The sequence below is a fragment of the Phasianus colchicus genome, chromosome Z (genome assembly GCF_987193195.1).
Source record: "Phasianus colchicus chromosome Z, bPhaCol1.hap1.1, whole genome shotgun sequence".
Taxonomy (NCBI): domain Eukaryota; kingdom Metazoa; phylum Chordata; class Aves; order Galliformes; family Phasianidae; genus Phasianus; species Phasianus colchicus.
In genome coordinates, this window is record NC_143476.1 from 37,440,168 (window position 1) to 37,575,729 (window position 135,562).

The window sequence follows — 135,562 nt, forward strand, 5'->3', positions numbered from 1 at the left end:
ATGGGAGGGGAGGGGACGGCATCCCCGGACGAGCTGGCGGGCAGAGGCAGCGGGGTGGAGCTGCGGACACGACCCGGAGCGGCTGCCTCTCCCCATCTGGCCCGGCTCCGCCGTCTCGGCTCGCCGCAGAGAAAGCACGTGCTTTCCCTCGCACTATCGTGGTTTGACTCTCATTTCTTGATACTCTTGTCTCTCTCGTTTTGTTTGGTTTAGTTAGATTCAGTAAATTACCCTTCCTCCTGAGATCGTTGTCGTTGTGTTTTCTTTCTGTTAAAACTACCGGCTAGCTCTCTGCCCTTCCGCCTCTCCCGGAGCGCACGTGGCCCGGGGCCGGCCGGGTCGCGGCAAACCGTTCGTGCCTTTTTTTTTTCCTCTCTTCTTCCCGGGTCCTGTGCCCCCTGTCACGGACTTATATCTAAGGATAACCCGTGACAAACTAGCTACAGAAGAATAGTGCAGTGAGAGAGAGCACAGAAGAAGGGAACTATTTCTCTTCTGAGCACGAAATAGTTGACATAAAGCTTGATATAAAACGTTAAAATGCAGCTGTCTCCAGAACTCGAAAAGGGTCTTGCTGGTTCTGGCCAGTGCTGCCATTTCTGTGTTTTCAGTGTTTTCCCCATTATTTAAATACATTAAATAAACGTCAGAGATTTAAATCAATATGAGCATGTTGCTTTACTGCTGCAAATTGCTTTGCTTGTTGCTTTACTGCCTGCCCAGAGAGGTGGTGGAGTCGCCATCCCTGGCAGTGTTCAAGAGGCGTCTGGATGAGGCGCTGTGAGATATGGGTTAGTGCTTGTGGTAGCAGTGGTCATGAGAAGACAGTTGGACTAGGTGATCTTATAGGTCGTTTCCAACCTTGTGATTCTGTGATTCTATGATTCTGTGATTCTGTGAAATACATGCATTTTGTGAAACACACCAGAGCAGAACAAGGAAGCCACGGGTTTCCAGTAATGGAAAGGATGGTCTTCAGATCCTGCTGATGTGACTTGGCCAGTTTTTTCTGAGGAAAACCAGTCCTACGGAAAACCTGGCCAGTTGCCCAGCAGCTGTCACGTATCTTTCTGAAGAAGGCATTTACTTTCACACCGCATCAAGTGTTCCACCCCAATCATATCTCTCCATATTTGAATTTTCCATTACAGTAGCTAACAACGCCACAAAGTGGGTCAGCAGCGTCTACTTCGTCGGCTTTGAGTTCAGCTACAAACAGTTGAATGGAACAGCAATTTAGCACAGGCCTGCACATAAAGCTATAACCAGAAAATGACATGCATCATCAAAATTTCATCATCAAAATTTCTTATTAGAGGCACCACTTTTTAAAATATTTTCTTATGAGACAGTGTGTCTTTGTGTGACAGGCTTGTGGCTAGAGGTTTTACACGTCAGCAAGCTCACATATGGTGGATAAAAAATGATTTAGGCACTCAGGTTATACAGAACCGAGAAAAGATTGCTATTGCATCCTCATTCACCAAAAAAAACCAAAAAAACAAACCAGAAGCCCCAAACTCCCTACAAATAATAGCCATCTAGTTTTCAAGCAGACCATCTGAAAATATGAAAAATTGTCCCAACCCAGGCAAACTACAATCCAAAGAACCAGAGTTTATGTATGTTCTGCAAAGTTACCAGATCTTCAGTTAAAATCTTTCATTATTCTCTTCTGCTCATTTTGTGGCTCTGTAAGGCTTCTTAAGCCTTAATATCAGTATTAGCCGTTCCGTTTAACTTGATTTCTATGTCTGTATGAGGTGCGGTGAAGACAAGTATCAAAGCCGACTTAATGGCATTGCGGCAGTCCTGCCCAGGTGGCATCAAGAGAAGGCCAAATCTCTAAAAGACCGCGTTCCCCAGATGGGTATTGTTTAGAGATTATAAAACAAAAGAAGAAGAAGAAAAAAAATTATCTGATCAAGTGCAGGGAAATGCCTTCCTGGAGTGCGGTGTTCCCAATTATTTGACAGTGTATTGTCAGCTAAACAGAAATAAGGGCACGGAACTGTATCTCCTGTGTGAAGCTTATCATTTCCATCTTTATGATTCAGAAATCATAAGGACCTTGGAGGTCACAAGCGTGTGAGCTGACAGCGAGTCTTCGTCTTCCTCCTCTGTCCTGCTGCAGCCATCTCTGGCCTCAGTAGAAACAGGAAAGCCTGGGCAGTCCAGCTGCTCTCAGGCCCACTTCCAAAGCTTTCTGGATAAGCAGGCGCACACATCCCCTCCCCCTGGGGAGTCTGGTCTACGCCATTGCAACCGGGGGCCCGGAACCAGCCCCGCCCGGGCGGGGCAGCGGGTCACAGTGGGGCCCTTTGTGACCCGTCCCTGTGACACCCAGGCATAGCCGGCACCGACACGGCGGCCCCGCAGTGTCCGGCAGGACAGCGAGGCGACAGGGCAGGAGTGTGCGGGTCTGGCGAGGAGCCCCCGAGCGCAGCCCACGTCGTTTCACTCTACCCTTGGCAGTCCCACGGCTGCCCCCTCCCCACCCTCAGCCCTCACTGCACGAGATGGTGAGGAAACCTCCTAAACGACCCAGGGTGGCCTGGGCTGAGAGTAGGGCTCCCCAGGAGAGAAGACCTTCACCGGAGCCCTACCAGGTGACTGAGGTGCAGCCACTGTATGCTGGTGAGTGAGGGTCCCCAGCAGGGTGGGCAGGGCTGGGGCAGTGAGTGCCCCCTGCTCGACACCAGGGCCCCTTGTCCTGACAGGCACGGGCAGGCTGTGTCAGGGGAGCGGGCCCAGGGCTGGAGCGGGCAGAGCTCCTTCCTTTGCTTGTGCCTGCCTTTGGCCCCTCTACAGCGCTGCTCACTCTCTTCCTTGGTTAGATGATGACTGGCTGCCTGTTTATGAAATGGAAAAGGAGGCCATAGATTGCATTGAAGCCTACGTCATCAGCGAGGAAAAGGTAATAGCAGCCATCTCCGTCTTGGCTGTGCCTGCATCTCCAGATGGTCTTTCTGGCTCTGCCTTCAGGCTGCAGGAGGGCTGCTGGCTGGGCAGAGCGGCTGCTGCCCTGCGGGCCTGCCACACTGCGCCACACCCTGCAACACTCGGTCCCTCTGACCGTGGCGCTCTGTGCTCATACTCCTTGGTCTCTTGTGTGCCTGCCAGGATCTGGTGCAGAAGATGCAGTTCCTGAACTGCATCTGCTCACTGTGCAGCACCGCTGGAAAGACGGGCTTGACAGACAGCCTGGATGTCTTCTGCTTCCTAAACAATCTGACAGAGAACATTGAGGTGAGGGGACATGGCACCCAGGAATCTGCGCCCTGTGAGGGGCACAGGGCAAGGGGAGAGGGAGGCAGGGAAATTGTGCACGGACACCGATGTGCCCCAGATGGGACTCCAGGTGTTGCTGAGACCTCAGCAGTGGAGGTGGAAAGCAGCATCTGGGTGCCCGTGTTGGTCAAGGGGCACTGGGGCTACTCAGGCCCTACCAGCCGGTGCCGGGTTTGCTGGTGCTGGGTGCTGGTGGCTGCCAGGTGCCATCCCGGTTGTGCTTTGCAGGCTCTACTGTGCGAGGAGCCCAAGGAGCAGCTGAACACTGCCCTGAGATACCACTGCATGAATGCTATTGCTGCCTTGAGGTACCTGCCCAGCCCCTGGTTTTGCCAGCACATCCCCAGGGCTCGATCCTGGTGGCCCTGACACAGCTCTCCGCTGGGTCTTGGCTCTTGCCCCAGAGCTGGTGGCATCAGGACTGTCCTCTGACCCAGGCCAGCCCCGTGGAGGAGGAGGTGCCTCCTGGCAGGGCTCCCCATCCATCCCAGCACCGAGGCACTGCTCCTAACATCAAGGTCTCCCTACTTGCAGTGAAGTGAACGCAATTGCAGAAGACGAAATGCTACATCTCTTAAACGTGTGCTGCAGTGTCATCTTCTACCTTCCTCCAAGGAGGGAATTGAACATTTGCCTCTACAACCATGTACGTACCAGTAGGTGCAACTACTGAACCTCAGGCCTCTGGGCTGCTCCCTGGATTCTTTGTGTCCAGAGGTTAAGAAAGATCCTTGCAGGGCAGGCTCCCGCCCTTGCTGCCCCTCACTCCTTACCTCTCACGCCCTGGGCCCGGCAACACTCTGTGCTTGAAGCCTGGTCTGTGCACAGCAGCTTTGCGGCTCTGCAGCCCCTGGGTGTGAGTGTCCTTCCTTGGCAGCCAGAGGGGTTCACAGCAGTCTCCTGGTGGTGAGAGCGACCTCTGAAAGACTTCCACAAAACCCACTGTTCTCTTTGCAGACCCTGAATGCTATGGACAACATGCTGCAGATTATGCTAGACAGCCATCCCAGCCATCCCATCAGCAGCGTCAATAATTGGCTGCAGAGTATCTTGGAGGTCTGTCTGTTGTAGAGCTCTGCCCCCAGAGGTCCCTTTGGTAGAATTTGAGCCCTCTCCTTGGAAACGGCACTGGCAGCAGCTGGAGCCGGCAAGCGGCCCCAGTGGCAGTAGCCCCAAGATGGGCTTGGCTCGAGCTCAGGGTGCCTGAGTCTGGATGGATGCCGTGGTTCCAGCCAGGAGCTCGGCAGACCTGCTTCTGCTGGAGTGGGCATCAGCAGTCCCAGCTAACCAGCAGCTCCTCTCCTCACAGTTGCTGCTGTCCTTCACCTTCTCCGGGGCCAGAATTGTGCGTGAGAGGGCTATGAAGCAGGTCTGGAAGCTTTGCGGTTTCATGGCCAGCACTTTCAGGCAGCAGGTAAGGAGACGTGAACATTCCAGCCTGCTCCCTCTTCCTCTTTTTGCATCCCAGAGCTGCCTCTACAGCTTAGGGGTATCTGAGAGACAAGCTTGGGCACTGAGAGACAAGGTGGGGGCCCTCAGCATGTTTCTGCCCTGAAGCAAGTGTCTTCTTTGGCCCTTTTCCTCTCGTCTTCTCCCTCCACACTATGTTCTCACACTCAGTCTGACTTGTCTTCCCTCCCTTTTCTCCCTCCTACCATAGCTGCTTAGAAGATTCCTCCGCACTCCTCAGATTACAGGCATCGTCCTCATAACCCTTGATAAGACCATTGCTGACTGCAGCTCTGAGGACAAGGAGTATGCCAGGATTATACTGGATATGGTTTTGAAAGACCCTGGCACCTGGCTAACAGAAGTAAGCGCTCAGATGCTCTTGGGCATCCGTAGCCACTTTAAGTCAAGCCAGAGCACTGGGAAGAGCAGTAATCTCAGTGGCAGCAGGGCAAATCTCCTTCTGTCTCCTTCTCCTTCTGTCCTCCCAACAGGTGCCAGAGATTCTGGGGTACCTCTGCAGAAAGCTGAAAAGCAGCAGCACATCAGTTCAGGCAATCCTCCCGTCACTGCTTGACGTGCTGGCATGCCAGTTTCCCAGAGATGTGTTAACAAGCGTATTGACCCACCTACCACACAGTGACAGGTACCAGCCCTGACAACCCCCGAGGAGCAGGCGCTCCATCGCACTGTGCTTTCCAGTGCCAGTGGACCCCTCAGGGCTGCAGCAGCTCACACCCACCAAGGCAGCCCACAGCCTCTCGTCAGGCTCCTGCCCTGCCCCTCGGGGAAGGCCACCTCAGCCCCTCCTGCTTGCCCAGGCCGGGTCCTCAGACCTCCTCAAGCACGCGAGGTGTCAGAGCCAGGGCTGCAGCACAGCCTGGGGCCTGCTGGTTCTGCCTGAGCCATGGCGCTGTGGCTGAGGCAGCCCTGTTGACACAGCATTGCTCTCTCTTTGCAGCGCTACCCTGGAGATCTGGAAGATGGTGCTTACCATGCCGGAATCTTCAGAGAAAATCTTGGATGAACTGCGCTGCCTTCTCCAGGACGAAGAGCCATGCACGATCATCACAGTGGGGCTGGGCTTCCTTCGTCTGACTGTGAGTTACACGGACAAGGCATCGTGCTGTCCTTCAGGGCTCTCTTTGCCCAGCTCCCTGCCTCCCGCTGCCTTCCTCCCCAGGCTGGAAACTTGGGGCAGGGCAGAGGCGGAGTTGAGGCTGTGGCTTAGGCTAGGGAGAGGCATGGCCTCCGCAAGGCTGAGTAGGCTGCAGGGCCAGAGAGGGAAAGTTCCCGTGGCCACCCATGTATGGTGCCATTTTTGTGCCAGCTTCTCAAAGGTCGATTGCTCTTCAAAGGCGTGAGAGCAAGAGTCTGTGCTGGTCCGAGGGCAGGAGGAGCAAGCCTTGTGCCTGGCAGCGCAGCTTGGTTGTTCTCGGTGATGTGAGGCCTCCGTGCAGGGGCCCAGCCTGGCCGCTGTGCAAAGCTTCTTCTACCAAGGCTTACTTTCAGACCCTCCAGTGCTCCCTTTTCTACCAGCAGCAGCAGGCACTCTCTCCAGGTGCCACAGCAGAAATGCGGACACCAAATGGGCAGTGAGTGCCCTGAAGTCATTGCTGAGGGCCAGCCCTGTCTCAGCTGTGGTGTGGTGCCTGGGAAGCTCTGCTTCGACCTGGTGGGGTGGCTGGGGAAGCACTTGAGGCACAGGCACCCCGTGCTGGAAACCTGTTGCACTGCTTTGTGCATGGCCGCACAGCGCCTTTGTGCAGAATGTGACTCTGAAGCATCTACTTTTGCATCAGCCATGCCAACGATATGCTCTTCCCTCCACTGCTGTTTGTGATCTGAAGCCATCTGAAACCAGCAAAGAGCAATGGGCAGGGCAGCAATAGCGGTGGCTGGGGTGCAATTGGCTGCAGTGACAGCAGCATTCTCCCCGTGTTCTTGCAACAGGTGCCAGAGATTCTGGGGTCCATCCAGAGAAGCCTGGAAAGGAGCAGCAAATCACCTCAAAAGACGCTCTTCTCACTGCTTGACAGTCTGACCATCCAGTTTCCCAGAGAGGTCCTGAGGAGTGTTTTGATCGACCTTCCCCAGTGTGAAAGGTACCAGCCCAGACAGCCCCGTGTGTTTGTTCCCTGAGAAGAGCAGGGCTCAGAGACGCTCCTGCTGCCAGAGCCAAGGAAAGCTGCAGGACACCCCCGAGGAGCAGGCGCTCCATCGCACTGTGCTTTCCAGCGCACTGTGCTTTCCTCAGGGCTGCAGCAGCTCACACCCACCAAGGCAGCCCACAGCCTCTCGTCAGGCTTCTGCTCTGCCCCTCGGGGAAGGCCACCTCAGCCCCTCCTGCTTGCCCAGGCCGGGCCACCAGACCTCCCCAAGCACGCGGGGTGGCAGGGCCCGGGCTGAAGCACAGCCTGGGGCCTGCTGGGCCTGCGTGAGCCATGGTGCTGTGGCGGAGGCAGCCCTGCTGACACAGCATTGCTCTTTGCAGCGCTACCCTGGAGATGTGGAACAGTGTGCTTCCCATGCTGGAATCTTCAGAGAGGATCTTGGATGAACTCAGCAATGTTCTCCAGGACCAACAGTTGTGTGAGATATTTAATGTCACCACAGCGGAGTTGGGCCTCCTCCGCTTCACTGTGAGTAACTGGACAAGGCACCGTGCTGTCCTTCGGGGCTCTCTTTGCCCAGCTCCCCGCCTCCCCCTGCCTTGCTCCCCAGACTGGAAACCTGAGACAGGGCTGTTGCAGCAACAGAGCCACGGCTGGGGCTGGGGAGAGCCATTGCCTCCATGCAGGCTGAGCTGGCTTTAGTGCCTGTGGCCACCCTCGGCTGGTGCCTCTCTTGTGCCAGCTCCTGCTCCTCAAAGGCTTCTGAAGGCCAGAGGGCAGGAGGAGCAGGCCAGAAAGTCATCCTGCATAGTGCTAGGCCTGGGGCACAGAGGGATGGTGGAGCCCTCCAAAGGCGCTGCTGCCCCAGGCCACGCTGTGTCTCCCAGTGCCCAGCCCTGAGCTGCAAGAAGAGCCAGGAGCTGCAGGGTGCAGGGAGTCCTGCTGCCTCTGCCTGGCTCTCACTGCTTGCCTTTGTTTCAGGTGATGCACCCTACTGAAGAGATGCTGAAAGAGCTGTGTAAGCCTGCAGTCCTGCAGAGGCTTCTGAACATTGAAAGCCTGCCACTGCTCTGTCTGGTGCTCAGAGGCCTGGTCCTGCTGTCCAAGAGATCTGAGATGGTGAGCAGGACCCAGTCAAATTAAGCCCTCCTGTTGAGGAGCCTGGCGCTGGAGTGGAGGGCAACACTGTGCCTTGGGGTTGCCTGAGACTCAGGAGTCGGGGTGATGGCCTGGTGGGGCCTGGTGGCTGCCTGGGGAGATTTCCAGGAGCTTTCCAGATGGGTTACCTGGGGGCCTGTTGGAAAAGGCGGTGGCCGAGCAGGGGCCATGGCGTTCTTGCTCACCTGCCCTCCTTCTCCTGTCTTCCCCATCGCTATAAGTGCACGCCTGCCCAGAGTCTGCCGCTGCCATTCCTGTGGCAGCTACCAGCAAGCAAAGCGTGTAGCTGGTGCTCTGTAATCAGAGGTTTTAGGCCAGGGTGGCCACTGTCCTTTTGGTGAGAAGGAAATCTGTGTTTTGTACAGGCAAGTGTCATACGAGCCCTGCTTCCAGACATCATGGAGACCCAGCAGTTTGCCAACACGCCCATTACTCTGAAGGTGCTGAACATCTTCAGAAATGTAGTGCGCCACCTGGAGAAGAGGCATGCCAGTCCCATTGCTCTGGAGCTGGCTGAGAAGATTCTGCCTCTTTTTAATCATGTAAGTCTGCCGTGGGAGGCTGATCTCCGTGGGTGGGTGCTCGACCAGAGGGCGTTCTCCTTTCTTTGCTTCTCCAGCTCTCGAGAATGAGATGTCTTCTGGGCTCTGCAGCCCAGCAGGCCTTGTCCTTGGCAGCGTAGCTTGGTTGTTCCTCGTGATGTGAGGCCCCTGTGCTGGGGCCCAGCCTGGCTGCTGTGCTAAGCATCTTCTGCCAAAGGGTACTTTCAGACCCGCCAGTGCTCCCTCCTCTACCCGTGCCAGGCATTCTCTCCAGGAGCCACAGCAGGGAGCTGGAGGCTGAGTGGGCAGTGTGTGCCTTGGAGGCACTGCCGAGGACCAGCCCTGTCTCCTTGACAAGATTTTCTTGAGGAGCGCTGCTTTGACCTGCTGGGGGGCCTGGGGGCACAGGCACCTTGTGCTGGAAACCTGTTGCACTGCTTTGCACGACTGCACAGCGCCATGGTGCAGAATGTGACTGCAAAGCATCTCCTTTCACATCAGCCACGCCTCCGCTCGTGCTCGCCATGGGCAGTGAGAGTGCGTTGCTGAGGTCTGCGTGTTCCCCCTCAGGTGTCAAGTGAAGTGCGAGAAGGCTCCATCCGCCTCTTCAAAGATACGATGGACGCTGTGCTGTGGTATAAGAAGGGAAACATGAAGAAGGCTGTGCGCAGGGCCCTGCTGCCTCTGCTATTTCAGATGAGTGACGAGACCCCGAGAGTAGCACAGGTACAAATTACAGACCTGACCAAAATGCAGGCAAGGATGTGCTGACACCTCAGCGGTGGCAGCGATGGTCTGGGAATTGAGAGCGAGTTCAGCAAGAACTCAGACGCTGGGAAGCGTGTCTGTGGTGCCATCTCCCTGCATCTATTGTTGTGTAGGCATCTGGGGAAGCACTCGTGGCTTGTGCAGAATTCCTGAAGTGGAAGGAGCTCAAGCACCGGGCCCGGCAGGAGTACATAGCAGCGATCAGGAGGTGTTTGGTAAGGACACAGCCCCCACCTTTTTGCTGGGGGAAAGGGGATGCTGGCAGGAGGGGTTGCACCTGCATCTGGGGAGGCTCTGCAAGTCCCATGCCTTTCTGCTCTTCTCCAGCTGCACCAGGACAAGAGGACAGTGGAGGAATACCTGTGGCAGAGCCTGCCATACCTGAAGGATTCTCAGACCTCCTTGCGATGCGAAGCTGTCAAATTCATCAGTGAGCCCAACCCCTGAGTCCCTTTTTGGGCCCTGCCCTAGCAGCAAGGCGTAGCCCTGCGGCCCCCGGATACAGCCTGCTCGTGCTAGTAGCCCCAATGGGTGCCTTGCTCAGGTGCCCCCTCGGGCACCATCCCTGCCTGCAGCACGGGAGGGGATCAACTGGGCTGGCTGGGCTGCAGTTTGTGCTCTGGGGAGTGTGTTGGAGAGTGGGCGTCTGACGGGAGCTCTTTCCCTAGGGCTGGCTGTGCAGCAATCTGGGGAACAAAGTGAGGAAATGCTGAATGAAATCTGCAGTGGTGAGTGAGGGCAGTGCTGCGTGTGCTGGGGCGGGGGGCAGGGGGCTGAGCTTGGGCAGCATGCAGCTGTGCCTTGCTCTGCTGCAAGGAAATGCTGCAGGGACAGAGGAGCATTCCTGGGGCAGGTAGGGCACTCCTGAGCAGTGGCTTCCAGCTGATCCCTCAGTCTCACATGCTACTCTGGGCCTGGAAGAGCAATGAGTCGCGATGGTACGGTCAGGAGGTGCTGGTGGGTTTCATCTCTGTTCTGTTTCCTTCTGTTGCAGCCTTTCAGCCTTTGGAAGATGACATCTGTCTGGCAGTCCGTTCCCTGGCAGCCGACACAATACAGATGCTGAGACATCAAAGGCAGCAGGAGGCATCAGGACGGAGCAGGCTCGCAGCACTCTGCTGCTGCCCCTGCATAACCACCTGAAATGTAATTCTAGAACAGTGACATTGCCATGACACGCATTCCTGTCATGCAAGACAGACCCCCTTAACAACGCAAGGAGTCCAGGAGCTCCTTGACAGACATCTTGAAACAAAGAACAGGAACCTGCTGGTTGAACTGGGTCTGTAGTTAGTGACTGACTACGGCGAAAAGTACACCAGAAAGCCTTTGTGAAGAAGACTTGGAGAAGACCTCTGCCTGTGACCACCAGAGAGCAGAACGCATGCATGCAGAGGCGGAACATATCATAATGATTTCCCCGACCTAATTGGAACATTATGACGACATCTTGGAACTGTTCAAGCAAGCTCAACCCACCTGTTGTGTCATCTTACCTATATGTATGATTTGGTGTGATAAATAAGCAACCAACAAGTGTTTCGTTGTGCGAGTTAGGAGTCATCACCCTCGCACCCGGCACCATAATAAACATACCTACTATATAACTTTACATGCCTTATGGAGTTTGATTTTGTATGTCACATCTGTCCTTACAAAGAAGACTCGGATTGCAAAGCCATTCCCTTGGTGTCCTCCCGAGTTGAGCTTATGTGCAAGGTTTCTGTAGCGGTGGGCTGTAGGAGTGCATCCTCAGCACGTCTGCTGACGATACTCAGCTGGGAAATGCTGTTGATTCTCTCCAGGGGGACCAGAGGCCTCGGGTGGAGATACAGATCCTTTGGAGAACTGGACACTCAGCAACAGCATGCAGTTCCACTGAAAAAAATAAAAAAAAAAAATCCCAAACCGGCATTCATCATTCCTAAGAACCTCGTGGCCTTTCTTCAAACTCTGTCAAGGCCACTACGCCCTCCGTGTACAAAATAAGACTAACTTCATGGGTGGACACGTACGCAGCCCTGAACAAGATACCTGCTCATTTTGCTGGGCCTGTGACAGATACAAAGCAAGAAAGTAATGGTTCTCCTAGCTTCTTGCAAAGCTGAAGTGCTGGGAAGCAAAGCTTCTGCTTCTCAGTTGTGCTGTGTGCCTGAGCATGAGCGTCATGTGGAATAAGACAAATGGGTTTGTATTTCAAGGGGAAAAAAAACATCTTTTCTTTTCTTATATCTGGGAGACCCAGAAATCCAGACTCAGAGCTCTATCTCTGGTTTTCAGTTTGCATTTCAAAACGGGGCAAAGAATGATTCTGCAAACCTTCTTTGCTGACATACAACTCTTAAAATAACAGTAATATTATTTTTACTACTAATGAAATCAACAAAACGGAGGTTGAGTAAATGCGTAGGGAGAAGAGTCACTTGAGGAAATTTCTCATATGAACTGATTTGGTACTCTGGTGGGAAGGCCCTTGTGCACAAGAACTGAGGAAGGAGAGACTGAGTTGGAATACTACAGGCACTGGTAAAGAAATAGAAAGCAGGAGATACAGGAGAGCAAGGAGTTTGGATGGCATCGTGGGCCGCCTACATGGTAAATGGTCAGGCTTTTGCATATAGATGGCATTTGCTTGGCTATAAAGAATAGAGAGGGAAGGGGTTGGCAGGCTGTAGATGCGACTGCCTAAGCAAAGACTGCCATCAGAGATACACGGAGCTGCACAGTTTACCAAACGAGCAAACACAGCATGCATTCAATTGAAGGGCAAGATTTTGCTAAGCTCTCATCTACCTGTGGCAATAACCTACTTTGTAACAGAAATCCTCGCTCTGTGTCCTTGAGCTACTGACTTTCCTACCCACTCCTTTTCAGTCATACTATAATGCTCTTCAGAGCCTGTGAGTGCTCGACTCCAGAATGCAAGAGGACGGCCTCAGGTATCTCCTGTGGCCTCTCTCCAACAGCAGTCTAGAGGATGTTTTTTACATCATGTCCCATCCTTACTGGCCCCACGGTCACAGCTCTGCCTATCTCCTGTTTAATTTGCTCAAAAGCCTCCTGCTGACTGGGGCCCCACCTAAAATTCTTCTTCTTCTGCATCACCTGATGAAGAGGTCTTACAGTGAGGCTATAGTTCAGAACACGCATTCTCCAAAAGCCCACTGTGCCCAGAAGAGATCACGGCTCTTTCTTACAAGAGCGGGGAGACACAGCTGTAATCTTGTTGACCGCATCTGCTGGGATGTGACAATGCCCGTCTTGCCAAGTTACGCCTAAGAACTGAATTTCCTGTGCGGGTCCCTTCACTTTGCTTCGCTTAATAGCAAAACCAGCTCATAGAACAATCTGTGCTGCTTAACATCTTCTGTCTACAGCAGCTGTTCCAAAGGCCCACCAGTACCCGCTGGGCTCCATAAAACATCCCCTTCTGAGGAAATCAATACCAAGTATCCACAGAGCGCCTGCGCCAGTCTCAATAGAGTGCTTTTGCCAGTCTTTACCAGTGAGGCTTATTTTGGCCTCCAACACAGTCAACTCTTGGGAGCCCCCAGTCACTCCAGAAATATAAATTACTGCTGTGCCTTTGTGACTCAGGGGTGTTAAGAGTGCACTGTGCACCGGTGCCCACAGTGCACTCGTATTTCTGTGGTTCTGATGTGCTGCGCCATGGAATCCACTCAGTTCAGTACACTCCATTATCCCTTTCCACCCCCTGGCTGGGGGCAGGGCCCCTCTAATTGTTGCCTCTGTTGTTCTCCTCCTGTGAATCATGATCATGGTCCTTTCAGCCTTTGCTGTGCCCCACAGATATTAAAAGAACCTCCTCTGCCTCCTATAAATCGGAGCGAGACACATGTAAATACGCTTTGGTTCATATTTGTGTTCCATTTCTGTGACCTTATCCACTTATAAGTGCTATGGAGGCATTCTGCAAGACTAGAAATGCAGACGGGATGGAATATAGTCAGAGCAAAACGTGGCCCGTGCCAGAAATAACAGTCAAAATCCATTCTATCTCATCGGTCAAAGTCATTGTACAGTTTATACTGAAACCTAAATGTCCATATCATGTATGAACAATCTCAGCAATTGTAGACAACAAACAACACAAGAGTTTCCTTTTGAACTTCTTGCCATTCCTCCTGGCTCAAATCAGTTCCTCATTCCAACCAGAGCTCAATACCTTGACTTGGGTTTTCCATATTGCTGCCTGGAGGCCTCGACAGATCTGAAATGGGCTGCATTTGAAGTGAACTGGTGGGCAGAAGGGAAAATAGATAGTCTTTCCGTGTGGGTCTGCATATGGGAACGGGCAATAAAGACTGCTACCCGAGTCTTTCCTCAGGGCAGAGAACACACGTCTGTCCATATGTTTCTGGAAGGGCAGTAGATTACTTCTTGCACCGCAGGCTTATTTTCTGGAAACAGTTTCTCTTGCTTGCTTCAGTTTTTCTTTGTTTGTTTGTTTGCTTTGGTTGGTTGGTTTGTTTGTTTTTTTAAAGTAGGACAGCAGCTTGTCTACAGCAGGTATGGACCAAGTTTTTGTGTCTTCTGTCACAGTGGATGAAGGATTATCTGCTGGCCCTAAATGCTGGGCACAGCTGACCTAAACAAGAGGTTTAAAATGCCGTGTAGTCAGTGACGGGGGATGCAGGTGATCTGCAGGGCAGAGAACAAAAATATTAGATCGAGTAAATTAGAGAGTAGCCTCCTGGTCATTTATTTTCAAGAAAGACAGTCAGAACTCGAGCAGAAGCAGGCTTCATAGGGATGCAGAGCACAGAAATCCTGTGCTGTGAGAAGGAAGATGGCTGAGTCTAGCAAACAAAGCCTGACACGCAGGTGAGGTGAGGTGAGGCGAGGTCTGAGGTGCAATACGGTGGCTTCCATCAATCGTGTGTGTTCTCCACACAGCCAGGGGAGTGAAACTGCTATTTAAATTGAAGGACAGTGCTCCACAATTGCCACAACAGGATAAGCTGCCACTGATTAAACTTGGGGGATGAGGAGTAATGGCCTAAAAGATGAACATAGGAAGTTCCATACTAACATGTGGAAGACCTTCTGTACGGTAAGGGTGACGGAGCGCTGGCACAGGTTGCCCTGAGAGGCTGAGGAGTCTCCTTCTATGGAGATATCCAAGGCCTGGCAGGATGCCTACCTGAGTAGGGTATCCCGCTGTAGCAGGGGGGCCGGACTGGATGATCTCTTGAGGTCCATTCCAACCCCTGTGATTCTGTGAAGATTTTAGCCTGCCAAGAGATGCAGACCTGGAACTATGTTGTGGTTTTGTGATTTTTGTTGTCAGTATTCCACATCAGAACATCATGTGGACCAGTGGGAGTTAACGAGTTAATGTTCTGGTTCCGTTTACTGCTGTGGACTCTTTGAGCATCCTGATGGGAGGGGAGGGGACGGCATCCCCGGACGAGCTGGCGGGCAGAGGCAGCGGGGTGGAGCTGCGGACACGACCCGGAGCGGCTGCCTCTCCCCATCTGGCCCGGCTCCGCCGTCTCGGCTCGCCGCAGAGAAAGCACGTGCTTTCCCTCGCACTATCGTGGTTTGACTCTCATTTCTTGATACTCTTGTCTCTCTCGTTTTGTTTGGTTTAGTTAGATTCAGTAAATTACCCTTCCTCCTGAGATCGTTGTCGTTGTGTTTTCTTTCTGTTAAAACTACCGGCTAGCTCTCTGCCCTTCCGCCTCTCCCGGAGCGCACGTGGCCCGGGGCCGGCCGGGTCGCGGCAAACCGTTCGTGCCTTTTTTTTTTCCTCTCTTCTTCCCGGGTCCTGTGCCCCCTGTCACGGACTTATATCTAAGGATAACCCGTGACAAACTAGCTACAGAAGAATAGTGCAGTGAGAGAGAGCACAGAAGAAGGGAACTATTTCTCTTCTGAGCACGAAATAGTTGACATAAAGCTTGATATAAAACGTTAAAATGCAGCTGTCTCCAGAACTCGAAAAGGGTCTTGCTGGTTCTGGCCAGTGCTGCCATTTCTGTGTTTTCAGTGTTTTCCCCATTATTTAAATACATTAAATAAACGTCAGAGATTTAAATCAATATGAGCATGTTGCTTTACTGCTGCAAATTGCTTTGCTTGTTGCTTTACTGCCTGCCCAGAGAGGTGGTGGAGTCGCCATCCCTGGCAGTGTTCAAGAGGCGTCTGGATGAGGCGCTGTGAGATATGGGTTAGTGCTTGTGGTAGCAGTGGTCATGAGAAGACAGTTGGACTAGGTGATCTTATAGGTCGTTTCCAACCTTGTGATTCTGTGATTCTATGATTCTGTGATTCTGTGAAATACATGCATTTTGTGAAACACACCAGAGCAGAACAAGGAAGCCACGGGTTTCCAGTAATGGAAAGGATGGTCTTCAGATCCTGCTGATGTGACTTGGCCAGTTTTTTCTGAGGAAAACCAGTCCTACGGAAAACCTGGCCAGTTGCCCAGCAGCTGTCACGTATCTTTCTGAAGAAGGCATTTACTTTCACACCGCATCAAGTGTTCCACCCCAATCATATCTCTCCATATTTGAATTTTCCATTACAGTAGCTAACAACGCCACAAAGTGGGTCAGCAGCGTCTACTTCGTCGGCTTTGAGTTCAGCTACAAACAGTTGAATGGAACAGCAATTTAGCACAGGCCTGCACATAAAGCTATAACCAAAAAATGACATGCATCATCAAAATTTCATCATCAAAATTTCTTATTAGAGGCACCACTTTTTAAAATATTTTCTTATGAGACAGTGTGTCTTTGTGTGACAGGCTTGTGGCTAGAGGTTTTACACGTCAGCAAGCTCACATATGGTGGATAAAAAATGATTTAGGCACTCAGGTTATACAGAACCGAGAAAAGATTGCTATTGCATCCTCATTCACCAAAAAAAACCAAAAAAACAAACCAGAAGCCCCAAACTCCCTACAAATAATAGCCATCTAGTTTTCAAGCAGACCATCTGAAAATATGAAAAATTGTCCCAACCCAGGCAAACTACAATCCAAAGAACCAGAGTTTATGTATGTTCTGCAAAGTTACCAGATCTTCAGTTAAAATCTTTCATTATTCTCTTCTGCTCATTTTGTGGCTCTGTAAGGCTTCTTAAGCCTTAATATCAGTATTAGCCGTTCCGTTTAACTTGATTTCTATGTCTGTATGAGGTGCGGTGAAGACAAGTATCAAAGCCGACTTAATGGCATTGCGGCAGTCCTGCCCAGGTGGCATCAAGAGAAGGCCAAATCTCTAAAAGACCGCGTTCCCCAGATGGGTATTGTTTAGAGATTATAAAACAAAAGAAGAAGAAGAAAAAAAATTATCTGATCAATTGCAGGGAAATGCCTTCCTGGAGTGCGGTGTTCCCAATTATTTGACAGTGTATTGTCAGCTAAACAGAAATAAGGGCACGGAACTGTATCTCCTGTGTGAAGCTTATCATTTCCATCTTTATGATTCAGAAATCATAAGGACCTTGGAGCTCACAAGCGTGTGAGCTGACAGCGAGTCTTCGTCTTCCTCCTCTGTCCTGCTGCAGCCATCTCTGGCCTCAGTAGAAACAGGAAAGCCTGGGCAGTCCAGCTGCTCTCAGGCCCACTTCCAAAGCTTTCTGGATAAGCAGGCGCACACATCCCCTCCCCCTGGGGAGTCTGGTCTACGCCATTGCAACCGGGGGCCCGGAACCAGCCCCGCCCGGGCGGGGCAGCGGATCACAGTGGGGCCCTTTGTGACCCGTCCCTGTGACACCCAGGCATAGCCGGCACCGACACGGCGGCCCCGCAGTGTCCGGCAGGACAGCGAGGCGACAGGGCAGGAGTGTGCGGGTCTGGCGAGGAGCCCCCGAGCGCAGCCCACGTCGTTTCACTCTACCCTTGGCAGTCCCACGGCTGCCCCCTCCCCACCCTCAGCCCTCACTGCACGAGATGGTGAGGAAACCTCCTAAACGACCCAGGGTGGCCTGGGCTGAGAGTAGGGCTCCCCAGGAGAGAAGACCTTCACCGGAGCCCTACCAGGTGACTGAGGTGCAGCCACTGTATGCTGGTGAGTGAGGGTCCCCAGCAGGGTGGGCAGGGCTGGGGCAGTGAGTGCCCCCTGCTCGACACCAGGGCCCCTTGTCCTGACAGGCACGGGCAGGCTGTGTCAGGGGAGCGGGCCCAGGGCTGGAGCGGGCAGAGCTCCTTCCTTTGCTTGTGCCTGCCTTTGGCCCCTCTACAGCGCTGCTCACTCTCTTCCTTGGTTAGATGATGACTGGCTGCCTGTTTATGAAATGGAAAAGGAGGCCATAGATTGCATTGAAGCCTACGTCATCAGCGAGGAAAAGGTAATAGCAGCCATCTCCGTCTTGGCTGTGCCTGCATCTCCAGATGGTCTTTCTGGCTCTGCCTTCAGGCTGCAGGAGGGCTGCTGGCTGGGCAGAGCGGCTGCTGCCCTGCGGGCCTGCCACACTGCGCCACACCCTGCAACACTCGGTCCCTCTGACCGTGGCGCTCTGTGCTCATACTCCTTGGTCTCTTGTGTGCCTGCCAGGATCTGGTGCAGAAGATGCAGTTCCTGAACTGCATCTGCTCACTGTGCAGCACCGCTGGAAAGACGGGCTTGACAGACAGCCTGGATGTCTTCTGCTTCCTAAACAATCTGACAGAGAACATTGAGGTGAGGGGACATGGCACCCAGGAATCTGCGCCCTGTGAGGGGCACAGGGCAAGGGGAGAGGGAGGCAGGGAAATTGTGCACGGACACCGATGTGCCCCAGATGGGACTCCAGGTGTTGCTGAGACCTCAGCAGTGGAGGTGGAAAGCAGCATCTGGGTGCCCGTGTTGGTCAAGGGGCACTGGGGCTACTCAGGCCCTACCAGCCGGTGCCGGGTTTGCTGGTGCTGGGTGCTGGTGGCTGCCAGGTGCCATCCCGGTTGTGCTTTGCAGGCTCTACTGTGCGAGGAGCCCAAGGAGCAGCTGAACACTGCCCTGAGATACCACTGCATGAATGCTATTGCTGCCTTGAGGTACCTGCCCAGCCCCTGGTTTTGCCAGCACATCCCCAGGGCTCGATCCTGGTGGCCCTGACACAGCTCTCCGCTGGGTCTTGGCTCTTGCCCCAGAGCTGGTGGCATCAGGACTGTCCTCTGACCCAGGCCAGCCCCGTGGAGGAGGAGGTGCCTCCTGGCAGGGCTCCCCATCCATCCCAGCACCGAGGCACTGCTCCTAACATCAAGGTCTCCCTACTTGCAGTGAAGTGAACGCAATTGCAGAAGACGAAATGCTACATCTCTTAAACGTGTGCTGCAGTGTCATCTTCTACCTTCCTCCAAGGAGGGAATTGAACATTTGCCTCTACAACCATGTACGTACCAGTAGGTGCAACTACTGAACCTCAGGCCTCTGGGCTGCTCCCTGGATTCTTTGTGTCCAGAGGTTAAGAAAGATCCTTGCAGGGCAGGCTCCCGCCCTTGCTGCCCCTCACTCCTTACCTCTCACGCCCTGGGCCCGGCAACACTCTGTGCTTGAAGCCTGGTCTGTGCACAGCAGCTTTGCGGCTCTGCAGCCCCTGGGTGTGAGTGTCCTTCCTTGGCAGCCAGAGGGGTTCACAGCAGTCTCCTGGTGGTGAGAGCGACCTCTGAAAGACTTCCACAAAACCCACTGTTCTCTTTGCAGACCCTGAATGCTATGGACAACATGCTGCAGATTATGCTAGACAGCCATCCCAGCCATCCCATCAGCAGCGTCAATAATTGGCTGCAGAGTATCTTGGAGGTCTGTCTGTTGTAGAGCTCTGCCCCCAGAGGTCCCTTTGGTAGAATTTGAGCCCTCTCCTTGGAAACGGCACTGGCAGCAGCTGGAGCCGGCAAGCGGCCCCAGTGGCAGTAGCCCCAAGATGGGCTTGGCTCGAGCTCAGGGTGCCTGAGTCTGGATGGATGCCGTGGTTCCAGCCAGGAGCTCGGCAGACCTGCTTCTGCTGGAGTGGGCATCAGCAGTCCCAGCTAACCAGCAGCTCCTCTCCTCACAGTTGCTGCTGTCCTTCACCTTCTCCGGGGCCAGAATTGTGCGTGAGAGGGCTATGAAGCAGGTCTGGAAGCTTTGCGGTTTCATGGCCAGCACTTTCAGGCAGCAGGTAAGGAGACGTGAACATTCCAGCCTGCTCCCTCTTCCTCTTTTTGCATCCCAGAGCTGCCTCTACAGCTTAGGGGTATCTGAGAGACAAGCTTGGGCACTGAGAGACAAGGTGGGGGCCCTCAGCATGTTTCTGCCCTGAAGCAAGTGTCTTCTTTGGCCCTTTTCCTCTCGTCTTCTCCCTCCACACTATGTTCTCACACTCAGTCTGACTTGTCTTCCCTCCCTTTTCTCCCTCCTACCATAGCTGCTTAGAAGATTCCTCCGCACTCCTCAGATTACAGGCATCGTCCTCATAACCCTTGATAAGACCATTGCTGACTGCAGCTCTGAGGACAAGGAGTATGCCAGGATTATACTGGATATGGTTTTGAAAGACCCTGGCACCTGGCTAACAGAAGTAAGCGCTCAGATGCTCTTGGGCATCCGTAGCCACTTTAAGTCAAGCCAGAGCACTGGGAAGAGCAGTAATCTCAGTGGCAGCAGGGCAAATCTCCTTCTGTCTCCTTCTCCTTCTGTCCTCCCAACAGGTGCCAGAGATTCTGGGGTACCTCTGCAGAAAGCTGAAAAGCAGCAGCACATCAGTTCAGGCAATCCTCCCGTCACTGCTTGACGTGCTGGCATGCCAGTTTCCCAGAGATGTGTTAACAAGCGTATTGACCCACCTACCACACAGTGACAGGTACCAGCCCTGACAACCCCCGAGGAGCAGGCGCTCCATCGCACTGTGCTTTCCAGTGCCAGTGGACCCCTCAGGGCTGCAGCAGCTCACACCCACCAAGGCAGCCCACAGCCTCTCGTCAGGCTCCTGCCCTGCCCCTCGGGGAAGGCCACCTCAGCCCCTCCTGCTTGCCCAGGCCGGGTCCTCAGACCTCCTCAAGCACGCGAGGTGTCAGAGCCAGGGCTGCAGCACAGCCTGGGGCCTGCTGGTTCTGCCTGAGCCATGGCGCTGTGGCTGAGGCAGCCCTGTTGACACAGCATTGCTCCCTCTTTGCAGCGCTACCCTGGAGATCTGGAAGATGGTGCTTACCATGCCGGAATCTTCAGAGAAAATCTTGGATGAACTGCGCTGCCTTCTCCAGGACGAAGAGCCATGCACGATCATCACAGTGGGGCTGGGCTTCCTTCGTCTGACTGTGAGTTACACGGACAAGGCATCGTGCTGTCCTTCAGGGCTCTCTTTGCCCAGCTCCCTGCCTCCCGCTGCCTTCCTCCCCAGGCTGGAAACTTGGGGCAGGGCAGAGGCAGAGTTGAGGCTGTGGCTTAGGCTAGGGAGAGGCATGGCCTCCGCAAGGCTGAGTAGGCTGCAGGGCCAGAGAGGGAAAGTTCCCGTGGCCACCCATGTATGGTGCCATTTTTGTGCCAGCTTCTCAAAGGTCGATTGCTCTTCAAAGGCGTGAGAGCAAGAGTCTGTGCTGGTCCGAGGGCAGGAGGAGCAAGCCTTGTGCCTGGCAGCACAGCTTGGTTGTTCTCGGTGATGTGAGGCCTCCGTGCAGGGGCCCAGCCTGGCCGCTGTGCAAAGCTTCTTCTACCAAGGCTTACTTTCAGACCCTCCAGTGCTCCCTTTTCTACCAGCAGCAGCAGGCACTCTCTCCAGGTGCCACAGCAGAAATGCGGACACCAAATGGGCAGTGAGTGCCCTGAAGTCATTGCTGAGGGCCAGCCCTGTCTCAGCTGTGGTGTGGTGCCTGGGAAGCTCTGCTTCGACCTGGTGGGGTGGCTGGGGAAGCACTTGAGGCACAGGCACCCCGTGCTGGAAACCTGTTGCACTGCTTTGTGCATGGCCGCACAGCGCCTTTGTGCAGAATGTGACTCTGAAGCATCTACTTTTGCATCAGCCATGCCAACGATATGCTCTTCCCTCCACTGCTGTTTGTGATCTGAAGCCATCTGAAACCAGCAAAGAGCAATGGGCAGGGCAGCAATAGCGGTGGCTGGGGTGCAATTGGCTGCAGTGACAGCAGCATTCTCCCCGTGTTCTTGCAACAGGTGCCAGAGATTCTGGGGTCCATCCAGAGAAGCCTGGAAAGGAGCAGCAAATCACCTCAAAAGACGCTCTTCTCACTGCTTGACAGTCTGACCATCCAGTTTCCCAGAGAGGTCCTGAGGAGTGTTTTGATCGACCTTCCCCAGTGTGAAAGGTACCAGCCCAGACAGCCCCGTGTGTTTGTTCCCTGAGAAGAGCAGGGCTCAGAGACGCTCCTGCTGCCAGAGCCAAGGAAAGCTGCAGGACACCCCCGAGGAGCAGGCGCTCCATCGCACTGTGCTTTCCAGCGCACTGTGCTTTCCTCAGGGCTGCAGCAGCTCACACCCACCAAGGCAGCCCACAGCCTCTCGTCAGGCTTCTGCTCTGCCCCTCGGGGAAGGCCACCTCAGCCCCTCCTGCTTGCCCAGGCCGGGCCACCAGACCTCCCCAAGCACGCGGGGTGGCAGGGCCCGGGCTGAAGCACAGCCTGGGGCCTGCTGGGCCTGCGTGAGCCATGGCGCTGTGGCGGAGGCAGCCCTGCTGACACAGCATTGCTCTTTGCAGCGCTACCCTGGAGATGTGGAACAGTGTGCTTCCCATGCTGGAATCTTCAGAGAGGATCTTGGATGAACTCAGCAATGTTCTCCAGGACCAACAGTTGTGTGAGATATTTAATGTCACCACAGCGGAGTTGGGCCTCCTCCGCTTCACTGTGAGTAACTGGACAAGGCACCGTGCTGTCCTTCGGGGCTCTCTTTGCCCAGCTCCCCGCCTCCCCCTGCCTTGCTCCCCAGACTGGAAACCTGAGACAGGGCTGTTGCAGCAACAGAGACACGGCTGGGGCTGGGGAGAGCCATTGCCTCCATGCAGGCTGAGCTGGCTTTAGTGCCTGTGGCCACCCTCGGCTGGTGCCTCTCTTGTGCCAGCTCCTGCTCCTCAAAGGCTTCTGAAGGCCAGAGGGCAGGAGGAGCAGGCCAGAAAGTCATCCTGCATAGTGCTAGGCCTGGGGCACAGAGGGATGGTGGAGCCCTCCAAAGGCGCTGCTGCCCCAGGCCACGCTGTGTCTCCCAGTGCCCAGCCCTGAGCTGCAAGAAGAGCCAGGAGCTGCAGGGTGCAGGGAGTCCTGCTGCCTCTGCCTGGCTCTCACTGCTTGCCTTTGTTTCAGGTGATGCACCCTACTGAAGAGATGCTGAAAGAGCTGTGTAAGCCTGCAGTCCTGCAGAGGCTTCTGAACATTGAAAGCCTGCCACTGCTCTGTCTGGTGCTCAGAGGCCTGGTCCTGCTGTCCAAGAGATCTGAGATGGTGAGCAGGACCTAGTCAAATTAAGCCCTCCTGTTGAGGAGCCTGGCGCTGGAGTGGAGGGCAACACTGTGCCTTGGGGTTGCCTGAGACTCAGGAGTCGGGGTGATGGCCTGGTGGGGCCTGGTGGCTGCCTGGGGAGATTTCCAGGAGCTTTCCAGATGGGTTACCTGGGGGCCTGTTGGAAAAGGCGGTGGCCGAGCAGGGGCCATGGCGTTCTTGCTCACCTGCCCTCCTTCTCCTGTCTTCCCCATCGCTATAAGTGCACGCCTGCCCATAGTCTGCCGCTGCCATTCCTGTGGCAGCTACCAGCAAGCAAAGCGTGTAGCTGGTGCTCTGTAATCAGAGGTTTTAGGCCAGGGTGGCCACTGTCCTTTTGGTGAGAAGGAAATCTGTGTTTTGTACAGGCAAGTGTCATACGAGCCCTGCTTCCAGACATCATGGAGACCCAGCAGTTTGCCAACACGCCCATTACTCTGAAGGTGCTGAACATCTTCAGAAATGTAGTGCGCCACCTGGAGAAGAGGCATGCCAGTCCCATTGCTCTGGAGCTGGCTGAGAAGATTCTGCCTCTTTTTAATCATGTAAGTCTGCCGTGGGAGGCTGATCTCCGTGGGTGGGTGCTCGACCAGAGGGCGTTCTCCTTTCTTTGCTTCTCCAGCTCTCGAGAATGAGATGTCTTCTGGGCTCTGCAGCCCAGCAGGCCTTGTCCTTGGCAGCGTAGCTTGGTTGTTCCTCGTGATGTGAGGCCCCTGTGCTGGGGCCCAGCCTGGCTGCTGTGCTAAGCATCTTCTGCCAAAGGGTACTTTCAGACCCGCCAGTGCTCCCTCCTCTACCCGTGCCAGGCATTCTCTCCAGGAGCCACAGCAGGGAGCTGGAGGCTGAGTGGGCAGTGTGTGCCTTGGAGGCACTGCCGAGGACCAGCCCTGTCTCCTTGACAAGATTTTCTTGAGGAGCGCTGCTTTGACCTGCTGGGGGGCCTGGGGGCACAGGCACCTTGTGCTGGAAACCTGTTGCACTGCTTTGCACGACTGCACAGCGCCATGGTGCAGAATGTGACTGCAAAGCATCTCCTTTCACATCAGCCACGCCTCCGCTCGTGCTCGCCATGGGCAGTGAGAGTGCGTTGCTGAGGTCTGCGTGTTCCCCCTCAGGTGTCAAGTGAAGTGCGAGAAGGCTCCATCCGCCTCTTCAAAGATACGATGGACGCTGTGCTGTGGTATAAGAAGGGAAACATGAAGAAGGCTGTGCGCAGGGCCCTGCTGCCTCTGCTATTTCAGATGAGTGACGAGACCCCGAGAGTAGCACAGGTACAAATTACAGACCTGACCAAAATGCAGGCAAGGATGTGCTGACACCTCAGCGGTGGCAGCGATGGTCTGGGAATTGAGAGCGAGTTCAGCAAGAACTCAGACGCTGGGAAGCGTGTCTGTGGTGCCATCTCCCTGCATCTATTGTTGTGTAGGCATCTGGGGAAGCACTCGTGGCTTGTGCAGAATTCCTGAAGTGGAAGGAGCTCAAGCACCGGGCCCGGCAGGAGTACATAGCAGCGATCAGGAGGTGTTTGGTAAGGACACAGCCCCCACCTTTTTGCTGGGGGAAAGGGGATGCTGGCAGGAGGGGTTGCACCTGCATCTGGGGAGGCTCTGCAAGTCCCATGCCTTTCTGCTCTTCTCCAGCTGCACCAGGACAAGAGGACAGTGGAGGAATACCTGTGGCAGAGCCTGCCATACCTGAAGGATTCTCAGACCTCCTTGCGATGCGAAGCTGTCAAATTCATCAGTGAGCCCAACCCCTGAGTCCCTTTTTGGGCCCTGCCCTAGCAGCAAGGCGTAGCCCTGCGGCCCCCGGATACAGCCTGCTCGTGCTAGTAGCCCCAATGGGTGCCTTGCTCAGGTGCCCCCTCGGGCACCATCCCTGCCTGCAGCACGGGAGGGGATCAACTGGGCTGGCTGGGCTGCAGTTTGTGCTCTGGGGAGTGTGTTGGAGAGTGGGCGTCTGACGGGAGCTCTTTCCCTAGGGCTGGCTGTGCAGCAATCTGGGGAACAAAGTGAGGAAATGCTGAATGAAATCTGCAGTGGTGAGTGAGGGCAGTGCTGCGTGTGCTGGGGCGGGGGGCAGGGGGCTGAGCTTGGGCAGCATGCAGCTGTGCCTTGCTCTGCTGCAAGGAAATGCTGCAGGGACAGAGGAGCATTCCTGGGGCAGGTAGGGCACTCCTGAGCAGTGGCTTCCAGCTGATCCCTCAGTCTCACATGCTACTCTGGGCCTGGAAGAGCAATGAGTCGCGATGGTACGGTCAGGAGGTGCTGGTGGGTTTCATCTCTGTTCTGTTTCCTTCTGTTGCAGCCTTTCAGCCTTTGGAAGATGACATCTGTCTGGCAGTCCGTTCCCTGGCAGCCGACACAATACAGATGCTGAGACATCAAAGGCAGCAGGAGGCATCAGGACGGAGCAGGCTCGCAGCACTCTGCTGCTGCCCCTGCATAACCACCTGAAATGTAATTCTAGAACAGTGACATTGCCATGACACGCATTCCTGTCATGCAAGACAGACCCCCTTAACAACGCAAGGAGTCCAGGAGCTCCTTGACAGACATCTTGAAACAAAGAACAGGAACCTGCTGGTTGAACTGGGTCTGTAGTTAGTGACTGACTAAGGCGAAAAGTACACCAGAAAGCCTTTGTGAAGAAGACTTGGAGAAGACCTCTGCCTGTGACCACCAGAGAGCAGAACGCATGCATGCAGAGGCGGAACATATCATAATGATTTCCCCGACCTAATTGGAACATTATGACGACATCTTGGAACTGTTCAAGCAAGCTCAACCCACCTGTTGTGTCATCTTACCTATATGTATGATTTGGTGTGATAAATAAGCAACCAACAAGTGTTTCGTTGTGCGAGTTAGGAGTCATCACCCTCGCACCCGGCACCATAATAAACATACCTACTATATAACTTTACATGCCTTATGGAGTTTGATTTTGTATGTCACATCTGTCCTTACAAAGAAGACTCGGATTGCAAAGCCATTCCCTTGGTGTCCTCCCGAGTTGAGCTTATGTGCAAGGTTTCTGTAGCGGTGGGCTGTAGGAGTGCATCCTCAGCACGTCTGCTGACGATACTCAGCTGGGAAATGCTGTTGATTCTCTCCAGGGGGACCAGAGGCCTCGGGTGGAGATACAGATCCTTTGGAGAACTGGACACTCAGCAACAGCATGCAGTTCCACTGAAAAAAATAAAAAAAAAAAATCCCAAACCGGCATTCATCATTCCTAAGAACCTCGTGGCCTTTCTTCAAACTCTGTCAAGGCCACTACGCCCTCCGTGTACAAAATAAGACTAACTTCATGGGTGGACACGTACGCAGCCCTGAACAAGATACCTGCTCATTTTGCTGGGCCTGTGACAGATACAAAGCAAGAAAGTAATGGTTCTCCTAGCTTCTTGCAAAGCTGAAGTGCTGGGAAGCAAAGCTTCTGCTTCTCAGTTGTGCTGTGTGCCTGAGCATGAGCGTCATGTGGAATAAGACAAATGGGTTTGTATTTCAAGGGGAAAAAAAACATCTTTTCTTTTCTTATATCTGGGAGACCCAGAAATCCAGACTCAGAGCTCTATCTCTGGTTTTCAGTTTGCATTTCAAAACGGGGCAAAGAATGATTCTGCAAACCTTCTTTGCTGACATACAACTCTTAAAATAACAGTAATATTATTTTTACTACTAATGAAATCAACAAAACGGAGGTTGAGTAAATGCGTAGGGAGAAGAGTCACTTGAGGAAATTTCTCATATGAACTGATTTGGTACTCTGGTGGGAAGGCCCTTGTGCACAAGAACTGAGGAAGGAGAGACTGAGTTGGAATACTACAGGCACTGGTAAAGAAATAGAAAGCAGGAGATACAGGAGAGCAAGGAGTTTGGATGGCATCGTGGGCCGCCTACATGGTAAATGGTCAGGCTTTTGCATATAGATGGCATTTGCTTGGCTATAAAGAATAGAGAGGGAAGGGGTTGGCAGGCTGTAGATGCGACTGCCTAAGCAAAGACTGCCATCAGAGATACACGGAGCTGCACAATTTACCAAACGAGCAAACACAGCATGCATTCAATTGAAGGGCAAGATTTTGCTAAGCTCTCATCTACCTGTGGCAATAACCTACTTTGTAACAGAAATCCTCGCTCTGTGTCCTTGAGCTACTGACTTTCCTACTACTCATCCTGACTTTTTCTTCCTGCATAACCTTGTGAAATAATCCCTTCCTTTTGGCACTCTGAGTTTTCTGTCTCAATAGCAAATCTCCATAGTATGACAAGGTTGCTAGCAAAAGCTTTTGGACAAGAGCAGTCCAAAGACCAGATGTTAAAAACAGCGTCTTCCTAACGGATGGTGCTCTGTCATCAAAACAGGGGTCCTGGTGGCCGAGAAGCTGGACATGAGCCAGCAGTGTGCACTTGCAGGCCAGAAGGCCAACTGTGTTCTGGGCTGCATTAAGAAAGGGGTGGCCAGCAGGGAGAGGGAGGTGATTGTCCCCCTCTGCTCACATCTTGTGAGGCTCCATCTGCAGTTCTGCATCCAGACAAAGGACCCCCAGTACAGGAGGGACGTGGAGTTCTTGGAGCGGGTCCAGAGGAGGGCCACTGAGACGATCAGAGGGCTGGAGCACTTCTCATATGAGGAAAGGTTGAGGGAACTGGGCTCCTCTTGCGGAAGTGGGTTTTCATGTCACTTCTTCGTATCTCCTTCATGCTCATGTAACTAACTCCACAACGTACTGTGTAATCAATGCAAGTCACTTACTCCAAGTGGCACTGGTGGCATGATGGGTGGAGGGAACCTTCCCTTTAAACACTTAGCACCGGCAGTCGAGGTGCTAAAAGGACCTGCGTATCAGTACTATTGATTACTCTGGGAGCAGCTCAAACCCACTCCTTTTCAGTCATACTATAATGCTCTTCAGAGCCTCTTCAGAGCTCGACTCCAGAATGCAAGAGGACGGCCTCAGGTATCTCCTGCGGCCTCTCTCCAGCAGCAGTCTAGAGGATGTTTTTTACATCATGTCCCATCCTTACTGGCCCCACGGTCACAGCTCTGCCTATCTCCTGTTTAATTTGCTCAAAAGCCTGCTGCTGACTGGGGCCCCACCTAAAATTCTTCTTCTTCTGCATCACCTGATGAAGAGGTCTTACAGTGAGGCTATAGTTCAGAACACGCATTCTCCAAAAGCCCACTGTGCCCAGAAGAGATCACGGCTCTTTCTTACAAGAGCGGGGAGACACAGCTGTAATCTTGTTGACCGCATCTGCTGGGATGTGACAATGCCCGTCTTGCCAAGTTACGCCTAAGAACTGAATTTCCTGTGCGGGTCCCTTCACTTTGCTTCGCTTAATAGCAAAACCAGCTCATAGAACAATCTGTGCTGCTTAACATCTTCTGTCTACAGCAGCTGTTCCAAAGGCCCACCAGTACCCGCTGGGCTCCATAAAACATCCCCTTCTGAGGAAATCAATACCAAGTATCCACAGAGCGCCTGCGCCAGTTTCAATAGAGTGCTTTTGCCAGTCTTTACCAGTGAGGCTTATTTTGGCCTCCAACACAGTCAACTCTTGGGAGCCCCCAGTCACTCCAGAAATATAAATTACTGCTGTGCCTTTGTGACTCAGGGGTGTTAAGAGTGCACTGTGCACCGGTGCCCACAGTGCACTCGTATTTCCGTGGTTCTGATGTGCTGCGCCATGGAATCCACTCAGTTCAGTACACTCCATTATCCCTTTCCACCCCCTGGCTGGGGGCAGGGCCCCTCTAATTGTTGCCTCTGTTGTTCTCCTCCTGTGAATCATGATCATGGTCCTTTCAGCCTTTGCTGTGCCCCACAGATATTAAAAGAACCTCCTCTGCCTCCTATAAATCGGAGCGAGACACATGTAAATACGCTTTGGTTCATGTTTGTGTTCCATTTCTGTGACCTTATCCACTTATAAGTGCTATGGAGGCATTCTGCAAGACTAGAAATGCAGACGGGATGGAATATAGTCAGAGCAAAACGTGGCCCGTGCCAGAAATAACAGTCAAAATCCATTCTATCTCATCGGTCAAAGTCATTGTACAGTTTATACTGAAACCTAAATGTCCATATCATGTATGAACAATCTCAGCAATTGTAGACAACAAACAACACAAGAGTTTCCTTTTGAACTTCTTGCCATTCCTCCTGGCTCAAATCAGTTCCTCATTCCAACCAGAGCTCAATACCTTGACTTGGGTTTTCCATATTGCTGCCTGGAGGCCTCGACAGATCTGAAATGGGCTGCATTTGAAGTGAACTGGTGGGCAGAAGGGAAAATAGATAGTCTTTCCGTGTGGGTCTGCATATGGGAACGGGCAATAAAGACTGCTACCCGAGTCTTTCCTCAGGGCGGAGAACACACGTCTGTCCATATGTTTCTGGAAGGGCAGTAGATTACTTCTTGCACCGCAGGCTTATTTTCTGGAAACAGTTTCTCTTGTTTGCTTCAGTTTTTATTTGTTTGTTTGTTTGCTTTGGCTGGTTGGTTTGTTTGTTTTTTTAAAGTAGGACAGCAGCTTGTCTACAGCAGGTATGGACCAAGTTTTTGTGTCTTCTGTCACAGTGGATGAAGGATTATCTGCTGGCCCTAAATGCTGGGCACAGCTGACCTAAACAAGAGGTTTAAAATGCCGTGTAGTCAGTGACGGGGGATGCAGGTGATCTGCAGGGCAGAGAACAAAAATATTAGATCGAGTAAATTAGAGAGTAGCCTCCTGGTCATTTGTTTTCAAGAAAGACAGTCAGAACTCGAGCAGAAGCAGGCTTCATAGGGATGCAGAGCACAGAAATCCTGTGCTGTGAGAAGGAAGATGGCTGAGTCTAGCAAACAAAGCCTGACACGCAGGTGAGGTGAGGTGAGGCGAGGTCTGAGGTGCAATACGGTGGCTTCCATCAATCGTGTGTGTTCTCCACACAGCCAGGGGAGTGAAACTGCTATTTAAATTGAAGGACAGTGCTCCACAATTGCCACAACAGGATAAGCTGCCACTGATTAAACTTGGGGGATGAGGAGTAATGGCCTAAAAGATGAACATAGGAAGTTCCATACTAACATGTGGAAGACCTTCTGTACGGTAAGGGTGACGGAGCGCTGGCACAGGTTGCCCTGAGAGGCTGAGGAGTCTCCTTCTATGGAGATATCCAAGGCCTGGCAGGATGCCTACCTGAGTAGGGTATCCCGCTGTAGCAGGGGGGCCGGACTGGATGATCTCTTGAGGTCCATTCCAACCCCTGTGATTCTGTGAAGATTTTAGCCTGCCAAGAGATGCAGACCTGGAACTATGTTGTGGTTTTGTGATTTTTGTTGTCAGTATTCCACATCAGAACATCATGTGGACCAGTGGGAGTTAACGAGTTAATGTTCTGGTTCCGTTTACTGCTGTGGACTCTTTGAGCATCCTGATGGGAGGGGAGGGGACGGCATCCCCGGACGAGCTGGCGGGCAGAGGCAGCGGGGTGGAGCTGCGGACACGACCCGGAGCGGCTGCCTCTCCCCATCTGGCCCGGCTCCGCCGTCTCGGCTCGCCGCAGAGAAAGCACGTGCTTTCCCTCGCACTATCGTGGTTTGACTCTCATTTCTTGATACTCTTGTCTCTCTCGTTTTGTTTGGTTTAGTTAGATTCAGTAAATTACCCTTCCTCCTGAGATCGTTGTCGTTGTGTTTTCTTTCTGTTAAAACTACCGGCTAGCTCTCTGCCCTTCCGCCTCTCCCGGAGCGCACGTGGCCCGGGGCCGGCCGGGTCGCGGCAAACCGTTCGTGCCTTTTTTTTTTCCTCTCTTCTTCCCGGGTCCTGTGCCCCCTGTCACGGACTTATATCTAAGGATAACCCGTGACAAACTAGCTACAGAAGAATAGTGCAGTGAGAGAGAGCACAGAAGAAGGGAACTATTTCTCTTCTGAGCACGAAATAGTTGACATAAAGCTTGATATAAAACGTTAAAATGCAGCTGTCTCCAGAACTCGAAAAGGGTCTTGCTGGTTCTGGCCAGTGCTGCCATTTCTGTGTTTTCAGTGTTTTCCCCATTATTTAAATACATTAAATAAACGTCAGAGATTTAAATCAATATGAGCATGTTGCTTTACTGCTGCAAATTGCTTTGCTTGTTGCTTTACTGCCTGCCCAGAGAGGTGGTGGAGTCGCCATCCCTGGCAGTGTTCAAGAGGCGTCTGGATGAGGCGCTGTGAGATATGGGTTAGTGCTTGTGGTAGCAGTGGTCATGAGAAGACAGTTGGACTAGGTGATCTTATAGGTCGTTTCCAACCTTGTGATTCTGTGATTCTATGATTCTGTGATTCTGTGAAATACATGCATTTTGTGAAACACACCAGAGCAGAACAAGGAAGCCACGGGTTTCCAGTAATGGAAAGGATGGTCTTCAGATCCTGCTGATGTGACTTGGCCAGTTTTTTCTGAGGAAAACCAGTCCTACGGAAAACCTGGCCAGTTGCCCAGCAGCTGTCACGTATCTTTCTGAAGAAGGCATTTACTTTCACACCGCATCAAGTGTTCCACCCCAATCATATCTCTCCATATTTGAATTTTCCATTACAGTAGCTAACAACGCCACAAAGTGGGTCAGCAGCGTCTACTTCGTCGGCTTTGAGTTCAGCTACAAACAGTTGAATGGAACAGCAATTTAGCACAGGCCTGCACATAAAGCTATAACCAAAAAATGACATGCATCATCAAAATTTCATCATCAAAATTTCTTATTAGAGGCACCACTTTTTAAAATATTTTCTTATGAGACAGTGTGTCTTTGTGTGACAGGCTTGTGGCTAGAGGTTTTACACGTCAGCAAGCTCACATATGGTGGATAAAAAATGATTTAGGCACTCAGGTTATACAGAACCGAGAAAAGATTGCTATTGCATCCTCATTCACCAAAAAAAACCAAAAAAACAAACCAGAAACCCCAAACTCCCTACAAATTATAGCCATCTAGTTTTCAAGCAGACCATCTGAAAATATGAAAAATTGTCCCAACCCAGGCAAACTACAATCCAAAGAACCAGAGTTTATGTATGTTCTGCAAAGTTACCAGATCTTCAGTTAAAATCTTTCATTATTCTCTTCTGCTCATTTTGTGGCTCTGTAAGGCTTCTTAAGCCTTAATATCAGTATTAGCCGTTCCGTTTAACTTGATTTCTATGTCTGTATGAGGTGCGGTGAAGACAAGTATCAAAGCCGACTTAATGGCATTGCGGCAGTCCTGCCCAGGTGGCATCAAGAGAAGGCCAAATCTCTAAAAGACCGCGTTCCCCAGATGGGTATTGTTTAGAGATTATAAAACAAAAGAAGAAGAAGAAAAAAAATTATCTGATCAAGTGCAGGGAAATGCCTTCCTGGAGTGCGGTGTTCCCAATTATTTGACAGTGTATTGTCAGCTAAACAGAGATAAGGGCACGGAACTGTATCTCCTGTGTGAAGCTTATCATTTCCATCTTTATGATTCAGAAATCATAAGGACCTTGGAGCTCACAAGCGTGTGAGCTGACAGCGAGTCTTCGTCTTCCTCCTCTGTCCTGCTGCAGCCATCTCTGGCCTCAGTAGAAACAGGAAAGCCTGGGCAGTCCAGCTGCTCTCAGGCCCACTTCCAAAGCTTTCTGGATAAGCAGGCGCACACATCCCCTCCCCCTGGGGAGTCTGGTCTACGCCATTGCAACCGGGGGCCCGGAACCAGCCCCGCCCGGGCGGGGCAGCGGATCACAGTGGGGCCCTTTGTGACCCGTCCCTGTGACACCCAGGCATAGCCGGCACCGACACGGCGGCCCCGCAGTGTCCGGCAGGACAGCGAGGCGACAGGGCAGGAGTGTGCGGGTCTGGCGAGGAGCCCCCGAGCGCAGCCCACGTCGTTTCACTCTACCCTTGGCAGTCCCACGGCTGCCCCCTCCCCACCCTCAGCCCTCACTGCACGAGATGGTGAGGAAACCTCCTAAACGACCCAGGGTGGCCTGGGCTGAGAGTAGGGCTCCCCAGGAGAGAAGACCTTCACCGGAGCCCTACCAGGTGACTGAGGTGCAGCCACTGTATGCTGGTGAGTGAGGGTCCCCAGCAGGGTGGGCAGGGCTGGGGCAGTGAGTGCCCCCTGCTCGACACCAGGGCCCCTTGTCCTGACAGGCACGGGCAGGCTGTGTCAGGGGAGCGGGCCCAGGGCTGGAGCGGGCAGAGCTCCTTCCTTTGCTTGTGCCTGCCTTTGGCCCCTCTACAGCGCTGCTCACTCTCTTCCTTGGTTAGATGATGACTGGCTGCCTGTTTATGAAATGGAAAAGGAGGCCATAGATTGCATTGAAGCCTACGTCATCAGCGAGGAAAAGGTAATAGCAGCCATCTCCGTCTTGGCTGTGCCTGCATCTCCAGATGGTCTTTCTGGCTCTGCCTTCAGGCTGCAGGAGGGCTGCTGGCTGGGCAGAGCGGCTGCTGCCCTGCGGGCCTGCCACACTGCGCCACACCCTGCAACACTCGGTCCCTCTGACCGTGGCGCTCTGTGCTCATACTCCTTGGTCTCTTGTGTGCCTGCCAGGATCTGGTGCAGAAGATGCAGTTCCTGAACTGCATCTGCTCACTGTGCAGCACCGCTGGAAAGACGGGCTTGACAGACAGCCTGGATGTCTTCTGCTTCCTAAACAATCTGACAGAGAACATTGAGGTGAGGGGACATGGCACCCAGGAATCTGCGCCCTGTGAGGGGCACAGGGCAAGGGGAGAGGGAGGCAGGGAAATTGTGCACGGACACCGATGTGCCCCAGATGGGACTCCAGGTGTTGCTGAGACCTCAGCAGTGGAGGTGGAAAGCAGCATCTGGGTGCCCGTGTTGGTCAAGGGGCACTGGGGCTACTCAGGCCCTACCAGCCGGTGCCGGGTTTGCTGGTGCTGGGTGCTGGTGGCTGCCAGGTGCCATCCCGGTTGTGCTTTGCAGGCTCTACTGTGCGAGGAGCCCAAGGAGCAGCTGAACACTGCCCTGAGATACCACTGCATGAATGCTATTGCTGCCTTGAGGTACCTGCCCAGCCCCTGGTTTTGCCAGCACATCCCCAGGGCTCGATCCTGGTGGCCCTGACACAGCTCTCCGCTGGGTCTTGGCTCTTGCCCCAGAGCTGGTGGCATCAGGACTGTCCTCTGACCCAGGCCAGCCCCGTGGAGGAGGAGGTGCCTCCTGGCAGGGCTCCCCATCCATCCCAGCACCGAGGCACTGCTCCTAACATCAAGGTCTCCCTACTTGCAGTGAAGTGAACGCAATTGCAGAAGACGAAATGCTACATCTCTTAAACGTGTGCTGCAGTGTCATCTTCTACCTTCCTCCAAGGAGGGAATTGAACATTTGCCTCTACAACCATGTACGTACCAGTAGGTGCAACTACTGAACCTCAGGCCTCTGGGCTGCTCCCTGGATTCTTTGTGTCCAGAGGTTAAGAAAGATCCTTGCAGGGCAGGCTCCCGCCCTTGCTGCCCCTCACTCCTTACCTCTCACGCCCTGGGCCCGGCAACACTCTGTGCTTGAAGCCTGGTCTGTGCACAGCAGCTTTGCGGCTCTGCAGCCCCTGGGTGTGAGTGTCCTTCCTTGGCAGCCAGAGGGGTTCACAGCAGTCTCCTGGTGGTGAGAGCGACCTCTGAAAGACTTCCACAAAACCCACTGTTCTCTTTGCAGACCCTGAATGCTATGGACAACATGCTGCAGATTATGCTAGACAGCCATCCCAGCCATCCCATCAGCAGCGTCAATAATTGGCTGCAGAGTATCTTGGAGGTCTGTCTGTTGTAGAGCTCTGCCCCCAGAGGTCCCTTTGGTAGAATTTGAGCCCTCTCCTTGGAAACGGCACTGGCAGCAGCTGGAGCCGGCAAGCGGCCCCAGTGGCAGTAGCCCCAAGATGGGCTTGGCTCGAGCTCAGGGTGCCTGAGTCTGGATGGATGCCGTGGTTCCAGCCAGGAGCTCGGCAGACCTGCTTCTGCTGGAGTGGGCATCAGCAGTCCCAGCTAACCAGCAGCTCCTCTCCTCACAGTTGCTGCTGTCCTTCACCTTCTCCGGGGCCAGAATTGTGCGTGAGAGGGCTATGAAGCAGGTCTGGAAGCTTTGCGGTTTCATGGCCAGCACTTTCAGGCAGCAGGTAAGGAGACGTGAACATTCCAGCCTGCTCCCTCTTCCTCTTTTTGCATCCCAGAGCTGCCTCTACAGCTTAGGGGTATCTGAGAGACAAGCTTGGGCACTGAGAGACAAGGTGGGGGCCCTCAGCATGTTTCTGCCCTGAAGCAAGTGTCTTCTTTGGCCCTTTTCCTCTCGTCTTCTCCCTCCACACTATGTTCTCACACTCAGTCTGACTTGTCTTCCCTCCCTTTTCTCCCTCCTACCATAGCTGCTTAGAAGATTCCTCCGCACTCCTCAGATTACAGGCATCGTCCTCATAACCCTTGATAAGACCATTGCTGACTGCAGCTCTGAGGACAAGGAGTATGCCAGGATTATACTGGATATGGTTTTGAAAGACCCTGGCACCTGGCTAACAGAAGTAAGCACTCAGATGCTCTTGGGCATCCGTAGCCACTTTGAGTCAAGCCAGAGCACTGGGAAGAGCAGTAATCTCAGTGGCAGCAGGGCAAATCTCCTTCTGTCTCCTTCTCCTTCTGTCCTCCCAACAGGTGCCAGAGATTCTGGGGTACCTCTGCAGAAAGCTGAAAAGCAGCAGCACATCAGTTCAGGCAATCCTCCCGTCACTGCTTGACGTGCTGGCATGCCAGTTTCCCAGAGATGTGTTAACAAGCGTATTGACCCACCTACCACACAGTGACAGGTACCAGCCCTGACAACCCCCGAGGAGCAGGCGCTCCATCACACTGTGCTTTCCAGTGCCAGTGGACCCCTCAGGGCTGCAGCAGCTCACACCCACCAAGGCAGCCCACAGCCTCTCGTCAGGCTCCTGCCCTGCCCCTCGGGGAAGGCCACCTCAGCCCCTCCTGCTTGCCCAGGCCGGGTCCTCAGACCTCCTCAAGCACGCGAGGTGTCAGAGCCAGGGCTGCAGCACAGCCTGGGGCCTGCTGGTTCTGCCTGAGCCATGGCGCTGTGGCTGAGGCAGCCCTGTTGACACAGCATTGCTCCCTCTTTGCAGCGCTACCCTGGAGATCTGGAAGATGGTGCTTACCATGCCGGAATCTTCAGAGAAAATCTTGGATGAACTGCGCTGCCTTCTCCAGGACGAAGAGCCATGCACGATCATCACAGTGGGGCTGGGCTTCCTTCGTCTGACTGTGAGTTACACGGACAAGGCATCGTGCTGTCCTTCAGGGCTCTCTTTGCCCAGCTCCCTGCCTCCCGCTGCCTTCCTCCCCAGGCTGGAAACTTGGGGCAGGGCAGAGGCAGAGTTGAGGCTGTGGCTTAGGCTAGGGAGAGGCATGGCCTCCGCAAGGCTGAGTAGGCTGCAGGGCCAGAGAGGGAAAGTTCCCGTGGCCACCCATGTATGGTGCCATTTTTGTGCCAGCTTCTCAAAGGTCGATTGCTCTTCAAAGGCGTGAGAGCAAGAGTCTGTGCTGGTCCGAGGGCAGGAGGAGCAAGCCTTGTGCCTGGCAGCACAGCTTGGTTGTTCTCGGTGATGTGAGGCCTCCGTGCAGGGGCCCAGCCTGGCCGCTGTGCAAAGCTTCTTCTACCAAGGCTTACTTTCAGACCCTCCAGTGCTCCCTTTTCTACCAGCAGCAGCAGGCACTCTCTCCAGGTGCCACAGCAGAAATGCGGACACCAAATGGGCAGTGAGTGCCCTGAAGTCATTGCTGAGGGCCAGCCCTGTCTCAGCTGTGGTGTGGTGCCTGGGAAGCTCTGCTTCGACCTGGTGGGGTGGCTGGGGAAGCACTTGAGGCACAGGCACCCCGTGCTGGAAACCTGTTGCACTGCTTTGTGCATGGCCGCACAGCGCCTTTGTGCAGAATGTGACTCTGAAGCATCTACTTTTGCATCAGCCATGCCAACGATATGCTCTTCCCTCCACTGCTGTTTGTGATCTGAAGCCATCTGAAACCAGCAAAGAGCAATGGGCAGGGCAGCAATAGCGGTGGCTGGGGTGCAATTGGCTGCAGTGACAGCAGCATTCTCCCCGTGTTCTTGCAACAGGTGCCAGAGATTCTGGGGTCCATCCAGAGAAGCCTGGAAAGGAGCAGCAAATCACCTCAAAAGACGCTCTTCTCACTGCTTGACAGTCTGACCATCCAGTTTCCCAGAGAGGTCCTGAGGAGTGTTTTGATCGACCTTCCCCAGTGTGAAAGGTACCAGCCCAGACAGCCCCGTGTGTTTGTTCCCTGAGAAGAGCAGGGCTCAGAGACGCTCCTGCTGCCAGAGCCAAGGAAAGCTGCAGGACACCCCCGAGGAGCAGGCGCTCCATCGCACTGTGCTTTCCAGCGCACTGTGCTTTCCTCAGGGCTGCAGCAGCTCACACCCACCAAGGCAGCCCACAGCCTCTCGTCAGGCTTCTGCTCTGCCCCTCGGGGAAGGCCACCTCAGCCCCTCCTGCTTGCCCAGGCCGGGCCACCAGACCTCCCCAAGCACGCGGGGTGGCAGGGCCCGGGCTGAAGCACAGCCTGGGGCCTGCTGGGCCTGCGTGAGCCATGGCGCTGTGGCGGAGGCAGCCCTGCTGACACAGCATTGCTCTTTGCAGCGCTACCCTGGAGATGTGGAACAGTGTGCTTCCCATGCTGGAATCTTCAGAGAGGATCTTGGATGAACTCAGCAATGTTCTCCAGGACCAACAGTTGTGTGAGATATTTAATGTCACCACAGCGGAGTTGGGCCTCCTCCGCTTCACTGTGAGTAACTGGACAAGGCACCGTGCTGTCCTTCGGGGCTCTCTTTGCCCAGCTCCCCGCCTTCCCCTGCCTTGCTCCCCAGACTGGAAACCTGAGACAGGGCTGTTGCAGCAACAGAGCCACGGCTGGGGCTGGGGAGAGCCATTGCCTCCATGCAGGCTGAGCTGGCTTTAGTGCCTGTGGCCACCCTCGGCTGGTGCCTCTCTTGTGCCAGCTCCTGCTCCTCAAAGGCTTCTGAAGGCCAGAGGGCAGGAGGAGCAGGCCAGAAAGTCATCCTGCATAGTGCTAGGCCTGGGGCACAGAGGGATGGTGGAGCCCTCCAAAGGCGCTGCTGCCCCAGGCCACGCTGTGTCTCCCAGTGCCCAGCCCTGAGCTGCAAGAAGAGCCAGGAGCTGCAGGGTGCAGGGAGTCCTGCTGCCTCTGCCTGGCTCTCACTGCTTGCCTTTGTTTCAGGTGATGCACCCTACTGAAGAGATGCTGAAAGAGCTGTGTAAGCCTGCAGTCCTGCAGAGGCTTCTGAACATTGAAAGCCTGCCACTGCTCTGTCTGGTGCTCAGAGGCCTGGTCCTGCTGTCCAAGAGATCTGAGATGGTGAGCAGGACCTAGTCAAATTAAGCCCTCCTGTTGAGGAGCCTGGCGCTGGAGTGGAGGGCAACACTGTGCCTTGGGGTTGCCTGAGACTCAGGAGTCGGGGTGATGGCCTGGTGGGGCCTGGTGGCTGCCTGGGGAGATTTCCAGGAGCTTTCCAGATGGGTTACCTGGGGGCCTGTTGGAAAAGGCGGTGGCCGAGCAGGGGCCATGGCGTTCTTGCTCACCTGCCCTCCTTCTCCTGTCTTCCCCATCGCTATAAGTGCACGCCTGCCCATAGTCTGCCGCTGCCATTCCTGTGGCAGCTACCAGCAAGCAAAGCGTGTAGCTGGTGCTCTGTAATCAGAGGTTTTAGGCCAGGGTGGCCACTGTCCTTTTGGTGAGAAGGAAATCTGTGTTTTGTACAGGCAAGTGTCATACGAGCCCTGCTTCCAGACATCATGGAGACCCAGCAGTTTGCCAACACGCCCATTACTCTGAAGGTGCTGAACATCTTCAGAAATGTAGTGCGCCACCTGGAGAAGAGGCATGCCAGTCCCATTGCTCTGGAGCTGGCTGAGAAGATTCTGCCTCTTTTTAATCATGTAAGTCTGCCGTGGGAGGCTGATCTCCGTGGGTGGGTGCTCGACCAGAGGGCGTTCTCCTTTCTTTGCTTCTCCAGCTCTCGAGAATGAGATGTCTTCTGGGCTCTGCAGCCCAGCAGGCCTTGTCCTTGGCAGCGTAGCTTGGTTGTTCCTCGTGATGTGAGGCCCCTGTGCTGGGGCCCAGCCTGGCTGCTGTGCTAAGCATCTTCTGCCAAAGGGTACTTTCAGACCCGCCAGTGCTCCCTCCTCTACCCGTGCCAGGCATTCTCTCCAGGAGCCACAGCAGGGAGCTGGAGGCTGAGTGGGCAGTGTGTGCCTTGGAGGCACTGCCGAGGACCAGCCCTGTCTCCTTGACAAGATTTTCTTGAGGAGCGCTGCTTTGATCTGCTGGGGGGCCTGGGGGCACAGGCACCTTGTGCTGGAAACCTGTTGCACTGCTTTGCACGACTGCACAGCGCCATGGTGCAGAATGTGACTGCAAAGCATCTCCTTTCACATCAGCCACGCCTCCGCTCGTGCTCGCCATGGGCAGTGAGAGTGCGTTGCTGAGGTCTGCGTGTTCCCCCTCAGGTGTCAAGTGAAGTGCGAGAAGGCTCCATCCGCCTCTTCAAAGATACGATGGACGCTGTGCTGTGGTATAAGAAGGGAAACATGAAGAAGGCTGTGCGCAGGGCCCTGCTGCCTCTGCTATTTCAGATGAGTGACGAGACCCCGAGAGTAGCACAGGTACAAATTACAGACCTGACCAAAATGCAGGCAAGGATGTGCTGACACCTCAGCGGTGGCAGCGATGGTCTGGGAATTGAGAGCGAGTTCAGCAAGAACTCAGACGCTGGGAAGCGTGTCTGTGGTGCCATCTCCCTGCATCTATTGTTGTGTAGGCATCTGGGGAAGCACTCGTGGCTTGTGCAGAATTCCTGAAGTGGAAGGAGCTCAAGCACCGGGCCCGGCAGGAGTACATAGCAGCGATCAGGAGGTGTTTGGTAAGGACACAGCCCCCACCTTTTTGCTGGGGGAAAGGGGATGCTGGCAGGAGGGGTTGCACCTGCATCTGGGGAGGCTCTGCAAGTCCCATGCCTTTCTGCTCTTCTCCAGCTGCACCAGGACAAGAGGACAGTGGAGGAATACCTGTGGCAGAGCCTGCCATACCTGAAGGATTCTCAGACCTCCTTGCGATGCGAAGCTGTCAAATTCATCAGTGAGCCCAACCCCTGAGTCCCTTTTTGGGCCCTGCCCTAGCAGCAAGGCGTAGCCCTGCGGCCCCCGGATACAGCCTGCTCGTGCTAGTAGCCCCAATGGGTGCCTTGCTCAGGTGCCCCCTCGGGCACCATCCCTGCCTGCAGCACGGGAGGGGATCAACTGGGCTGGCTGGGCTGCAGTTTGTGCTCTGGGGAGTGTGTTGGAGAGTGGGCGTCTGACGGGAGCTCTTTCCCTAGGGCTGGCTGTGCAGCAATCTGGGGAACAAAGTGAGGAAATGCTGAATGAAATCTGCAGTGGTGAGTGAGGGCAGTGCTGCGTGTGCTGGGGCGGGGGGCAGGGGGCTGAGCTTGGGCAGCATGCAGCTGTGCCTTGCTCTGCTGCAAGGAAATGCTGCAGGGACAGAGGAGCATTCCTGGGGCAGGTAGGGCACTCCTGAGCAGTGGCTTCCAGCTGATCCCTCAGTCTCACATGCTACTCTGGGCCTGGAAGAGCAATGAGTCGCGATGGTACGGTCAGGAGGTGCTGGTGGGTTTCATCTCTGTTCTGTTTCCTTCTGTTGCAGCCTTTCAGCCTTTGGAAGATGACATCTGTCTGGCAGTCCGTTCCCTGGCAGCCGACACAATACAGATGCTGAGACATCAAAGGCAGCAGGAGGCATCAGGACGGAGCAGGCTCGCAGCACTCTGCTGCTGCCCCTGCATAACCACCTGAAATGTAATTCTAGAACAGTGACATTGCCATGACACGCATTCCTGTCATGCAAGACAGACCCCCTTAACAACGCAAGGAGTCCAGGAGCTCCTTGACAGACATCTTGAAACAAAGAACAGGAACCTGCTGGTTGAACTGGGTCTGTAGTTAGTGACTGACTACGGCGAAAAGTACACCAGAAAGCCTTTGTGAAGAAGACTTGGAGAAGACCTCTGCCTGTGACCACCAGAGAGCAGAACGCATGCATGCAGAGGCGGAACATATCATAATGATTTCCCCGACCTAATTGGAACATTATGACGACATCTTGGAACTGTTCAAGCAAGCTCAACCCACCTGTTGTGTCATCTTACCTATATGTATGATTTGGTGTGATAAATAAGCAACCAACAAGTGTTTCGTTGTGCGAGTTAGGAGTCATCACCCTCGCACCCGGCACCATAATAAACATACCTACTATATAACTTTACATGCCTTATGGAGTTTGATTTTGTATGTCACATCTGTCCTTACAAAGAAGACTCGGATTGCAAAGCCATTCCCTTGGTGTCCTCCCGAGTTGAGCTTATGTGCAAGGTTTCTGTAGCGGTGGGCTGTAGGAGTGCATCCTCAGCACGTCTGCTGACGATACTCAGCTGGGAAATGCTGTTGATTCTCTCCAGGGGGACCAGAGGCCTCGGGTGGAGATACAGATCCTTTGGAGAACTGGACACTCAGCAACAGCATGCAGTTCCACTGAAAAAAATAAAAAAAAAAAATCCCAAACCGGCATTCATCATTCCTAAGAACCTCGTGGCCTTTCTTCAAACTCTGTCAAGGCCACTACGCCCTCCGTGTACAAAATAAGACTAACTTCATGGGTGGACACGTACGCAGCCCTGAACAAGATACCTGCTCATTTTGCTGGGCCTGTGACAGATACAAAGCAAGAAAGTAATGGTTCTCCTAGCTTCTTGCAAAGCTGAAGTGCTGGGAAGCAAAGCTTCTGCTTCTCAGTTGTGCTGTGTGCCTGAGCATGAGCGTCATGTGGAATAAGACAAATGGGTTTGTATTTCAAGGGGAAAAAAAACATCTTTTCTTTTCTTATATCTGGGAGACCCAGAAATCCAGACTCAGAGCTCTATCTCTGGTTTTCAGTTTGCATTTCAAAACGGGGCAAAGAATGATTCTGCAAACCTTCTTTGCTGACATACAACTCTTAAAATAACAGTAATATTATTTTTACTACTAATGAAATCAACAAAACGGAGGTTGAGTAAATGCGTAGGGAGAAGAGTCACTTGAGGAAATTTCTCATATGAACTGATTTGGTACTCTGGTGGGAAGGCCCTTGTGCACAAGAACTGAGGAAGGAGAGACTGAGTTGGAATACTACAGGCACTGGTAAAGAAATAGAAAGCAGGAGATACAGGAGAGCAAGGAGTTTGGATGGCATCGTGGGCCGCCTACATGGTAAATGGTCAGGCTTTTGCATATAGATGGCATTTGCTTGGCTATAAAGAATAGAGAGGGAAGGGGTTGGCAGGCTGTAGATGCGACTGCCTAAGCAAAGACTGCCATCAGAGATACACGGAGCTGCACAATTTACCAAACGAGCAAACACAGCATGCATTCAATTGAAGGGCAAGATTTTGCTAAGCTCTCATCTACCTGTGGCAATAACCTACTTTGTAACAGAAATCCTCGCTCTGTGTCCTTGAGCTACTGACTTTCCTACTACTCATCCTGACTTTTTCTTCCTGCATAACCTTGTGAAATAATCCCTTCCTTTTGGCACTCTGAGTTTTCTGTCTCAATAGCAAATCTCCATAGTATGACAAGGTTGCTAGCAAAAGCTTTTGGACAAGAGCAGTCCAAAGACCAGATGTTAAAAACAGCGTCTTCCTAACGGATGGTGCTCTGTCATCAAAACAGGGGTCCTGGTGGCCGAGAAGCTGGACATGAGCCAGCAGTGTGCACTTGCAGGCCAGAAGGCCAACTGTGTTCTGGGCTGCATTAAGAAAGGGGTGGCCAGCAGGGAGAGGGAGGTGATTGTCCCCCTCTGCTCACATCTTGTGAGGCTCCATCTGCAGTTCTGCATCCAGACAAAGGACCCCCAGTACAGGAGGGACGTGGAGTTCTTGGAGCGGGTCCAGAGGAGGGCCACTGAGACGATCAGAGGGCTGGAGCACTTCTCATATGAGGAAAGGTTGAGGGAACTGGGCTCCTCTTGCGGAAGTGGGTTTTCATGTCACTTCTTCGTATCTCCTTCATGCTCATGTAACTAACTCCACAACGTACTGTGTAATCAATGCAAGTCACTTACTCCAAGTGGCACTGGTGGCATGATGGGTGGAGGGAACCTTCCCTTTAAACACTTAGCACCGGCAGTCGAGGTGCTAAAAGGACCTGCGTATCAGTACTATTGATTACTCTGGGAGCAGCTCAAACCCACTCCTTTTCAGTCATACTATAATGCTCTTCAGAGCCTCTTCAGAGCTCGACTCCAGAATGCAAGAGGACGGCCTCAGGTATCTCCTGCGGCCTCTCTCCAGCAGCAGTCTAGAGGATGTTTTTTACATCATGTCCCATCCTTACTGGCCCCACGGTCACAGCTCTGCCTATCTCCTGTTTAATTTGCTCAAAAGCCTGCTGCTGACTGGGGCCCCACCTAAAATTCTTCTTCTTCTGCATCACCTGATGAAGAGGTCTTACAGTGAGGCTATAGTTCAGAACACGCATTCTCCAAAAGCCCACTGTGCCCAGAAGAGATCACGGCTCTTTCTTACAAGAGCGGGGAGACACAGCTGTAATCTTGTTGACCGCATCTGCTGGGATGTGACAATGCCCGTCTTGCCAAGTTACGCCTAAGAACTGAATTTCCTGTGCGGGTCCCTTCACTTTGCTTCGCTTAATAGCAAAACCAGCTCATAGAACAATCTGTGCTGCTTAACATCTTCTGTCTACAGCAGCTGTTCCAAAGGCCCACCAGTACCCGCTGGGCTCCATAAAACATCCCCTTCTGAGGAAATCAATACCAAGTATCCACAGAGCGCCTGCGCCAGTTTCAATAGAGTGCTTTTGCCAGTCTTTACCAGTGAGGCTTATTTTGGCCTCCAACACAGTCAACTCTTGGGAGCCCCCAGTCACTCCAGAAATATAAATTACTGCTGTGCCTTTGTGACTCAGGGGTGTTAAGAGTGCACTGTGCACCGGTGCCCACAGTGCACTCGTATTTCCGTGGTTCTGATGTGCTGCGCCATGGAATCCACTCAGTTCAGTACACTCCATTATCCCTTTCCACCCCCTGGCTGGGGGCAGGGCCCCTCTAATTGTTGCCTCTGTTGTTCTCCTCCTGTGAATCATGATCATGGTCCTTTCAGCCTTTGCTGTGCCCCACAGATATTAAAAGAACCTCCTCTGCCTCCTATAAATCAGAGCGAGACACATGTAAATACGCTTTGGTTCATATTTGTGTTCCATTTCTGTGACCTTATCCACTTATAAGTGCTATGGAGGCATTCTGCAAGACTAGAAATGCAGACGGGATGGAATATAGTCAGAGCAAAACGTGGCCCGTGCCAGAAATAACAGTCAAAATCCATTCTATCTCATCGGTCAAAGTCATTGTACAGTTTATACTGAAACCTAAATGTCCATATCATGTATGAACAATCTCAGCAATTGTAGACAACAAACAACACAAGAGTTTCCTTTTGAACTTCTTGCCATTCCTCCTGGCTCAAATCAGTTCCTCATTCCAACCAGAGCTCAATACCTTGACTTGGGTTTTCCATATTGCTGCCTGGAGGCCTCGACAGATCTGAAATGGGCTGCATTTGAAGTGAACTGGTGGGCAGAAGGGAAAATAGATAGTCTTTCCGTGTGGGTCTGCATATGGGAACGGGCAATAAAGACTGCTACCCGAGTCTTTCCTCAGGGCGGAGAACACACGTCTGTCCATATGTTTCTGGAAGGGCAGTAGATTACTTCTTGCACCGCAGGCTTATTTTCTGGAAACAGTTTCTCTTGTTTGCTTCAGTTTTTATTTGTTTGTTTGTTTGCTTTGGCTGGTTGGTTTGTTTGTTTTTTTAAAGTAGGACAGCAGCTTGTCTACAGCAGGTATGGACCAAGTTTTTGTGTCTTCTGTCACAGTGGATGAAGGATTATCTGCTGGCCCTAAATGCTGGGCACAGCTGACCTAAACAAGAGGTTTAAAATGCCGTGTAGTCAGTGACGGGGGATGCAGGTGATCTGCAGGGCAGAGAACAAAAATATTAGATCGAGTAAATTAGAGAGTAGCCTCCTGGTCATTTGTTTTCAAGAAAGACAGTCAGAACTCGAGCAGAAGCAGGCTTCATAGGGATGCAGAGCACAGAAATCCTGTGCTGTGAGAAGGAAGATGGCTGAGTCTAGCAAACAAAGCCTGACACGCAGGTGAGGTGAGGTGAGGCGAGGTCTGAGGTGCAATACGGTGGCTTCCATCAATCGTGTGTGTTCTCCACACAGCCAGGGGAGTGAAACTGCTATTTAAATTGAAGGACAGTGCTCCACAATTGCCACAACAGGATAAGCTGCCACTGATTAAACTTGGGGGATGAGGAGTAATGGCCTAAAAGATGAACATAGGAAGTTCCATACTAACATGTGGAAGACCTTCTGTACGGTAAGGGTGACGGAGCGCTGGCACAGGTTGCCCTGAGAGGCTGAGGAGTCTCCTTCTATGGAGATATCCAAGGCCTGGCAGGATGCCTACCTGAGTAGGGTATCCCGCTGTAGCAGGGGGGCCGGACTGGATGATCTCTTGAGGTCCATTCCAACCCCTGTGATTCTGTGAAGATTTTAGCCTGCCAAGAGATGCAGACCTGGAACTATGTTGTGGTTTTGTGATTTTTGTTGTCAGTATTCCACATCAGAACATCATGTGGACCAGTGGGAGTTAACGAGTTAATGTTCTGGTTCCGTTTACTGCTGTGGACTCTTTGAGCATCCTGATGGGAGGGGAGGGGACGGCATCCCCGGACGAGCTGGCGGGCAGAGGCAGCGGGGTGGAGCTGCGGACACGACCCGGAGCGGCTGCCTCTCCCCATCTGGCCCGGCTCCGCCGTCTCGGCTCGCCGCAGAGAAAGCACGTGCTTTCCCTCGCACTATCGTGGTTTGACTCTCATTTCTTGATACTCTTGTCTCTCTCGTTTTGTTTGGTTTAGTTAGATTCAGTAAATTACCCTTCCTCCTGAGATCGTTGTCGTTGTGTTTTCTTTCTGTTAAAACTACCGGCTAGCTCTCTGCCCTTCCGCCTCTCCCGGAGCGCACGTGGCCCGGGGCCGGCCGGGTCGCGGCAAACCGTTCGTGCCTTTTTTTTTTCCTCTCTTCTTCCCGGGTCCTGTGCCCCCTGTCACGGACTTATATCTAAGGATAACCCGTGACAAACTAGCTACAGAAGAATAGTGCAGTGAGAGAGAGCACAGAAGAAGGGAACTATTTCTCTTCTGAGCACGAAATAGTTGACATAAAGCTTGATATAAAACGTTAAAATGCAGCTGTCTCCAGAACTCGAAAAGGGTCTTGCTGGTTCTGGCCAGTGCTGCCATTTCTGTGTTTTCAGTGTTTTCCCCATTATTTAAATACATTAAATAAACGTCAGAGATTTAAATCAATATGAGCATGTTGCTTTACTGCTGCAAATTGCTTTGCTTGTTGCTTTACTGCCTGCCCAGAGAGGTGGTGGAGTCGCCATCCCTGGCAGTGTTCAAGAGGCGTCTGGATGAGGCGCTGTGAGATATGGGTTAGTGCTTGTGGTAGCAGTGGTCATGAGAAGACAGTTGGACTAGGTGATCTTATAGGTCGTTTCCAACCTTGTGATTCTGTGATTCTATGATTCTGTGATTCTGTGAAATACATGCATTTTGTGAAACACACCAGAGCAGAACAAGGAAGCCACGGGTTTCCAGTAATGGAAAGGATGGTCTTCAGATCCTGCTGATGTGACTTGGCCAGTTTTTTCTGAGGAAAACCAGTCCTACGGAAAACCTGGCCAGTTGCCCAGCAGCTGTCACGTATCTTTCTGAAGAAGGCATTTACTTTCACACCGCATCAAGTGTTCCACCCCAATCATATCTCTCCATATTTGAATTTTCCATTACAGTAGCTAACAACGCCACAAAGTGGGTCAGCAGCGTCTACTTCGTCGGCTTTGAGTTCAGCTACAAACAGTTGAATGGAACAGCAATTTAGCACAGGCCTGCACATAAAGCTATAACCAGAAAATGACATGCATCATCAAAATTTCATCATCAAAATTTCTTATTAGAGGCACCACTTTTTAAAATATTTTCTTATGAGACAGTGTGTCTTTGTGTGACAGGCTTGTGGCTAGAGGTTTTACACGTCAGCAAGCTCACATATGGTGGATAAAAAATGATTTAGGCACTCAGGTTATACAGAACCGAGAAAAGATTGCTATTGCATCCTCATTCACCAAAAAAAACCAAAAAAACAAACCAGAAACCCCAAACTCCCTACAAATTATAGCCATCTAGTTTTCAAGCAGACCATCTGAAAATATGAAAAATTGTCCCAACCCAGGCAAACTACAATCCAAAGAACCAGAGTTTATGTATGTTCTGCAAAGTTACCAGATCTTCAGTTAAAATCTTTCATTATTCTCTTCTGCTCATTTTGTGGCTCTGTAAGGCTTCTTAAGCCTTAATATCAGTATTAGCCGTTCCGTTTAACTTGATTTCTATGTCTGTATGAGGTGCGGTGAAGACAAGTATCAAAGCCGACTTAATGGCATTGCGGCAGTCCTGCCCAGGTGGCATCAAGAGAAGGCCAAATCTCTAAAAGACCGCGTTCCCCAGATGGGTATTGTTTAGAGATTATAAAACAAAAGAAGAAGAAGAAAAAAAATTATCTGATCAATTGCAGGGAAATGCCTTCCTGGAGTGCGGTGTTCCCAATTATTTGACAGTGTATTGTCAGCTAAACAGAAATAAGGGCACGGAACTGTATCTCCTGTGTGAAGCTTATCATTTCCATCTTTATGATTCAGAAATCATAAGGACCTTGGAGCTCACAAGCGTGTGAGCTGACAGCGAGTCTTCGTCTTCCTCCTCTGTCCTGCTGCAGCCATCTCTGGCCTCAGTAGAAACAGGAAAGCCTGGGCAGTCCAGCTGCTCTCAGGCCCACTTCCAAAGCTTTCTGGATAAGCAGGCGCACACATCCCCTCCCCCTGGGGAGTCTGGTCTACGCCATTGCAACCGGGGGCCCGGAACCAGCCCCGCCCGGGCGGGGCAGCGGATCACAGTGGGGCCCTTTGTGACCCGTCCCTGTGACACCCAGGCATAGCCGGCACCGACACGGCGGCCCCGCAGTGTCCGGCAGGACAGCGAGGCGACAGGGCAGGAGTGTGCGGGTCTGGCGAGGAGCCCCCGAGCGCAGCCCACGTCGTTTCACTCTACCCTTGGCAGTCCCACGGCTGCCCCCTCCCCACCCTCAGCCCTCACTGCACGAGATGGTGAGGAAACCTCCTAAACGACCCAGGGTGGCCTGGGCTGAGAGTAGGGCTCCCCAGGAGAGAAGACCTTCACCGGAGCCCTACCAGGTGACTGAGGTGCAGCCACTGTATGCTGGTGAGTGAGGGTCCCCAGCAGGGTGGGCAGGGCTGGGGCAGTGAGTGCCCCCTGCTCGACACCAGGGCCCCTTGTCCTGACAGGCACGGGCAGGCTGTGTCAGGGGAGCGGGCCCAGGGCTGGAGCGGGCAGAGCTCCTTCCTTTGCTTGTGCCTGCCTTTGGCCCCTCTACAGCGCTGCTCACTCTCTTCCTTGGTTAGATGATGACTGGCTGCCTGTTTATGAAATGGAAAAGGAGGCCATAGATTGCATTGAAGCCTACGTCATCAGCGAGGAAAAGGTAATAGCAGCCATCTCCGTCTTGGCTGTGCCTGCATCTCCAGATGGTCTTTCTGGCTCTGCCTTCAGGCTGCAGGAGGGCTGCTGGCTGGGCAGAGCGGCTGCTGCCCTGCGGGCCTGCCACACTGCGCCACACCCTGCAACACTCGGTCCCTCTGACCGTGGCGCTCTGTGCTCATACTCCTTGGTCTCTTGTGTGCCTGCCAGGATCTGGTGCAGAAGATGCAGTTCCTGAACTGCATCTGCTCACTGTGCAGCACCGCTGGAAAGACGGGCTTGACAGACAGCCTGGATGTCTTCTGCTTCCTAAACAATCTGACAGAGAACATTGAGGTGAGGGGACATGGCACCCAGGAATCTGCGCCCTGTGAGGGGCACAGGGCAAGGGGAGAGGGAGGCAGGGAAATTGTGCACGGACACCGATGTGCCCCAGATGGGACTCCAGGTGTTGCTGAGACCTCAGCAGTGGAGGTGGAAAGCAGCATCTGGGTGCCCGTGTTGGTCAAGGGGCACTGGGGCTACTCAGGCCCTACCAGCCGGTGCCGGGTTTGCTGGTGCTGGGTGCTGGTGGCTGCCAGGTGCCATCCCGGTTGTGCTTTGCAGGCTCTACTGTGCGAGGAGCCCAAGGAGCAGCTGAACACTGCCCTGAGATACCACTGCATGAATGCTATTGCTGCCTTGAGGTACCTGCCCAGCCCCTGGTTTTGCCAGCACATCCCCAGGGCTCGATCCTGGTGGCCCTGACACAGCTCTCCGCTGGGTCTTGGCTCTTGCCCCAGAGCTGGTGGCATCAGGACTGTCCTCTGACCCAGGCCAGCCCCGTGGAGGAGGAGGTGCCTCCTGGCAGGGCTCCCCATCCATCCCAGCACCGAGGCACTGCTCCTAACATCAAGGTCTCCCTACTTGCAGTGAAGTGAACGCAATTGCAGAAGACGAAATGCTACATCTCTTAAACGTGTGCTGCAGTGTCATCTTCTACCTTCCTCCAAGGAGGGAATTGAACATTTGCCTCTACAACCATGTACGTACCAGTAGGTGCAACTACTGAACCTCAGGCCTCTGGGCTGCTCCCTGGATTCTTTGTGTCCAGAGGTTAAGAAAGATCCTTGCAGGGCAGGCTCCCGCCCTTGCTGCCCCTCACTCCTTACCTCTCACGCCCTGGGCCCGGCAACACTCTGTGCTTGAAGCCTGGTCTGTGCACAGCAGCTTTGCGGCTCTGCAGCCCCTGGGTGTGAGTGTCCTTCCTTGGCAGCCAGAGGGGTTCACAGCAGTCTCCTGGTGGTGAGAGCGACCTCTGAAAGACTTCCACAAAACCCACTGTTCTCTTTGCAGACCCTGAATGCTATGGACAACATGCTGCAGATTATGCTAGACAGCCATCCCAGCCATCCCATCAGCAGCGTCAATAATTGGCTGCAGAGTATCTTGGAGGTCTGTCTGTTGTAGAGCTCTGCCCCCAGAGGTCCCTTTGGTAGAATTTGAGCCCTCTCCTTGGAAACGGCACTGGCAGCAGCTGGAGCCGGCAAGCGGCCCCAGTGGCAGTAGCCCCAAGATGGGCTTGGCTCGAGCTCAGGGTGCCTGAGTCTGGATGGATGCCGTGGTTCCAGCCAGGAGCTCGGCAGACCTGCTTCTGCTGGAGTGGGCATCAGCAGTCCCAGCTAACCAGCAGCTCCTCTCCTCACAGTTGCTGCTGTCCTTCACCTTCTCCGGGGCCAGAATTGTGCGTGAGAGGGCTATGAAGCAGGTCTGGAAGCTTTGCGGTTTCATGGCCAGCACTTTCAGGCAGCAGGTAAGGAGACGTGAACATTCCAGCCTGCTCCCTCTTCCTCTTTTTGCATCCCAGAGCTGCCTCTACAGCTTAGGGGTATCTGAGAGACAAGCTTGGGCACTGAGAGACAAGGTGGGGGCCCTCAGCATGTTTCTGCCCTGAAGCAAGTGTCTTCTTTGGCCCTTTTCCTCTCGTCTTCTCCCTCCACACTATGTTCTCACACTCAGTCTGACTTGTCTTCCCTCCCTTTTCTCCCTCCTACCATAGCTGCTTAGAAGATTCCTCCGCACTCCTCAGATTACAGGCATCGTCCTCATAACCCTTGATAAGACCATTGCTGACTGCAGCTCTGAGGACAAGGAGTATGCCAGGATTATACTGGATATGGTTTTGAAAGACCCTGGCACCTGGCTAACAGAAGTAAGCACTCAGATGCTCTTGGGCATCCGTAGCCACTTTGAGTCAAGCCAGAGCACTGGGAAGAGCAGTAATCTCAGTGGCAGCAGGGCAAATCTCCTTCTGTCTCCTTCTCCTTCTGTCCTCCCAACAGGTGCCAGAGATTCTGGGGTACCTCTGCAGAAAGCTGAAAAGCAGCAGCACATCAGTTCAGGCAATCCTCCCATCACTGCTTGACGTGCTGGCATGCCAGTTTCCCAGAGATGTGTTAACAAGCGTATTGACCCACCTACCACACAGTGACAGGTACCAGCCCTGACAACCCCCGAGGAGCAGGCGCTCCATCACACTGTGCTTTCCAGTGCCAGTGGACCCCTCAGGGCTGCAGCAGCTCACACCCACCAAGGCAGCCCACAGCCTCTCGTCAGGCTCCTGCCCTGCCCCTCGGGGAAGGCCACCTCAGCCCCTCCTGCTTGCCCAGGCCGGGTCCTCAGACCTCCTCAAGCACGCGAGGTGTCAGAGCCAGGGCTGCAGCACAGCCTGGGGCCTGCTGGTTCTGCCTGAGCCATGGCGCTGTGGCTGAGGCAGCCCTGTTGACACAGCATTGCTCCCTCTTTGCAGCGCTACCCTGGAGATCTGGAAGATGGTGCTTACCATGCCGGAATCTTCAGAGAAAATCTTGGATGAACTGCGCTGCCTTCTCCAGGACGAAGAGCCATGCACGATCATCACAGTGGGGCTGGGCTTCCTTCGTCTGACTGTGAGTTACACGGACAAGGCATCGTGCTGTCCTTCAGGGCTCTCTTTGCCCAGCTCCCTGCCTCCCGCTGCCTTCCTCCCCAGGCTGGAAACTTGGGGCAGGGCAGAGGCAGAGTTGAGGCTGTGGCTTAGGCTAGGGAGAGGCATGGCCTCCGCAAGGCTGAGTAGGCTGCAGGGCCAGAGAGGGAAAGTTCCCGTGGCCACCCATGTATGGTGCCATTTTTGTGCCAGCTTCTCAAAGGTCGATTGCTCTTCAAAGGCGTGAGAGCAAGAGTCTGTGCTGGTCCGAGGGCAGGAGGAGCAAGCCTTGTGCCTGGCAGCACAGCTTGGTTGTTCTCGGTGATGTGAGGCCTCCGTGCAGGGGCCCAGCCTGGCCGCTGTGCAAAGCTTCTTCTACCAAGGCTTACTTTCAGACCCTCCAGTGCTCCCTTTTCTACCAGCAGCAGCAGGCACTCTCTCCAGGTGCCACAGCAGAAATGCGGACACCAAATGGGCAGTGAGTGCCCTGAAGTCATTGCTGAGGGCCAGCCCTGTCTCAGCTGTGGTGTGGTGCCTGGGAAGCTCTGCTTCGACCTGGTGGGGTGGCTGGGGAAGCACTTGAGGCACAGGCACCCCGTGCTGGAAACCTGTTGCACTGCTTTGTGCATGGCCGCACAGCGCCTTTGTGCAGAATGTGACTCTGAAGCATCTACTTTTGCATCAGCCATGCCAACGATATGCTCTTCCCTCCACTGCTGTTTGTGATCTGAAGCCATCTGAAACCAGCAAAGAGCAATGGGCAGGGCAGCAATAGCGGTGGCTGGGGTGCAATTGGCTGCAGTGACAGCAGCATTCTCCCCGTGTTCTTGCAACAGGTGCCAGAGATTCTGGGGTCCATCCAGAGAAGCCTGGAAAGGAGCAGCAAATCACCTCAAAAGACGCTCTTCTCACTGCTTGACAGTCTGACCATCCAGTTTCCCAGAGAGGTCCTGAGGAGTGTTTTGATCGACCTTCCCCAGTGTGAAAGGTACCAGCCCAGACAGCCCCGTGTGTTTGTTCCCTGAGAAGAGCAGGGCTCAGAGACGCTCCTGCTGCCAGAGCCAAGGAAAGCTGCAGGACACCCCCGAGGAGCAGGCGCTCCATCGCACTGTGCTTTCCAGCGCACTGTGCTTTCCTCAGGGCTGCAGCAGCTCACACCCACCAAGGCAGCCCACAGCCTCTCGTCAGGCTTCTGCTCTGCCCCTCGGGGAAGGCCACCTCAGCCCCTCCTGCTTGCCCAGGCCGGGCCACCAGACCTCCCCAAGCACGCGGGGTGGCAGGGCCCGGGCTGAAGCACAGCCTGGGGCCTGCTGGGCCTGCGTGAGCCATGGCGCTGTGGCGGAGGCAGCCCTGCTGACACAGCATTGCTCTTTGCAGCGCTACCCTGGAGATGTGGAACAGTGTGCTTCCCATGCTGGAATCTTCAGAGAGGATCTTGGATGAACTCAGCAATGTTCTCCAGGACCAACAGTTGTGTGAGATATTTAATGTCACCACAGCGGAGTTGGGCCTCCTCCGCTTCACTGTGAGTAACTGGACAAGGCACCGTGCTGTCCTTCGGGGCTCTCTTTGCCCAGCTCCCCGCCTTCCCCTGCCTTGCTCCCCAGACTGGAAACCTGAGACAGGGCTGTTGCAGCAACAGAGCCACGGCTGGGGCTGGGGAGAGCCATTGCCTCCATGCAGGCTGAGCTGGCTTTAGTGCCTGTGGCCACCCTCGGCTGGTGCCTCTCTTGTGCCAGCTCCTGCTCCTCAAAGGCTTCTGAAGGCCAGAGGGCAGGAGGAGCAGGCCAGAAAGTCATCCTGCATAGTGCTAGGCCTGGGGCACAGAGGGATGGTGGAGCCCTCCAAAGGCGCTGCTGCCCCAGGCCACGCTGTGTCTCCCAGTGCCCAGCCCTGAGCTGCAAGAAGAGCCAGGAGCTGCAGGGTGCAGGGAGTCCTGCTGCCTCTGCCTGGCTCTCACTGCTTGCCTTTGTTTCAGGTGATGCACCCTACTGAAGAGATGCTGAAAGAGCTGTGTAAGCCTGCAGTCCTGCAGAGGCTTCTGAACATTGAAAGCCTGCCACTGCTCTGTCTGGTGCTCAGAGGCCTGGTCCTGCTGTCCAAGAGATCTGAGATGGTGAGCAGGACCTAGTCAAATTAAGCCCTCCTGTTGAGGAGCCTGGCGCTGGAGTGGAGGGCAACACTGTGCCTTGGGGTTGCCTGAGACTCAGGAGTCGGGGTGATGGCCTGGTGGGGCCTGGTGGCTGCCTGGGGAGATTTCCAGGAGCTTTCCAGATGGGTTACCTGGGGGCCTGTTGGAAAAGGCGGTGGCCGAGCAGGGGCCATGGCGTTCTTGCTCACCTGCCCTCCTTCTCCTGTCTTCCCCATCGCTATAAGTGCACGCCTGCCCAGAGTCTGCCGCTGCCATTCCTGTGGCAGCTACCAGCAAGCAAAGCGTGTAGCTGGTGCTCTGTAATCAGAGGTTTTAGGCCAGGGTGGCCACTGTCCTTTTGGTGAGAAGGAAATCTGTGTTTTGTACAGGCAAGTGTCATACGAGCCCTGCTTCCAGACATCATGGAGACCCAGCAGTTTGCCAACACGCCCATTACTCTGAAGGTGCTGAACATCTTCAGAAATGTAGTGCGCCACCTGGAGAAGAGGCATGCCAGTCCCATTGCTCTGGAGCTGGCTGAGAAGATTCTGCCTCTTTTTAATCATGTAAGTCTGCCGTGGGAGGCTGATCTCCGTGGGTGGGTGCTCGACCAGAGGGCGTTCTCCTTTCTTTGCTTCTCCAGCTCTCGAGAATGAGATGTCTTCTGGGCTCTGCAGCCCAGCAGGCCTTGTCCTTGGCAGCGTAGCTTGGTTGTTCCTCGTGATGTGAGGCCCCTGTGCTGGGGCCCAGCCTGGCTGCTGTGCTAAGCATCTTCTGCCAAAGGGTACTTTCAGACCCGCCAGTGCTCCCTCCTCTACCCGTGCCAGGCATTCTCTCCAGGAGCCACAGCAGGGAGCTGGAGGCTGAGTGGGCAGTGTGTGCCTTGGAGGCACTGCCGAGGACCAGCCCTGTCTCCTTGACAAGATTTTCTTGAGGAGCGCTGCTTTGACCTGCTGGGGGGCCTGGGGGCACAGGCACCTTGTGCTGGAAACCTGTTGCACTGCTTTGCACGACTGCACAGCGCCATGGTGCAGAATGTGACTGCAAAGCATCTCCTTTCACATCAGCCACGCCTCCGCTCGTGCTCGCCATGGGCAGTGAGAGTGCGTTGCTGAGGTCTGCGTGTTCCCCCTCAGGTGTCAAGTGAAGTGCGAGAAGGCTCCATCCGCCTCTTCAAAGATACGATGGACGCTGTGCTGTGGTATAAGAAGGGAAACATGAAGAAGGCTGTGCGCAGGGCCCTGCTGCCTCTGCTATTTCAGATGAGTGACGAGACCCCGAGAGTAGCACAGGTACAAATTACAGACCTGACCAAAATGCAGGCAAGGATGTGCTGACACCTCAGCGGTGGCAGCGATGGTCTGGGAATTGAGAGCGAGTTCAGCAAGAACTCAGACGCTGGGAAGCGTGTCTGTGGTGCCATCTCCCTGCATCTATTGTTGTGTAGGCATCTGGGGAAGCACTCGTGGCTTGTGCAGAATTCCTGAAGTGGAAGGAGCTCAAGCACCGGGCCCGGCAGGAGTACATAGCAGCGATCAGGAGGTGTTTGGTAAGGACACAGCCCCCACCTTTTTGCTGGGGGAAAGGGGATGCTGGCAGGAGGGGTTGCACCTGCATCTGGGGAGGCTCTGCAAGTCCCATGCCTTTCTGCTCTTCTCCAGCTGCACCAGGACAAGAGGACAGTGGAGGAATACCTGTGGCAGAGCCTGCCATACCTGAAGGATTCTCAGACCTCCTTGCGATGCGAAGCTGTCAAATTCATCAGTGAGCCCAACCCCTGAGTCCCTTTTTGGGCCCTGCCCTAGCAGCAAGGCGTAGCCCTGCGGCCCCCGGATACAGCCTGCTCGTGCTAGTAGCCCCAATGGGTGCCTTGCTCAGGTGCCCCCTCGGGCACCATCCCTGCCTGCAGCACGGGAGGGGATCAACTGGGCTGGCTGGGCTGCAGTTTGTGCTCTGGGGAGTGTGTTGGAGAGTGGGCGTCTGACGGGAGCTCTTTCCCTAGGGCTGGCTGTGCAGCAATCTGGGGAACAAAGTGAGGAAATGCTGAATGAAATCTGCAGTGGTGAGTGAGGGCAGTGCTGCGTGTGCTGGGGCGGGGGGCAGGGGGCTGAGCTTGGGCAGCATGCAGCTGTGCCTTGCTCTGCTGCAAGGAAATGCTGCAGGGACAGAGGAGCATTCCTGGGGCAGGTAGGGCACTCCTGAGCAGTGGCTTCCAGCTGATCCCTCAGTCTCACATGCTACTCTGGGCCTGGAAGAGCAATGAGTCGCGATGGTACGGTCAGGAGGTGCTGGTGGGTTTCATCTCTGTTCTGTTTCCTTCTGTTGCAGCCTTTCAGCCTTTGGAAGATGACATCTGTCTGGCAGTCCGTTCCCTGGCAGCCGACACAATACAGATGCTGAGACATCAAAGGCAGCAGGAGGCATCAGGACGGAGCAGGCTCGCAGCACTCTGCTGCTGCCCCTGCATAACCACCTGAAATGTAATTCTAGAACAGTGACATTGCCATGACACGCATTCCTGTCATGCAAGACAGACCCCCTTAACAACGCAAGGAGTCCAGGAGCTCCTTGACAGACATCTTGAAACAAAGAACAGGAACCTGCTGGTTGAACTGGGTCTGTAGTTAGTGACTGACTACGGCGAAAAGTACACCAGAAAGCCTTTGTGAAGAAGACTTGGAGAAGACCTCTGCCTGTGACCACCAGAGAGCAGAACGCATGCATGCAGAGGCGGAACATATCATAATGATTTCCCCGACCTAATTGGAACATTATGACGACATCTTGGAACTGTTCAAGCAAGCTCAACCCACCTGTTGTGTCATCTTACCTATATGTATGATTTGGTGTGATAAATAAGCAACCAACAAGTGTTTCGTTGTGCGAGTTAGGAGTCATCACCCTCGCACCCGGCACCATAATAAACATACCTACTATATAACTTTACATGCCTTATGGAGTTTGATTTTGTATGTCACATCTGTCCTTACAAAGAAGACTCGGATTGCAAAGCCATTCCCTTGGTGTCCTCCCGAGTTGAGCTTATGTGCAAGGTTTCTGTAGCGGTGGGCTGTAGGAGTGCATCCTCAGCACGTCTGCTGACGATACTCAGCTGGGAAATGCTGTTGATTCTCTCCAGGGGGACCAGAGGCCTCGGGTGGAGATACAGATCCTTTGGAGAACTGGACACTCAGCAACAGCATGCAGTTCCACTGAAAAAAAAAAAAAAAAAAATCCCAAACCGGCATTCATCATTCCTAAGAACCTCGTGGCCTTTCTTCAAACTCTGTCAAGGCCACTACGCCCTCCGTGTACAAAATAAGACTAACTTCATGGGTGGACACGTACGCAGCCCTGAACAAGATACCTGCTCATTTTGCTGGGCCTGTGACAGATACAAAGCAAGAAAGTAATGGTTCTCCTAGCTTCTTGCAAAGCTGAAGTGCTGGGAAGCAAAGCTTCTGCTTCTCAGTTGTGCTGTGTGCCTGAGCATGAGCGTCATGTGGAATAAGACAAATGGGTTTGTATTTCAAGGGGAAAAAAAACATCTTTTCTTTTCTTATATCTGGGAGACCCAGAAATCCAGACTCAGAGCTCTATCTCTGGTTTTCAGTTTGCATTTCAAAACGGGGCAAAGAATGATTCTGCAAACCTTCTTTGCTGACATACAACTCTTAAAATAACAGTAATATTATTTTTACTACTAATGAAATCAACAAAACGGAGGTTGAGTAAATGCGTAGGGAGAAGAGTCACTTGAGGAAATTTCTCATATGAACTGATTTGGTACTCTGGTGGGAAGGCCCTTGTGCACAAGAACTGAGGAAGGAGAGACTGAGTTGGAATACTACAGGCACTGGTAAAGAAATAGAAAGCAGGAGATACAGGAGAGCAAGGAGTTTGGATGGCATCGTGGGCCGCCTACATGGTAAATGGTCAGGCTTTTGCATATAGATGGCATTTGCTTGGCTATAAAGAATAGAGAGGGAAGGGGTTGGCAGGCTGTAGATGCGACTGCCTAAGCAAAGACTGCCATCAGAGATACACGGAGCTGCACAATTTACCAAACGAGCAAACACAGCATGCATTCAATTGAAGGGCAAGATTTTGCTAAGCTCTCATCTACCTGTGGCAATAACCTACTTTGTAACAGAAATCCTCGCTCTGTGTCCTTGAGCTACTGACTTTCCTACTACTCATCCTGACTTTTTCTTCCTGCATAACCTTGTGAAATAATCCCTTCCTTTTGGCACTCTGAGTTTTCTGTCTCAATAGCAAATCTCCATAGTATGACAAGGTTGCTAGCAAAAGCTTTTGGACAAGAGCAGTCCAAAGACCAGATGTTAAAAACAGCGTCTTCCTAACGGATGGTGCTCTGTCATCAAAACAGGGGTCCTGGTGGCCGAGAAGCTGGACATGAGCCAGCAGTGTGCACTTGCAGGCCAGAAGGCCAACTGTGTTCTGGGCTGCATTAAGAAAGGGGTGGCCAGCAGGGAGAGGGAGGTGATTGTCCCCCTCTGCTCACATCTTGTGAGGCTCCATCTGCAGTTCTGCATCCAGACAAAGGACCCCCAGTACAGGAGGGACGTGGAGTTCTTGGAGCGGGTCCAGAGGAGGGCCACTGAGACGATCAGAGGGCTGGAGCACTTCTCATATGAGGAAAGGTTGAGGGAACTGGGCTCCTCTTGCGGAAGTGGGTTTTCATGTCACTTCTTCGTATCTCCTTCATGCTCATGTAACTAACTCCACAACGTACTGTGTAATCAATGCAAGTCACTTACTCCAAGTGGCACTGGTGGCATGATGGGTGGAGGGAACCTTCCCTTTAAACACTTAGCACCGGCAGTCGAGGTGCTAAAAGGACCTGCGTATCAGTACTATTGATTACTCTGGGAGCAGCTCAAACCCACTCCTTTTCAGTCATACTATAATGCTCTTCAGAGCCTGTGAGTGCTCGACTCCAGAATGCAAGAGGACGGCCTCAGGTATCTCCTGCGGCCTCTCTCCAGCAGCAGTCTAGAGGATGTTTTTTACATCATGTCCCATCCTTACTGGCCCCACGGTCACAGCTCTGCCTATCTCCTGTTTAATTTGCTCAAAAGCCTGCTGCTGACTGGGGCCCCACCTAAAATTCTTCTTCTTCTGCATCACCTGATGAAGAGGTCTTACAGTGAGGCTATAGTTCAGAACACGCATTCTCCAAAAGCCCACTGTGCCCAGAAGAGATCACGGCTCTTTCTTACAAGAGCGGGGAGACACAGCTGTAATCTTGTTGACCGCATCTGCTGGGATGTGACAATGCCCGTCTTGCCAAGTTACGCCTAAGAACTGAATTTCCTGTGCGGGTCCCTTCACTTTGCTTCGCTTAATAGCAAAACCAGCTCATAGAACAATCTGTGCTGCTTAACATCTTCTGTCTACAGCAGCTGTTCCAAAGGCCCACCAGTACCCGCTGGGCTCCATAAAACATCCCCTTCTGAGGAAATCAATACCAAGTATCCACAGAGCGCCTGCGCCAGTTTCAATAGAGTGCTTTTGCCAGTCTTTACCAGTGAGGCTTATTTTGGCCTCCAACACAGTCAACTCTTGGGAGCCCCCAGTCACTCCAGAAATATAAATTACTGCTGTGCCTTTGTGACTCAGGGGTGTTAAGAGTGCACTGTGCACCGGTGCCCACAGTGCACTCGTATTTCCGTGGTTCTGATGTGCTGCGCCATGGAATCCACTCAGTTCAGTACACTCCATTATCCCTTTCCACCCCCTGGCTGGGGGCAGGGCCCCTCTAATTGTTGCCTCTGTTGTTCTCCTCCTGTGAATCATGATCATGGTCCTTTCAGCCTTTGCTGTGCCCCACAGATATTAAAAGAACCTCCTCTGCCTCCTATAAATCGGAGCGAGACACATGTAAATACGCTTTGGTTCATGTTTGTGTTCCATTTCTGTGACCTTATCCACTTATAAGTGCTATGGAGGCATTCTGCAAGACTAGAAATGCAGACGGGATGGAATATAGTCAGAGCAAAACGTGGCCCGTGCCAGAAATAACAGTCAAAATCCATTCTATCTCATCGGTCAAAGTCATTGTACAGTTTATACTGAAACCTAAATGTCCATATCATGTATGAACAATCTCAGCAATTGTAGACAACAAACAACACAAGAGTTTCCTTTTGAACTTCTTGCCATTCCTCCTGGCTCAAATCAGTTCCTCATTCCAACCAGAGCTCAATACCTTGACTTGGGTTTTCCATATTGCTGCCTGGAGGCCTCGACAGATCTGAAATGGGCTGCATTTGAAGTGAACTGGTGGGCAGAAGGGAAAATAGATAGTCTTTCCGTGTGGGTCTGCATATGGGAACGGGCAATAAAGACTGCTACCCGAGTCTTTCCTCAGGGCGGAGAACACACGTCTGTCCATATGTTTCTGGAAGGGCAGTAGATTACTTCTTGCACCGCAGGCTTATTTTCTGGAAACAGTTTCTCTTGTTTGCTTCAGTTTTTATTTGTTTGTTTGTTTGCTTTGGCTGGTTGGTTTGTTTGTTTTTTTAAAGTAGGACAGCAGCTTGTCTACAGCAGGTATGGACCAAGTTTTTGTGTCTTCTGTCACAGTGGATGAAGGATTATCTGCTGGCCCTAAATGCTGGGCACAGCTGACCTAAACAAGAGGTTTAAAATGCCGTGTAGTCAGTGACGGGGGATGCAGGTGATCTGCAGGGCAGAGAACAAAAATATTAGATCGAGTAAATTAGAGAGTAGCCTCCTGGTCATTTGTTTTCAAGAAAGACAGTCAGAACTCGAGCAGAAGCAGGCTTCATAGGGATGCAGAGCACAGAAATCCTGTGCTGTGAGAAGGAAGATGGCTGAGTCTAGCAAACAAAGCCTGACACGCAGGTGAGGTGAGGTGAGGCGAGGTCTGAGGTGCAATACGGTGGCTTCCATCAATCGTGTGTGTTCTCCACACAGCCAGGGGAGTGAAACTGCTATTTAAATTGAAGGACAGTGCTCCACAATTGCCACAACAGGATAAGCTGCCACTGATTAAACTTGGGGGATGAGGAGTAATGGCCTAAAAGATGAACATAGGAAGTTCCATACTAACATGTGGAAGACCTTCTGTACGGTAAGGGTGACGGAGCGCTGGCACAGGTTGCCCTGAGAGGCTGAGGAGTCTCCTTCTATGGAGATATCCAAGGCCTGGCAGGATGCCTACCTGAGTAGGGTATCCCGCTGTAGCAGGGGGGCCGGACTGGATGATCTCTTGAGGTCCATTCCAACCCCTGTGATTCTGTGAAGATTTTAGCCTGCCAAGAGATGCAGACCTGGAACTATGTTGTGGTTTTGTGATTTTTGTTGTCAGTATTCCACATCAGAACATCATGTGGACCAGTGGGAGTTAACGAGTTAATGTTCTGGTTCCGTTTACTGCTGTGGACTCTTTGAGCATCCTGATGGGAGGGGAGGGGACGGCATCCCCGGACGAGCTGGCGGGCAGAGGCAGCGGGGTGGAGCTGCGGACACGACCCGGAGCGGCTGCCTCTCCCCATCTGGCCCGGCTCCGCCGTCTCGGCTCGCCGCAGAGAAAGCACGTGCTTTCCCTCGCACTATCGTGGTTTGACTCTCATTTCTTGATACTCTTGTCTCTCTCGTTTTGTTTGGTTTAGTTAGATTCAGTAAATTACCCTTCCTCCTGAGATCGTTGTCGTTGTGTTTTCTTTCTGTTAAAACTACCGGCTAGCTCTCTGCCCTTCCGCCTCTCCCGGAGCGCACGTGGCCCGGGGCCGGCCGGGTCGCGGCAAACCGTTCGTGCCTTTTTTTTTTCCTCTCTTCTTCCCGGGTCCTGTGCCCCCTGTCACGGACTTATATCTAAGGATAACCCGTGACAAACTAGCTACAGAAGAATAGTGCAGTGAGAGAGAGCACAGAAGAAGGGAACTATTTCTCTTCTGAGCACGAAATAGTTGACATAAAGCTTGATATAAAACGTTAAAATGCAGCTGTCTCCAGAACTCGAAAAGGGTCTTGCTGGTTCTGGCCAGTGCTGCCATTTCTGTGTTTTCAGTGTTTTCCCCATTATTTAAATACATTAAATAAACGTCAGAGATTTAAATCAATATGAGCATGTTGCTTTACTGCTGCAAATTGCTTTGCTTGTTGCTTTACTGCCTGCCCAGAGAGGTGGTGGAGTCGCCATCCCTGGCAGTGTTCAAGAGGCGTCTGGATGAGGCGCTGTGAGATATGGGTTAGTGCTTGTGGTAGCAGTGGTCATGAGAAGACAGTTGGACTAGGTGATCTTATAGGTCGTTTCCAACCTTGTGATTCTGTGATTCTATGATTCTGTGATTCTGTGAAATACATGCATTTTGTGAAACACACCAGAGCAGAACAAGGAAGCCACGGGTTTCCAGTAATGGAAAGGATGGTCTTCAGATCCTGCTGATGTGACTTGGCCAGTTTTTTCTGAGGAAAACCAGTCCTACGGAAAACCTGGCCAGTTGCCCAGCAGCTGTCACGTATCTTTCTGAAGAAGGCATTTACTTTCACACCGCATCAAGTGTTCCACCCCAATCATATCTCTCCATATTTGAATTTTCCATTACAGTAGCTAACAACGCCACAAAGTGGGTCAGCAGCGTCTACTTCGTCGGCTTTGAGTTCAGCTACAAACAGTTGAATGGAACAGCAATTTAGCACAGGCCTGCACATAAAGCTATAACCAGAAAATGACATGCATCATCAAAATTTCATCATCAAAATTTCTTATTAGAGGCACCACTTTTTAAAATATTTTCTTATGAGACAGTGTGTCTTTGTGTGACAGGCTTGTGGCTAGAGGTTTTACACGTCAGCAAGCTCACATATGGTGGATAAAAAATGATTTAGGCACTCAGGTTATACAGAACCGAGAAAAGATTGCTATTGCATCCTCATTCACCAAAAAAAACCAAAAAAACAAACCAGAAACCCCAAACTCCCTACAAATTATAGCCATCTAGTTTTCAAGCAGACCATCTGAAAATATGAAAAATTGTCCCAACCCAGGCAAACTACAATCCAAAGAACCAGAGTTTATGTATGTTCTGCAAAGTTACCAGATCTTCAGTTAAAATCTTTCATTATTCTCTTCTGCTCATTTTGTGGCTCTGTAAGGCTTCTTAAGCCTTAATATCAGTATTAGCCGTTCCGTTTAACTTGATTTCTATGTCTGTATGAGGTGCGGTGAAGACAAGTATCAAAGCCGACTTAATGGCATTGCGGCAGTCCTGCCCAGGTGGCATCAAGAGAAGGCCAAATCTCTAAAAGACCGCGTTCCCCAGATGGGTATTGTTTAGAGATTATAAAACAAAAGAAGAAGAAGAAAAAAAATTATCTGATCAATTGCAGGGAAATGCCTTCCTGGAGTGCGGTGTTCCCAATTATTTGACAGTGTATTGTCAGCTAAACAGAAATAAGGGCACGGAACTGTATCTCCTGTGTGAAGCTTATCATTTCCATCTTTATGATTCAGAAATCATAAGGACCTTGGAGCTCACAAGCGTGTGAGCTGACAGCGAGTCTTCGTCTTCCTCCTCTGTCCTGCTGCAGCCATCTCTGGCCTCAGTAGAAACAGGAAAGCCTGGGCAGTCCAGCTGCTCTCAGGCCCACTTCCAAAGCTTTCTGGATAAGCAGGCGCACACATCCCCTCCCCCTGGGGAGTCTGGTCTACGCCATTGCAACCGGGGGCCCGGAACCAGCCCCGCCCGGGCGGGGCAGCGGGTCACAGTGGGGCCCTTTGTGACCCGTCCCTGTGACACCCAGGCATAGCCGGCACCGACACGGCGGCCCCGCAGTGTCCGGCAGGACAGCGAGGCGACAGGGCAGGAGTGTGCGGGTCTGGCGAGGAGCCCCCGAGCGCAGCCCACGTCGTTTCACTCTACCCTTGGCAGTCCCACGGCTGCCCCCTCCCCACCCTCAGCCCTCACTGCACGAGATGGTGAGGAAACCTCCTAAACGACCCAGGGTGGCCTGGGCTGAGAGTAGGGCTCCCCAGGAGAGAAGACCTTCACCGGAGCCCTACCAGGTGACTGAGGTGCAGCCACTGTATGCTGGTGAGTGAGGGTCCCCAGCAGGGTGGGCAGGGCTGGGGCAGTGAGTGCCCCCTGCTCGACACCAGGGCCCCTTGTCCTGACAGGCACGGGCAGGCTGTGTCAGGGGAGCGGGCCCAGGGCTGGAGCGGGCAGAGCTCCTTCCTTTGCTTGTGCCTGCCTTTGGCCCCTCTACAGCGCTGCTCACTCTCTTCCTTGGTTAGATGATGACTGGCTGCCTGTTTATGAAATGGAAAAGGAGGCCATAGATTGCATTGAAGCCTACGTCATCAGCGAGGAAAAGGTAATAGCAGCCATCTCCGTCTTGGCTGTGCCTGCATCTCCAGATGGTCTTTCTGGCTCTGCCTTCAGGCTGCAGGAGGGCTGCTGGCTGGGCAGAGCGGCTGCTGCCCTGCGGGCCTGCCACACTGCGCCACACCCTGCAACACTCGGTCCCTCTGACCGTGGCGCTCTGTGCTCATACTCCTTGGTCTCTTGTGTGCCTGCCAGGATCTGGTGCAGAAGATGCAGTTCCTGAACTGCATCTGCTCACTGTGCAGCACCGCTGGAAAGACGGGCTTGACAGACAGCCTGGATGTCTTCTGCTTCCTAAACAATCTGACAGAGAACATTGAGGTGAGGGGACATGGCACCCAGGAATCTGCGCCCTGTGAGGGGCACAGGGCAAGGGGAGAGGGAGGCAGGGAAATTGTGCACGGACACCGATGTGCCCCAGATGGGACTCCAGGTGTTGCTGAGACCTCAGCAGTGGAGGTGGAAAGCAGCATCTGGGTGCCCGTGTTGGTCAAGGGGCACTGGGGCTACTCAGGCCCTACCAGCCGGTGCCGGGTTTGCTGGTGCTGGGTGCTGGTGGCTGCCAGGTGCCATCCCGGTTGTGCTTTGCAGGCTCTACTGTGCGAGGAGCCCAAGGAGCAGCTGAACACTGCCCTGAGATACCACTGCATGAATGCTATTGCTGCCTTGAGGTACCTGCCCAGCCCCTGGTTTTGCCAGCACATCCCCAGGGCTCGATCCTGGTGGCCCTGACACAGCTCTCCGCTGGGTCTTGGCTCTTGCCCCAGAGCTGGTGGCATCAGGACTGTCCTCTGACCCAGGCCAGCCCCGTGGAGGAGGAGGTGCCTCCTGGCAGGGCTCCCCATCCATCCCAGCACCGAGGCACTGCTCCTAACATCAAGGTCTCCCTACTTGCAGTGAAGTGAACGCAATTGCAGAAGACGAAATGCTACATCTCTTAAACGTGTGCTGCAGTGTCATCTTCTACCTTCCTCCAAGGAGGGAATTGAACATTTGCCTCTACAACCATGTACGTACCAGTAGGTGCAACTACTGAACCTCAGGCCTCTGGGCTGCTCCCTGGATTCTTTGTGTCCAGAGGTTAAGAAAGATCCTTGCAGGGCAGGCTCCCGCCCTTGCTGCCCCTCACTCCTTACCTCTCACGCCCTGGGCCCGGCAACACTCTGTGCTTGAAGCCTGGTCTGTGCACAGCAGCTTTGCGGCTCTGCAGCCCCTGGGTGTGAGTGTCCTTCCTTGGCAGCCAGAGGGGTTCACAGCAGTCTCCTGGTGGTGAGAGCGACCTCTGAAAGACTTCCACAAAACCCACTGTTCTCTTTGCAGACCCTGAATGCTATGGACAACATGCTGCAGATTATGCTAGACAGCCATCCCAGCCATCCCATCAGCAGCGTCAATAATTGGCTGCAGAGTATCTTGGAGGTCTGTCTGTTGTAGAGCTCTGCCCCCAGAGGTCCCTTTGGTAGAATTTGAGCCCTCTCCTTGGAAACGGCACTGGCAGCAGCTGGAGCCGGCAAGCGGCCCCAGTGGCAGTAGCCCCAAGATGGGCTTGGCTCGAGCTCAGGGTGCCTGAGTCTGGATGGATGCCGTGGTTCCAGCCAGGAGCTCGGCAGACCTGCTTCTGCTGGAGTGGGCATCAGCAGTCCCAGCTAACCAGCAGCTCCTCTCCTCACAGTTGCTGCTGTCCTTCACCTTCTCCGGGGCCAGAATTGTGCGTGAGAGGGCTATGAAGCAGGTCTGGAAGCTTTGCGGTTTCATGGCCAGCACTTTCAGGCAGCAGGTAAGGAGACGTGAACATTCCAGCCTGCTCCCTCTTCCTCTTTTTGCATCCCAGAGCTGCCTCTACAGCTTAGGGGTATCTGAGAGACAAGCTTGGGCACTGAGAGACAAGGTGGGGGCCCTCAGCATGTTTCTGCCCTGAAGCAAGTGTCTTCTTTGGCCCTTTTCCTCTCGTCTTCTCCCTCCACACTATGTTCTCACACTCAGTCTGACTTGTCTTCCCTCCCTTTTCTCCCTCCTACCATAGCTGCTTAGAAGATTCCTCCGCACTCCTCAGATTACAGGCATCGTCCTCATAACCCTTGATAAGACCATTGCTGACTGCAGCTCTGAGGACAAGGAGTATGCCAGGATTATACTGGATATGGTTTTGAAAGACCCTGGCACCTGGCTAACAGAAGTAAGCACTCAGATGCTCTTGGGCATCCGTAGCCACTTTGAGTCAAGCCAGAGCACTGGGAAGAGCAGTAATCTCAGTGGCAGCAGGGCAAATCTCCTTCTGTCTCCTTCTCCTTCTGTCCTCCCAACAGGTGCCAGAGATTCTGGGGTACCTCTGCAGAAAGCTGAAAAGCAGCAGCACATCAGTTCAGGCAATCCTCCCATCACTGCTTGACGTGCTGGCATGCCAGTTTCCCAGAGATGTGTTAACAAGCGTATTGACCCACCTACCACACAGTGACAGGTACCAGCCCTGACAACCCCCGAGGAGCAGGCGCTCCATCACACTGTGCTTTCCAGTGCCAGTGGACCCCTCAGGGCTGCAGCAGCTCACACCCACCAAGGCAGCCCACAGCCTCTCGTCAGGCTCCTGCCCTGCCCCTCGGGGAAGGCCACCTCAGCCCCTCCTGCTTGCCCAGGCCGGGTCCTCAGACCTCCTCAAGCACGCGAGGTGTCAGAGCCAGGGCTGCAGCACAGCCTGGGGCCTGCTGGTTCTGCCTGAGCCATGGCGCTGTGGCTGAGGCAGCCCTGTTGACACAGCATTGCTCCCTCTTTGCAGCGCTACCCTGGAGATCTGGAAGATGGTGCTTACCATGCCGGAATCTTCAGAGAAAATCTTGGATGAACTGCGCTGCCTTCTCCAGGACGAAGAGCCATGCACGATCATCACAGTGGGGCTGGGCTTCCTTCGTCTGACTGTGAGTTACACGGACAAGGCATCGTGCTGTCCTTCAGGGCTCTCTTTGCCCAGCTCCCTGCCTCCCGCTGCCTTCCTCCCCAGGCTGGAAACTTGGGGCAGGGCAGAGGCAGAGTTGAGGCTGTGGCTTAGGCTAGGGAGAGGCATGGCCTCCGCAAGGCTGAGTAGGCTGCAGGGCCAGAGAGGGAAAGTTCCCGTGGCCACCCATGTATGGTGCCATTTTTGTGCCAGCTTCTCAAAGGTCGATTGCTCTTCAAAGGCGTGAGAGCAAGAGTCTGTGCTGGTCCGAGGGCAGGAGGAGCAAGCCTTGTGCCTGGCAGCACAGCTTGGTTGTTCTCGGTGATGTGAGGCCTCCGTGCAGGGGCCCAGCCTGGCCGCTGTGCAAAGCTTCTTCTACCAAGGCTTACTTTCAGACCCTCCAGTGCTCCCTTTTCTACCAGCAGCAGCAGGCACTCTCTCCAGGTGCCACAGCAGAAATGCGGACACCAAATGGGCAGTGAGTGCCCTGAAGTCATTGCTGAGGGCCAGCCCTGTCTCAGCTGTGGTGTGGTGCCTGGGAAGCTCTGCTTCGACCTGGTGGGGTGGCTGGGGAAGCACTTGAGGCACAGGCACCCCGTGCTGGAAACCTGTTGCACTGCTTTGTGCATGGCCGCACAGCGCCTTTGTGCAGAATGTGACTCTGAAGCATCTACTTTTGCATCAGCCATGCCAACGATATGCTCTTCCCTCCACTGCTGTTTGTGATCTGAAGCCATCTGAAACCAGCAAAGAGCAATGGGCAGGGCAGCAATAGCGGTGGCTGGGGTGCAATTGGCTGCAGTGACAGCAGCATTCTCCCCGTGTTCTTGCAACAGGTGCCAGAGATTCTGGGGTCCATCCAGAGAAGCCTGGAAAGGAGCAGCAAATCACCTCAAAAGACGCTCTTCTCACTGCTTGACAGTCTGACCATCCAGTTTCCCAGAGAGGTCCTGAGGAGTGTTTTGATCGACCTTCCCCAGTGTGAAAGGTACCAGCCCAGACAGCCCCGTGTGTTTGTTCCCTGAGAAGAGCAGGGCTCAGAGACGCTCCTGCTGCCAGAGCCAAGGAAAGCTGCAGGACACCCCCGAGGAGCAGGCGCTCCATCGCACTGTGCTTTCCAGCGCACTGTGCTTTCCTCAGGGCTGCAGCAGCTCACACCCACCAAGGCAGCCCACAGCCTCTCGTCAGGCTTCTGCTCTGCCCCTCGGGGAAGGCCACCTCAGCCCCTCCTGCTTGCCCAGGCCGGGCCACCAGACCTCCCCAAGCACGCGGGGTGGCAGGGCCCGGGCTGAAGCACAGCCTGGGGCCTGCTGGGCCTGCGTGAGCCATGGCGCTGTGGCGGAGGCAGCCCTGCTGACACAGCATTGCTCTTTGCAGCGCTACCCTGGAGATGTGGAACAGTGTGCTTCCCATGCTGGAATCTTCAGAGAGGATCTTGGATGAACTCAGCAATGTTCTCCAGGACCAACAGTTGTGTGAGATATTTAATGTCACCACAGCGGAGTTGGGCCTCCTCCGCTTCACTGTGAGTAACTGGACAAGGCACCGTGCTGTCCTTCGGGGCTCTCTTTGCCCAGCTCCCCGCCTTCCCCTGCCTTGCTCCCCAGACTGGAAACCTGAGACAGGGCTGTTGCAGCAACAGAGCCACGGCTGGGGCTGGGGAGAGCCATTGCCTCCATGCAGGCTGAGCTGGCTTTAGTGCCTGTGGCCACCCTCGGCTGGTGCCTCTCTTGTGCCAGCTCCTGCTCCTCAAAGGCTTCTGAAGGCCAGAGGGCAGGAGGAGCAGGCCAGAAAGTCATCCTGCATAGTGCTAGGCCTGGGGCACAGAGGGATGGTGGAGCCCTCCAAAGGCGCTGCTGCCCCAGGCCACGCTGTGTCTCCCAGTGCCCAGCCCTGAGCTGCAAGAAGAGCCAGGAGCTGCAGGGTGCAGGGAGTCCTGCTGCCTCTGCCTGGCTCTCACTGCTTGCCTTTGTTTCAGGTGATGCACCCTACTGAAGAGATGCTGAAAGAGCTGTGTAAGCCTGCAGTCCTGCAGAGGCTTCTGAACATTGAAAGCCTGCCACTGCTCTGTCTGGTGCTCAGAGGCCTGGTCCTGCTGTCCAAGAGATCTGAGATGGTGAGCAGGACCTAGTCAAATTAAGCCCTCCTGTTGAGGAGCCTGGCGCTGGAGTGGAGGGCAACACTGTGCCTTGGGGTTGCCTGAGACTCAGGAGTCGGGGTGATGGCCTGGTGGGGCCTGGTGGCTGCCTGGGGAGATTTCCAGGAGCTTTCCAGATGGGTTACCTGGGGGCCTGTTGGAAAAGGCGGTGGCCGAGCAGGGGCCATGGCGTTCTTGCTCACCTGCCCTCCTTCTCCTGTCTTCCCCATCGCTATAAGTGCACGCCTGCCCATAGTCTGCCGCTGCCATTCCTGTGGCAGCTACCAGCAAGCAAAGCGTGTAGCTGGTGCTCTGTAATCAGAGGTTTTAGGCCAGGGTGGCCACTGTCCTTTTGGTGAGAAGGAAATCTGTGTTTTGTACAGGCAAGTGTCATACGAGCCCTGCTTCCAGACATCATGGAGACCCAGCAGTTTGCCAACACGCCCATTACTCTGAAGGTGCTGAACATCTTCAGAAATGTAGTGCGCCACCTGGAGAAGAGGCATGCCAGTCCCATTGCTCTGGAGCTGGCTGAGAAGATTCTGCCTCTTTTTAATCATGTAAGTCTGCCGTGGGAGGCTGATCTCCGTGGGTGGGTGCTCGACCAGAGGGCGTTCTCCTTTCTTTGCTTCTCCAGCTCTCGAGAATGAGATGTCTTCTGGGCTCTGCAGCCCAGCAGGCCTTGTCCTTGGCAGCGTAGCTTGGTTGTTCCTCGTGATGTGAGGCCCCTGTGCTGGGGCCCAGCCTGGCTGCTGTGCTAAGCATCTTCTGCCAAAGGGTACTTTCAGACCCGCCAGTGCTCCCTCCTCTACCCGTGCCAGGCATTCTCTCCAGGAGCCACAGCAGGGAGCTGGAGGCTGAGTGGGCAGTGTGTGCCTTGGAGGCACTGCCGAGGACCAGCCCTGTCTCCTTGACAAGATTTTCTTGAGGAGCGCTGCTTTGACCTGCTGGGGGGCCTGGGGGCACAGGCACCTTGTGCTGGAAACCTGTTGCACTGCTTTGCACGACTGCACAGCGCCATGGTGCAGAATGTGACTGCAAAGCATCTCCTTTCACATCAGCCACGCCTCCGCTCGTGCTCGCCATGGGCAGTGAGAGTGCGTTGCTGAGGTCTGCGTGTTCCCCCTCAGGTGTCAAGTGAAGTGCGAGAAGGCTCCATCCGCCTCTTCAAAGATACGATGGACGCTGTGCTGTGGTATAAGAAGGGAAACATGAAGAAGGCTGTGCGCAGGGCCCTGCTGCCTCTGCTATTTCAGATGAGTGACGAGACCCCGAGAGTAGCACAGGTACAAATTACAGACCTGACCAAAATGCAGGCAAGGATGTGCTGACACCTCAGCGGTGGCAGCGATGGTCTGGGAATTGAGAGCGAGTTCAGCAAGAACTCAGACGCTGGGAAGCGTGTCTGTGGTGCCATCTCCCTGCATCTATTGTTGTGTAGGCATCTGGGGAAGCACTCGTGGCTTGTGCAGAATTCCTGAAGTGGAAGGAGCTCAAGCACCGGGCCCGGCAGGAGTACATAGCAGCGATCAGGAGGTGTTTGGTAAGGACACAGCCCCCACCTTTTTGCTGGGGGAAAGGGGATGCTGGCAGGAGGGGTTGCACCTGCATCTGGGGAGGCTCTGCAAGTCCCATGCCTTTCTGCTCTTCTCCAGCTGCACCAGGACAAGAGGACAGTGGAGGAATACCTGTGGCAGAGCCTGCCATACCTGAAGGATTCTCAGACCTCCTTGCGATGCGAAGCTGTCAAATTCATCAGTGAGCCCAACCCCTGAGTCCCTTTTTGGGCCCTGCCCTAGCAGCAAGGCGTAGCCCTGCGGCCCCCGGATACAGCCTGCTCGTGCTAGTAGCCCCAATGGGTGCCTTGCTCAGGTGCCCCCTCGGGCACCATCCCTGCCTGCAGCACGGGAGGGGATCAACTGGGCTGGCTGGGCTGCAGTTTGTGCTCTGGGGAGTGTGTTGGAGAGTGGGCGTCTGACGGGAGCTCTTTCCCTAGGGCTGGCTGTGCAGCAATCTGGGGAACAAAGTGAGGAAATGCTGAATGAAATCTGCAGTGGTGAGTGAGGGCAGTGCTGCGTGTGCTGGGGCGGGGGGCAGGGGGCTGAGCTTGGGCAGCATGCAGCTGTGCCTTGCTCTGCTGCAAGGAAATGCTGCAGGGACAGAGGAGCATTCCTGGGGCAGGTAGGGCACTCCTGAGCAGTGGCTTCCAGCTGATCCCTCAGTCTCACATGCTACTCTGGGCCTGGAAGAGCAATGAGTCGCGATGGTACGGTCAGGAGGTGCTGGTGGGTTTCATCTCTGTTCTGTTTCCTTCTGTTGCAGCCTTTCAGCCTTTGGAAGATGACATCTGTCTGGCAGTCCGTTCCCTGGCAGCCGACACAATACAGATGCTGAGACATCAAAGGCAGCAGGAGGCATCAGGACGGAGCAGGCTCGCAGCACTCTGCTGCTGCCCCTGCATAACCACCTGAAATGTAATTCTAGAACAGTGACATTGCCATGACACGCATTCCTGTCATGCAAGACAGACCCCCTTAACAACGCAAGGAGTCCAGGAGCTCCTTGACAGACATCTTGAAACAAAGAACAGGAACCTGCTGGTTGAACTGGGTCTGTAGTTAGTGACTGACTACGGCGAAAAGTACACCAGAAAGCCTTTGTGAAGAAGACTTGGAGAAGACCTCTGCCTGTGACCACCAGAGAGCAGAACGCATGCATGCAGAGGCGGAACATATCATAATGATTTCCCCGACCTAATTGGAACATTATGACGACATCTTGGAACTGTTCAAGCAAGCTCAACCCACCTGTTGTGTCATCTTACCTATATGTATGATTTGGTGTGATAAATAAGCAACCAACAAGTGTTTCGTTGTGCGAGTTAGGAGTCATCACCCTCGCACCCGGCACCATAATAAACATACCTACTATATAACTTTACATGCCTTATGGAGTTTGATTTTGTATGTCACATCTGTCCTTACAAAGAAGACTCGGATTGCAAAGCCATTCCCTTGGTGTCCTCCCGAGTTGAGCTTATGTGCAAGGTTTCTGTAGCGGTGGGCTGTAGGAGTGCATCCTCAGCACGTCTGCTGACGATACTCAGCTGGGAAATGCTGTTGATTCTCTCCAGGGGGACCAGAGGCCTCGGGTGGAGATACAGATCCTTTGGAGAACTGGACACTCAGCAACAGCATGCAGTTCCACTGAAAAAAAAAAAAAAAAAAATCCCAAACCGGCATTCATCATTCCTAAGAACCTCGTGGCCTTTCTTCAAACTCTGTCAAGGCCACTACGCCCTCCGTGTACAAAATAAGACTAACTTCATGGGTGGACACGTACGCAGCCCTGAACAAGATACCTGCTCATTTTGCTGGGCCTGTGACAGATACAAAGCAAGAAAGTAATGGTTCTCCTAGCTTCTTGCAAAGCTGAAGTGCTGGGAAGCAAAGCTTCTGCTTCTCAGTTGTGCTGTGTGCCTGAGCATGAGCGTCATGTGGAATAAGACAAATGGGTTTGTATTTCAAGGGGAAAAAAAACATCTTTTCTTTTCTTATATCTGGGAGACCCAGAAATCCAGACTCAGAGCTCTATCTCTGGTTTTCAGTTTGCATTTCAAAACGGGGCAAAGAATGATTCTGCAAACCTTCTTTGCTGACATACAACTCTTAAAATAACAGTAATATTATTTTTACTACTAATGAAATCAACAAAACGGAGGTTGAGTAAATGCGTAGGGAGAAGAGTCACTTGAGGAAATTTCTCATATGAACTGATTTGGTACTCTGGTGGGAAGGCCCTTGTGCACAAGAACTGAGGAAGGAGAGACTGAGTTGGAATACTACAGGCACTGGTAAAGAAATAGAAAGCAGGAGATACAGGAGAGCAAGGAGTTTGGATGGCATCGTGGGCCACCTACATGGTAAATGGTCAGGCTTTTGCATATAGATGGCATTTGCTTGGCTATAAAGAATAGAGAGGGAAGGGGTTGGCAGGCTGTAGATGCGACTGCCTAAGCAAAGACTGCCATCAGAGATACACGGAGCTGCACAATTTACCAAACGAGCAAACACAGCATGCATTCAATTGAAGGGCAAGATTTTGCTAAGCTCTCATCTACCTGTGGCAATAACCTACTTTGTAACAGAAATCCTCGCTCTGTGTCCTTGAGCTACTGACTTTCCTACTACTCATCCTGACTTTTTCTTCCTGCATAACCTTGTGAAATAATCCCTTCCTTTTGGCACTCTGAGTTTTCTGTCTCAATAGCAAATCTCCATAGTATGACAAGGTTGCTAGCAAAAGCTTTTGGACAAGAGCAGTCCAAAGACCAGATGTTAAAAACAGCGTCTTCCTAACGGATGGTGCTCTGTCATCAAAACAGGGGTCCTGGTGGCCGAGAAGCTGGACATGAGCCAGCAGTGTGCACTTGCAGGCCAGAAGGCCAACTGTGTTCTGGGCTGCATTAAGAAAGGGGTGGCCAGCAGGGAGAGGGAGGTGATTGTCCCCCTCTGCTCACATCTTGTGAGGCTCCATCTGCAGTTCTGCATCCAGACAAAGGACCCCCAGTACAGGAGGGACGTGGAGTTCTTGGAGCGGGTCCAGAGGAGGGCCACTGAGACGATCAGAGGGCTGGAGCACTTCTCATATGAGGAAAGGTTGAGGGAACTGGGCTCCTCTTGCGGAAGTGGGTTTTCATGTCACTTCTTCGTATCTCCTTCATGCTCATGTAACTAACTCCACAACGTACTGTGTAATCAATGCAAGTCACTTACTCCAAGTGGCACTGGTGGCATGATGGGTGGAGGGAACCTTCCCTTTAAACACTTAGCACCGGCAGTCGAGGTGCTAAAAGGACCTGCGTATCAGTACTATTGATTACTCTGGGAGCAGCTCAAACCCACTCCTTTTCAGTCATACTATAATGCTCTTCAGAGCCTCTTCAGAGCTCGACTCCAGAATGCAAGAGGACGGCCTCAGGTATCTCCTGCGGCCTCTCTCCAGCAGCAGTCTAGAGGATGTTTTTTACATCATGTCCCATCCTTACTGGCCCCACGGTCACAGCTCTGCCTATCTCCTGTTTAATTTGCTCAAAAGCCTGCTGCTGACTGGGGCCCCACCTAAAATTCTTCTTCTTCTGCATCACCTGATGAAGAGGTCTTACAGTGAGGCTATAGTTCAGAACACGCATTCTCCAAAAGCCCACTGTGCCCAGAAGAGATCACGGCTCTTTCTTACAAGAGCGGGGAGACACAGCTGTAATCTTGTTGACCGCATCTGCTGGGATGTGACAATGCCCGTCTTGCCAAGTTACGCCTAAGAACTGAATTTCCTGTGCGGGTCCCTTCACTTTGCTTCGCTTAATAGCAAAACCAGCTCATAGAACAATCTGTGCTGCTTAACATCTTCTGTCTACAGCAGCTGTTCCAAAGGCCCACCAGTACCCGCTGGGCTCCATAAAACATCCCCTTCTGAGGAAATCAATACCAAGTATCCACAGAGCGCCTGCGCCAGTTTCAATAGAGTGCTTTTGCCAGTCTTTACCAGTGAGGCTTATTTTGGCCTCCAACACAGTCAACTCTTGGGAGCCCCCAGTCACTCCAGAAATATAAATTACTGCTGTGCCTTTGTGACTCAGGGGTGTTAAGAGTGCACTGTGCACCGGTGCCCACAGTGCACTCGTATTTCCGTGGTTCTGATGTGCTGCGCCATGGAATCCACTCAGTTCAGTACACTCCATTATCCCTTTCCACCCCCTGGCTGGGGGCAGGGCCCCTCTAATTGTTGCCTCTGTTGTTCTCCTCCTGTGAATCATGATCATGGTCCTTTCAGCCTTTGCTGTGCCCCACAGATATTAAAAGAACCTCCTCTGCCTCCTATAAATCGGAGCGAGACACATGTAAATACGCTTTGGTTCATGTTTGTGTTCCATTTCTGTGACCTTATCCACTTATAAGTGCTATGGAGGCATTCTGCAAGACTAGAAATGCAGACGGGATGGAATATAGTCAGAGCAAAACGTGGCCCGTGCCAGAAATAACAGTCAAAATCCATTCTATCTCATCGGTCAAAGTCATTGTACAGTTTATACTGAAACCTAAATGTCCATATCATGTATGAACAATCTCAGCAATTGTAGACAACAAACAACACAAGAGTTTCCTTTTGAACTTCTTGCCATTCCTCCTGGCTCAAATCAGTTCCTCATTCCAACCAGAGCTCAATACCTTGACTTGGGTTTTCCATATTGCTGCCTGGAGGCCTCGACAGATCTGAAATGGGCTGCATTTGAAGTGAACTGGTGGGCAGAAGGGAAAATAGATAGTCTTTCCGTGTGGGTCTGCATATGGGAACGGGCAATAAAGACTGCTACCCGAGTCTTTCCTCAGGGCGGAGAACACACGTCTGTCCATATGTTTCTGGAAGGGCAGTAGATTACTTCTTGCACCGCAGGCTTATTTTCTGGAAACAGTTTCTCTTGTTTGCTTCAGTTTTTATTTGTTTGTTTGTTTGCTTTGGCTGGTTGGTTTGTTTGTTTTTTTAAAGTAGGACAGCAGCTTGTCTACAGCAGGTATGGACCAAGTTTTTGTGTCTTCTGTCACAGTGGATGAAGGATTATCTGCTGGCCCTAAATGCTGGGCACAGCTGACCTAAACAAGAGGTTTAAAATGCCGTGTAGTCAGTGACGGGGGATGCAGGTGATCTGCAGGGCAGAGAACAAAAATATTAGATCGAGTAAATTAGAGAGTAGCCTCCTGGTCATTTGTTTTCAAGAAAGACAGTCAGAACTCGAGCAGAAGCAGGCTTCATAGGGATGCAGAGCACAGAAATCCTGTGCTGTGAGAAGGAAGATGGCTGAGTCTAGCAAACAAAGCCTGACACGCAGGTGAGGTGAGGTGAGGCGAGGTCTGAGGTGCAATACGGTGGCTTCCATCAATCGTGTGTGTTCTCCACACAGCCAGGGGAGTGAAACTGCTATTTAAATTGAAGGACAGTGCTCCACAATTGCCACAACAGGATAAGCTGCCACTGATTAAACTTGGGGGATGAGGAGTAATGGCCTAAAAGATGAACATAGGAAGTTCCATACTAACATGTGGAAGACCTTCTGTACGGTAAGGGTGACGGAGCGCTGGCACAGGTTGCCCTGAGAGGCTGAGGAGTCTCCTTCTATGGAGATATCCAAGGCCTGGCAGGATGCCTACCTGAGTAGGGTATCCCGCTGTAGCAGGGGGGCCGGACTGGATGATCTCTTGAGGTCCATTCCAACCCCTGTGATTCTGTGAAGATTTTAGCCTGCCAAGAGATGCAGACCTGGAACTATGTTGTGGTTTTGTGATTTTTGTTGTCAGTATTCCACATCAGAACATCATGTGGACCAGTGGGAGTTAACGAGTTAATGTTCTGGTTCCGTTTACTGCTGTGGACTCTTTGAGCATCCTGATGGGAGGGGAGGGGACGGCATCCCCGGACGAGCTGGCGGGCAGAGGCAGCGGGGTGGAGCTGCGGACACGACCCGGAGCGGCTGCCTCTCCCCATCTGGCCCGGCTCCGCCGTCTCGGCTCGCCGCAGAGAAAGCACGTGCTTTCCCTCGCACTATCGTGGTTTGACTCTCATTTCTTGATACTCTTGTCTCTCTCGTTTTGTTTGGTTTAGTTAGATTCAGTAAATTACCCTTCCTCCTGAGATCGTTGTCGTTGTGTTTTCTTTCTGTTAAAACTACCGGCTAGCTCTCTGCCCTTCCGCCTCTCCCGGAGCGCACGTGGCCCGGGGCCGGCCGGGTCGCGGCAAACCGTTCGTGCCTTTTTTTTTTCCTCTCTTCTTCCCGGGTCCTGTGCCCCCTGTCACGGACTTATATCTAAGGATAACCCGTGACAAACTAGCTACAGAAGAATAGTGCAGTGAGAGAGAGCACAGAAGAAGGGAACTATTTCTCTTCTGAGCACGAAATAGTTGACATAAAGCTTGATATAAAACGTTAAAATGCAGCTGTCTCCAGAACTCGAAAAGGGTCTTGCTGGTTCTGGCCAGTGCTGCCATTTCTGTGTTTTCAGTGTTTTCCCCATTATTTAAATACATTAAATAAACGTCAGAGATTTAAATCAATATGAGCATGTTGCTTTACTGCTGCAAATTGCTTTGCTTGTTGCTTTACTGCCTGCCCAGAGAGGTGGTGGAGTCGCCATCCCTGGCAGTGTTCAAGAGGCGTCTGGATGAGGCGCTGTGAGATATGGGTTAGTGCTTGTGGTAGCAGTGGTCATGAGAAGACAGTTGGACTAGGTGATCTTATAGGTCGTTTCCAACCTTGTGATTCTGTGATTCTATGATTCTGTGATTCTGTGAAATACATGCATTTTGTGAAACACACCAGAGCAGAACAAGGAAGCCACGGGTTTCCAGTAATGGAAAGGATGGTCTTCAGATCCTGCTGATGTGACTTGGCCAGTTTTTTCTGAGGAAAACCAGTCCTACGGAAAACCTGGCCAGTTGCCCAGCAGCTGTCACGTATCTTTCTGAAGAAGGCATTTACTTTCACACCGCATCAAGTGTTCCACCCCAATCATATCTCTCCATATTTGAATTTTCCATTACAGTAGCTAACAACGCCACAAAGTGGGTCAGCAGCGTCTACTTCGTCGGCTTTGAGTTCAGCTACAAACAGTTGAATGGAACAGCAATTTAGCACAGGCCTGCACATAAAGCTATAACCAAAAAATGACATGCATCATCAAAATTTCATCATCAAAATTTCTTATTAGAGGCACCACTTTTTAAAATATTTTCTTATGAGACAGTGTGTCTTTGTGTGACAGGCTTGTGGCTAGAGGTTTTACACGTCAGCAAGCTCACATATGGTGGATAAAAAATGATTTAGGCACTCAGGTTATACAGAACCGAGAAAAGATTGCTATTGCATCCTCATTCACCAAAAAAAACCAAAAAAACAAACCAGAAACCCCAAACTCCCTACAAATTATAGCCATCTAGTTTTCAAGCAGACCATCTGAAAATATGAAAAATTGTCCCAACCCAGGCAAACTACAATCCAAAGAACCAGAGTTTATGTATGTTCTGCAAAGTTACCAGATCTTCAGTTAAAATCTTTCATTATTCTCTTCTGCTCATTTTGTGGCTCTGTAAGGCTTCTTAAGCCTTAATATCAGTATTAGCCGTTCCGTTTAACTTGATTTCTATGTCTGTATGAGGTGCGGTGAAGACAAGTATCAAAGCCGACTTAATGGCATTGCGGCAGTCCTGCCCAGGTGGCATCAAGAGAAGGCCAAATCTCTAAAAGACCGCGTTCCCCAGATGGGTATTGTTTAGAGATTATAAAACAAAAGAAGAAGAAGAAAAAAATTATCTGATCAATTGCAGGGAAATGCCTTCCTGGAGTGCGGTGTTCCCAATTATTTGACAGTGTATTGTCAGCTAAACAGAGATAAGGGCACGGAACTGTATCTCCTGTGTGAAGCTTATCATTTCCATCTTTATGATTCAGAAATCATAAGGACCTTGGAGCTCACAAGCGTGTGAGCTGACAGCGAGTCTTCGTCTTCCTCCTCTGTCCTGCTGCAGCCATCTCTGGCCTCAGTAGAAACAGGAAAGCCTGGGCAGTCCAGCTGCTCTCAGGCCCACTTCCAAAGCTTTCTGGATAAGCAGGCGCACACATCCCCTCCCCCTGGGGAGTCTGGTCTACGCCATTGCAACCGGGGGCCCGGAACCAGCCCCGCCCGGGCGGGGCAGCGGATCACAGTGGGGCCCTTTGTGACCCGTCCCTGTGACACCCAGGCATAGCCGGCACCGACACGGCGGCCCCGCAGTGTCCGGCAGGACAGCGAGGCGACAGGGCAGGAGTGTGCGGGTCTGGCGAGGAGCCCCCGAGCGCAGCCCACGTCGTTTCACTCTACCCTTGGCAGTCCCACGGCTGCCCCCTCCCCACCCTCAGCCCTCACTGCACGAGATGGTGAGGAAACCTCCTAAACGACCCAGGGTGGCCTGGGCTGAGAGTAGGGCTCCCCAGGAGAGAAGACCTTCACCGGAGCCCTACCAGGTGACTGAGGTGCAGCCACTGTATGCTGGTGAGTGAGGGTCCCCAGCAGGGTGGGCAGGGCTGGGGCAGTGAGTGCCCCCTGCTCGACACCAGGGCCCCTTGTCCTGACAGGCACGGGCAGGCTGTGTCAGGGGAGCGGGCCCAGGGCTGGAGCGGGCAGAGCTCCTTCCTTTGCTTGTGCCTGCCTTTGGCCCCTCTACAGCGCTGCTCACTCTCTTCCTTGGTTAGATGATGACTGGCTGCCTGTTTATGAAATGGAAAAGGAGGCCATAGATTGCATTGAAGCCTACGTCATCAGCGAGGAAAAGGTAATAGCAGCCATCTCCGTCTTGGCTGTGCCTGCATCTCCAGATGGTCTTTCTGGCTCTGCCTTCAGGCTGCAGGAGGGCTGCTGGCTGGGCAGAGCGGCTGCTGCCCTGCGGGCCTGCCACACTGCGCCACACCCTGCAACACTCGGTCCCTCTGACCGTGGCGCTCTGTGCTCATACTCCTTGGTCTCTTGTGTGCCTGCCAGGATCTGGTGCAGAAGATGCAGTTCCTGAACTGCATCTGCTCACTGTGCAGCACCGCTGGAAAGACGGGCTTGACAGACAGCCTGGATGTCTTCTGCTTCCTAAACAATCTGACAGAGAACATTGAGGTGAGGGGACATGGCACCCAGGAATCTGCGCCCTGTGAGGGGCACAGGGCAAGGGGAGAGGGAGGCAGGGAAATTGTGCACGGACACCGATGTGCCCCAGATGGGACTCCAGGTGTTGCTGAGACCTCAGCAGTGGAGGTGGAAAGCAGCATCTGGGTGCCCGTGTTGGTCAAGGGGCACTGGGGCTACTCAGGCCCTACCAGCCGGTGCCGGGTTTGCTGGTGCTGGGTGCTGGTGGCTGCCAGGTGCCATCCCGGTTGTGCTTTGCAGGCTCTACTGTGCGAGGAGCCCAAGGAGCAGCTGAACACTGCCCTGAGATACCACTGCATGAATGCTATTGCTGCCTTGAGGTACCTGCCCAGCCCCTGGTTTTGCCAGCACATCCCCAGGGCTCGATCCTGGTGGCCCTGACACAGCTCTCCGCTGGGTCTTGGCTCTTGCCCCAGAGCTGGTGGCATCAGGACTGTCCTCTGACCCAGGCCAGCCCCGTGGAGGAGGAGGTGCCTCCTGGCAGGGCTCCCCATCCATCCCAGCACCGAGGCACTGCTCCTAACATCAAGGTCTCCCTACTTGCAGTGAAGTGAACGCAATTGCAGAAGACGAAATGCTACATCTCTTAAACGTGTGCTGCAGTGTCATCTTCTACCTTCCTCCAAGGAGGGAATTGAACATTTGCCTCTACAACCATGTACGTACCAGTAGGTGCAACTACTGAACCTCAGGCCTCTGGGCTGCTCCCTGGATTCTTTGTGTCCAGAGGTTAAGAAAGATCCTTGCAGGGCAGGCTCCCGCCCTTGCTGCCCCTCACTCCTTACCTCTCACGCCCTGGGCCCGGCAACACTCTGTGCTTGAAGCCTGGTCTGTGCACAGCAGCTTTGCGGCTCTGCAGCCCCTGGGTGTGAGTGTCCTTCCTTGGCAGCCAGAGGGGTTCACAGCAGTCTCCTGGTGGTGAGAGCGACCTCTGAAAGACTTCCACAAAACCCACTGTTCTCTTTGCAGACCCTGAATGCTATGGACAACATGCTGCAGATTATGCTAGACAGCCATCCCAGCCATCCCATCAGCAGCGTCAATAATTGGCTGCAGAGTATCTTGGAGGTCTGTCTGTTGTAGAGCTCTGCCCCCAGAGGTCCCTTTGGTAGAATTTGAGCCCTCTCCTTGGAAACGGCACTGGCAGCAGCTGGAGCCGGCAAGCGGCCCCAGTGGCAGTAGCCCCAAGATGGGCTTGGCTCGAGCTCAGGGTGCCTGAGTCTGGATGGATGCCGTGGTTCCAGCCAGGAGCTCGGCAGACCTGCTTCTGCTGGAGTGGGCATCAGCAGTCCCAGCTAACCAGCAGCTCCTCTCCTCACAGTTGCTGCTGTCCTTCACCTTCTCCGGGGCCAGAATTGTGCGTGAGAGGGCTATGAAGCAGGTCTGGAAGCTTTGCGGTTTCATGGCCAGCACTTTCAGGCAGCAGGTAAGGAGACGTGAACATTCCAGCCTGCTCCCTCTTCCTCTTTTTGCATCCCAGAGCTGCCTCTACAGCTTAGGGGTATCTGAGAGACAAGCTTGGGCACTGAGAGACAAGGTGGGGGCCCTCAGCATGTTTCTGCCCTGAAGCAAGTGTCTTCTTTGGCCCTTTTCCTCTCGTCTTCTCCCTCCACACTATGTTCTCACACTCAGTCTGACTTGTCTTCCCTCCCTTTTCTCCCTCCTACCATAGCTGCTTAGAAGATTCCTCCGCACTCCTCAGATTACAGGCATCGTCCTCATAACCCTTGATAAGACCATTGCTGACTGCAGCTCTGAGGACAAGGAGTATGCCAGGATTATACTGGATATGGTTTTGAAAGACCCTGGCACCTGGCTAACAGAAGTAAGCACTCAGATGCTCTTGGGCATCCGTAGCCACTTTGAGTCAAGCCAGAGCACTGGGAAGAGCAGTAATCTCAGTGGCAGCAGGGCAAATCTCCTTCTGTCTCCTTCTCCTTCTGTCCTCCCAACAGGTGCCAGAGATTCTGGGGTACCTCTGCAGAAAGCTGAAAAGCAGCAGCACATCAGTTCAGGCAATCCTCCCATCACTGCTTGACGTGCTGGCATGCCAGTTTCCCAGAGATGTGTTAACAAGCGTATTGACCCACCTACCACACAGTGACAGGTACCAGCCCTGACAACCCCCGAGGAGCAGGCGCTCCATCACACTGTGCTTTCCAGTGCCAGTGGACCCCTCAGGGCTGCAGCAGCTCACACCCACCAAGGCAGCCCACAGCCTCTCGTCAGGCTCCTGCCCTGCCCCTCGGGGAAGGCCACCTCAGCCCCTCCTGCTTGCCCAGGCCGGGTCCTCAGACCTCCTCAAGCACGCGAGGTGTCAGAGCCAGGGCTGCAGCACAGCCTGGGGCCTGCTGGTTCTGCCTGAGCCATGGCGCTGTGGCTGAGGCAGCCCTGTTGACACAGCATTGCTCCCTCTTTGCAGCGCTACCCTGGAGATCTGGAAGATGGTGCTTACCATGCCGGAATCTTCAGAGAAAATCTTGGATGAACTGCGCTGCCTTCTCCAGGACGAAGAGCCATGCACGATCATCACAGTGGGGCTGGGCTTCCTTCGTCTGACTGTGAGTTACACGGACAAGGCATCGTGCTGTCCTTCAGGGCTCTCTTTGCCCAGCTCCCTGCCTCCCGCTGCCTTCCTCCCCAGGCTGGAAACTTGGGGCAGGGCAGAGGCAGAGTTGAGGCTGTGGCTTAGGCTAGGGAGAGGCATGGCCTCCGCAAGGCTGAGTAGGCTGCAGGGCCAGAGAGGGAAAGTTCCCGTGGCCACCCATGTATGGTGCCATTTTTGTGCCAGCTTCTCAAAGGTCGATTGCTCTTCAAAGGCGTGAGAGCAAGAGTCTGTGCTGGTCCGAGGGCAGGAGGAGCAAGCCTTGTGCCTGGCAGCACAGCTTGGTTGTTCTCGGTGATGTGAGGCCTCCGTGCAGGGGCCCAGCCTGGCCGCTGTGCAAAGCTTCTTCTACCAAGGCTTACTTTCAGACCCTCCAGTGCTCCCTTTTCTACCAGCAGCAGCAGGCACTCTCTCCAGGTGCCACAGCAGAAATGCGGACACCAAATGGGCAGTGAGTGCCCTGAAGTCATTGCTGAGGGCCAGCCCTGTCTCAGCTGTGGTGTGGTGCCTGGGAAGCTCTGCTTCGACCTGGTGGGGTGGCTGGGGAAGCACTTGAGGCACAGGCACCCCGTGCTGGAAACCTGTTGCACTGCTTTGTGCATGGCCGCACAGCGCCTTTGTGCAGAATGTGACTCTGAAGCATCTACTTTTGCATCAGCCATGCCAACGATATGCTCTTCCCTCCACTGCTGTTTGTGATCTGAAGCCATCTGAAACCAGCAAAGAGCAATGGGCAGGGCAGCAATAGCGGTGGCTGGGGTGCAATTGGCTGCAGTGACAGCAGCATTCTCCCCGTGTTCTTGCAACAGGTGCCAGAGATTCTGGGGTCCATCCAGAGAAGCCTGGAAAGGAGCAGCAAATCACCTCAAAAGACGCTCTTCTCACTGCTTGACAGTCTGACCATCCAGTTTCCCAGAGAGGTCCTGAGGAGTGTTTTGATCGACCTTCCCCAGTGTGAAAGGTACCAGCCCAGACAGCCCCGTGTGTTTGTTCCCTGAGAAGAGCAGGGCTCAGAGACGCTCCTGCTGCCAGAGCCAAGGAAAGCTGCAGGACACCCCCGAGGAGCAGGCGCTCCATCGCACTGTGCTTTCCAGCGCACTGTGCTTTCCTCAGGGCTGCAGCAGCTCACACCCACCAAGGCAGCCCACAGCCTCTCGTCAGGCTTCTGCTCTGCCCCTCGGGGAAGGCCACCTCAGCCCCTCCTGCTTGCCCAGGCCGGGCCACCAGACCTCCCCAAGCACGCGGGGTGGCAGGGCCCGGGCTGAAGCACAGCCTGGGGCCTGCTGGGCCTGCGTGAGCCATGGCGCTGTGGCGGAGGCAGCCCTGCTGACACAGCATTGCTCTTTGCAGCGCTACCCTGGAGATGTGGAACAGTGTGCTTCCCATGCTGGAATCTTCAGAGAGGATCTTGGATGAACTCAGCAATGTTCTCCAGGACCAACAGTTGTGTGAGATATTTAATGTCACCACAGCGGAGTTGGGCCTCCTCCGCTTCACTGTGAGTAACTGGACAAGGCACCGTGCTGTCCTTCGGGGCTCTCTTTGCCCAGCTCCCCGCCTTCCCCTGCCTTGCTCCCCAGACTGGAAACCTGAGACAGGGCTGTTGCAGCAACAGAGCCACGGCTGGGGCTGGGGAGAGCCATTGCCTCCATGCAGGCTGAGCTGGCTTTAGTGCCTGTGGCCACCCTTGGCTGGTGCCTCTCTTGTGCCAGCTCCTGCTCCTCAAAGGCTTCTGAAGGCCAGAGGGCAGGAGGAGCAGGCCAGAAAGTCATCCTGCATAGTGCTAGGCCTGGGGCACAGAGGGATGGTGGAGCCCTCCAAAGGCGCTGCTGCCCCAGGCCACGCTGTGTCTCCCAGTGCCCAGCCCTGAGCTGCAAGAAGAGCCAGGAGCTGCAGGGTGCAGGGAGTCCTGCTGCCTCTGCCTGGCTCTCACTGCTTGCCTTTGTTTCAGGTGATGCACCCTACTGAAGAGATGCTGAAAGAGCTGTGTAAGCCTGCAGTCCTGCAGAGGCTTCTGAACATTGAAAGCCTGCCACTGCTCTGTCTGGTGCTCAGAGGCCTGGTCCTGCTGTCCAAGAGATCTGAGATGGTGAGCAGGACCTAGTCAAATTAAGCCCTCCTGTTGAGGAGCCTGGCGCTGGAGTGGAGGGCAACACTGTGCCTTGGGGTTGCCTGAGACTCAGGAGTCGGGGTGATGGCCTGGTGGGGCCTGGTGGCTGCCTGGGGAGATTTCCAGGAGCTTTCCAGATGGGTTACCTGGGGGCCTGTTGGAAAAGGCGGTGGCCGAGCAGGGGCCATGGCGTTCTTGCTCACCTGCCCTCCTTCTCCTGTCTTCCCCATCGCTATAAGTGCACGCCTGCCCAGAGTCTGCCGCTGCCATTCCTGTGGCAGCTACCAGCAAGCAAAGCGTGTAGCTGGTGCTCTGTAATCAGAGGTTTTAGGCCAGGGTGGCCACTGTCCTTTTGGTGAGAAGGAAATCTGTGTTTTGTACAGGCAAGTGTCATACGAGCCCTGCTTCCAGACATCATGGAGACCCAGCAGTTTGCCAACACGCCCATTACTCTGAAGGTGCTGAACATCTTCAGAAATGTAGTGCGCCACCTGGAGAAGAGGCATGCCAGTCCCATTGCTCTGGAGCTGGCTGAGAAGATTCTGCCTCTTTTTAATCATGTAAGTCTGCCGTGGGAGGCTGATCTCCGTGGGTGGGTGCTCGACCAGAGGGCGTTCTCCTTTCTTTGCTTCTCCAGCTCTCGAGAATGAGATGTCTTCTGGGCTCTGCAGCCCAGCAGGCCTTGTCCTTGGCAGCGTAGCTTGGTTGTTCCTCGTGATGTGAGGCCCCTGTGCTGGGGCCCAGCCTGGCTGCTGTGCTAAGCATCTTCTGCCAAAGGGTACTTTCAGACCCGCCAGTGCTCCCTCCTCTACCCGTGCCAGGCATTCTCTCCAGGAGCCACAGCAGGGAGCTGGAGGCTGAGTGGGCAGTGTGTGCCTTGGAGGCACTGCCGAGGACCAGCCCTGTCTCCTTGACAAGATTTTCTTGAGGAGCGCTGCTTTGACCTGCTGGGGGGCCTGGGGGCACAGGCACCTTGTGCTGGAAACCTGTTGCACTGCTTTGCACGACTGCACAGCGCCATGGTGCAGAATGTGACTGCAAAGCATCTCCTTTCACATCAGCCACGCCTCCGCTCGTGCTCGCCATGGGCAGTGAGAGTGCGTTGCTGAGGTCTGCGTGTTCCCCCTCAGGTGTCAAGTGAAGTGCGAGAAGGCTCCATCCGCCTCTTCAAAGATACGATGGACGCTGTGCTGTGGTATAAGAAGGGAAACATGAAGAAGGCTGTGCGCAGGGCCCTGCTGCCTCTGCTATTTCAGATGAGTGACGAGACCCCGAGAGTAGCACAGGTACAAATTACAGACCTGACCAAAATGCAGGCAAGGATGTGCTGACACCTCAGCGGTGGCAGCGATGGTCTGGGAATTGAGAGCGAGTTCAGCAAGAACTCAGACGCTGGGAAGCGTGTCTGTGGTGCCATCTCCCTGCATCTATTGTTGTGTAGGCATCTGGGGAAGCACTCGTGGCTTGTGCAGAATTCCTGAAGTGGAAGGAGCTCAAGCACCGGGCCCGGCAGGAGTACATAGCAGCGATCAGGAGGTGTTTGGTAAGGACACAGCCCCCACCTTTTTGCTGGGGGAAAGGGGATGCTGGCAGGAGGGGTTGCACCTGCATCTGGGGAGGCTCTGCAAGTCCCATGCCTTTCTGCTCTTCTCCAGCTGCACCAGGACAAGAGGACAGTGGAGGAATACCTGTGGCAGAGCCTGCCATACCTGAAGGATTCTCAGACCTCCTTGCGATGCGAAGCTGTCAAATTCATCAGTGAGCCCAACCCCTGAGTCCCTTTTTGGGCCCTGCCCTAGCAGCAAGGCGTAGCCCTGCGGCCCCTGGATACAGCCTGCTCGTGCTAGTAGCCCCAATGGGTGCCTTGCTCAGGTGCCCCCTCGGGCACCATCCCTGCCTGCAGCACGGGAGGGGATCAACTGGGCTGGCTGGGCTGCAGTTTGTGCTCTGGGGAGTGTGTTGGAGAGTGGGCGTCTGACGGGAGCTCTTTCCCTAGGGCTGGCTGTGCAGCAATCTGGGGAACAAAGTGAGGAAATGCTGAATGAAATCTGCAGTGGTGAGTGAGGGCAGTGCTGCGTGTGCTGGGGCGGGGGGCAGGGGGCTGAGCTTGGGCAGCATGCAGCTGTGCCTTGCTCTGCTGCAAGGAAATGCTGCAGGGACAGAGGAGCATTCCTGGGGCAGGTAGGGCACTCCTGAGCAGTGGCTTCCAGCTGATCCCTCAGTCTCACATGCTACTCTGGGCCTGGAAGAGCAATGAGTCGCGATGGTACGGTCAGGAGGTGCTGGTGGGTTTCATCTCTGTTCTGTTTCCTTCTGTTGCAGCCTTTCAGCCTTTGGAAGATGACATCTGTCTGGCAGTCCGTTCCCTGGCAGCCGACACAATACAGATGCTGAGACATCAAAGGCAGCAGGAGGCATCAGGACGGAGCAGGCTCGCAGCACTCTGCTGCTGCCCCTGCATAACCACCTGAAATGTAATTCTAGAACAGTGACATTGCCATGACACGCATTCCTGTCATGCAAGACAGACCCCCTTAACAACGCAAGGAGTCCAGGAGCTCCTTGACAGACATCTTGAAACAAAGAACAGGAACCTGCTGGTTGAACTGGGTCTGTAGTTAGTGACTGACTACGGCGAAAAGTACACCAGAAAGCCTTTGTGAAGAAGACTTGGAGAAGACCTCTGCCTGTGACCACCAGAGAGCAGAACGCATGCATGCAGAGGCGGAACATATCATAATGATTTCCCCGACCTAATTGGAACATTATGACGACATCTTGGAACTGTTCAAGCAAGCTCAACCCACCTGTTGTGTCATCTTACCTATATGTATGATTTGGTGTGATAAATAAGCAACCAACAAGTGTTTCGTTGTGCGAGTTAGGAGTCATCACCCTCGCACCCGGCACCATAATAAACATACCTACTATATAACTTTACATGCCTTATGGAGTTTGATTTTGTATGTCACATCTGTCCTTACAAAGAAGACTCGGATTGCAAAGCCATTCCCTTGGTGTCCTCCCGAGTTGAGCTTATGTGCAAGGTTTCTGTAGCGGTGGGCTGTAGGAGTGCATCCTCAGCACGTCTGCTGACGATACTCAGCTGGGAAATGCTGTTGATTCTCTCCAGGGGGACCAGAGGCCTCGGGTGGAGATACAGATCCTTTGGAGAACTGGACACTCAGCAACAGCATGCAGTTCCACTGAAAAAAAATAAAAAAAAAAAATCCCAAACCGGCATTCATCATTCCTAAGAACCTCGTGGCCTTTCTTCAAACTCTGTCAAGGCCACTACGCCCTCCGTGTACAAAATAAGACTAACTTCATGGGTGGACACGTACGCAGCCCTGAACAAGATACCTGCTCATTTTGCTGGGCCTGTGACAGATACAAAGCAAGAAAGTAATGGTTCTCCTAGCTTCTTGCAAAGCTGAAGTGCTGGGAAGCAAAGCTTCTGCTTCTCAGTTGTGCTGTGTGCCTGAGCATGAGCGTCATGTGGAATAAGACAAATGGGTTTGTATTTCAAGGGGAAAAAAAACATCTTTTCTTTTCTTATATCTGGGAGACCCAGAAATCCAGACTCAGAGCTCTATCTCTGGTTTTCAGTTTGCATTTCAAAACGGGGCAAAGAATGATTCTGCAAACCTTCTTTGCTGACATACAACTCTTAAAATAACAGTAATATTATTTTTACTACTAAGGAAATCAACAAAACGGAGGTAGAGTAAATGCGTAGGGAGAAGAGTCACTTGAGGAAATTTCTCATATGAACTGATTTGGTACTCTGGTGGGAAGGCCCTTGTGCACAAGAACTGAGGAAGGAGAGACTGAGTTGGAATACTACAGGCACTGGTAAAGAAATAGAAAGCAGGAGATACAGGAGAGCAAGGAGTTTGGATGGCATCGTGGGCCACCTACTTGGTAAATGGTCAGGCTTTTGCATATAGATGGCATTTGCTTGGCTATAAAGAATAGAGAGGGAAGGGGTTGGCAGGCTGTAGATGCGACTGCCTAAGCAAAGACTGCCATCAGAGATACACGGAGCTGCACAGTTTACCAAACGAGCAAACACAGCATGCATTCAATTGAAGGGCAAGATTTTGCTAAGCTCTCATCTACCTGTGGCAATAACCTACTTTGTAACAGAAATCCTCGCTCTGTGTCCTTGAGCTACTGACTTTCCTACTACTCATCCTGACTTTTTCTTCCTGCATAACCTTGTGAAATAATCCCTTCCTTTTGGCACTCTGAGTTTTCTGTCTCAATAGCAAATCTCCATAGTATGACAAGGTTGCTAGCAAAAGCTTTTGGACAAGAGCAGTCCAAAGACCAGATGTTAAAAACAGCGTCTTCCTAACGGATGGTGCTCTGTCATCAAAACAGGGGTCCTGGTGGCCGAGAAGCTGGACATGAGCCAGCAGTGTGCACTTGCAGGCCAGAAGGCCAACTGTGTTCTGGGCTGCATTAAGAAAGGGGTGGCCAGCAGGGAGAGGGAGGTGATTGTCCCCCTCTGCTCACATCTTGTGAGGCTCCATCTGCAGTTCTGCATCCAGACAAAGGACCCCCAGTACAGGAGGGACGTGGAGTTCTTGGAGCGGGTCCAGAGGAGGGCCACTGAGACGATCAGAGGGCTGGAGCACTTCTCATATGAGGAAAGGTTGAGGGAACTGGGCTCCTCTTGCGGAAGTGGGTTTTCATGTCACTTCTTCGTATCTCCTTCATGCTCATGTAACTAACTCCACAACGTACTGTGTAATCAATGCAAGTCACTTACTCCAAGTGGCACTGGTGGCATGATGGGTGGAGGGAACCTTCCCTTTAAACACTTAGCACCGGCAGTCGAGGTGCTAAAAGGACCTGCGTATCAGTACTATTGATTACTCTGGGAGCAGCTCAAACCCACTCCTTTTCAGTCATACTATAATGCTCTTCAGAGCCTGTGAGTGCTCGACTCCAGAATGCAAGAGGACGGCCTCAGGTATCTCCTGCGGCCTCTCTCCAGCAGCAGTCTAGAGGATGTTTTTTACATCATGTCCCATCCTTACTGGCCCCACGGTCACAGCTCTGCCTATCTCCTGTTTAATTTGCTCAAAAGCCTGCTGCTGACTGGGGCCCCACCTAAAATTCTTCTTCTTCTGCATCACCTGATGAAGAGGTCTTACAGTGAGGCTATAGTTCAGAACACGCATTCTCCAAAAGCCCACTGTGCCCAGAAGAGATCACGGCTCTTTCTTACAAGAGCGGGGAGACACAGCTGTAATCTTGTTGACCGCATCTGCTGGGATGTGACAATGCCCGTCTTGCCAAGTTACGCCTAAGAACTGAATTTCCTGTGCGGGTCCCTTCACTTTGCTTCGCTTAATAGCAAAACCAGCTCATAGAACAATCTGTGCTGCTTAACATCTTCTGTCTACAGCAGCTGTTCCAAAGGCCCACCAGTACCCGCTGGGCTCCATAAAACATCCCCTTCTGAGGAAATCAATACCAAGTATCCACAGAGCGCCTGCGCCAGTCTCAATAGAGTGCTTTTGCCAGTCTTTACCAGTGAGGCTTATTTTGGCCTCCAACACAGTCAACTCTTGGGAGCCCCCAGTCACTCCAGAAATATAAATTACTGCTGTGCCTTTGTGACTCAGGGGTGTTAAGAGTGCACTGTGCACCGGTGCCCACAGTGCACTCGTATTTCTGTGGTTCTGATGTGCTGCGCCATGGAATCCACTCAGTTCAGTACACTCCATTATCCCTTTCCACCCCCTGGCTGGGGGCAGGGCCCCTCTAATTGTTGCCTCTGTTGTTCTCCTCCTGTGAATCATGATCATGGTCCTTTCAGCCTTTGCTGTGCCCCACAGATATTAAAAGAACCTCCTCTGCCTCCTATAAATCGGAGCGAGACACATGTAAATACGCTTTGGTTCATGTTTGTGTTCCATTTCTGTGACCTTATCCACTTATAAGTGCTATGGAGGCATTCTGCAAGACTAGAAATGCAGACGGGATGGAATATAGTCAGAGCAAAACGTGGCCCGTGCCAGAAATAACAGTCAAAATCCATTCTATCTCATCGGTCAAAGTCATTGTACAGTTTATACTGAAACCTAAATGTCCATATCATGTATGAACAATCTCAGCAATTGTAGACAACAAACAACACAAGAGTTTCCTTTTGAACTTCTTGCCATTCCTCCTGGCTCAAATCAGTTCCTCATTCCAACCAGAGCTCAATACCTTGACTTGGGTTTTCCATATTGCTGCCTGGAGGCCTCGACAGATCTGAAATGGGCTGCATTTGAAGTGAACTGGTGGGCAGAAGGGAAAATAGATAGTCTTTCCGTGTGGGTCTGCATATGGGAACGGGCAATAAAGACTGCTACCCGAGTCTTTCCTCAGGGCGGAGAACACACGTCTGTCCATATGTTTCTGGAAGGGCAGTAGATTACTTCTTGCACCGCAGGCTTATTTTCTGGAAACAGTTTCTCTTGTTTGCTTCAGTTTTTGTTTGTTTGTTTGCTTTGGCTGGTTGGTTTGTTTGTTTTTTTAAAGTAGGACAGCAGCTTGTCTACAGCAGGTATGGACCAAGTTTTTGTGTCTTCTGTCACAGTGGATGAAGGATTATCTGCTGGCCCTAAATGCTGGGCACAGCTGACCTAAACAAGAGGTTTAAAATGCCGTGTAGTCAGTGACGGGGGATGCAGGTGATCTGCAGGGCAGAGAACAAAAATATTAGATCGAGTAAATTAGAGAGTAGCCTCCTGGTCATTTGTTTTCAAGAAAGACAGTCAGAACTCGAGCAGAAGCAGGCTTCATAGGGATGCAGAGCACAGAAATCCTGTGCTGTGAGAAGGAAGATGGCTGAGTCTAGCAAACAAAGCCTGACACGCAGGTGAGGTGAGGTGAGGCGAGGTCTGAGGTGCAATACGGTGGCTTCCATCAATCGTGTGTGTTCTCCACACAGCCAGGGGAGTGAAACTGCTATTTAAATTGAAGGACAGTGCTCCACAATTGCCACAACAGGATAAGCTGCCACTGATTAAACTTGGGGGATGAGGAGTAATGGCCTAAAAGATGAACATAGGAAGTTCCATACTAACATGTGGAAGACCTTCTGTACGGTAAGGGTGACGGAGCGCTGGCACAGGTTGCCCTGAGAGGCTGAGGAGTCTCCTTCTATGGAGATATCCAAGGCCTGGCAGGATGCCTACCTGAGTAGGGTATCCCGCTGTAGCAGGGGGGCCGGACTGGATGATCTCTTGAGGTCCATTCCAACCCCTGTGATTCTGTGAAGATTTTAGCCTGCCAAGAGATGCAGACCTGGAACTATGTTGTGGTTTTGTGATTTTTGTTGTCAGTATTCCACATCAGAACATCATGTGGACCAGTGGGAGTTAACGAGTTAATGTTCTGGTTCCGTTTACTGCTGTGGACTCTTTGAGCATCCTGATGGGAGGGGAGGGGACGGCATCCCCGGACGAGCTGGCGGGCAGAGGCAGCGGGGTGGAGCTGCGGACACGACCCGGAGCGGCTGCCTCTCCCCATCTGGCCCGGCTCCGCCGTCTCGGCTCGCCGCAGAGAAAGCACGTGCTTTCCCTCGCACTATCGTGGTTTGACTCTCATTTCTTGATACTCTTGTCTCTCTCGTTTTGTTTGGTTTAGTTAGATTCAGTAAATTACCCTTCCTCCTGAGATCGTTGTCGTTGTGTTTTCTTTCTGTTAAAACTACCGGCTAGCTCTCTGCCCTTCCGCCTCTCCCGGAGCGCACGTGGCCCGGGGCCGGCCGGGTCGCGGCAAACCGTTCGTGCCTTTTTTTTTTCCTCTCTTCTTCCCGGGTCCTGTGCCCCCTGTCACGGACTTATATCTAAGGATAACCCGTGACAAACTAGCTACAGAAGAATAGTGCAGTGAGAGAGAGCACAGAAGAAGGGAACTATTTCTCTTCTGAGCACGAAATAGTTGACATAAAGCTTGATATAAAACGTTAAAATGCAGCTGTCTCCAGAACTCGAAAAGGGTCTTGCTGGTTCTGGCCAGTGCTGCCATTTCTGTGTTTTCAGTGTTTTCCCCATTATTTAAATACATTAAATAAACGTCAGAGATTTAAATCAATATGAGCATGTTGCTTTACTGCTGCAAATTGCTTTGCTTGTTGCTTTACTGCCTGCCCAGAGAGGTGGTGGAGTCGCCATCCCTGGCAGTGTTCAAGAGGCGTCTGGATGAGGCGCTGTGAGATATGGGTTAGTGCTTGTGGTAGCAGTGGTCATGAGAAGACAGTTGGACTAGGTGATCTTATAGGTCGTTTCCAACCTTGTGATTCTGTGATTCTATGATTCTGTGATTCTGAGAAATACATGCATTTTGTGAAACACACCAGAGCAGAACAAGGAAGCCACGGGTTTCCAGTAATGGAAAGGATGGTCTTCAGATCCTGCTGATGTGACTTGGCCAGTTTTTTCTGAGGAAAACCAGTCCTACGGAAAACCTGGCCAGTTGCCCAGCAGCTGTCACGTATATTTCTGAAGAAGGCATTTACTTTCACACCGCATCAAGTGTTCCACCCCAATCATATCTCTCCATATTTGAATTTTCCATTACAGTAGCTAACAACGCCACAAAGTGGGTCAGCAGCGTCTACTTCGTCGGCTTTGAGTTCAGCTACAAACAGTTGAATGGAACAGCAATTTAGCACAGGCCTGCACATAAAGCTATAACCAAAAAATGACATGCATCATCAAAATTTCATCATCAAAATTTCTTATTAGAGGCACCACTTTTTAAAATATTTTCTTATGAGACAGTGTGTCTTTGTGTGACAGGCTTGTGGCTAGAGGTTTTACACGTCAGCAAGCTCACATATGGTGGATAAAAAATGATTTAGGCACTCAGGTTATACAGAACCGAGAAAAGATTGCTATTGCATCCTCATTCACCAAAAAAAACCAAAAAAACAAACCAGAAACCCCAAACTCCCTACAAATTATAGCCATCTAGTTTTCAAGCAGACCATCTGAAAATATGAAAAATTGTCCCAACCCAGGCAAACTACAATCCAAAGAACCAGAGTTTATGTATGTTCTGCAAAGTTACCAGATCTTCAGTTAAAATCTTTCATTATTCTCTTCTGCTCATTTTGTGGCTCTGTAAGGCTTCTTAAGCCTTAATATCAGTATTAGCCGTTCCGTTTAACTTGATTTCTATGTCTGTATGAGGTGCGGTGAAGACAAGTATCAAAGCCGACTTAATGGCATTGCGGCAGTCCTGCCCAGGTGGCATCAAGAGAAGGCCAAATCTCTAAAAGACCGCGTTCCCCAGATGGGTATTGTTTAGAGATTATAAAACAAAAGAAGAAGAAGAAAAAAAATTATCTGATCAAGTGCAGGGAAATGCCTTCCTGGAGTGCGGTGTTCCCAATTATTTGACAGTGTATTGTCAGCTAAACAGAAATAAGGGCACGGAACTGTATCTCCTGTGTGAAGCTTATCATTTCCATCTTTATGATTCAGAAATCATAAGGACCTTGGAGCTCACAAGCGTGTGAGCTGACAGCGAGTCTTCGTCTTCCTCCTCTGTCCTGCTGCAGCCATCTCTGGCCTCAGTAGAAACAGGAAAGCCTGGGCAGTCCAGCTGCTCTCAGGCCCACTTCCAAAGCTTTCTGGATAAGCAGGCGCACACATCCCCTCCCCCTGGGGAGTCTGGTCTACGCCATTGCAACCGGGGGCCCGGAACCAGCCCCGCCCGGGCGGGGCAGCGGATCACAGTGGGGCCCTTTGTGACCCGTCCCTGTGACACCCAGGCATAGCCGGCACCGACACGGCGGCCCCGCAGTGTCCGGCAGGACAGCGAGGCGACAGGGCAGGAGTGTGCGGGTCTGGCGAGGAGCCCCCGAGCGCAGCCCACGTCGTTTCACTCTACCCTTGGCAGTCCCACGGCTGCCCCCTCCCCACCCTCAGCCCTCACTGCACGAGATGGTGAGGAAACCTCCTAAACGACCCAGGGTGGCCTGGGCTGAGAGTAGGGCTCCCCAGGAGAGAAGACCTTCACCGGAGCCCTACCAGGTGACTGAGGTGCAGCCACTGTATGCTGGTGAGTGAGGGTCCCCAGCAGGGTGGGCAGGGCTGGGGCAGTGAGTGCCCCCTGCTCGACACCAGGGCCCCTTGTCCTGACAGGCACGGGCAGGCTGTGTCAGGGGAGCGGGCCCAGGGCTGGAGCGGGCAGAGCTCCTTCCTTTGCTTGTGCCTGCCTTTGGCCCCTCTACAGCGCTGCTCACTCTCTTCCTTGGTTAGATGATGACTGGCTGCCTGTTTATGAAATGGAAAAGGAGGCCATAGATTGCATTGAAGCCTACGTCATCAGCGAGGAAAAGGTAATAGCAGCCATCTCCGTCTTGGCTGTGCCTGCATCTCCAGATGGTCTTTCTGGCTCTGCCTTCAGGCTGCAGGAGGGCTGCTGGCTGGGCAGAGCGGCTGCTGCCCTGCGGGCCTGCCACACTGCGCCACACCCTGCAACACTCGGTCCCTCTGACCGTGGCGCTCTGTGCTCATACTCCTTGGTCTCTTGTGTGCCTGCCAGGATCTGGTGCAGAAGATGCAGTTCCTGAACTGCATCTGCTCACTGTGCAGCACCGCTGGAAAGACGGGCTTGACAGACAGCCTGGATGTCTTCTGCTTCCTAAACAATCTGACAGAGAACATTGAGGTGAGGGGACATGGCACCCAGGAATCTGCGCCCTGTGAGGGGCACAGGGCAAGGGGAGAGGGAGGCAGGGAAATTGTGCACGGACACCGATGTGCCCCAGATGGGACTCCAGGTGTTGCTGAGACCTCAGCAGTGGAGGTGGAAAGCAGCATCTGGGTGCCCGTGTTGGTCAAGGGGCACTGGGGCTACTCAGGCCCTACCAGCCGGTGCCGGGTTTGCTGGTGCTGGGTGCTGGTGGCTGCCAGGTGCCATCCCGGTTGTGCTTTGCAGGCTCTACTGTGCGAGGAGCCCAAGGAGCAGCTGAACACTGCCCTGAGATACCACTGCATGAATGCTATTGCTGCCTTGAGGTACCTGCCCAGCCCCTGGTTTTGCCAGCACATCCCCAGGGCTCGATCCTGGTGGCCCTGACACAGCTCTCCGCTGGGTCTTGGCTCTTGCCCCAGAGCTGGTGGCATCAGGACTGTCCTCTGACCCAGGCCAGCCCCGTGGAGGAGGAGGTGCCTCCTGGCAGGGCTCCCCATCCATCCCAGCACCGAGGCACTGCTCCTAACATCAAGGTCTCCCTACTTGCAGTGAAGTGAACGCAATTGCAGAAGACGAAATGCTACATCTCTTAAACGTGTGCTGCAGTGTCATCTTCTACCTTCCTCCAAGGAGGGAATTGAACATTTGCCTCTACAACCATGTACGTACCAGTAGGTGCAACTACTGAACCTCAGGCCTCTGGGCTGCTCCCTGGATTCTTTGTGTCCAGAGGTTAAGAAAGATCCTTGCAGGGCAGGCTCCCGCCCTTGCTGCCCCTCACTCCTTACCTCTCACGCCCTGGGCCCGGCAACACTCTGTGCTTGAAGCCTGGTCTGTGCACAGCAGCTTTGCGGCTCTGCAGCCCCTGGGTGTGAGTGTCCTTCCTTGGCAGCCAGAGGGGTTCACAGCAGTCTCCTGGTGGTGAGAGCGACCTCTGAAAGACTTCTACAAAACCCACTGTTCTCTTTGCAGACCCTGAATGCTATGGACAACATGCTGCAGATTATGCTAGACAGCCATCCCAGCCATCCCATCAGCAGCGTCAATAATTGGCTGCAGAGTATCTTGGAGGTCTGTCTGTTGTAGAGCTCTGCCCCCAGAGGTCCCTTTGGTAGAATTTGAGCCCTCTCCTTGGAAACGGCACTGGCAGCAGCTGGAGCCGGCAAGCGGCCCCAGTGGCAGTAGCCCCAAGATGGGCTTGGCTCGAGCTCAGGGTGCCTGAGTCTGGATGGATGCCGTGGTTCCAGCCAGGAGCTCGGCAGACCTGCTTCTGCTGGAGTGGGCATCAGCAGTCCCAGCTAACCAGCAGCTCCTCTCCTCACAGTTGCTGCTGTCCTTCACCTTCTCCGGGGCCAGAATTGTGCGTGAGAGGGCTATGAAGCAGGTCTGGAAGCTTTGCGGTTTCATGGCCAGCACTTTCAGGCAGCAGGTAAGGAGACGTGAACATTCCAGCCTGCTCCCTCTTCCTCTTTTTGCATCCCAGAGCTGCCTCTACAGCTTAGGGGTATCTGAGAGACAAGCTTGGGCACTGAGAGACAAGGTGGGGGCCCTCAGCATGTTTCTGCCCTGAAGCAAGTGTCTTCTTTGGCCCTTTTCCTCTCGTCTTCTCCCTCCACACTATGTTCTCACACTCAGTCTGACTTGTCTTCCCTCCCTTTTCTCCCTCCTACCATAGCTGCTTAGAAGATTCCTCCGCACTCCTCAGATTACAGGCATCGTCCTCATAACCCTTGATAAGACCATTGCTGACTGCAGCTCTGAGGACAAGGAGTATGCCAGGATTATACTGGATATGGTTTTGAAAGACCCTGGCACCTGGCTAACAGAAGTAAGCACTCAGATGCTCTTGGGCATCCGTAGCCACTTTGAGTCAAGCCAGAGCACTGGGAAGAGCAGTAATCTCAGTGGCAGCAGGGCAAATCTCCTTCTGTCTCCTTCTCCTTCTGTCCTCCCAACAGGTGCCAGAGATTCTGGGGTACCTCTGCAGAAAGCTGAAAAGCAGCAGCACATCAGTTCAGGCAATCCTCCCGTCACTGCTTGACGTGCTGGCATGCCAGTTTCCCAGAGATGTGTTAACAAGCGTATTGACCCACCTACCACACAGTGACAGGTACCAGCCCTGACAACCCCCGAGGAGCAGGCGCTCCATCACACTGTGCTTTCCAGTGCCAGTGGACCCCTCAGGGCTGCAGCAGCTCACACCCACCAAGGCAGCCCACAGCCTCTCGTCAGGCTCCTGCCCTGCCCCTCGGGGAAGGCCACCTCAGCCCCTCCTGCTTGCCCAGGCCGGGTCCTCAGACCTCCTCAAGCACGCGAGGTGTCAGAGCCAGGGCTGCAGCACAGCCTGGGGCCTGCTGGTTCTGCCTGAGCCATGGCGCTGTGGCTGAGGCAGCCCTGTTGACACAGCATTGCTCCCTCTTTGCAGCGCTACCCTGGAGATCTGGAAGATGGTGCTTACCATGCCGGAATCTTCAGAGAAAATCTTGGATGAACTGCGCTGCCTTCTCCAGGACGAAGAGCCATGCACGATCATCACAGTGGGGCTGGGCTTCCTTCGTCTGACTGTGAGTTACACGGACAAGGCATCGTGCTGTCCTTCAGGGCTCTCTTTGCCCAGCTCCCTGCCTCCCGCTGCCTTCCTCCCCAGGCTGGAAACTTGGGGCAGGGCAGAGGCAGAGTTGAGGCTGTGGCTTAGGCTAGGGAGAGGCATGGCCTCCGCAAGGCTGAGTAGGCTGCAGGGCCAGAGAGGGAAAGTTCCCGTGGCCACCCATGTATGGTGCCATTTTTGTGCCAGCTTCTCAAAGGTCGATTGCTCTTCAAAGGCGTGAGAGCAAGAGTCTGTGCTGGTCCGAGGGCAGGAGGAGCAAGCCTTGTGCCTGGCAGCACAGCTTGGTTGTTCTCGGTGATGTGAGGCCTCCGTGCAGGGGCCCAGCCTGGCCGCTGTGCAAAGCTTCTTCTACCAAGGCTTACTTTCAGACCCTCCAGTGCTCCCTTTTCTACCAGCAGCAGCAGGCACTCTCTCCAGGTGCCACAGCAGAAATGCGGACACCAAATGGGCAGTGAGTGCCCTGAAGTCATTGCTGAGGGCCAGCCCTGTCTCAGCTGTGGTGTGGTGCCTGGGAAGCTCTGCTTCGACCTGGTGGGGTGGCTGGGGAAGCACTTGAGGCACAGGCACCCCGTGCTGGAAACCTGTTGCACTGCTTTGTGCATGGCCGCACAGCGCCTTTGTGCAGAATGTGACTCTGAAGCATCTACTTTTGCATCAGCCATGCCAACGATATGCTCTTCCCTCCACTGCTGTTTGTGATCTGAAGCCATCTGAAACCAGCAAAGAGCAATGGGCAGGGCAGCAATAGCGGTGGCTGGGGTGCAATTGGCTGCAGTGACAGCAGCATTCTCCCCGTGTTCTTGCAACAGGTGCCAGAGATTCTGGGGTCCATCCAGAGAAGCCTGGAAAGGAGCAGCAAATCACCTCAAAAGACGCTCTTCTCACTGCTTGACAGTCTGACCATCCAGTTTCCCAGAGAGGTCCTGAGGAGTGTTTTGATCGACCTTCCCCAGTGTGAAAGGTACCAGCCCAGACAGCCCCGTGTGTTTGTTCCCTGAGAAGAGCAGGGCTCAGAGACGCTCCTGCTGCCAGAGCCAAGGAAAGCTGCAGGACACCCCCGAGGAGCAGGCGCTCCATCGCACTGTGCTTTCCAGCGCACTGTGCTTTCCTCAGGGCTGCAGCAGCTCACACCCACCAAGGCAGCCCACAGCCTCTCGTCAGGCTTCTGCTCTGCCCCTCGGGGAAGGCCACCTCAGCCCCTCCTGCTTGCCCAGGCCGGGCCACCAGACCTCCCCAAGCACGCGGGGTGGCAGGGCCCGGGCTGAAGCACAGCCTGGGGCCTGCTGGGCCTGCGTGAGCCATGGCGCTGTGGCGGAGGCAGCCCTGCTGACACAGCATTGCTCTTTGCAGCGCTACCCTGGAGATGTGGAACAGTGTGCTTCCCATGCTGGAATCTTCAGAGAGGATCTTGGATGAACTCAGCAATGTTCTCCAGGACCAACAGTTGTGTGAGATATTTAATGTCACCACAGCGGAGTTGGGCCTCCTCCGCTTCACTGTGAGTAACTGGACAAGGCACCGTGCTGTCCTTCGGGGCTCTCTTTGCCCAGCTCCCCGCCTTCCCCTGCCTTGCTCCCCAGACTGGAAACCTGAGACAGGGCTGTTGCAGCAACAGAGCCACGGCTGGGGCTGGGGAGAGCCATTGCCTCCATGCAGGCTGAGCTGGCTTTAGTGCCTGTGGCCACCCTCGGCTGGTGCCTCTCTTGTGCCAGCTCCTGCTCCTCAAAGGCTTCTGAAGGCCAGAGGGCAGGAGGAGCAGGCCAGAAAGTCATCCTGCATAGTGCTAGGCCTGGGGCACAGAGGGATGGTGGAGCCCTCCAAAGGCGCTGCTGCCCCAGGCCACGCTGTGTCTCCCAGTGCCCAGCCCTGAGCTGCAAGAAGAGCCAGGAGCTGCAGGGTGCAGGGAGTCCTGCTGCCTCTGCCTGGCTCTCACTGCTTGCCTTTGTTTCAGGTGATGCACCCTACTGAAGAGATGCTGAAAGAGCTGTGTAAGCCTGCAGTCCTGCAGAGGCTTCTGAACATTGAAAGCCTGCCACTGCTCTGTCTGGTGCTCAGAGGCCTGGTCCTGCTGTCCAAGAGATCTGAGATGGTGAGCAGGACCTAGTCAAATTAAGCCCTCCTGTTGAGGAGCCTGGCGCTGGAGTGGAGGGCAACACTGTGCCTTGGGGTTGCCTGAGACTCAGGAGTCGGGGTGATGGCCTGGTGGGGCCTGGTGGCTGCCTGGGGAGATTTCCAGGAGCTTTCCAGATGGGTTACCTGGGGGCCTGTTGGAAAAGGCGGTGGCCGAGCAGGGGCCATGGCGTTCTTGCTCACCTGCCCTCCTTCTCCTGTCTTCCCCATCGCTATAAGTGCACGCCTGCCCATAGTCTGCCGCTGCCATTCCTGTGGCAGCTACCAGCAAGCAAAGCGTGTAGCTGGTGCTCTGTAATCAGAGGTTTTAGGCCAGGGTGGCCACTGTCCTTTTGGTGAGAAGGAAATCTGTGTTTTGTACAGGCAAGTGTCATACGAGCCCTGCTTCCAGACATCATGGAGACCCAGCAGTTTGCCAACACGCCCATTACTCTGAAGGTGCTGAACATCTTCAGAAATGTAGTGCGCCACCTGGAGAAGAGGCATGCCAGTCCCATTGCTCTGGAGCTGGCTGAGAAGATTCTGCCTCTTTTTAATCATGTAAGTCTGCCGTGGGAGGCTGATCTCCGTGGGTGGGTGCTCGACCAGAGGGCGTTCTCCTTTCTTTGCTTCTCCAGCTCTCGAGAATGAGATGTCTTCTGGGCTCTGCAGCCCAGCAGGCCTTGTCCTTGGCAGCGTAGCTTGGTTGTTCCTCGTGATGTGAGGCCCCTGTGCTGGGGCCCAGCTTGGCTGCTGTGCTAAGCATCTTCTGCCAAAGGGTACTTTCAGACCCGCCAGTGCTCCCTCCTCTACCCGTGCCAGGCATTCTCTCCAGGAGCCACAGCAGGGAGCTGGAGGCTGAGTGGGCAGTGTGTGCCTTGGAGGCACTGCCGAGGACCAGCCCTGTCTCCTTGACAAGATTTTCTTGAGGAGCGCTGCTTTGACCTGCTGGGGGGCCTGGGGGCACAGGCACCTTGTGCTGGAAACCTGTTGCACTGCTTTGCACGACTGCACAGCGCCATGGTGCAGAATGTGACTGCAAAGCATCTCCTTTCACATCAGCCAAGCCTCCGCTCGTGCTCGCCATGGGCAGTGAGAGTGCGTTGCTGAGGTCTGCGTGTTCCCCCTCAGGTGTCAAGTGAAGTGCGAGAAGGCTCCATCCGCCTCTTCAAAGATACGATGGACGCTGTGCTGTGGTATAAGAAGGGAAACATGAAGAAGGCCGTGCGCAGGGCCCTGCTGCCTCTGCTATTTCAGATGAGTGATGAGACCCCGAGAGTAGCACAGGTACAAATTACAGACCTGACCAAAATGCAGGCAAGGATGTGCTGACACCTCAGCGGTGGCAGCGATGGTCTGGGAATTGAGAGCGAGTTCAGCAAGAACTCAGACGCTGGGAAGCGTGTCTGTGGTGCCATCTCCCTGCATCTATTGTTGTGTAGGCATCTGGGGAAGCACTCGTGGCTTGTGCAGAATTCCTGAAGTGGAAGGAGCTCAAGCACCGGGCCCGGCAGGAGTACATAGCAGCGATCAGGAGGTGTTTGGTAAGGACACAGCCCCCACCTTTTTGCTGGGGGAAAGGGGATGCTGGCAGGAGGGGTTGCACCTGCATCTGGGGAGGCTCTGCAAGTCCCATGCCTTTCTGCTCTTCTCCAGCTGCACCAGGACAAGAGGACAGTGGAGGAATACCTGTGGCAGAGCCTGCCATACCTGAAGGATTCTCAGACCTCCTTGCGATGCGAAGCTGTCAAATTCATCAGTGAGCCCAACCCCTGAGTCCCTTTTTGGGCCCTGCCCTAGCAGCAAGGCGTAGCCCTGCGGCCCCCGGATACAGCCTGCTCGTGCTAGTAGCCCCAATGGGTGCCTTGCTCAGGTGCCCCCTCGGGCACCATCCCTGCCTGCAGCACGGGAGGGGATCAACTGGGCTGGCTGGGCTGCAGTTTGTGCTCTGGGGAGTGTGTTGGAGAGTGGGCGTCTGACGGGAGCTCTTTCCCTAGGGCTGGCTGTGCAGCAATCTGGGGAACAAAGTGAGGAAATGCTGAATGAAATCTGCAGTGGTGAGTGAGGGCAGTGCTGCGTGTGCTGGGGCGGGGGGCAGGGGGCTGAGCTTGGGCAGCATGCAGCTGTGCCTTGCTCTGCTGCAAGGAAATGCTGCAGGGACAGAGGAGCATTCCTGGGGCAGGTAGGGCACTCCTGAGCAGTGGCTTCCAGCTGATCCCTCAGTCTCACATGCTACTCTGGGCCTGGAAGAGCAATGAGTCGCGATGGTACGGTCAGGAGGTGCTGGTGGGTTTCATCTCTGTTCTGTTTCCTTCTGTTGCAGCCTTTCAGCCTTTGGAAGATGACATCTGTCTGGCAGTCCGTTCCCTGGCAGCCGACACAATACAGATGCTGAGACATCAAAGGCAGCAGGAGGCATCAGGACGGAGCAGGCTCGCAGCACTCTGCTGCTGCCCCTGCATAACCACCTGAAATGTAATTCTAGAACAGTGACATTGCCATGACACGCATTCCTGTCATGCAAGACAGACCCCCTTAACAACGCAAGGAGTCCAGGAGCTCCTTGACAGACATCTTGAAACAAAGAACAGGAACCTGCTGGTTGAACTGGGTCTGTAGTTAGTGACTGACTAAGGCGAAAAGTACACCAGAAAGCCTTTGTGAAGAAGACTTGGAGAAGACCTCTGCCTGTGACCACCAGAGAGCAGAACGCATGCATGCAGAGGCGGAACATATCATAATGATTTCCCCGACCTAATTGGAACATTATGACGACATCTTGGAACTGTTCAAGCAAGCTCAACCCACCTGTTGTGTCATCTTACCTATATGTATGATTTGGTGTGATAAATAAGCAACCAACAAGTGTTTCGTTGTGCGAGTTAGGAGTCATCACCCTCGCACCCGGCACCATAATAAACATACCTACTATATAACTTTACATGCCTTATGGAGTTTGATTTTGTATGTCACATCTGTCCTTACAAAGAAGACTCGGATTGCAAAGCCATTCCCTTGGTGTCCTCCCGAGTTGAGCTTATGTGCAAGGTTTCTGTAGCGGTGGGCTGTAGGAGTGCATCCTCAGCACGTCTGCTGACGATACTCAGCTGGGAAATGCTGTTGATTCTCTCCAGGGGGACCAGAGGCCTCGGGTGGAGATACAGATCCTTTGGAGAACTGGACACTCAGCAACAGCATGCAGTTCCACTGAAAAAAAAAAAAAAAAAAATCCCAAACCGGCATTCATCATTCCTAAGAACCTCGTGGCCTTTCTTCAAACTCTGTCAAGGCCACTACGCCCTCCGTGTACAAAATAAGACTAACTTCATGGGTGGACACGTACGCAGCCCTGAACAAGATACCTGCTCATTTTGCTGGGCCTGTGACAGATACAAAGCAAGAAAGTAATGGTTCTCCTAGCTTCTTGCAAAGCTGAAGTGCTGGGAAGCAAAGCTTCTGCTTCTCAGTTGTGCTGTGTGCCTGAGCATGAGCGTCATGTGGAATAAGACAAATGGGTTTGTATTTCAAGGGGAAAAAAAACATCTTTTCTTTTCTTATATCTGGGAGACCCAGAAATCCAGACTCAGAGCTCTATCTCTGGTTTTCAGTTTGCATTTCAAAACGGGGCAAAGAATGATTCTGCAAACCTTCTTTGCTGACATACAACTCTTAAAATAACAGTAATATTATTTTTACTACTAAGGAAATCAACAAAACGGAGGTAGAGTAAATGCGTAGGGAGAAGAGTCACTTGAGGAAATTTCTCATATGAACTGATTTGGTACTCTGGTGGGAAGGCCCTTGTGCACAAGAACTGAGGAAGGAGAGACTGAGTTGGAATACTACAGGCACTGGTAAAGAAATAGAAAGCAGGAGATACAGGAGAGCAAGGAGTTTGGATGGCATCGTGGGCCACCTACTTGGTAAATGGTCAGGCTTTTGCATATAGATGGCATTTGCTTGGCTATAAAGAATAGAGAGGGAAGGGGTTGGCAGGCTGTAGATGCGACTGCCTAAGCAAAGACTGCCATCAGAGATACACGGAGCTGCACAGTTTACCAAACGAGCAAACACAGCATGCATTCAATTGAAGGGCAAGATTTTGCTAAGCTCTCATCTACCTGTGGCAATAACCTACTTTGTAACAGAAATCCTCGCTCTGTGTCCTTGAGCTACTGACTTTCCTACTACTCATCCTGACTTTTTCTTCCTGCATAACCTTGTGAAATAATCCCTTCCTTTTGGCACTCTGAGTTTTCTGTCTCAATAGCAAATCTCCATAGTATGACAAGGTTGCTAGCAAAAGCTTTTGGACAAGAGCAGTCCAAAGACCAGATGTTAAAAACAGCGTCTTCCTAACGGATGGTGCTCTGTCATCAAAACAGGGGTCCTGGTGGCCGAGAAGCTGGACATGAGCCAGCAGTGTGCACTTGCAGGCCAGAAGGCCAACTGTGTTCTGGGCTGCATTAAGAAAGGGGTGGCCAGCAGGGAGAGGGAGGTGATTGTCCCCCTCTGCTCACATCTTGTGAGGCTCCATCTGCAGTTCTGCATCCAGACAAAGGACCCCCAGTACAGGAGGGACGTGGAGTTCTTGGAGCGGGTCCAGAGGAGGGCCACTGAGACGATCAGAGGGCTGGAGCACTTCTCATATGAGGAAAGGTTGAGGGAACTGGGCTCCTCTTGCGGAAGTGGGTTTTCATGTCACTTCTTCGTATCTCCTTCATGCTCATGTAACTAACTCCACAACGTACTGTGTAATCAATGCAAGTCACTTACTCCAAGTGGCACTGGTGGCATGATGGGTGGAGGGAACCTTCCCTTTAAACACTTAGCACCGGCAGTCGAGGTGCTAAAAGGACCTGCGTATCAGTACTATTGATTACTCTGGGAGCAGCTCAAACCCACTCCTTTTCAGTCATACTATAATGCTCTTCAGAGCCTGTGAGTGCTCGACTCCAGAATGCAAGAGGACGGCCTCAGGTATCTCCTGCGGCCTCTCTCCAGCAGCAGTCTAGAGGATGTTTTTTACATCATGTCCCATCCTTACTGGCCCCACGGTCACAGCTCTGCCTATCTCCTGTTTAATTTGCTCAAAAGCCTGCTGCTGACTGGGGCCCCACCTAAAATTCTTCTTCTTCTGCATCACCTGATGAAGAGGTCTTACAGTGAGGCTATAGTTCAGAACACGCATTCTCCAAAAGCCCACTGTGCCCAGAAGAGATCACGGCTCTTTCTTACAAGAGCGGGGAGACACAGCTGTAATCTTGTTGACCGCATCTGCTGGGATGTGACAATGCCCGTCTTGCCAAGTTACGCCTAAGAACTGAATTTCCTGTGCGGGTCCCTTCACTTTGCTTCGCTTAATAGCAAAACCAGCTCATAGAACAATCTGTGCTGCTTAACATCTTCTGTCTACAGCAGCTGTTCCAAAGGCCCACCAGTACCCGCTGGGCTCCATAAAACATCCCCTTCTGAGGAAATCAATACCAAGTATCCACAGAGCGCCTGCGCCAGTCTCAATAGAGTGCTTTTGCCAGTCTTTACCAGTGAGGCTTATTTTGGCCTCCAACACAGTCAACTCTTGGGAGCCCCCAGTCACTCCAGAAATATAAATTACTGCTGTGCCTTTGTGACTCAGGGGTGTTAAGAGTGCACTGTGCACCGGTGCCCACAGTGCACTCGTATTTCTGTGGTTCTGATGTGCTGCGCCATGGAATCCACTCAGTTCAGTACACTCCATTATCCCTTTCCACCCCCTGGCTGGGGGCAGGGCCCCTCTAATTGTTGCCTCTGTTGTTCTCCTCCTGTGAATCATGATCATGGTCCTTTCAGCCTTTGCTGTGCCCCACAGATATTAAAAGAACCTCCTCTGCCTCCTATAAATCGGAGCGAGACACATGTAAATACGCTTTGGTTCATGTTTGTGTTCCATTTCTGTGACCTTATCCACTTATAAGTGCTATGGAGGCATTCTGCAAGACTAGAAATGCAGACGGGATGGAATATAGTCAGAGCAAAACGTGGCCCGTGCCAGAAATAACAGTCAAAATCCATTCTATCTCATCGGTCAAAGTCATTGTACAGTTTATACTGAAACCTAAATGTCCATATCATGTATGAACAATCTCAGCAATTGTAGACAACAAACAACACAAGAGTTTCCTTTTGAACTTCTTGCCATTCCTCCTGGCTCAAATCAGTTCCTCATTCCAACCAGAGCTCAATACCTTGACTTGGGTTTTCCATATTGCTGCCTGGAGGCCTCGACAGATCTGAAATGGGCTGCATTTGAAGTGAACTGGTGGGCAGAAGGGAAAATAGATAGTCTTTCCGTGTGGGTCTGCATATGGGAACGGGCAATAAAGACTGCTACCCGAGTCTTTCCTCAGGGCGGAGAACACACGTCTGTCCATATGTTTCTGGAAGGGCAGTAGATTACTTCTTGCACCGCAGGCTTATTTTCTGGAAACAGTTTCTCTTGTTTGCTTCAGTTTTTATTTGTTTGTTTGTTTGCTTCGGTTGGTTTGGTCCACAGCAACTGGAGCGATCACACGCACGGAGGAGTTTGCCTTGGTTGTTGATCTGTCTTGCAATTCTTTTACCCGTGCTCGTGATGCACAAGTGGGTGTTTTATGACACTTCTTTGTGTCTTCTCCCTGCTCACGTAGCTAACTCCACAAGCCAATACCTGACATAAACTTACTGTCTCTCAAGCAGGAGGACATCTGCCTTCAACAGCTGAGATATTGGCTGAAACAAGTAAGGAGGAAATCAATTTGATCAGCCCCTTCAGTATTCTTATCAGGTGTCTCCGATACCACGAGTTCATCAGGCTCATCACGAGGAAGCACAGTATACGTTTCCTCCATAGTATCTTCCTGCTTGCCCTCCGTTCTATCCAGTCTTTCACTTACTTTCAAAATGGCAGAAACATAGGCTTGTGCTCAAAATCATGAAGCCTGATAATCAGTTCAGATAAAAGGGGTCTCCTTTGCCCTCTGACATACATTCCTGCTAGTGTACTGGCATTCTTTTCTGGCGCAGTTCTTGGAAGTTGATGCCACATACTTGGTGTACACATGATGCTCTCAGGACGATGCTCTTGGCATGGGTCATCAGGAACAACTGTGGCGTAATTTCCTCCACGGTATCTTCCAGTGCTGGAGTAAAAAAATAATGGAAAAAGCCATTTGACCGGGCGCTTCTCTTCAAAAACCTGAAAAACACACTTCTAAAAAAGTGTATCTTTCCGGTAGTTTTATGAGTGTGTCAAGCATCTTCAGAAAAAGATTGCTTTCTCATGCTGCATTTCTTTGTCATTGTCTTCAAAGATTAATGTGGAAAGCGTCTGCATTTCTTGTTTTGCTACCTAGCCTCCTTTTGAACTGTTGATAACTGGCTGTTATCTTCTTCAGAAAGCACACTGTTCTTGTCTTCACTTTAATATCAGCGTCACCCATACATTGGATGTTATTTCCAGCCTTGCGGTAACTTGTTAACCACGGCTAATTTTTCAGGTGTAAGAAAGAGCTAAAGAACTTCTACAGACTTATTTAAAGTTTTCCCGTACTGAAATAGTTTTGCCACTCCTGCTTCTGATCACATGAATGTGGAAAGACTCAATCTGAAGACACTTTTACTCTGTCCACCTGGGCGTGTGTGCGTGTGTTTGCTTGGATGGTGTCTGCTCCCCCTCATGAAGAAGGCTTTGACTGGAAGTACAGTCTAAGATGCTCAGCTGGAAGGTGCAAAGAAATTCTGATCTACGGGAGCCAGATAACAGGGAAAGCGCATGAACAGCAAAGTTGGTCCATACAAGCCGGAGGTACCTAGGAATTTGCTCTGCTTGCCAGCAAGCACCAAAGTCTGTTGTGCTCTCTTTTGGCTTGAAATTACAGAAGCTGGCAATCCAACCTCCTGACACAATGTGAGCAATGGCTTGTTTGAGCTGACCTGTACATCTGAGTACTTACATACAGATCTCATGACAAGATTAGAGCAGCTGCATGCCAAAAGTCTGCTCCGCTATGTATATTTAGCAGAATATTTGTGGTGTGCTAGATGCAGTACTTGCCTTTATCCTAAAGGATTTTCATGCATTTAGAAACCCAGCTTTTTTGCTCTCCTTAAATTAACCCCTAGCAAACTAGTTTTGTGAACTAAAATGACTCTTAGTGAATCCAGTAGATCTGCTGGAAGGTGTCAAAACAAAGAAACAGAAACTGCCTGTAGCCAAGGTACAGAGTCCTTTTTTATCGAATCGCAGAATCCTTAGGGTTGGAATAGGCCTCTACGTTCATCAAGTCCAACCCCAGACCATGCCCACTAGCCAAGTCCGTCAGAGACACCTCTACGTGTCTCTTGAACATGTCCAGGGCTCATGACTCCACAGCCTTCCTGGGCAGCCTGTTCCAATGCATCATTTTTAGAGAAGTTAGTTTATTTGTTGGTTAATTTATCTCACCTTTTTTTCCAGTGTTATTTTTCTACTATCATTGCATTCAGTACTAACTGAATGCCTGGATCAGCTCAAATACCTATTTTTCCTGTTGGTTCATGAGCAATCTTTCTTAAAGAGTATACTGAATATACATTTAATCAGACAAAGCCAGCCCTGAAATCTCATCAGCAGGAGATGGATATATATAATATATCTTATCTAATATATATTATATTAGTACACGCGTGTCCAACCTTTTGACTTGCTTGGGCCACACTGAGTGAAGGATTGTCTTCTGCTGCATATATGCTGGTTGCTCCAAAAGTAAAGCCTCCTCTTTATTTTCTTGGCATCGGCAATAGATAGAAGGGGCACAGTAACTGTTTGATAGATAATATTTTCAGCTAAAATGCACAATTTGTTCAACAAAGTCACCACTGTCAGCTTTGCATTTTCTCTAGCAATGTGGAAGAGCCTGAATACTGAGTTCATAACCATCTGCATCAGGAAAGGTGATCACTCTCACTGTTGCTACTGCTGAAATGCAGCACCCACCACCTCCCTGTGCTCACACCCACAGACTATTTTGTCAGACAGTCCCTCCGCTTCCATCTGTTGCACTACCATAAAATGTAACAGGATATTGGTGGTGAGGTTCAACCTCCACTGCCATATCAGCATCATAAAACCAGAGGCATTACTTTCGGAGCAGCTCTCATATAATATATATACTTAGCTTATAAGAGGAATAAAACTTATTTTAAGTTTTAAAGTATTTTTTAAAACATTAGAGAAAGAAGAGGAAAAACAAAGCCATAAAACAACTGGAATATGTCACTTTGTTTTTGTGAAACTAAGATATCAGTCTGGTTCAGGGGCAGTGGTTACTATTCTCAGTGAGAACCTCTTTGTCAGATTTTTTACAATAATTGCTCACAAATGTATGTGGTGCCAAAAAGGTGAAGGCATGAACATCACCTGATTGTGAAGCAAGGCATACATTTCTCTGGTAAGACTGGGCTTATGAAATTCCAGCAGAGAGATATGATCAAATTTTTGAGCTGAAGGACTGATTGCAACACCCCACTTGAAAATCTGCAGTTATGTCAACTGAAAATGGAGTTGCGAACAGAAACTGATGATTTTTTGCAGAATTCAAAGAGAAATGATGGCAAGCCAGAAACAAAACTCAAAATGTAGCACTATGAGCTAATTTCTACTTACATCAGTGTAGCTGTCTGGACAGGTTAGTCTGAATTCTTGGGAGTCTTCTCCAACTTTCATGATTCTATTTAGGAACATGATCAGTGGGAATGGTGGGGATAGGTTTATTGTTGGACTTGATGACCTTGGAGGTCTTCTCCAACCTTAACTATTCTATCATTTTACTTGGGGTTGGGTTGATGGTTGGACTTGGTGATCTTGGAAGTCTTTTCCACCTTTCATGATTCTATCTAGGGACATGATCAGTGGGAATGGTAGGGACGTGTTAATGGTTGGACTTGATGATCCTGGAGGTCTTCTCCAACCTCAATTATTCTATCATTCCATTTGGGGACACAATCAGTGGGCATAGAGGGGATGTGTTGATGGTTGGACTTGATGACCTTGGAGGTTTTCTCCAACCTTAATTATTCTATCATTCATTCAATTGCAGCAAAGCACTTAGTGGTGCCATGTGGAAGATCACAAGCAGTGATCTGAAGTCTGGTGAGGGAAAGAAGAAAAAGTGAAAACTGTTTTGTGGTGATGGTTTGCAAGTGTGATTCAGGGTCTAGATTTCTTGTTTTCTTGTTTAATAGTTACTTCCTGTTAAACTCTCTTGTGTAAAGGTGACTAATAAGACAAACAAAACCTTGCAGCTTGTGAGATGCAGTGGGACAAGCTAATGAGCAAAAAGATGCAAGCTCTTTACTGGATGGAAAAATTAGGGATTGTCATAGTATCCAGTGCAATGAAGACTGAACTCACCCTAGGCTTTCACGTATGAACAGGAATAGCAAGTTATCAAAGGAGGAACAGAACTCAGAAGAAGTGAAAGTACAGCAGAATTGAAGTCTTCAGCTGCTCATGTTAGGACCCTGACTAGAGCTGTTACCTTCCTACGAATGTTCATATTAAGCAAGTGATGAGGGGCAATGTATGATGTAAGGAATGCCAAGGAGAACATCTAATTCTCCCTGAAAAAAAGAAGGCTGCAGCCTTCAGGAGCTTAAAGAAGCACAACAGCAAGATGCTGAAATTAACCTTATTCATTGAATGGCCTGTGTTGAAAAGGACCATAATAATCAATCAGATTCAACCCCCCTGCTATGTGCAAGGCCAACTACTAGACCAGCTTTAATTTCTTGTGATAACAGGACTTTTTCTCCCCAGGAATCATGCTGATATCCTTCTAGAAAAGCAAAAGCTGATTTGGATGAAGGTACATTTTAGCATTTATTTTTCTCATTAGTGGATAAACAAAAAGCAGTGCTGCATCCTGCAGCAAGCTTCTTTTTGCAGGTTCAGAGGATTACACTGGATTTCAACATGTATATTTTTCCTTTGAGAAAAATTAGGCCACCTAAGCTTTAATAAATCTGTGAAAAAAGTGAGGTGGTTTCTTTTTTTACTTCCAGCAGGTCCAAGAAAGCATTTCAAAATTGTGGTCAATGCAAGGGAACACTTGGAAGAAGGAGAATATTTTTGAAATCATTCTGAACTGATATGGTAGTAGCCATGACAATTTCTGTCAGTTTCTGTTCCAGGCTTTCTAAAAGACTAGTCAACTACAAAACTGTAAATGCAGGAAGAAACGTTTTCACCAATTCTTCTATTCCTATAACTGTGTACCTTGTGGACATAATTAGAGGAATAAAACATGCTTTAATAAATATTCTGCAGCATTCACAAGCATTGTTATAAAATACATTTGTCATCGATAGTAGAGAACTGACACTTTCCTTATTTATCCTACAAAGAACATAATTCACAAAACCACATCACTGAGGCTAAAAGACATCTCTGGAACTCACACTGCCCAGCCACCCACTGAGAGAGAACCAGGGCTGCCCAAAGCCATGGCCAGTCAGACTGTACATTTTTCCAAAAATTGTGAATTCACAATGTCCCTGGGCAACCTGCTCCGGCTTTCAGTCAACCTCAACGAAAATCTGTGTTTTCTCCTGTTTAAATGAAATATTCTTTGTTTCAGATTATGCCTCATGGCCCAAAGTATGAGCTAAGTAAATAATTCTGTGAATAAGTGAATGAGATATGAGAGTCCTGCATATTTTGGAAAACAAAGTGAGCGGCATGTGTCTGAATAGCTTGATGTACATGGGTATTGAAAAGCAGGAACTCAGAATGCAGGCTAACAGTAATTGATTTTCCTAGTTTTCTCTTTTCTGTACATTTCCAATACTTGAACTCCCGTATGAGTTGGTAAGCTATTATGTAGAGGCTGCCTATTAAGTATAAAGCTTTACAAGCTCATTGTTGATAATGCCAATGTCATGATGAAAACTCAGGCCCATTACAATATGTGGTACAAAGCTTTCCAAATTAAGTGTGGGTGTTTCAAGCTTGGATCTTATCTCATTTGAAAATGCAATATGTTTGCAGTGCTTGGATGTGGGAAGACTAATTAGCACATCTGTTTCAAAATAAGGAGTAGAAACCTATCAGAAGGAAAATAGGAAGAGACGCTGTTGACAGTTATAGAAGGTTTACATCTGGAGAATAGTGCCGAAAAGATGAAAATGCATCAATTTCTCTAATCTGAAAGCAAGGAAAGTGGCATTTTACATTGGCTGAGTTTTCCAAAATAATCCCATGACCACATTTGCTTAATTGCAGCAAGCTAAGATACTGAGTTTATTCTCAGAAGCCTATTGTTTTAATCGTAATTCAGTCTTTTACTTTTGCAGATTCCAACTCTCAGTTCTTCCAAGCACATAAAAAGAATGAAGGTATCAGAAAGCAGACAAACAAACAAGACCCCACATATCTCATGGCAAATTCTGCTCTGATGCAAAGCAGTGAAAAACTGGGATGCATTTAACAGTCCTAGCTGATATCTGAAAGCACTTCTCTGCTGTATTTTAAATTCTATTTCCCTATTTCATCTTTTTCCTATGACCTTCCACTGGTTGAGAAGAGTTCCCTTGAATATCTTGTATAGGAACACTCACAGATGCTTCTTTTATTCTTTACAAAAGCAGACTGAGGACACTGATGGTGGTATCACCTTCATTTACATTCAAAGGCTCTAAATATAATTTACTAAAATGACATGGAAATCAGCCTTCTGTTACTGGAAGCCCTTTGTTAATGAGACTGGGAGATGGCAGGGCTGCTATCTGTGACATGTCTTACTGTAACGAGATGAAAGAGACATACTCAAGTCCATAAAATTCAGCAATGGCCCAGGTGAGTGTCTTACTTCAGGCTGCTCAGTGGCACCAGGTAACTGTGTTCAGATGAATATCTGTGCTGGCTAGCACAGAGTGTCAAGAAAAAATATCCCAAACTGTTATCCATCAAAGGAAGAGAGTGGGATATGTGGAATTCAGTTAGAGTTATGACAGTGTAAGAAGGAAAGAAACCACTGTAACCAGACTCCTCCATTAAAAGGAGCATCTGCAAAAGCACACTTCCTTATTCCATGTTCCGTATTAGGTGGTTTCCTATCTTCTCCTTCCTATCAATACATAGGTAAAACACCCCAAAGTACTCATTCTTGCATGCTCATCTTAATCTTAGGAATGTCTGCTTTTGAAAAAGAGCTTCTTTTCAATTTGGTTGTAAAACAAATTATTGTTAAAAGAACAGATGTAGCTTAATAATAGTGGCTACATAAGTGAGCTAATTCTGACTTTTGCATAACAAGAAATAATCTGGAATTTCAAATTACTTAGAAATATGTATTATATATTTTGATTTATCTATTGATTAAAAAAAGCTGTTGAAAGAGTATCTCATGTGTGTACCGTGCATGACGTCTCCTTGAATGCTCTGTCACATTTTTTTCAAAGCTAAGGCCTACAAGAGCAACCAACCTTAGTCAAAGTCAAGCTGCCTTCTATCAGCATATCACATTTTCAGCAACTGTAATCGTTCCTGAAAATAAAGATGTCTTTTGTTATCTTGATGTTGTCAATGTTGAACACAGCAAATAAATTCAGCCTGATTTTCTTAAAATCAGATTAATCTGTGAGGCACAAAATAATAAAAGCATGATTTTGATTATCAAAATGAGTGACAGCAATTGTCAGAAAAATGCATGTGTCACACACACAGGTAAACTCGTCACAGCAAAACTATCTGTAACAGTGCTCATCCTCACAATAGCAGTGCTCATCCTCACAAGAAAACACTTTCCTCAGGAGATCTTCAGGAAGAGAGACAGTTACAGAAGTGAAAACCTAAGGGATTTGAGCAGAGGTGTCCAGTTGCTCACTCAGTAAATTAGGCAGCAGAGACAAAAGTTCAAGTCCTCCTTTTGAGAAAGCTTGGTGATTTTCAAGAATAACATTATACTAACTACAGCAAAGTCTGCTTGATTTTATGTCCTTACAAAGTATATGAAACAGATGTTCCACTTACTTCTTTCTCTGGCTGTTGCTGTTGCTTTTACTCTAAGCGTAAATGATACTAACTATGCGAATCATCTTCTCCAGACTATTCCTATGGGATTTTAAAATTACAGTCTTGTCAGTTTCAAAAAATGCAACATTGGCAACATTTTCCCATTTGCAATAATCCAGGGTCCTGATTTGAGCCAGGAGGAATGGAAGAAGTTCAAAAGGAAACTCTTGTGTTGTTTGTTGTCTACAATTGCTGAGATTGTTCATACAAGATATGGACATTTAGGTTTCAGTATAAACTATACAATGATTTTGACTGATGAGATAGAATGGATTTTGACTGTTATTTCTGGCACGGGCCACATTCTGCTCTGACTATATTCCATCCCGTCTGCATTTCTACTCTTGAAGAATGCCTCTGTAGCACTTGTAAGTGGATAAGGTCACAGAAGTGGAACACAAAAATGAAATAAAACATATTTAAATGTTGCATGGGCATGTTGTCCGGAAGCTGGCCAGTTGTCCTCAGCAGCAACTGAAGACATTAACAGAGGCAGGCAAGAAAACTGGGAGGTCATGACCAGAGAAATGTGCACTTCTTCTACAGAGGTATGCATGTCTTGCTCAGCAACAAGCGCATTCTTTGCCTGACCATGGCCACGCTGAAGCGACAGCTGCAAGCGCAGCGTTGCTGATAAACAAAGTGGTATCAGTCTACACTAGTTCCGTCCGTTAAGAAGGCAGAAACATGCCTGCAGTTTTGCAGCTGGGTTTTCAAATACAGCTTGTTCAGGGAATGCTCTAAAAAAACCAAGTCGATCAAAACACTCCTCAGGACCTCCCTGGGAAACTGGATGGTCAGACTGTCAAGCAGTGAGAAGAGCGTCTTTTGAGGTGATTTGCTGCTCCTTTCCAGGCTTCTCTGGATGGACCCCAGAATCTCTGGCACCTGTTGCAAGAACACGGGGAGAATGCTGCTGTCACTGCAGCCAATTGCACCCCAGCCACCGCTATTGCTGCCCTGCCCGTTGCTCTTTGCTGGTTTCAGATGGCTTCAGATCACAAACAGCAGTGGAGGGAAGAGCATATCGTTGGCATGGCTGATGCAAAAGTAGATGCTTCAGAGTCACATTCTGCACAAAGGCGCTGTGCGGCCATGCACAAAGCAGTGCAACAGGTTTCCAGCACGGGGTGCCTGTGCCTCAAGTGCTTCCCCAGCCACCCCACCAGGTCGAAGCAGAGCTTCCCAGGCACCACACCACAGCTGAGACAGGGCTGGCCCTCAGCAATGACTTCAGGGCACTCACTGCCCATTTGGTGTCCGCATTTCTGCTGTGGCACCTGGAGAGAGTGCCTGCTGCTGCTGGTAGAAAAGGGAGCACTGGAGGGTCTGAAAGTAAGCCTTGGTAGAAGAAGCTTTGCACAGCGGCCAGGCTGGGCCCCTGCACGGAGGCCTCACATCACCGAGAACAACCATGCTGTGCTGCCTTGCACAAGGCTTGCTCCTCCTGCCCTCGGACCAGCACAGACTCTTGCTCTCACGCCTTTGAAGAGCAATCGACCTTTGAGAAGCTGGCACAAAAATGGCACCATACATGGGTGGCCACGGGAACTTTCCCTCTCTGGCCCTGCAGCCTACTCAGCCTTGCGGAGGCCATGCCTCTCCCTAGCCTAAGCCACAGCCTCAACTCCGCCTCTGCCCTGCCCCAAGTTTCCAGCCTGGGGAGGAAGGCAGCGGGAGGCAGGGAGCTGGGCAAAGAGAGCCCTGAAGGACAGCACGATGCCTTGTCCGTGTAACTCACAGTCAGACGAAGGAAGCCCAGCCCCACTGTGATGATCGTGCATGGCTCTTCGTCCTGGAGAAGGCAGCGCAGTTCATCCAAGATTTTCTCTGAAGATTCCGGCATGGTAAGCACCATCTTCCAGATCTCCAGGGTAGCGCTGCAAAGAGAGAGCAATGCTGTGTCAACAGGGCTGCCTCAGCCACAGCGCCATGGCTCAGGCAGAACCAGCAGGCCCCAGGCTGTGCTGCAGCCCTGGCTCTGACACCTCGCGTGCTTGAGGAGGTCTGAGGACCCGGCCTGGGCAAGCAGGAGGGGCTGAGGTGGCCTTCCCCGAGGGGCAGGGCAGGAGCCTGACGAGAGGCTGTGGGCTGCCTTGGTGGGTGTGAGCTGCTGCAGCCCTGAGGGGTCCACTGGCACTGGAAAGCACAGTGCGATGGAGCGCCTGCTCCTCGGGGGTTGTCAGGGCTGGTACCTGTCACTGTGTGGTAGGTGGGTCAATACGCTTGTTAACACATCTCTGGGAAACTGGCATGCCAGCACGTCAAGCAGTGACGGGAGGATTGCCTGAACTGATGTGCTGCTGCTTTTCAGCTTTCTGCAGAGGTACCCCAGAATCTCTGGCACCTGTTGGGAGGACAGAAGGAGAAGGAGACAGAAGGAGATTTGCCCTGCTGCCACTGAGATTACTGCTCTTCCCAGTGCTCTGGCTTGACTCAAAGTGGCTACGGATGCCCAAGAGCATCTGAGTGCTTACTTCTGTTAGCCAGGTGCCAGGGTCTTTCAAAACCATATCCAGTATAATCCTGGCATACTCCTTGTCCTCAGAGCTGCAGTCAGCAATGGTCTTATCAAGGGTTATGAGGACGATGCCTGTAATCTGAGGAGTGCGGAGGAATCTTCTAAGCAGCTATGGTAGGAGGGAGAAAAGGGAGGGAAGACAAGTCAGACTGAGTGTGAGAACATAGTGTGGAGGGAGAAGACGAGAGGAAAAGGGCCAAAGAAGACACTTGCTTCAGGGCAGAAACATGCTGAGGGCCCCCACCTTGTCTCTCAGTGCCCAAGCTTGTCTCTCAGATACCCCTAAGCTGTAGAGGCAGCTCTGGGATGCAAAAAGAGGAAGAGGGAGCAGGCTGGAATGTTCACGTCTCCTTACCTGCTGCCTGAAAGTGCTGGCCATGAAACCGCAAAGCTTCCAGACCTGCTTCATAGCCCTCTCACGCACAATTCTGGCCCCGGAGAAGGTGAAGGACAGCAGCAACTGTGAGGAGAGGAGCTGCTGGTTAGCTGGGACTGCTGATGCCCACTCCAGCAGAAGCAGGTCTGCCGAGCTCCTGGCTGGAACCACGGCATCCATCCAGACTCAGGCACCCTGAGCTCGAGCCAAGCCCATCTTGGGGCTACTGCCACTGGGGCCGCTTGCTGGCTCCAGCTGCTGCCAGTGCCGTTTCCAAGGAGAGGGCTCAAATTCTACCAAAGGGACCTCTGGGGGCAGAGCTCTACAACAGACAGACCTCCAAGATACTCTGCAGCCAATTATTGACGCTGCTGATGGGATGGCTGGGATGGCTGTCTAGCATAATCTGCAGCATGTTGTCCATAGCATTCAGGGTCTGCAAAGAGAACAGTGGGTTTTGTGGAAGTCTTTCAGAGGTCGCTCTCACCACCAGGAGACTGCTGTGAACCCCTCTGGCTGCCAAGGAAGGACACTCACACCCAGGGGCTGCAGAGCCGCAAAGCTGCTGTGCACAGACCAGGCTTCAAGCACAGAGTGTTGCCGGGCCCAGGGCGTGAGAGGTAAGGAGTGAGGGGCAGCAAGGGCGGGAGCCTGCCCTGCAAGGATCTTTCTTAACCTCTGGACACAAAGAATCCAGGGAGCAGCCCAGAGGCCTGAGGTTCAGTAGTTGCACCTACTGGTACGTACATGGTTGTAGAGGCAAATGTTCAATTCCCTCCTTGGAGGAAGGTAGAAGATGACACTGCAGCACACGTTTAAGAGATGTAGCATTTCGTCTTCTGCAATTGCGTTCACTTCACTGCAAGTAGGGAGACCTTGATGTTAGGAGCAGTGCCTCGGTGCTGGGATGGATGGGGAGCCCTGCCAGGAGGCACCTCCTCCTCCACGGGGCTGGCCTGGGTCAGAGGACAGTCCTGATGCCACCAGCTCTGGGGCAAGAGCCAAGACCCAGCCCTGTCCCAGCCCTGCCCACCCTGCTGGGGACCCTCACTCACCAGCGTACAGTGGCTGCACCTCAGTCACCTGGTAGGGCTCCGGTGAAGGTCTTCTCTCCTGGGGAGCCCTACTCTCAGCCCAGGCCACCCTGGGTCGTTTAGGAGGTTTCCTCACCATCTCGTGCAATGAGGGCTGAGGGTGGGGAGGGGGCAGCCGTGGGACTGCCAAGGGTAGAGTGAAACAACGTGGGTTGCGCTCGGGGGCTCCTCGCCAGACCTGCACACTCCTGCCCTGTCGCCTTTCTGTTGGTGCCAGCTATGCCTGGGTGTCACAGGGACTGGTTATAAAGGGCCCCACGGTCAGGGCTGGTTCTGGGCCCCCCGCTGAAATGATGTAGACCTTACTCCCCAGGGAGAGGGGATGTGTGCACCTGCTTACCCAGAAAGCTTTGGAAGTGGGCCTGAGAGTGGCCAGACTGTCCATGCTCTCATGCATCTATTGTGACACTGGGTAAGACCATGGTCATCCTGATCTAGCTGTTCATTCCCATTGAATGGGAGTTGGTCTGGATGGCCTTCAGAGCTCCCTTCCAATTCTAAGGATTCTATGATTTTATCATTCTGTCATTCTCATTCAGAAAGTGAGGCGGGAATGAACTGGGGAATGCACGTGGTAGACTTGTCTGTGCTCAGGCAACCGAGGCTTTGTTTGGTGCATTTGCCTCAAGCTTTGTCCTCATGAGCTCATCAAGTGAGGCTGATGGTACAAAGCCCCAGAGCCCCTCGCTCAGTTTGCAGGCTGCCCCTCATGGCTGCAGCTCACATCTGTAGAGCCAATGGTGGCCTGAATGCAGGTAGTGGAAAGAGAGGTGTGTGGGGGAGGAGGATGGAGCGGCGGCAACCTCCAAGGGTGACCGAGAAGGCAAGGTCCAGCCACAGCTTCTTGAGGGCCACTCAGAAATCCCACATCCTCCCGGGGATGAGGAGTGCTTACATGGAGTCTGGGGATGGAGGGCGGCAGAGAAGGAAGGGAGCAGGGAGACAGGGATAGAGAGAGGGTGGTAGGAAGGGTGGGCAGTCAGGAAGGGGAGGAAGAAGGAAAAACTGTCAAAAATCATTTCAGGAAAACCTTAAACCACACATCTATTTTAGACAGACTGTTATGTCTAATATTCATTCAGAAATATTTGAGTTGGAAGTGATCCTTTAAGCCCAACTCCCATGCAGTGAACAGGGACACCTACAGAAATATCAGTTTGCTCAGAACTGAGTCCAGCCTGACCTTGAGTGTCTCTGAGGACAGGGCACCCACAGCCTCTCTGGGCAATCTTTTCCTGGGCCTCACCACCCTTCTTGAAATAACTTTTTCCTTATATCCAGTCTAAATCTCCCTTCTTCAAATTTGAACCCATTTCCCCTTGTCATACTACAACAGACTCTGTTCATGAGTGTCTCCCTTTCTTTCTTCTATGTCCCCTTCAGATACTGAAAGGTCACCAACAGGATAGGTGGAGTCTTCCCTTTTCCAGGCTAAACATCTGCAGCTCTCTCAGCCTGTCCTGAGATGGGAGGTGTTCTATCCCTGGAACATCCATGCTCCAATTCCTTGTGGACCTATGTCAATGCTAAGCAAATACTTTGGTTTCACAAATTTGGGGCCTGAAGACTTGTCAAAAAACCTTTCAGACGAAATTTCTAAGTGCATAAAAACCCACTTAAGATTTAAGCATAGAATGTCAGTATTTATTCTTTCAAATGGAGCTTTTCATAATGTCAATTGTTCCTTTGCCTGTAAGGAAGGAAAAGAGCCATTTCTACCACCAAGAGTATCTGGCTTTTCTGTTTTGCTTTATTTCCTGGTAAGGGGCCAGTAAAATCTGAATTACCAATGATTGCTATCAGAGAGTATAATGTATTTATATCAGAGAAAGTGGGAAGTGGGTCAAAAGCAAGTAATGCACTGTAATCACCATCACAAAGAAAAAAAAAAAAGTAGTCAATGCAACCCCATCTATATTTTGCTCTCAATCAGTGCTATTCTATTTGTGTTATCCTTAGATCTAAGTCCATGACAGGGGGGCACAGGCCCAGAAAAGAAAAGAAAAGGAAATGGGGAAAAAAAAAAAAAGGGTACCAGTTTGTTGCGCGATCCGGCCGGCCCCGGCCCCGCAGCAAGCCGCGCCGCGGGCTGCGCGCTCCGGGAGATGGAGGAAGGGCAGAGAGCTAGCAGATAGGTTTAAAAAAGAAAAACACAACGGCAACGATCCGAAGAGGAACGGTAATTTACTAATCCAACACACTCAAAAAAAAATGAGAGAGAAAGAGATCAAAGCGGCCAAAGTGTGAGTCCTCCAGATAGTCCAGATAGTGCACGGGAAGCACTATCCGAACCGAGCTGAGCAGAGCCAGAGGAAGTGCCGCTGGGGTCCTGTCCGGAGCTCCACCTGCTTCTTCTCGCCAAGTCCCCCGGCAACGCCACCCCTCCCCTCCCATCAGAATACTCAAAATGCCCATAAGAGACAACACACGGAACCAGAACATTAACTCTTTAACTCCCACTCGTTCACATGATGTTCGGACGTGGAATACTGACAACAAAAAATAAAAAAGCCACAACAAAGACATAGAGATTTACCTAATTTTTCAAGGACTTTGTCTCATATCGGCAAAGTATGATAAAAAATGAAAGTAGCACACTGATTATTTGACAAGCTGAAATATAATTCAGAGTCCCTTATTTTTCTCTCCAGAGAAAAATGAAAGATTGCCATGCAAAAACAACAACAACAACAACAACAAACCAACCAAACAAAAACCCAGAACTTTAATTATTGTTTTAAATACGGGTTCTTCTTTTAACAGCCAATGAATTTGCAAGTATATGTATACATACAGTATTCACTGCAAGGCAGTCTATAAACTGCTAACTACAAAGCATCACTGCAAATAACAACAGCCCTTGTATAGACACAACAAACACTTGATCTTGCAAAGATGTAATCACATGGATTAAGGAACCAGGCAATGTGAAACAGCTCCGCACCCATACCAGCATCACAATGATTTGCTCACATGCAACACCATCCATTTGAAGGCAAGACAGATCATGGCTGTTTGTGACTCTAACCCAACAGCTGCTATTTCTGACGATGCTCCTTGGGTGATGTCTTTTGAAGGTTCAGGAAAACAGGACAGAATGAACATTTGACCAGAGATACAATCCACTGCCAAGTGCCTCAATTTTAATAAAGCTTCTTTCAGATGTCATATTTCCTACAAAGTCCAATCAACTTTTCTGTTGTTTAAAAACTTGTTCACTTTGTCATTTTGTTGCTGTCATAATTGCTGCCTCTCTAGTTTCTTCTCTGCTCTGGTATTCATTATTGTGGGCTATTTGTGAAGTGCATTCACCTCCTCTCTGTTCACTTGATGCAGGAAGTGCAGGTTAAGATGGATGGAAGCTCTCCCTCAGTGAGAGAGTTCACCAGCTCCGTCACCAAAATGACGTAAAGGATTTTGCTGCATTCCTGCTTCCACACTTGGATGGGGCATTGTGAAACTTCCAGGCTGTTCCCTTAATTCAGCCAAGGCACGCTGCATATGTCTGCAGCAACCTGAGTTACTTGTCACATGTCACATCAGACCCACATGAGATGCTTAAACAAGACATAGCAGTGTTTAGCAATTAGGATGCTGATGGAAAAGGAGCCTGCTGGCAGCATCCTACCAGTCTTTTTCACAATCCCTGCATAGTTTTTCTCCTTCCCCACCCACCCAATGAACTACCACTCTTCACTGCTCCTTGGACTCTATACAGTAATAAGACAGGCTACAGACTTGAGAAGCTTTTCAAGGACATATTTACACTTATCTTTGTCTTTACAAAATTATTCTAAGTCATTATTTCTATACAAGATGCTGTTTCAATCAGCCAGCTGAAAGAGTCATGTATTGCTTCAACAACAAGAGGAAAGTTGGAGGAAAAAGGGCTCTGTAGAAAATAGATTTTTCTTGTGTATCTAAAGCAGTACTTATCAGCTCCATAAATAATGACTTTCCATAATCTTAATGGTGGGAAAAAGTCCCGTTTATGGCTTTGATGGAAGTGGCAATAAATTTAACTTTTCAGAATAATTCTTTCTGCTATTTTGGTTTGTTGCACTGCATACTGTTCATAGAATCACAGAAGCACAGAACATTCTGAGTTGGAAGAGACCCATAAGAATATTCTTCAAAGACAGTGAATCACTGTTTAAAGGAGATTTTTGGCACATGGATATATTAAGATGATATTTCAGTCTTGCTGACATCAAGAGAAAAGGGCTGCCTCGTGGACAAAATTGTAGAGGGAACTGGGCATTTTCCTTTTTAGTCCTTCTTTACTGTTGTAAAGACACGACAGGATCATAGAACCATAGAATGGCTTAGGCTGGAGGAGACCATAAAGATCCAATTCCAACCCCTGCTGCCATGGCAGGGTTGCCAGTCACTAGACCAGATTGCTCAGGATCCCATCCAACTTGGACCTGAATGCCTCTAAAGGTGAGGCATCCACAACCCAAAGCACCCCTGGCAGTCTGTGCCAGCACCTCATTACCCTCTGAATAAAAAATTTCTTCCTAATGTCTAACCTAAATCTCCCTTCTTTTAGTTTAAAGCCATTCCTGCTTGTCCTATCATTGTCAGTCCATGTGAAAAGTGTGTCTCCTTCCTGCTTGTAATCTCTCTTCAAGCACTAGAAGGCCAGAAGTTCTCCTCAGAGCCTTCTCCAAGCTAAACAAGCCCAAATCCCTCAGCCTTTCTTCACATGAGAGATGCTCCAACTCTTTAAGTATCTTCATGATCCTCCTTTGCACCCACTCCAACAGCTGCACATCCTTCCAGTGCTAGGGGCCTCGGGCTTGGACTCAGTAGTCCCAATGGGGTCTCACAAGGGAACAGTAGAGAGAGACAGCTACCTCCCTCTCTCTGCTGGCCACCTCTTTTGATGCAGCCTTGGATACTGTTGGTCTTCCAGGCTGAAAGTGTGTGCTGCTGACTCATGCACAGGATTCTGTCCATCAGGGCTGCTCTCAATGAGTTCTTCTCCCAGTTTGTACTCGTATCTGGAATTGCCTCAACCTAAATGCAGCATCTCACACTCGGCCTTGTTGAACTTCAATAGGTTCTCCTGTACCCTCTTTTAACTTCAGTTCTCTTTGATCTTGTCCAGGTCCCTCTGGTTGGTATCCCCTCATTCCATTGTGTCAGCTGCACCACTCAGTGTCATCAATTAACTTGCTGAGGGTATACTCTACCCCATTGTCTATCATTAATCAAGATGTTGAAGAGTACCAGTCCCAAGATGGACCCCTGGATGACACCACTTGAGATCAGCCCAGACATAGAGCCACTGACTATAACTCTCTGCCTATGACCAACCAATTCTTCATCCATCTAATAGTCTACCCTACAAATCTCCATATCCCTCCAATTTATACATAAGAATGTGATGTAGGACTATAGCAAAGGCCTTACACAAGTCCAGGTAGATGACTCAGTTTCTCTTTCTTTGTACACTGATGCTGTCTTTTCATCATAGAAGGCCACCAGATTGGTCAAGCATGATCTACCCTTGGCGAAACTGTACTGGCTGTCTCAGATCACCTGTTTATCCCTCATGTGCCTTAGCAGATCTTCTAGGAGGATCTGCTCATCATCTTCCCAGGCACAGACATGAGAGGTCAGTACTTCCACCTCTCTGGGAGGTTGTGGTCTGCACCTTTGGTGTTGCTATGGAAGCTGGCATTATCTGGGATAGCTCTTTATCTGCTGCAGAAGACATCCCTAGATATTTGCTACTACCTCTGCTCGGACCATTATAGAGCCAATAATTCACAACAGAAAAATAGGGAGGAATCAGGCACACTACATCTCCATCACCACCGCAAATGGCTCTGCTAGTAGAAATGAGGGAAAGTTACATCACAGAAATAGACAAAGTATGGTGCTGAATGATTCAACTAACCAAAGCTAAATCTGTAAGATGTAAGTATTATGGACTGAACAGAGTGAATTGAATGATTTGCACAAATTTCTGCAAGACCAAACAACTGCTGTGAATTAAATAACACCATGAAGAGATATAAAGAATATCAATACAGGCAAATATAGAAGGATATGCCTGGCAGCCGTTTGCTCAGCCAGTCAGATTAGCAAACTGTGTGTTAAAAAGTCTTTTAGAAATTTCATTACTGTCCTGCATTTCAGGAAGGAAGAGATTTTAACAGGCCAGAATGGGCTTTGGATATCTGAAAGAACGCCAGAACTGAGCCTAACTTTGGTACTTTACCAGGACTACTTGTCACTGTCACTCTTCTATTAAAAAGCAGTGTTCAGCACAGGCCTGGGAATTCAAATACTCACTTTCCTTTGAAATTCCTGGGATATGCTATTTTGAAAATCACAGACTAAGAAATTAAATCATATCAGTACCGAATGTTTTATCTAATCTGAAGCTTGGGTGATGAAGAAGACTTCTCCTCTGTAGTGCTGACTCCATAGGTGTGGACATAGAGCATTTAGAAGAGCAAAATTTACAGATACACCAAATTGCTAATGTTGCTGGAACATATGCTGGTCCTGGCATGAAATCAAATTTCATAGACAGGAAAGAAGTTCTAAACTTGCTAAGTTGTATGTCTGGCTGATTTCTTTTACAAGTCATATGGAATTATACTGCACAGAGTATCATCAGTTACTTAAACTAGCCTAAATATTATGAACCGCAGGGATCTATTTTGCTCCCAACTGCAGAAACAATGTGATGCATTAATTGACCATTTACATACTTTGGTTTTCATCCTCCTTTCTTCACTGAATTTTATCCTATTATTTATCGTTATTTCTCTCTGAACTGCTCTAAACTATTCTTTCACTTATTTTACAAATATAAAATATAACTGCAGAAAAATAATTTTTCTGTTCAAAGAATAAAAAATTTGTTTAAGTATTGAAGAGTAATGTTTTTCTCATGGTTGTTAAGCAGGATTTAAGTTGGCTTACAAATATCTTACACTGAGCTCCAGTGAAACTGGTGACAGAAATCACACCATTCTACTCTCAGCAGCAAGCTAACTGCTCCATCCCTTTCTTATAGGGATATTTATTTATTGTTAAGGCTAGACTACGGCACACTCAAATAATCTGTGGTGCTGTTGTCACTTTCAGTAGTTTTGTTCTTTATTTTTCCTTTTCAAACAAAACAGCATTATGCACACCTTTCTAATCATAATCAGTCAAGTGGTGATTTTTATTTATTTATTTATTTTTGTTATTGTTGAAGTGCTGGAATATGAAGTTTTTTTCTGTTAAATTTTTCATGCAGACTATGAGAATACCCACACAGAGAACTTCCTTATCCTATTTCTTTTGAAATGACTCATAAACTTTTAAATATAGGTTAGAGACAAAATATTTTCTTAAGTCTTTAGTATTTCAGAAGGAATGTTTTGTTTGAAACTTAGAATAAAGTCATCACCTCTTCAAACTTCCTTGAGCTTCTCATTTTGCGTGATACACCTTTACCACAAAAAGAAAGGATACTGTAGGTACTTTTTTCATCACAGTAGAAATTTCCCCCCCTTGTCTTGCTCTTAGAAGTTAGGATCAAGTTTCTAGATTTCTGCATCTGCAGGGGGAAAAAAAAAATAATTTCATACCACAAGGTTGCAAAAATGAATTCTGAACTAAAAATGTGACTTCTGAAAAATATTGTTCAGGATAAGTATTCATTGCTTCAGTTTTATAGATAGCTAATTTATATACTTCTCAAAACTACTCAGTGCAATTTCTGTAGCAGTACTGTGAGCTTTACAAAAATCCTGCTTAATTATCTTCTGTTCTTTTGTTAACTATTTGAAAAGCTGTGGAATTTGAGTTTATTAGTTTGAGTTGGGAATACTGGCTGTAGAAACTATGCTGCCAGTGCCAGGTATTAGGGATGCTTGCTTCATTTGTTGGTCTCTTAAATGTTACTAATGTTATTCAAATCAGAGTAATTACCAAAATAAACAAAAGTTGTATTCATTTGTTTTTGAATCAACAAATCAACAGAAAGGCTTTCATCAAAAGCCTGGATATATTAACAAACGGTAAACATTGTGCTTTCAGTTGCTAATTCCAGTCCAAAGTCAACAGTGAAAGAGAGCCTTAAATAAATGGAAGGGTTCCAGTATGCCAGAATGTGTTATATAATTTTATTTAAATTATTACAAATGCAATCAGCTCTGTCGTATGGCAGGCAGAGGAGAAAGATTAGAGCATTTTGAATAATGGAACCTTTGGATATTTATCTAAACCAAAAAACTGAATTCAAAATTGATTTTTACCAAGGCAAAATATTGTATTGACTCAAGTCAAAATATTGGTTTGACTCAAGAAAAAATATTTAGTTCTATTTAAGGACAAATGAAATGCTTCATTTGATCAGGCAGGAAACATCATTTCTGAGTTTCAAGTTACCACCATACAAAAACATACCTGCTAAAACCCCCCATCACTTTGAAATAAAAGTCAAAACAGAACATTCAACTTTGTAAACAATTGCTGCTTTAAAACAATGTCAGTGTGCCAAGATGGCATTTCGACTAGCAACCACAGGCTTTCATATCCTTGCACAGCTTTTCCTGGGACCACCACTAACCACTTAGCGTGGAGGTGCTTCAGCTGCCCCTGGCTGCCCCAAATCCCAGGACAGCCCTTGGTCTCTTCATGTTTTGGGATTGACAATTTATGTTTCTTCTCTTTTCTTCTCTTATGTTTTGGAAAAACACATTGTTGAGTATAGGGATTGTTTCTTCCTTTTGAGGAAGCTTTGATAATTACAGCATTTGATAAGATAATAATAACAAAAATGCTTGTTCACACTCAAATCACAAAAAAATCTCTGGATTAGTTTTTCTGCCTTGTAAGAGCGTAGATAAGCCTCAACTACATATTCACCTTCCTCCCAGTTAATTTCTAGGTTGTTATTAAATAACTGAAGAGTGCATTGAGCTCCCTGACTAAACATAGGAATGAGTGATCTGTAACAGAATTGATTCAGAAGTACAGTTTTACTGAAGACAAAACAGAGCTGTAGGGGGAAACAACATACGTGAATTATTCTTTCAATCTTTTTGTTTGAACATCCTCCTAGCACTTCAACGACCTCCTTTTCCGTGGATGTCTCTTTTCTTCCCTGCATGTTGCTCTTTACACTCTTTTTGAAGTAGCCACAGCTGAAAGACCTGCAGCTTTTGCTTGCACTGTCATCACCAGTACCCTCCATCCTGAGCCCCTAATTGTTACATAGTTTAGCACAAAATCCTCCCTACTTCTGAACTTATCTTTTTATCCATCTCTTGAACATAAAGCCAAAGACCCAGTGGAAAGCTGAAACACTGTACAGGGTACTCAGAGATGTCACCAAAGACATCAGTGCACTTTTAGTCACTAACAGAGAAAAATAAAAGGTTACTCCAAAGTTACTTCAAATTGTACATGATTTTCAAAGAATTACCAGAAGAATTGTGTTTATCCAGGTGGTGAGTTTGATAGAGCACAGATACTAGCATGAACTGGGAAGTCCATGGGATTTATCCTTGGCCAGAACAAAAATCTGGACTTCACTGTCAAATTAAATATAATAAAAAAATAAAAGTTATTATGTATGTGCTTCAAAATCGGTTTTTAACACATTTCACAAAGAATCCAAAGGCAGGATGGCATAAAAAGTTATGTGTCGAGTAAATCACATCCAAAGCCAAATAAAACCAGGAGTGAAATGTCTCTTTCTTACGGTACTGGAAATTAGATGAAGAAAACTGTAGCCACAGTCAGTTTTCACTTCATCTTCAGGATTTATGGAGTCCTTTGATGACTAATGGGGTGAAAATATCTAGAAAAGCTTATTATTTTATAACCCAAAAGTGTCTAGATTGGTACAACGCATCCCTTAATAAAAAGTCTGTTACCAATTCGAGATTTCTTACTTTTGTTTAACTTTTCAAAAATATTCTCCAATGTATAACTTTGCTTATAATTGCAAAATCTTATTTCTTATTTCATATTTATAGCATTTACTTGTCTTTGCTCCAAGAGACTTTTGACTGCAGCTTATCTCTTCTTCAGAGAAGGCCAGATAGGATATTTTTTATCTGTCTTACCCAGCAATTTCAGCAGTCAATATCCTCTTGCTAGTATCTCTGCCAATTATGGAAGAAGGAAGGAAGGAAGGAGGGAAGGAGGGAAGGAGGGAAGGAGGGAAGGAGGGAAGGAGGGAGGGAGGGAGGGAGGGAGGGAAGGAAGGAAGGAAGGAAGGAAGGAAGGAAGGAAGGAAGGAAGGAAGGAAGGAAGGAAGGAAGGAAGGAAGGAAGGAAGGAAGGAAGGAAGGAAGGAAGGAAGGAAGGAAGGAAGGAAGGAAGGAAGGAAGGAAGGAGGGATATGATAACAAATAAAGATACAGCATGGTGAGCATAAGCATACATATATGGTATAACTGAATATACACTATTGCAAATTGTAAAAAACTGGCAGTCCTGAAGGACAGAGAAAGTTTAACCAATTCTGTAACATCACTGAATGATGCTAGGAATATCATGAGTTTTCAGCTCCTTTTATCTATCAATTGTTGAGAAGGCAAAAGATTTCACACTGTAATAAACTTAGCTTGCTTTCACAAGAGGCAGTCAATCCTTTTTAGAATATTATCAGACATTGTTATTTGAAAGTAATGAATAATTAATTGTGTTGGTGAAAAATATGGAAAGAAAACAACAAAAAAGTATTAGCGTAAGGTAATATTTAGAAAATGACATATATCTACAAGAAGATAAATTCATTTTTTATTCCTCTAATTCATCTATGGATTAAACTTTATGGTTTAAAAGCAAAGAAAGGCTCCTGTTCACCCAATAAGTTAAAAATGATAATTACAATTTTCAAATTTTCTGACTATATAGCATGAGAAATGCTCTTGTTTAATAGTCCATGCTCAGACAGGATTTGCTATGAATCACAATTTATTTCACACTTTTGCAAGAGAGGGCAACATTGAGAAAAGCTGCATGGGACCAGAGAGACCCAACAGATTATATTTCTCACTTCCTGGCTCAAATTCACTCCTGTTTCCTCGTTGGTCATGTACTCCAGGGTTTATAGCCTATCCAACATTTCTAATTGCCTTTCCACCCCTTTTTACTTCTTTGTTATTCCCTCCTTGTCCTCATATTCTAATTTAGTTTTTAGTTACTATGGTATGCTGGGATAACCTCTCATAGTTAACTTTTCCCTTTGGCTATCATTCAACTGTAGAACCAGTTTGTAACAGTACATCTGCTGATGTTACTCAAAAATGCAGATCTTCTATTCTGCAAGCAGGAATGTATCTTGCATTGGAGATCCATGGTGCCTCTTTGGACCTCTCTGGAGTCACAACATCATACTGTTATGCAAAAACATCTTTTCTTCCCCCACAATAGCACTCAGCTAACTCCTTGAACGTTCATCTTTGTAAATAAATGCATACTTCTATTGTGCTTTCAGTTAGAGATCGGCAGCAGAGTGATTAGAAATCTGAAAGACAAGGAGGGTCTAACAGAATCAAAGAATCATAAAACCTTTTGAATTGGAAGGGTCCTTTGAAGATCATGTAGTCCAACTCTCCAGCTGCAAACAGGGACAAATACAGCTAGATCAGTTTTCCCAGAGTTCAGTCCAGCCTGGCCTCAAATGTCTCCAGGGTTTCCATTAAGAGTAATGCTCATTAGGTCTTCATGGACAGCATGTTCCCTACAGCCATGTAATTGTTTAAAGCTTCTAAAGCTGCATACACCTTGCAGTTCTTAAATTCATTTCAGCTTCAATTATATTCTAACATATATCTCCACATTTCACCTATTGTCAAAATATTTTGTAAGTATAATGATTCACTACATTACTCATCATAACATCAAAACAGGCAGAATTCTTAATCTGTGTCTGTGTAAAACTCACGTAGGTGATGCCATAACAGCCAAGCTCCTGTCTACTTTGCATGAACATAATTGTACACAGAAACTTCTGTGTACTCTAATACGTTGTAACACGATTGGATCTTACCCCTTCTCAGCTTAATTCCATCACAAGTATATTCCAAAGATTTCTGACGCTATTTATTTGTTTAAGTGTTTGTTTTAATCTTCCTTCATTCTCAAAATTTCATATTTTCCCTTTCAGAATGTTTTACTCCACTGTCTGGCTCGCCATATCTTCCCCGGTCAATCTCTTGGACTGACAAGGATGACTGTTGCCACCATCCTGAGCTGTTTGCATGGCAACTGCTGACCTGCAGTGCATCATGGTTTGGTACATCAGCACAACTCTGTCCTTGCCCATTAGAATATGCTCTCCATTGCAATGTTTCAGCTGCTGATTTGTAACCACTAGGCCATTCCTTAAACAACTTTAGCTATTAGGTAGAGCGAAGATGATGAACGCACTGCAAGAAAAGCAAGGAAAACAAATGAAAAAGGAGCAGATGGAGTAGAGGTAGCACAGAATCACATGCAAATACTGAAAAGGCATACAATAATGGTGTAAGAGACCAGTTGTCATTGGATCTTCCACAGTATTACAGACAGCTCATCGTCATTTTTCCTAAAGAGAATCTTTATTCTTAAGTCCCTGTGCACATCTCAGTGCCTCCTTCCTTTTTACTTGGCCATAAGTAGCTGCAAATGGTAATTAAATTGCTTACTATCTACACATTAGCATGGGATTATTGCTGCCTCTAGCGGGCAGCACAGAGGTTGTCATTTCTGCTTGACTTTGCCGATTACTCTTTTAATAAACTCCTTCTTTGAAAGGAATTTTGGAAAATAGAGAATCTGCACAGGGTGTTGAGGATACTAGAAGATAAAAAAACAGGGATACACCTGAAAATCATTCATTTCATTAGGACACTGAAACAGCTAAGATAAAGGCAATCAAGGCAGTAACTGGAATGTAGGTAATTAGATTCCCCAGAGATTTACTTCAACTCCCACAAGATTTTCAACTGGTTGCAATATTCTCATATTTTTGTCACTGAGCAAAGCAGTTGCCTCTCCAACAGCTTTCCTATATACCATTTATCTTTGTTTTGGTTTCAGCTAGTTGCCTACTGTCTTTGTTTTGTGTTTGTTGTTGGTTTTTTTTTTTTCCTTGCCATTGCTGATGTATGCACATGACTAAATATCCCACTGATGCTCCCCATGGTTTCTGTCTGCTGCTGGGTAGAGCACACGTCTAGCCATGCGATCCACACTCTTTTATGGTCTCTTAGCACAACAGGATAGACAAACAGCAACGGTCTCCAATCAGTGTCATTTCATTCTAGAGCTTTTGATGGATGCAGCAAGCAGTGAAATGCTGCAGTGTTACCCATCTCAGACTGCCTGTATTGCAGCACAGTGTGTTCATGTTCAGAAATGAGACTGCACCCTGTGGTTTTCAACTTCCTCACGTCTGAAAGCAGTCTAAAGCAAATCTCAAAGACAGAGACACTAAAAGATAGATCTGCAAGTATGCAATCCTAGGTGCAAAGATTTAAACAAACAAATATTTCAAAGACCTGAGAAGATTTTGTTTGAATTCTTATTTCAGGTCACAGAACAGGTGTAAAATGTATTCCTTTACTAGTGGTAAGATGTACTTTGCACTTGATACTTCAGTGATGGCTCGTGTCAGTTTTTATTACCACATTGCTCCCCAAGGGGCCAATAAACGAGTATCTTTTTAATTCATATGCTGACTTCTACAATTAAACAGTAGGTGTGGAAGTTTGACTCCAGAGAAACTGATGGCAAAAGTCCAGCTGGATTCTGCATGACCAGGCTTTAGAGTGCCTCCCAGCCACACAGATTGTCTCTGGAAAAAATCTCATGTAAGCAGGAGGCTAACAACTGCTGCATGGCAACTGCCAGAGCAGGACAGTGTTGCATTTTCTCTGTTACAAATTTACTGTCAAAGCTTCTGTTCAATAAACATTTGAAACCACTGAAGGCAAAAGTGGGAAAAGGAATGCCTAATAAGTGGAACCTGGGGATGTTATCACACAACTTCCCAAGTCTCTGAATGATATTCAGAAGGACCTAGCAAGGACTAAACTGAGTTTTCTGTGGCTGTTTTTTCTAATTCCAAAGAAAATTTCTTTTGTAGGTAGAAAACTGCTCTGCCTAGATTACATTCAAAGTGATAAGTGCAAGTATGCAGCATCCATGATGCAAATTTGCAGAGAAAAAAAACAAAACAAAACAAAACATTACTGTCTCCAATTCTGGACCCAGACACTTGAATGATAGGAGCAGACAGCACATTTTAAAGATGTTATATTTTTTACCCTTTGGTTTAGATTTGTTTTCCTGGTCAAGGCTACAGCTAGTATTAGTGCTGGATGATGTCATTTTTAGTGTATAATTTTTGCACAGAAATAAATTCAGCTCCTGAAAATATCAACAAAATGTGTTTGTTTTATAGCAGTGCACATGCAGTGCACATGCACTATGGCATTTAGGTCACTCAACTTCTGTAAGCTAACTCTTCAACACATGCCAATCAGTTCTCAGGCGTAGTCTGTAGTAACAATCACTGAAATTTAAGAAGAGGATAAGCAAACTCATTCATTCATTTCCAATTAGATATCAAATTCTATGTCTTTTACAATCAAAAGGAGAGTAATATTTTCTGTAGATATAATTTTCATTTGGCAAGAAGGCAAAATATTTACTGAAATGCTATTATATGCCAGCCATGAACATATACTGCAAAAAGAGAGAGAGAGCTTTGATAGCAAACAACTTCCTTTAGGTATTAAATTGAAGTTAAAATTATAGGGAGTTAGATCAGTTTACAAGGAAACATTTTAAATATGATCTAGTTAAGTAAAAGGCATGACAAATCTCTATTATCACCAAGCAAAAACTTAGATTCCAAAACAGCCATGCTGCTCCCTTCAAGAGATTTAATGGTGGAGGATCCTTAGATAAAAAAAAGACAGAAAATAAAGCATGTGGAGCATCTTCACCTGCTAAAAGGCAGCTAGCAGCTCCTTAAAGTCAGGAATTTGGATACCCTGCTAAAGCAATTCTTTGTTTCAGTTTGGGATGTGACCACACCACAGATGTGTGCTTGCCTATCAGACTCACCATCCAGGCATGTTTATATAAAATGTTTATTACTGTGAAGATGTGTTTACTGCCATTTTGTTTGGAAAAGTGAGGTGTATCTATGAAATCTTCCTGCCACTGAACATTCACTTCCCACATAATCACTGTTTCTCCAAACGACCTTTCTTGCAGGTTTCTGCAGGGTATAAGCATCACTTCTTTCCAAGCTTTATTGTCCTTCCTGCTTTCTGTTCCAATCATCCGGTACCATTCATCCAGTAGTTGCTTCTATAAATGAACTTTCAGTATTAAAGCTCTGCACCACTCTGGGAACACAGCTGAACTCTTTCAACAGGCAATCCAGAGTAGACAGGGTTATTAGCACCCTGCTAGTTCAGACAGTCTAACTTGTGATTGAAGATTTTTTATTAATAGGGTACCAGAGGCAAAAGTGTGTGCCTGACATCCAGCCAAATGGTTTCCTTTTTAACCTTTTGAACATTGCTGTCCTTTCTTTGAATGCTGTTACCTCCCCAAAAGGAACAAAAGTATCTCACAAGAAGTGACTGAATTCTCTTCCATCTTACTAGCCAAGTCTGGCAGTGAATGAACAGGTGAAAACAGTAATAGCACATAACTGTGACCACACTTGTAAGTGTGTAGAAAACAAAGCCCTCCATTGCCAGAGACTCCCCCCCACACACCCACAACATTCCCACCCTAGACAGAAATTCAGACACAAAAACGGGCTTTTACTTTTTTGCAGGCTTATTTTTCTTTTCATTACTAACCTTTCATTGTTAGTTGACAGCCAACTGAACATGAGCCAGCACTGTGCCCAGGTGACCAAGAAGGCCAGCGGCATCTTGACTTGTATCAGAAATAGTGTAGCCAGCAGGTGTGAGGAGGTGACCGTTCCCCTGTGCTCAGTTCTGGTGAGGCTACAATAAAACTCCTTAATATCTGGATCTGCAAGCACAAATATTGCTACATGTGCATGCAGTGCAAATGTACAGTGATATTTGGCTGCCTTTGCCAAGCATAGTAAATATTGCTATGATCTAGAGAAATGTCACAGATCATAGAATAATAGAATGGCCTGGATTGAAAAGGACCACAGTGATCATCTAGTTTCAACCCCCTGCAATGTGCAGGGTCACCAACCACCAGACCAGGCTGCCCAGAGCCACATCCAGCCTGGCCTTGAATGCCTCCAGGGATGGGGCATCCACAACCTCCTTGGGCAACCTGTTCCAGTGCTTCACCACTCTCTGGGTGAAAAACTTCCTCCTAATATCTAACCTAGGTCTCCCTTGTTTCAGTTTAAAATCATTCTCCCTTGTGCTATCACTGTCCACCCTTTTAATATGTCCGTTCTATAGCTGCAAAAAACCTACGGAAGCAGAACAAACAGCACAAAAGAGACATGGGGATAGAAAGAAAGATGAGGGATGCTTTGCAATATGGACATGCTACAAGGACAAGGAGATGTCTGTTACCTTCAAAAGCAGGCAGGTAAATGAAGAAAACTCGTCCAGTGAGGATAGGCACTCATTATTCAATGCGCTTGCTGAAAAAACAGAATTCATTTTCCCTTTCTCCTGGATTTTGCATTAGTTATTCTCATTAACATGCTTATTGTTTCAGATAAAGCAATAGACACCTTGGCCATATCACACATTTTCACTGTTTACAGTAACCCATCTACTGATGGTGACAGGTTCATTGCTATGCATTATGCAGGCAAATTGATAGCATCTTCAGGGTCTAGTATAATAGAGAGGTTAATGATTTTAGAAACATAATTTGAAGGAGTATGCATGATTCTTAAATGGAAAAATCACAAATGAATCAGGTCATCCTAGAAAACCAGCAATGAGACTCACATACATTTGCAAGATATGATGCAGAAAATAATGGAGTATTGATCTGGATTTTAAATGACACTAATACACTTCTTTTTTACAAGTTCTCCTATCTAAAGTTAGTTGCATAATCTCAGCATCAGCCCTGCTGGTTGAATGGATAAAAAAATCTGAGTGTAATTTTACATTTAGTAGTCACGGGGATAGGAGCTAAGTTACATTCGGTGGCATTCAGTCCTTGTACTGATCCATGTTATTTACTGAAGTCCAAAAATTCGTACTCTTGCCTGTTTCTCTTATTACATTGCCAGATCTAACAGCATGGGAAAACTATAATTGCCAAATAAAGGATTTGTATGTCTCAGTTTTATTAATGTCACTGAAATGGGAACATCCAAATCCTTCACCTCTGCTCCATATGCTTCCTTCAGGTAATGTTCTTTCTACGGAACTTAAAGTCTTTGAAACTAGAATTTAAAGATATAGTGTCTTCATTATAACCTTTGGAAATTAACTTTTATAGCTATACTTTGCCATTCTGTGAGTCTATGATTGTATACCAGCATACCTAAAACACAAAAATACAAGCTTTGTCTCTATTTACCATTGTCATTAATGACAAAGGATATCTTGACACTGATTGAAAAAAGCATTCTCCGCTATTTCTTCTCTCTAAGTTGTCTGTTCTA

The 135,562-nt window shown here is 50.7% G+C and overlaps 8 protein-coding genes across 16 annotated transcripts; 7 read left to right on the forward strand and 1 right to left on the reverse strand.

The window, feature by feature from the left end:
- Positions 1-2,104: 2,104 nt before the first annotated feature.
- Positions 2,105-15,959, forward strand: LOC149912873 (maestro heat-like repeat-containing protein family member 7). 2 transcript variants are annotated; one of them, XM_090131716.1, is made up of 19 exons: positions 2,105-2,637; positions 2,838-2,917; positions 3,124-3,249; positions 3,520-3,599; positions 3,826-3,937; positions 4,249-4,347; positions 4,601-4,705; positions 4,952-5,104; positions 5,235-5,386; positions 5,702-5,840; positions 6,694-6,845; positions 7,235-7,382; positions 7,836-7,973; positions 8,378-8,554; positions 9,125-9,280; positions 9,436-9,537; positions 9,650-9,752; positions 9,991-10,050; positions 10,317-15,959. In XM_090131716.1, exons 1-19 carry the CDS (start codon positions 2,520-2,522, stop codon positions 10,463-10,465), a joined length of 2,349 nt encoding a protein of 782 aa, XP_089987842.1. In that variant the 5' UTR covers positions 2,105-2,519; the 3' UTR covers positions 10,466-15,959. The 2 variants fall into 2 exon arrangements, with proteins under 2 accessions (XP_089987842.1, XP_089987841.1); XM_090131715.1 differs by having other exon boundaries at positions 3,124-3,599.
- Positions 15,960-17,050: 1,091 nt separating this feature from the next.
- LOC149912874 (maestro heat-like repeat-containing protein family member 7) lies at positions 17,051-27,617 on the forward strand. Of its 2 annotated transcripts, XM_090131718.1 has the most exons (19): positions 17,051-17,361; positions 17,562-17,641; positions 17,848-17,973; positions 18,244-18,323; positions 18,550-18,661; positions 18,973-19,071; positions 19,325-19,429; positions 19,676-19,828; positions 19,959-20,110; positions 20,426-20,564; positions 21,418-21,569; positions 21,959-22,106; positions 22,560-22,697; positions 23,102-23,278; positions 23,849-24,004; positions 24,160-24,261; positions 24,374-24,476; positions 24,715-24,774; positions 25,041-27,617. In XM_090131718.1, the coding sequence occupies exons 1-19, from the start codon at positions 17,244-17,246 to the stop codon at positions 25,187-25,189; spliced, it is 2,349 nt and encodes a 782-aa protein (XP_089987844.1). In that variant the 5' UTR covers positions 17,051-17,243; the 3' UTR covers positions 25,190-27,617. The 2 variants fall into 2 exon arrangements, with proteins under 2 accessions (XP_089987844.1, XP_089987843.1); XM_090131717.1 differs by having other exon boundaries at positions 17,848-18,323.
- Positions 27,618-32,488: 4,871 nt separating this feature from the next.
- Positions 32,489-43,055, forward strand: LOC149912875 (maestro heat-like repeat-containing protein family member 7). Of its 2 annotated transcripts, XM_090131714.1 has the most exons (19): positions 32,489-32,799; positions 33,000-33,079; positions 33,286-33,411; positions 33,682-33,761; positions 33,988-34,099; positions 34,411-34,509; positions 34,763-34,867; positions 35,114-35,266; positions 35,397-35,548; positions 35,864-36,002; positions 36,856-37,007; positions 37,397-37,544; positions 37,998-38,135; positions 38,540-38,716; positions 39,287-39,442; positions 39,598-39,699; positions 39,812-39,914; positions 40,153-40,212; positions 40,479-43,055. In XM_090131714.1, exons 1-19 carry the CDS (start codon positions 32,682-32,684, stop codon positions 40,625-40,627), a joined length of 2,349 nt encoding a protein of 782 aa, XP_089987840.1. In that variant the 5' UTR covers positions 32,489-32,681; the 3' UTR covers positions 40,628-43,055. The 2 variants fall into 2 exon arrangements, with proteins under 2 accessions (XP_089987840.1, XP_089987839.1); XM_090131713.1 differs by having other exon boundaries at positions 33,286-33,761.
- A 4,871-nt stretch (positions 43,056-47,926) lies between these two features.
- LOC149912876 (maestro heat-like repeat-containing protein family member 7) lies at positions 47,927-59,090 on the forward strand. 2 transcript variants are annotated; one of them, XM_090131724.1, is made up of 19 exons: positions 47,927-48,237; positions 48,438-48,517; positions 48,724-48,849; positions 49,120-49,199; positions 49,426-49,537; positions 49,849-49,947; positions 50,201-50,305; positions 50,552-50,704; positions 50,835-50,986; positions 51,302-51,440; positions 52,294-52,445; positions 52,835-52,982; positions 53,436-53,573; positions 53,978-54,154; positions 54,725-54,880; positions 55,036-55,137; positions 55,250-55,352; positions 55,591-55,650; positions 55,917-59,090. In XM_090131724.1, exons 1-19 carry the CDS (start codon positions 48,120-48,122, stop codon positions 56,063-56,065), a joined length of 2,349 nt encoding a protein of 782 aa, XP_089987850.1. In that variant the 5' UTR covers positions 47,927-48,119; the 3' UTR covers positions 56,066-59,090. The 2 variants fall into 2 exon arrangements, with proteins under 2 accessions (XP_089987850.1, XP_089987849.1); XM_090131723.1 differs by having other exon boundaries at positions 48,724-49,199.
- A 3,915-nt stretch (positions 59,091-63,005) lies between these two features.
- Positions 63,006-72,921, forward strand: LOC149912877 (maestro heat-like repeat-containing protein family member 7). 2 transcript variants are annotated; one of them, XM_090131726.1, is made up of 19 exons: positions 63,006-63,673; positions 63,874-63,953; positions 64,160-64,285; positions 64,556-64,635; positions 64,862-64,973; positions 65,285-65,383; positions 65,637-65,741; positions 65,988-66,140; positions 66,271-66,422; positions 66,738-66,876; positions 67,730-67,881; positions 68,271-68,418; positions 68,872-69,009; positions 69,414-69,590; positions 70,161-70,316; positions 70,472-70,573; positions 70,686-70,788; positions 71,027-71,086; positions 71,353-72,921. In XM_090131726.1, exons 1-19 carry the CDS (start codon positions 63,556-63,558, stop codon positions 71,499-71,501), a joined length of 2,349 nt encoding a protein of 782 aa, XP_089987852.1. In that variant the 5' UTR covers positions 63,006-63,555; the 3' UTR covers positions 71,502-72,921. The 2 variants fall into 2 exon arrangements, with proteins under 2 accessions (XP_089987852.1, XP_089987851.1); XM_090131725.1 differs by having other exon boundaries at positions 63,010-63,673; positions 64,160-64,635.
- Positions 72,922-78,798: 5,877 nt separating this feature from the next.
- Positions 78,799-88,115, forward strand: LOC149912878 (maestro heat-like repeat-containing protein family member 7). Of its 2 annotated transcripts, XM_090131722.1 has the most exons (19): positions 78,799-79,109; positions 79,310-79,389; positions 79,596-79,721; positions 79,992-80,071; positions 80,298-80,409; positions 80,721-80,819; positions 81,073-81,177; positions 81,424-81,576; positions 81,707-81,858; positions 82,174-82,312; positions 83,166-83,317; positions 83,707-83,854; positions 84,308-84,445; positions 84,850-85,026; positions 85,597-85,752; positions 85,908-86,009; positions 86,122-86,224; positions 86,463-86,522; positions 86,789-88,115. In XM_090131722.1, exons 1-19 carry the CDS (start codon positions 78,992-78,994, stop codon positions 86,935-86,937), a joined length of 2,349 nt encoding a protein of 782 aa, XP_089987848.1. In that variant the 5' UTR covers positions 78,799-78,991; the 3' UTR covers positions 86,938-88,115. The 2 variants fall into 2 exon arrangements, with proteins under 2 accessions (XP_089987848.1, XP_089987847.1); XM_090131721.1 differs by having other exon boundaries at positions 79,596-80,071; positions 86,789-88,111.
- Positions 88,116-94,232: 6,117 nt separating this feature from the next.
- Positions 94,233-103,545, forward strand: LOC149912879 (maestro heat-like repeat-containing protein family member 7). 2 transcript variants are annotated; one of them, XM_090131720.1, is made up of 19 exons: positions 94,233-94,543; positions 94,744-94,823; positions 95,030-95,155; positions 95,426-95,505; positions 95,732-95,843; positions 96,155-96,253; positions 96,507-96,611; positions 96,858-97,010; positions 97,141-97,292; positions 97,608-97,746; positions 98,600-98,751; positions 99,141-99,288; positions 99,742-99,879; positions 100,284-100,460; positions 101,031-101,186; positions 101,342-101,443; positions 101,556-101,658; positions 101,897-101,956; positions 102,223-103,545. In XM_090131720.1, the coding sequence occupies exons 1-19, from the start codon at positions 94,426-94,428 to the stop codon at positions 102,369-102,371; spliced, it is 2,349 nt and encodes a 782-aa protein (XP_089987846.1). In that variant the 5' UTR covers positions 94,233-94,425; the 3' UTR covers positions 102,372-103,545. The 2 variants fall into 2 exon arrangements, with proteins under 2 accessions (XP_089987846.1, XP_089987845.1); XM_090131719.1 differs by having other exon boundaries at positions 95,030-95,505; positions 102,223-103,542.
- Positions 103,546-113,324: 9,779 nt separating this feature from the next.
- Positions 113,325-117,958, reverse strand: LOC149912880 (uncharacterized). Of its 2 annotated transcripts, XM_090131731.1 has the most exons (7): positions 117,615-117,957; positions 117,205-117,303; positions 116,847-116,951; positions 116,448-116,600; positions 116,166-116,317; positions 115,712-115,850; positions 113,325-114,858 (listed from the first exon to the last, which is right to left on the reverse strand). In XM_090131731.1, the coding sequence occupies exons 1-7, from the start codon at positions 117,696-117,698 to the stop codon at positions 114,619-114,621; spliced, it is 972 nt and encodes a 323-aa protein (XP_089987857.1). In that variant the 5' UTR covers positions 117,699-117,957; the 3' UTR covers positions 113,325-114,618. The 2 variants fall into 2 exon arrangements, with proteins under 2 accessions (XP_089987857.1, XP_089987856.1); XM_090131730.1 differs by lacking the exon at positions 113,325-114,858 and having other exon boundaries at positions 114,953-115,850; positions 117,615-117,958.
- Between the last annotated feature and the right edge of the window lie 17,604 nt (positions 117,959-135,562).

What these genes read in the sequence shown, in the direction of transcription:
- LOC149912875 (XM_090131713.1), top strand. Translation starts at nt 32,682, where the DNA reads ATGGTGAGGAAACCTCCTAAACGACCCAGGGTGGCCTGGGCTGAGAGT. An exon ending in CTGGCACCTGGCTAACAGAA is followed by an intron (nt 35,267 to 35,396) that starts GTAAGCACTCAG and finishes TCCTCCCAACAG; the next exon opens with GTGCCAGAGATTCTGGGGTA. An exon ending in TTCTGCCTCTTTTTAATCAT is followed by an intron (nt 38,717 to 39,286) that starts GTAAGTCTGCCG and finishes GTTCCCCCTCAG; the next exon opens with GTGTCAAGTGAAGTGCGAGA.
- LOC149912876 (XM_090131723.1), top strand. Translation starts at nt 48,120, where the DNA reads ATGGTGAGGAAACCTCCTAAACGACCCAGGGTGGCCTGGGCTGAGAGT. An exon ending in TTCTGCCTCTTTTTAATCAT is followed by an intron (nt 54,155 to 54,724) that starts GTAAGTCTGCCG and finishes GTTCCCCCTCAG; the next exon opens with GTGTCAAGTGAAGTGCGAGA. An exon ending in AGACCCCGAGAGTAGCACAG is followed by an intron (nt 54,881 to 55,035) that starts GTACAAATTACA and finishes ATTGTTGTGTAG; the next exon opens with GCATCTGGGGAAGCACTCGT.
- LOC149912873 (XM_090131715.1), top strand. Translation starts at nt 2,520, where the DNA reads ATGGTGAGGAAACCTCCTAAACGACCCAGGGTGGCCTGGGCTGAGAGT. An exon ending in CACCTACCACACAGTGACAG is followed by an intron (nt 5,387 to 5,701) that starts GTACCAGCCCTG and finishes CTCTCTTTGCAG; the next exon opens with CGCTACCCTGGAGATCTGGA. An exon ending in CAGCGATCAGGAGGTGTTTG is followed by an intron (nt 9,538 to 9,649) that starts GTAAGGACACAG and finishes GCTCTTCTCCAG; the next exon opens with CTGCACCAGGACAAGAGGAC.
- LOC149912880 (XM_090131730.1), bottom strand. Translation starts at nt 117,698, where the DNA reads ATGCTACATCTCTTAAACGTGTGCTGCAGTGTCATCTTCTACCTTCCT. An exon ending in ACATTTGCCTCTACAACCAT is followed by an intron (nt 117,304 to 117,614) that starts GTACGTACCAGT and finishes TTCTCTTTGCAG; the next exon opens with ACCCTGAATGCTATGGACAA. An exon ending in CTGGCACCTGGCTAACAGAA is followed by an intron (nt 116,318 to 116,447) that starts GTAAGCACTCAG and finishes TCCTCCCAACAG; the next exon opens with GTGCCAGAGATTCTGGGGTA.
- LOC149912874 (XM_090131717.1), top strand. Translation starts at nt 17,244, where the DNA reads ATGGTGAGGAAACCTCCTAAACGACCCAGGGTGGCCTGGGCTGAGAGT. An exon ending in CTGGCACCTGGCTAACAGAA is followed by an intron (nt 19,829 to 19,958) that starts GTAAGCGCTCAG and finishes TCCTCCCAACAG; the next exon opens with GTGCCAGAGATTCTGGGGTA. An exon ending in AGACCCCGAGAGTAGCACAG is followed by an intron (nt 24,005 to 24,159) that starts GTACAAATTACA and finishes ATTGTTGTGTAG; the next exon opens with GCATCTGGGGAAGCACTCGT.
- LOC149912877 (XM_090131725.1), top strand. Translation starts at nt 63,556, where the DNA reads ATGGTGAGGAAACCTCCTAAACGACCCAGGGTGGCCTGGGCTGAGAGT. An exon ending in GGTGCAGCCACTGTATGCTG is followed by an intron (nt 63,674 to 63,873) that starts GTGAGTGAGGGT and finishes TTCCTTGGTTAG; the next exon opens with ATGATGACTGGCTGCCTGTT. An exon ending in TTCTGCCTCTTTTTAATCAT is followed by an intron (nt 69,591 to 70,160) that starts GTAAGTCTGCCG and finishes GTTCCCCCTCAG; the next exon opens with GTGTCAAGTGAAGTGCGAGA.
- LOC149912879 (XM_090131719.1), top strand. Translation starts at nt 94,426, where the DNA reads ATGGTGAGGAAACCTCCTAAACGACCCAGGGTGGCCTGGGCTGAGAGT. An exon ending in CAGCGATCAGGAGGTGTTTG is followed by an intron (nt 101,444 to 101,555) that starts GTAAGGACACAG and finishes GCTCTTCTCCAG; the next exon opens with CTGCACCAGGACAAGAGGAC. An exon ending in GCTGAATGAAATCTGCAGTG is followed by an intron (nt 101,957 to 102,222) that starts GTGAGTGAGGGC and finishes CTTCTGTTGCAG; the next exon opens with CCTTTCAGCCTTTGGAAGAT.
- LOC149912878 (XM_090131721.1), top strand. Translation starts at nt 78,992, where the DNA reads ATGGTGAGGAAACCTCCTAAACGACCCAGGGTGGCCTGGGCTGAGAGT. An exon ending in CTGGCACCTGGCTAACAGAA is followed by an intron (nt 81,577 to 81,706) that starts GTAAGCACTCAG and finishes TCCTCCCAACAG; the next exon opens with GTGCCAGAGATTCTGGGGTA. An exon ending in CAGCGATCAGGAGGTGTTTG is followed by an intron (nt 86,010 to 86,121) that starts GTAAGGACACAG and finishes GCTCTTCTCCAG; the next exon opens with CTGCACCAGGACAAGAGGAC.